Genomic DNA, 101,047 nt, shown 5'->3' on the forward strand with positions numbered 1-101,047 from the left:
GGGTGGATGAACCGGGCGCTAGCTGCTTAACCGGAGGCTAAGCAACAGAAAATAAAATGGCGATGTATCAGGCGAGGTTAGTTCTTGATAGTGATGATGACTATTTGAGGAATTCTATTGAATATTTGCAGGATGCGAGGGAATAATTTATTACTAAATATAAAATGCTTCGCCGTATTTGTCAAAGTTTTATTAAAAATTACATGACATGAAAGTGTAGTCACGCTTTTCTATTCTAGTCGAGTCGTGTATTATTATTTGACTCGAAGTACATAAACGTATGCAATGTATATAAACTTAAATGTTCCTGCTTAAGAATATGTGTAAACAAGTGAATTTTAAAATTGCAAAACGAGAGTTATTTATTACCTATAAAATGCGTGTTTTCGTGGAAGTTGTATCTGTGAATTTTTATTCGTAATACAGTGGACATATGCCGGGAATGAAATGCACTTCATACGACTTCAGACGTGGTTATGATTCAATGAATACAATTGAATGTGAAAATAAATGTTACCCAATTATCCCGTCCCTATCTTACAAACCTTTAGGTACTTATTATCTACCTGCCACGCAGTGCAAAACGAAAACAGCATTGGAATTATTCTGTTTCCCGTATCCAGGTTTATCCCTTGATCCTATCGGCATGACCCTTTATATGTTGGTCTTGTTTTACATTAGACTTGCTGTTTTAATTTAGAATGTTGAAAAATCCTGTACATAACTCAAAATACCTAACATATCACGATACAAACAAATTATGTCAGGTCTTGTAAAAATGTATTTCTTTCGTATACATTTTACAATCATAATTATTTCCCCAGTGAATATGTCTAGGATCTCTCGACCTACTAAATTAAAACAGCAATCATCCTATACCACAAACTAATTCCATCAGGATCGGATTAATTTGGATACGTGATAAGAAACTATTAGTACAAAAATGAAACCTACACCAGTGAAATGAAAATTGACAAGTATTTTCCCGAAACAGGGTATATATTATTTGATTATGAAATAAATTTATGAAAGAAATAAGTGTTCTCTAGCAAAAATGTCATCCGTATTTATTTGTTTGTATAGAATTACTTCGCTAGTTTTGGCTTAATACATAACCTAACAAAATCATGAGTTTAAATACAAGAGTAAAGTTGAAAACACACGGTTATGAATCGTAAATTGTAATTTTATGGTTTAATACAAAGCAGGTTTGACGTCGAAGTAGTTTTTGGTTAATTTAATTATATTTGTTGCAAGATAAAGTTCGCGGCATATTTCTTTACTGCAGCTGTAAACATTCCGAATCACAATACAAACAAACAGCTGACTAACATTCTACCAGAAAAAAAAAACTGTCTTGCAACAAAAGTTACAAAATTCTGGTTTATTTCATTACCAACACACCCATTATTACACCACACGCTTCGTCAGGTTCCGGTTAGCCAACCGCAGGCTAAGAATGGGTCATAATACACCCCTCGTTCGTTAACCGGAGGCTAGCCTAACCTGAGGGCTAGCTAACCTGGAGATTTAGCCGGAGGTCATAATACCGGCCCTTAAGCAACAGAAAATAAAATGGCGATGTATCAGGCGAGGTTAGTTGTTGATAGTGATGATGACTATTTGAGGAATTCTATTGAATATTTGCAGGATGCGATGGAATAATTTATTACTAAATATAAAATGATTCGCCGTATTCGTCAAAGTTTTATTAAAAATTACATGGCATGAAAGTGTAGGCACGCTTTTCTATTCTCGTCGAGTCGTGTATTATTATTTGACTTTAATTGATCACGAAGTACATAAACGTATGCAATGTATATAAACTTAAATGTTCCTGCTTAAGAATATGTGTAAATAAGTGAATTTTAAAATTGCAAAACGAGGGTTATTATTACCTATAAAATGCGTGTTTTCGTGGAAGTTGTATCTGTGAATTTTTATTCGTAATACAGTGGACATATGCCGGGAATGAAATGCACTTCATACGACTTCAGACGTGGTTCTAATTCAATGAATACAATTGAATGTGAAAATAAATGTTACCCAATTATCCCTTCCCTATCTTACAAACCTTTAGGTAGGTAGTTACTTATTATATACCTGCCACGCAAGTGCAAAACGAAAACAGCACTGGAATTATTCTGTTTTCCGTATCCAAGTTTATCCCTTAATCCTATTGGCATGACCCTTTATATATTGGTCTTGTTTTACATTAGACTTGCTGTTTTAATTTAGAATGTTAAGTCTAATGTAAAACAAGACCAACATATAAAGGGGTCATACCAATAGGATTAAGGGATAAACTTGAATACGGAAAACAGAATAATTCCAGTGCTGTTTTCGTGCCTCTGGACGATGCGGACCTGTCCTGCATACTCCCGAGCCATGCCTATGCGCATCACCTACAATGAACGCTACGAGCGCGGAATCGCCACTGAAGTCAAGACCCCGTTTTTCGCCGCGGAGTTGCACTCTGTGAGGGCACTCCCTGCGGACCTAGGCGAGCGGATCGAGGCGGACCAATCGTTGTGCGGGGCGCACCTGCGGCCATGTCCGGAGGCCCGGAACAGGGCCACAATGTACATGTGGTCCGCGCAGCAGATGTGGGATCTGGAAGATTTCGCGCAAGAGCAGCAGCCCCCGCTGCACCTAGAAGAGCAGGCGGTCCGTTTGCGCGTATCGTGCAGCGAATCGCCTGCCAAATATACCTCGTGGGCCATCTACGAGATGATGCTGCTGGTAGAGGAGGCCAATGAAAGTGGGCGAACAACACCAGAGCCCGCCCCAGCAGCTCCAGCACCACCAGAGACACGGGACGTCTGGACGCAGTCTGCGCCCCCGCAGCCTGCCCCAGAGCTGCGCCACAGCAGCTGCCAGACTGTCCCAGCTGTGCGGAGTCGGCACCAGTGGAGCCAGACGCCCGCCCCAGCCAAGTGCCGGGAATCAGGCACCCAAGCAGCTGTTGTCACAGCTCAGAAGAGCACCACTGCAGCTCTTCATGTGGCACAAGGATTCTCTCCGCTGCTGCCGCCGCCGGTAGCCTCTACAGCCACACAGACCGCCCCCAAGGCGGCCTCGGCTGCGGGGAAATCGGCGCGGCAGCCAGCACAGGAGCAGCCCAGTCAGCGCACACAAGATCACCGCGCGCCCTGGCACTTTGTCGTCCTCAGGGGCGGCAGGGGGGCCGGGGCACCTGCCGAAGAAGTCGACGCAGCCTTGCGCTCGGCCGGCCACAAGCCGACCAGGTGTTGGCGCGTCTGCAGCAGGGCAACAGGGCGCCTCACCGGCCTCTACAGAGTGGCCTTCGCCACAGTTCAAGAGGCCACTCGCCTGCTAGAGGCCGGCCTCACCATCAGAGGCGCCCACTGCGCAGCTGAACCAGCCCACACCAGACAGCAGCTCCCCAGGGCCTGGGGCCACGTCGAGCTGCAACCAATCCCTCGCGGTGCAGTGCTGCAGTTGGCAGAAATGTTAACTGCGATGCTGAGCCGCGCTAGGTACACACCGAGCCAGCCGTGGGCAGAGGGGACTCGTCCCCTCCGCCGGCCTAGCCCTTCTTCCCGTTAAAGGGAGGGGGTCAGCAGCCCACGGTTTAGGAACCTCGAAACACACACAACACACTAGCTAACACAGTAAATCAGTCCAGCCTTTGCCCACACGCAAATAAATAAATCAACACGTTTTTCAAATAAGTAAATAATAATTAAAACAAACTGAGCAGCCAAGGCCAACTGCTCAGCTTAAATTAATACCCCCCCCCCCTTCACCCCTTTGAATTTAATTTTTTAAACTAAAAGGGAGGGCTGGACAACACACTAGTTTAAAGTAGAATCAACACACGAAATTAAAGTAGAGTATAACAGGCCATTTGCAATATAACACAGCTTCGCAGCTTAGTAAAAATCAGTTAACAGAAAATTCAAAACTTAATTCACATTAGACAAAACAGGAGGTTAGGGGTGGCAGGACGCGACCTGGTACTCCTATAGGGTCGCGGGGTTCGATGCCAAGTTGCGGCATTCGGGCCCTGCGGCCCTCACTGACGATGATGTTATCCCTTTATCAGTCAGACGAGAGTCTGCTGGGGGAGGGGGGGGGGGTGTGCTTCATTAAGCACTTGATACTGAGCTGTTTTAATTTAGAATGTTGGAAAAAACCTGTACATAACTCAAAATACCTAACATATTACGATACAAACAAATTAGGTATGTCAGGTCTTGTAAAAATGTATTTCTTTCATATACATTTTACAATCATAATTATTTCCCCAGTGAATATGTCTAGGATCTCTCGACCTACTAAATTAAAACAGCAATCATCCTATACCACAAACTAATACCATCAGGATCGGATTAATTTGGATACGTGATACGAAACTATTAGTACAAAAATGAAACCTACACCAGTGAAATGAAAATCGACAAGTATTTTCCCGAATTTGATTATGAAATGATAAATTTATGGAAGAAATAAGTGTTCTCTAGCAAAAATGTCATCCCTATTTATTTGTTTCTATAGAATTACTTCGTTAGTTTTGGCTTAATATATAACCTAATAAAAACATGAGTTTCAATACAAGAGTAAAGTTGAAAACACACGGTTTTGAATCGTAAATTGTAATTTTTATGGTTTAATACAAAGCAGGTTTGACGTCGAAGTAGTTTTTGGTTAATTTAATTATATCTGTTGCAAGATAAAGTTCGCGGCATATTTCTTTACTGCAGCTGTAAACATTACGATTCACAATACAAACAAACAGCTGACTAACATTCTACCATAAAAAAACTGTCTTGCAACAAAAGTTACCAACTTCTGCTTTATTTCATTACCAACACACCCATTATTACACCACACGCTTCGTCAGGTTCCGGTTAGCCAACCGCAGGCTAAGTATGGGTCATAATACACCCCTCGTTCGTTAACCGGAGGCTAGCCTTACCTGGAGGCTAGCTAACCTGAAGATTTAGCCGGAGGTCATAATACCGGCCCTAAGACGAAGCGAAAGAGGCTGAACATTATTTTTGCGACACTGGACATAGCCTGTCGGCAAGTAGTGTCATTCAAACTCACCGAGTCATAATTATTTTTTTTTGTATTAAGGAAAGTTGCTAATTTTCTTTTAACAGCATTAAACGTCAGAGACCTTAGTGTTACATTTTTCTGGTAACTATTTACAAATAAAGCGTATGACCTTATTTTGTTTGATAACTTCGTATATTTTATCAAATTATAAAACATTATGGGGCACGCGATAAAAGTCCCACAAGAATCATTAATAAAGAACAAGAGATTCATTCAAATATTTTTAGCCTTGTTTGTTTCAGTCACCTTTTGTATTTTTGAGCTGCGGAAATTTTGATAGAGTGGAAACGCATCTTTTGTAATACGATTGCTGATATCGAATGAATGTTTAAAGACCACTTTCCAAGTAGTTGCCTTGAACTAAATGTCTTTAATTTTAATTAAATTAAGTTTATTACTTAGACCTGTGTCTGCTTCAATTTAGTTTTATTTTAATTAAATCTTTACTTACTCGATACTCTGTTTAGGGAATGAGAATATAATTATGCATTGATTTATCAATCATAACAGGATTGTGAAATGTGGCCAGTTTGAGTCTTTAAGCCGGGTGTCAGTTATGTGGTGTCTGGACAGAGTATTGGGAGACAGCACACTACGACTTAGTAATGCTCTGTGGCAGAAATTCTTTCTGGGATGCGACTCTTCTGTTGATATACTTTGAATATTACAAAACTATGTATGGTATCTTCGATGTTTAGAGGAAAAACAAATTAGAAGTTTTTAATTGTGTTCATTAATTTTCCTGTGATATACCAACTACATTGTTGCAGATGGTATGGATCCAAGTTCTAGCGTTCTTTCGCCCCTGGCCTGCTCATCACCCCCAACAATACATCAGGAGTAAGACTGAAAAGGGTTGATATACCGGACTGCGGCTTATGCTAGCACAGCAGTGCTAGCTGCAAGCTCTTGACCCATGTCACTCACCCCACATCATGTTGCCCAAGGCCTGTGGGTGTTCCTTGGTGCACGCCTGTCTTCCCCACATCTCTGCTCCACCTGACAGTGGCACCTCTCCTCTATCTCTGATGATCCCATCTGTCTCTGAAGATCTCATCTCTCATGACCTCATCTGTCTCTAATGATATCATTTGTCTCTGATGATATCACCTGTCTCTCATTATCTCATTTGGCTCTTATCTCATCTGTTTCTGATGATCTCATTTGTATCTGATGATCTCACCTATATCTGATGATCTCCTCTGTCTCTAGTGATCCCATCTGTCTCTGAAGATTTCATCTCTCTCTTATGACCTCATCTGTCTCTAATGATATTATCTGTCTGATGATCTCATCTGTAGCTGATTAACTCATCGAAATCTGATGATCTCATCTGTCTCTAATGATCTCTTCTGTCTCTGAGATATTAAACCTTAAATTCATTGAATCAATGTTTGTGTGAATGGCAGATTGTTCCGACCTACGGCCGGCATTCTCACATTCCCCTCCCACATAGCCTATGCGCCCTATCAGGGCAGGGTGAGAGAAATTTTCAGTTCTATTTATTTACATTTCAGAGCATAATTTAAACAGAAATGTTAGGGTTCACTCCCTCTTGTTTGATCGGGAGGGTACTAGTGCTTCGGCAATGACCAGCGGCTGGGACCACCAACCCAGCATAGTCGCCGCCTCAGCACGGTACCTCACTCAGCTAACCAGACAGTTTGGCTGTGTCCTGAGCCCTGAGACTTTATCAGTGAATGGCAGTGCGAAACCCCTCGCCATCCCCCCCCCCCCTTCCGGGAACTGGTGTGAGCCGAAGCAGATAAGCGTTGACGCCTGCCCGCCCACGCAGCGAGACGCGAGTCCAGCGTCCAGTCGACCGCCGGCAGTGTTCGCGCTAGCTCGGCAGCACTCGGCACCTCTCGGCCCTGGGCCCGAAAGTAAGTCAACTCTCACGTTTCACCAGTGCCTTTCTTAAACACGTAGGCTATATTCCTGTTGTGCCTGCATTTAACATCTTACATGTACTGTTCTTAGCACGCCTGAAGAAATAGGAAGCCTTTTTTTTCACAGACGAGAGTGCCAAACCCCCGATCGTGCATCTTCGGTTTTTTTATTTTTATTTTGGACAACTCATGATAACTAATGGTCAATTAGGTTATGTTAGCTACATTATAAATACTTTAAAACATTGTGGACGGTTGATTTGGTTAGGATAGCTACATTAAAAGATACTGTGAAATCATGTAAACGGTTTCCTAGCCCTGGATAACTACATATTAAAACGTTATTTGCTAAGCAACCTTCGGGGAACTTCGGGTGTGGCTCTCTCATCTGTGAAATGTTGGCTTCCCGTGAATAAACATATTTCCTATTGTCCATTCCTTCTTTTAATATAAATATGGAGTACCCACGATATAGGCACTGCATTTCTGTGAAACACCTGATATCAAACATAGTACAGTGGGATAACTCGTAATACCTGTTTGCAAACAGTGTGTGAGGGGATTCTTGGTATTTGTTTGGTAGTAATGGTTTTAATGTTCGTTCCATAATTGTGTATTTGGGAAAGTGGCTAAAAATATTGTCGGAAATTCTTATGCAGAAGCCATAATGCATAGGATGCAACAGCAAAGTCTAGAAGCACTTATAGCACTTCTATATATTTACTAATAAGCATATATAAATATAATGTCGTCTCTTGAAGTTCCTCATAGTCTAGCTGCATGTCAGTTCAGTGCCTCGTGCGTAGAGGCGGTATGGCTTCAGATGCGCTAGGCATTACCGCCCTTATCACCTGCCGCTCTAGAACTCGTGCACGCACAGATTAGACTCCAGACAAACCGCAATAGTAATAAGCACAGCAAGAGCAGTATTTGCAGTCAACTCGGTCGATGGGATAACGTGTGTGCGACGAGCGAATCGTAACTACGGAACATAATTCAATCGAGACCACAGACAAGACATGACTGAATAATTCATACATTGGCTTTGGAAAATTCACAAAAATGTATGGTCTCAAATAATGGTCTTTAGTATTTTAAGACAACTTTTCGAAAGTACAATTTTTTTTTGTTTTTTTTCCTAACCTAACTAATTACTAAGTGTATTTGGGAGGGGTCTGGGTAGGGAAGACTCTAAGTGTGTCTCAGGCCGAAGCCTATACGCTCTAAGCATGCAGGTTATGAACCATGCAGGAGAGGAAGCATGCATCATGTGCTAGGAGGGGATTGGCCAGCCATGGCCACTTTTTAGCCATGACTAACTCCCCTCACTGACTATACTAGACTATAACTAGAGATAGGTTGGGCCCAGGTAAAACCTGCATGGACACAGGGAAAACCCTGGGCACTGACATGCGGGATGCAAAAGTTCATGCATTAATTACAAGCAGGTAAATGAATTTAAGAGTTTCAGAAAACAAAATATGACATCCAAAATTAAAATACAATATGAGGCCCGGAAAGGATATAACCCTTACCCCCCTCCCTATTTTGGAAACAAGCTTGATCGAGACGTGACTTCGATGAGGCAATTAACAATTAGTAAATGGATGAGTTAAGGTTTAATGTCTTCATTACATTTTAATTATTTTGATTTCCGCCTCGTTGGTAAGGAGGCCGTAGAGACGAGGCGAGGTGGTGGTTCGGGAAACCGCCACAGAGCGGGGTGCTGTCACAACTTAGAAACACATAACTTAGAAACACACAAGATAGAATCTTCTAAGTTATGCCTGTTCTAAGTTGTGTGTTTCTAAGTTATGCCATTTCTAAGTTGTGTGGTTCTGCGTTGCGTGTTTCTAAGTTACGTGTTTCTAAGTTATGACAGTTCTAAGTTGTGAGTTTCTAACTTGTGATAGTTCTAAGTTATGATTTTGTAAGTTGTGAGTGTCTAAGTTGTGTGGTTCTGCGTTGCGTTTTTCTAAGTTACGTGTTTATAAGTTATGGCAGTTCTAAGTTGTGTGTTTCTAACTTGTGATAGTTCTAAGTTATGACTTTCTAAATTATGACGTTTCTAAGTTGTATGTTTCTGCGTTGCGTGTTTCTAAGTTATGACAGTTCTAAGGTGTGTGTTTCTACGTTGTGATGGTTCTAAGTTATGACTTTCTCAGTTATGATGTTTCTAAGTTGTGTGTTTCTACGTTGTGTGTTTCTAAGTTATGTGTTTCTAAGTTATGATCTTTTTAACTTATGACAGTTCTAAGTTACGCGGATTTTTTCGAAGTATCTAAGTTATGACTGTTCTATGTTGTGTGTTTCTAAGTTATGTGTGGTTCCCCCGCAGAGCAGCGTGACTGTCGCCCGAGTGCATCCGCGGCCCCTGCGGTGTACAGTGTTGCCAACCACGGCACGCGCACTTCGGGTGCACTCGCCTGCACATTCGGGTGCTTTCGGGTGCAAGAAGTTCTCAGCTCGGGTGTCATTCACGTATACCTACACACACAAAAAAAAGTATGAAAACTAAATATTGCTATCTTCTTTAATTCAAATATGATATACACTGTTCTGTTACGTCTCATAACAGTGTAACAACATAAAATTTTATAATTTAAATGCAATATTGCCTCTACCGCTAAGGCCCATGCGTAGAATTTTAAAATGCGTCTTTGGTCTTTTTTTTTGTGATTTGGGGGTGGGTGAAGTATTTTAACGTTGAATTATTCCAGCCACGTGTGAGAATTTGTATTTTCAGGTTAAATGTTGGTAAAAAAAATAAATTATAATAAATATTATCTGTAATATAAATATGGCGACTTAAATTTGTGTAGACGAGACTTGTTTTCAGTGAGAGCTATCCCTGATCCTAGCTGCAACTTGATCCTGTGGTTCTCCAGAGATCCTTAGGAATATAGCGTAGCCAGGGCTGTTTTCAAAAAAAAAAAAAAAAAAAAAGTAAGGATGTTTGTCAGTTACGGCCGAGCAAATGCTGCTTTCCACCCTAATTGGTTTTCCATCCCAAGCGAAAATTGTTCAATATTTGTTACTATTAATTTTTATTTTCCCAAAATTCAGTTCTATTAGCGTGCCCAAAAAAAACATGTAGACTCGCAATCGCATAGTCTCGTAACCACATGGCTCGTAGTCACGTAGTCATTATGTCTTGGAGCCTCGTAGACTTGTAGCTACGTAACCAAGTAGCCTTGTAATCTTATAACATAATGCTGTTTGAGCAGTTGGAGCAAAAGAAAAAATTCCGTCGAAGACAGATGCGGCAATTGGAGCCTTGTAGACGTGTAGCTTTGAAGGCAAGTACTCATGTATACATACAGTTCTGTAGTGTCGTAGCTTCGTATCCTCTTGGTCTTGTAGTCAAATACTTTTGACTTCATTGATTGTTGAAGCCGTAGACATTTGGAGCATTTGGTACGGACATAGTAATTTAGGTACGCGTAACCGAATTCGGGTACGCCTGGCAACACTTATGCTGGACTCAACAATGATCCGTCTCACCCGCCCGCCAGTCTGAGATCAGATCAGTGCTTCGTCAGTCACGTGACCAGCAGCCAATCAGACGGCCCGAGAAATTCCATCCGCCCGTTCGTCAGAACAATACAGCCAGGGCCGGATTTAGGGGAGGGCAACCGGGGAGAAAGCCCCGGGGCCTCCACAAACGGAGGGCCCCCACAATAGACTTCGGAAAAAAATCTTTCAAATTCCGACAAGTAAACACTAGTAAACATCTTTTCTTTTGGTATTCTTTTTTCGCTGTTTTACCTTTACCTACAGTACTTTGTACATACATGATTATATTATTGTTAAATATTAACAGAAATATTCATTAACACTAAAATTTAATTTCATATAATTCTTGTCTCCGATTATATATATATATATATATATATAATACTAAGAGAATCTACTTGATTTCACAATAAATTATTTATTGGAAAACTCGACTGAAAAAATTTCATTTTATTTGTAAAATAATTTGGGGCCAGGGGGCCTCCGCTCCTCTGTTGCCCCGAGGCCTCCAGACCTCTAACTCCGGCCCTGAATACAGCTTTCAACTGTCGACGGACGGATTAAATAACCTCCAAAATGTTAGCAAGGTAGCAATTGTCGGCTACCTTTACCACCTTAAAAAGGTGTTTACGTATATTTATTAGTTTTTCTGCTTCCGTTGAATGTTTTAAACTCATGTTTGAACATATTTTTAAAAACTTAAAATATTTGAATAAATCTCGTATGTAGTGATTTTTTACGTGACGTCTAATAAAACGATGAACGCCGGCTGCACGCACGAAAAAGTGTCCCGTTACGCACATTGTCCCGTTAAACTCATTGTACGCTTTCGCCGCATCTATCTCTCTTCCACTCGATTGGAACAACCATCGATTTGACTTTTTCGAGGCACATTAAACTTGAAACACTCCCATTCGTTTCCTACTTTTCCTAGCATCGTCCTATCCTTAACAGAATAACACAGATTGGAAGAAGTTAAATAGCAAACATGTATAAAAGTTATAGTTAAAATAATCTCTTCGTTAAAGTAATAAACATATTTGAATTATTGAGAGCAAATAAAAGTAAATATTTCAATTAAATTAAAGATTTCATTTCACTCCTTCTTTGTATCCATACAAAATAGTGATAATTAAAAAAAAATGATTCAATTTTATTCATAAAAGTATGCAATCATTTCGTCAATGTTTTGTTATGACGTTGTCACGTTAAACTATCGTCCGCAAACCGACTTTATAGACAACCATTTTTTTTTTTTTTTTTTTTTTTAGTGTTTAACTTTCATGATCGTCAATTTAATAAACTCAATAACAGATAAATTTTCACCACTATCCTAGTCTGTTGGCAGCATCAAAATGAAAAAAAAACGTATTCGACAAACGAGTGGATCATTGTGGGTCATTTCGCGGTAGGCTAAAATACAAATAGTTATACATCAGTGCTGCCTCTGCTATTGGCTCACAACTCACCTGGATGACTCTGGGCCAATTAGAAAAGCCCGACCAAAGCTTTATCGAATCACAGGCTGCTACGCTGGAACGTCTCACAAGACAGCAGCCAATGAGTGGGTGACATTTGACCGAGTGTACGTAGAACTATGGAGTTAATACTGGAGGTCATTGAACCCGCGAATTTTTCTGGTACCTAAGTATTAACTATTTAATGAATTTAAAAAATAAAAAAAAGTCAGTATTTTAATAAAATTCTATTACGAAAATCAAGTTTATCCTGGGGTTTAGTATCTTTTTCGCTTTTATCGAAGCCGTTTCATTATATATATATTTTTTTTTAATTTAGGTCTGCTATTCAAATGGTTCAGTAGTCGACGTAGCTGCTCCTATAGTGAACTCTAGCGGCGGGTGCGGAAACTACGTGTGATTCGTGTCAGTAAATGCAGTTAAAACACAGTTTTCGAACTTTTATCTCGCTCGGCATTATTTTTAAGAATTCTGCGTTGAATTTCGTGTCCGAGTTTAGTATTTTAAAGTGTGTTTGCGACATGGGAACACGTGAATTTTGCTCGTTGACATGTTACACGTCACTGTCGAGTACTGAACGACTTGATCATCACTTTTTGACGTCTTATAAATCGATGAACGCCGGCTGCACGCACGAATAAAGCATGACTCATTGTCACGTTCCGCCTGAGCCGAGCGTGCAAGTACCGGCCAACCACCGTGCAAGAAAAATCTTCTATAATATCAAACAGGTTAAGGCGGGCTTTTTTTTAAAGCAGCAATTTTAAAAAATTTGATTTATTTGTCCAATTTCGTCATTTCAAATTAACAATTCAGTGACATTGATTTGATTTCAGTTTATTTCTATACAACTAATTGTTCGTGATTATATTTAAACAAATTATTTAAATTGAATTTGTAAAAAATGTAAATAATATTTGAAAATTAAAAAGTATGCAAATTTTCATCAATGTTTTATTATGACGTTATCACGTAAATTTATCGTCCGTAAACCGACTTTACAGACAACCCCATTTTTTTTATGAATGTATTGTTATATACAGGTACAGTTTTAGTGCAACTTGACGTCAAGTTGGCGATCACTAGAAACCGGAAAATTTCGCGGATTCATTTCGTGATAGGCTGAAATTCAAACATGTGTACAATTCTGCTGGTTCTGCTACTGGCTCGCAGTTTAACTGGAGCTCTCTGGGCCAAAGAGAGACTATCGACCAAAGAAGCGTCGAATCACAAGCTACCCAGTGGAGACGCCTCACAATTTAGTACCCAATGAACACGCGTGTTTACTTGAGAAATGCAGAGGATAATGGAGGCTATCCTAGAGGTAATTGAATCCGCGAATTTTTCCGGTCCCTAGCAATGAGTGGTCGCCAGCTCTACACGCGTAGAGCGCGCCGTATCTGCGGCGCGGATTACTTTATCGCTCACCCGCCAAGGAATGCGGCCGCCGAGATAATGCCCTATCTGCCGGACAGGCGACGATCGATTTCCTGTTCGGCGCTCCCGAGCGAACAGGGCGTGTTCATCTGCAGGATTATGCCATAGGTAGAGACCGGAAAAATTTGCGAATTCATTTCGTGTTAGCTAAAATACAAATAGTTATACCTCAGTGCTGCCTCTGCTATTGGCTCACAACTCACCTGGATGCCCCTGGGCCAATGAGGAACACCCGACCAAAGCTATATAAGAATCACAGGCTGCTACGTTGGGACGTCTCACAAGACAGCAGCCAATGAGTGGGTGGCATTTGACTGAGTGTACGTAGAACTATGGAGTTCATCCTACAGGCCATTGAACCCGCGAATTTTTCCGGTCTCTAGAATCCCTTTGACATTCGTGTCAGGAAGGGGTAAAAAAAAAAGACAAATTAATTCATGTTTATTCCGCATCCGGCCAAGAACCAAATCCGGAACCATCGCCAAACGGCTAGGCACTCGTACATTATAATGGGGACAGTAGGTATAAAAAAATGTCCATACAGGTTGTAAGTGTAAGTTCAATTATGTGTGCAGTGAGCCATGCGATGTTTTAATCTACTACGTGTTGCCCAAGAAAAGGTAAGCTGCCACAGAAAAACGAGTTTAGTTTAAAAAAAAAAAAATAAAACTCTTCTTGTGGAATCATGAAAACCCGCAATCTAATGCTTTTTAATCCTGATAAACGTGCAGTTTGTTTTAATAATCTCTCGTGTGTTTTCTGATATAACTATCGAGTTGGAGAGTGGTTGACTAGCGAGGACATATTCGCACTTATGTCAGACACACTTGTATTGACACTGAATGTTTGCAAGATGATCAAAAAAAAATTATGTGAACACTTTCTTTATCAACTTTTTTTTAAAGTAAATATACCGTTGCTTGGGAAACAAAACCTTCTAAGTGACATTAAGTAATAGTAGGCTATTTATGTCTTGAAAAACACAGGTATAGCCAGATTCGCATTTACCACCAAAAATGTATAGTTGTAGTTATGGTTAGTTTATGTAAATATTTGAATAGCAACTTAACCGTTGCTAATTTTCGTGTAATTTAGACAAACAACACAAATCAATAAAAATAAAATATTTAAATGCAAACATATGCCTAACTCTAAAAGAAAATTTTGGCAGATTGCCGACTGCCAATTACCTCTTCTTGACTAAGCCACTGTACAAAAATGGCTAAAATTACTATGTTAAAATATATATTGAATGTTAATTTAGTATGCTTTATCTAAATATGGTATAGCATTAGACCTATAAATAGTACTTGTAATTCGTTTAATTAGATTTTAAAATATTTAAGTACAAAGGTATCTTACTTTTGATTGATTGTCGCTCGTAGATCCAAAAGAGAAACTATTTTACTTCCGAAAATTTAATTTCAGAGGATGCCGTCACCATAGACCCAATACAATAAGCTACATGGCCTTGCCAGAGGTTAATATCTAGTTTCCTTCTTGATTTTGGATGCAAAGTAGAGAAGCGTCCAATACATTTCCAATGGCATTCCCCAAAATTAAATCAATTTACTTAAAATAAATTTTGAAATATAAAACTAAGTGTTCAGAATCCTGTGACTCAAAAGAGTTGGGCAAAAATTATGTTGTGTCGAAATTGGCCTGAACGGAAATCACCACTGGGTGAATACTTTTACAGGCCTACCGATCTGCAACGGTAGCACATCTATGCTTATACCACGATGCAGGCAGAAAGTAAGGGAGGAAGCATGCAGGAATTGCATATTTTGCAGGCTTACATATGACAAGAAAAATTACAATCAAGCCTTTTTGCATTCAAATATGGTGTATTTTTTTAAAAAAAAAAAAAAATTGGTTTTTAACAAGTTTAATTGAATCACAGAAATTGGGAAAGGTCTCTGCGATTGTAAATGGAACTATCATAAAATTTGTCTGGAATTATTTTGGGAAATCTTGGAAGATGCAAGGGCCAGGATCCAAACCAATGTCCTTCCAAATTTAAGTCCAATTTTTTTAGCGCTGTGCTACTTGACATTGTCACTTTATGCTCTGGGTTTGTGTTCCTACTGTCTCGTGTTGTATCTGGCAGGCAGGGCCGGATCTAGAGGTCTGGAGGCCTCGGGGCAACAGAGGAGCGGAGGCCCCCTGGTACCAAATTATTTTCCAAATAAAATGAAATTTTTTCAGTCGAGTTTTCCAATAAATAATTTATTGTGAAATCAAGTAGATTCTCTTAGTATTTAAAAAAACATAAATAAATATAATCGGAGACAAGAATTATATGAAATTAAATTTTAGTGTTAATGAATATTTCTGTTAATATTTAACAATAATATAATCATGTATGTACAAAGTACTGTAGGTAAAGGTGAAACAGCGAAAAAAGAATAGCAAAGGAAAATATGTCTACTAGTGTTTACTTGTCGGAATTTGAAAGATTTTTTTTACGAAGTCTCTATTGTGGGGGCCCTCCGTTTGTGGAGGCCCCGGGGCTTTCGCCCCGGTTGGCCTCCCCTAAATCCGGCCCTGCTGGCAGGAGAGGCAATTAAATCACCTCTGAGCCTACGTTCTTCCTGTTCTATGCGGCAGCTGGCAGGTGCGGTAGTTGCTCTCAGGTGTACGTATCTTAGCTCCCGTTACACGGCTTTCGGTTGGAGCGATTTCGTGAACGCGACGGAATCCAAGGAACGGAAATGTGTAACAACCACGGCGCTGCCATCCATGGCTTCCAAAAATAATTGTTGTTATTCTTCCTGCAAAACTAAAAACTAAAGATTATTTTCAAAAAAATTATGTTAATATTTGGCTACATAATTTAACTGATGAAGAGATATATATAGTATTTAAGTAAGTTATATATATTTTTTATAACTTTGTCCTTGTACTTTACTTAAATACTAATTTGTATTTAATTATATTTCCATTTATCGTGTAACAATGTTATAATTTATAATAATAAATATACGTTTTTAGTTTATACATAATATTGAATTTTGATAAATTGCTCTTTTTAACTTTCATCTTCATATAACTAATGTAAAGTTTCTTAGGTTATATTTTATATATTTATTTCTCAGTTATTATACATTTACATATGTTTACAATCGTCAAAGTACCGCATGTAATTTGAAGTGACTAGATGCACTCACATACAAGCTTGCTTTCGTGAGTGATAAATTTCCTGGTTAATTAAGTGAATATTGTTAACAAAGTGTAAAAAAAGGGGGAAATAAATTATTATTATATCGCCCCCCCCCCCCCCCCCCCCAATCATATCCAAATTCGGGGTGTAGTAGTTTTTAAAGCATTTTTTTCACTTTTATCAGAGCCGTTTTATTACATAGTTCAAAATTTCTGTTCGTTAACCAAGTGATTCGATAGTCGATGTATCTGCTCCGGCAGCGAATTCTAGCGGTGGGTGCGGAAACTGCGTGTGATTCGCGTATTGAAATGTAGTTAAGATCACAAATTGCGTGTATTTATCGCGCTTGGAATTATTGACGTGACAACGTCTAATAAATCGATGAACGCCGGCTGTACGCACGAAAAGGATGACTCATTGTCCCGTTACGCACATTGTTCCGTTACGCTTTGTTCCGTTACGCTTTGTCCCGTTACGCTCATTGTACGCTTGCGCCGCATCTATCTCTCTTCCACTCGATTGGAACAACCATCGATTTGACTTTTTCGAGGCACATTAAACTTGAAACACTCCCATTCGTTTCCTACTTTTCCTATCATCGTCCTATCCTTAACAGAATAACACAGATTGGAAGAAGTTAAATAGCAAACATGTATAAAAGTTATAGTTAAAATAATCTCTTTGTTAAAGTAATGAACAAATTTGAATTAATGAGTGCAAATAAAAGTAAATTTATCAATTAAATTGTAGATTTCATTTCATTCCTTCTTTGTATCCATACAAAATAGTGATAATTCAATAAAAATGATTCAATTTTATTCATAAAAGTATGCAATCATTTCATCAATGTTTTGTTATGACTTTGTCGCGTTAAACTATCGTCCATAAACCGACTTTACAGACAACCAATTTTTTAAATAATACTGCGTTAAATTTTGTGTCCGAGTTTCGTATTATAAGTGCGTTTGAAACATGAGGAAACGTGAATTTGCTCGTTACCGATGATAGATGCTACACATCTCTGGCGAGTACTGAAGGACTCGCTCACTTTTTTTTTGTACTGTGTTGTGTTGCAGCTAGCTAAAGTGGTAATTAACTGTGAGCATACTTTTTTTCTTCCTTACAGGGCCGGCGCGTCCATATAGGCGAACTAGGCAATCGCCTAGGGCGCCAAGTAGCTGGGGGCGGCGCAGCACGATACATAACAGCTGATATAATATGTTTAACGATTATCGAAACTAGATGAAAATGGATTTTTGTAACAGTTTGGAATGATTATATTGATATAAGTAATTATTTAAAGTCCACGGTAACCTGTTTATGATTTGTAATAATAAAAAAAGAAAAAAAAACACAAGCCTGCTTACATTTGATTGTTGACAAAATATTAGGCGTACGTGATGTATTTTGAGGCAAGGACAATTTTTTTTGGGGTGTCCGGCCCTTGAGGGGGGGAGGGGCACTAAGGTTTTTCGCCTAGGGCGCCAATTTACCTTGCACCGGCCCTGCTTCCTTATGTTGCAGCAACCTCTAACTACTTATTACCGATGCCCTTTCGCTCTCCCTGTGCTGTGTTGCAGGGAATCCCCACATAACCTAGAAAGTCACAACTTTGAACAGTCATAACTTTGAATTCTTTAAAAATTAAAACACACCATAACTTACAATTGTCATCAGTAGGAACGATCACAACTCAGAAACACATAACTTAGAACTGTCATAAATGTAACACATAACTTAGAAACACACAACGCCAAGACATGCAAATTATAACGTACCATCAATTAGTAATTTTGGCACAATTCTAAATTTTAATTTTTGAAAAATAATGTCGCCAGTCATTTTTTGCTGCAAGAACTTAAACTTTTTCCAGGGCCGGTGCAAGGTAAATTGGCGCCCTAGGCGAAAAACCTTAATTGCCCCCCCCCCCCCCCTTCCCCTGGGCCGGACACAACAAAAAAAAATTCCTTGCCTCAAAATACATCACGTAAGCCTAAGATTTTGTCAACAATCAAATGTAAGCAGGCTTGTGGTTTTTTTTTTTTTTTACTTTTTTTACTTTTTTACTTATTACAAATCATAAACAGGTCACCGTGGACTTAAAATAATTACTTATATCAATATAAACATTACAAACTGTTACAAAAATCCATTTTCATCTAGTTTCAATAATCGTTAAACATATGATATGAGCTGTTATGTGTCGTGCTGCGCCGCCCCCAGCTACTTGGCGCCCTAGACGGTTGCCTAGTTCGCCTATATGGTCGCGCCGGCCCTGACTTTTTCCGCCTCCTGTACACTCCCGTTTAATCTTTGTCAGACCTGTCTGCCCAATCGTTCCCAGTATAAATATAATTTTGCCTACCATCTAATGACCCAGCAAGTGCTATCGTCTTATCCCCGCCTTGGTGCGTGTCCGTCGCCTGTACCTCTCCTCCGAGCCGTGACAAGAAGTGCTATGTCCTGCAAGCTATTAGAGCAGCCAGGTTCTGAGAGCCAGCCTTACGCGAGCGATTCCAGGCACGAGCACGGGTCGTTTTGCTCGAGCCCGCGACACGTCCCCAGGCTCTGTATAGCTAGTTTCCCACCGTCGTTGCACATTTCCGCCTCTCCCCCCCCCCCCTCTCCAGCCTTTCCTGGGAACACTGCCCGGGGCAGTGACCAGTCCTTAACCCCGGCCAGGGACGACCTGTCTCAAGGTCTGGACACGAGCGTTCGGATGTACCGCCTCTGACCTCTAGTGGGTGTTTGAACACCAGCTAAACACCTGCCCCCCAGCGCCTCACACAACAAACAGTGCCCCGTAGTTCATTTTCAAGCCACCAGAGCGCTGCACTAGTTCCCTCCATAAGCCCAATGCTTCAGCAGTCGCCTCGTGTGAGTCGGTCTCTCCTTGTTTCGGACACCCCTCAGTAGGTCGCGCTGACATCGGCCAGTACCACCAACTTCGAGATATCGAAGTAAGTATTTCTCGACCACTCCCTCGGAAATCTTCGGAACCTTTCGGTCCAGAAGCCGAAGCCTCCCCTCTTTCTTTTGATTGACGTCGTCTTTTAATTACGAGTCGCTGCCGCCCCAAACTTACTTCGCGCCGCGACAGCAGACTGGCCACACCGCATTGTCTGCGAGCCGCACATGAAGACTTCGCTCCGGTCGTTGTTTAAATCAGCTAGGCAAGAAATGTGACCCCTAATACTTAAGTAATTAGTAATTAGTCAGTCTGCGTACCTCGTAGAAGTAGTCATGCTTCGTTAATAATACTTCATAATATATTCTATCTTTGGAATCATGGAAACGTCCGCGACAACCGCGTTTTCGCGAGCTCCGCATTCCTGGCTGATGCTATAGCCATCTCCCTGTATGGTGAATTTTTTGACAAACTTTATTTCCCCAATCATCTTTGGTAGTAGCCAGGTATTTTATTCCTATTTTGCTGTCTGTGATCATGTTCTGATCATGTTTGATTAGGACCTGTTCACAGACAGGGTCCAAGGACCGGATGTGGACCTAAGAACACCACCCTCGAGTCCTCCCTCCAGCAAGCAGGACGACTAAGGCGCCCTGTCGCCTCGTTAGCAGCTCAACTTCGGCCAGCAAACGTCAAACCTCCAGTCCTTCCATTTTTTTATATCTTCTGAATAACAATAAATCACGACGTTGAAAAATTCGGAACACCGGAAATTTTTATTTCGGGACTTTAATCGCTGTAAGTGTACTGGGATTGTAAATAATTATCCTGTTTATTGTTCCTGATTCTATTTTAATTATGTCCAATGAGTAATGGTAATTTTCTAATTAGGGCCGGCCCATTCTTTAGATAATGTAATTTTAAATCCATTTTAAATAATTTCATAATTGTAATGTATATTTCAATCAATTTATCAAATATTATTTTAATATGAAAGTAATTAAATTTAAATAAACATAGAGGTACTTATATCCAGAAGAAATCACGAGTCATTATTTTGCCTTTTGAAACTAAAAGATCCACCAGTTACACAAGAGAGAGTGAAGTGTGACAAAATGATAGCAGAGCTTAGGTTTACTGTTTACTCTGTTATTGCATCATAACTTAGAACTATCCCGACTTAGAAACACAAATTAGAAGTGTCATAACTTAGAAACATAATTAGAAAGTCCACATTCAAATTTATAAACGTCATGACTTCGAACTATCACGACTCAGAAACACACGACTTAGTCATGGGTGCCTCTATGTTGTGTGTGATTGACGACAGCACCCCGCATGGCAGCGCTGGCGGCGAAGAAGGTGAAGGAGGCGAAGGAGGCGATGGAGGCGATGGAGGGGTCGGAGGCGGGCGGCGACTCCTTCTCGGCGCAGGAGCTGGTGCGCAGCGTGAAGGCGGACCACAACGGCGTGCTGGAGCGCATGCGCCGCCTGCTGGAGGAGGGCGCCTGGAGCGACGTGCAGTTCTCGGTGGGCAAGGAGGAGAGCGGGTTCCGAGCACACCGCCTGGTGCTGGCGAGCGCCGGCCCCGCCCTGGCCGCGCTCATGTACGGCCCGCTGGCGGAGCCCGGGACCGTGAGGGTGCCCGACGTCAGCCCCGGGGCGTTCCGCGCGCTGCTGCACTACCTCTACACTGACGAGCTGAGCCCCGCCGGCGTGGAGGACGCCATGCGGGCCATGCGCGTCGCCAGCAAGTACCGGCTGCCGCAGATGGCCTCCAGGTAGGACTCCCCCGCTGCGCTGCGAGGCGCCGTGGTCACCAGCCCCCGTATGCACAACTCCGCGAAGATATCCCAGTGGAGTCTGTTTACTAAGAGCACTTGAGAATTCGCTGAGGGCTTAAATATTTTGAAGTGAAACTTGTCTGCTGAGGGGATAACAATTTTCGAGAGCGTTACGAAAATTCTGATCGCATAAAGGGAAATAGCTAGGTACGTGGTTTGGGGAACCGGGAAGGAGGGGCATAGTTAGGTATGTGGCAGGGGAAACCGATAGAGGAGACAGCAGTGAAAGGTATAAATGATGCAGCATTTACTTGCTCTCTTTCCCTCTTGCGCTCTCGCGCACTTTCATGTGCACGGTTGTCGCTTGCGGGTAGACGTCCCGCTATCCCCACTCCCGGGCCGTTGGCGCAGGCGATGATCGCTGGAGCAGCCTTGAGCGGGCTCCACGTGGCGGCGTGCGGCTCAGGTTGAATCCTGCCATGCTGCAGGGATAGGGCCCCACCCGCCTGCGCCTGACACCATCCTGACTTTAGGGAGTATCTGGGCAAAGGGCAACACAACGGGGTTTGAGCTTACTGTTGTGCACCGTGCCAAAGGCCATATTCCAAAGAAAGTATTGTTATTTTATGTATGAATTATTTATTTAATTACTGGTGTATATTAGTATTGTTGAACAGTGTTATGTGAGTATTGTTTTGCTGGTATAATACTTTTCATACTTTAGTTTGATATGGGTAATTATTTGTCACGAATTATTTTTTGATTAACTAAGTCATACACCGTAATATAGTTAAGAGCCCACAAGTGCGTAAATATGTTAAGTTCATCTAAGATTCTCGATCGGAGTGTAGCTGTGGGTGACTGACTTAACAAAGGAGCAATGAGCTAGGTCCTGTTCGTATGCTATGTTGTCACTTGCACATGTCAGATACCTACCTCAGACTACACACGTCCATTTGTACAATTAGGCCTATGTACAATTAATTAAGCTGCATAAACTACCTAATTATCGGCGAGCTTTAAGTTTATGAATTATTTTTTAAATCAAAGTTAATTTTAAATATATGATAAAAGAAATTAGTACTTTATTAATTCAAACAATGTACAATTTATTTATTCGTGTGGAAAAGATTTAGACCATTTGAAATCATACCCGCGCCTTTACTATTCGCAATTATTATATCTTGCTCTATTAAAAAAAATAGTAATTTATGTTTATCTATAACTAATAAGCAAGAAGTTTCTCTTCTGTCGTGCCAGGACTCCACGCACACATTTTTTTAAACTGTATTTTTAGAAGAGTCAAAATGTCTATAAGGTATGGTTTCAGAGTAATTTGTAGCAATAAAACAACCGGTACAGATACTTGAAAGCACTTAAGGGACTTGTATTACACCTTTGTCTTAATTTCTCCGCCATATAATGTTAAGGTCACCGCTCAGATTTCATAGTTGTCCTATGCACGACGTAGAAAGACTGCGCGCCAGTACAGAGACTTTTGCACTTAGAGGCGATACCGCGCTAGAAGCACCAGCGAGTGTCGCACTAAATCAGATACACCCCTGACAAAGCGGGGCCATTAATATCTTATTGACAATTTGGTCGTTAAAGATTGAGAAAGTTGTAATATTGGGTAGTCACGGAATTCCTTTTTGGGGGGAAACTTGAGGGGCCCGGGGGGGGGGGGGGGTTGTATTTACAAACCCTAGGTTGACTCGCTTGCTGGTCGTTGAAGTGCGCTGGGATTGGTCGCGGTACTGTTGGTGGGAGGGGGGACGGTGTTTAGGGTTAGGGTCACCGTGGAAAAGGGTGGTTGTTTAGATCTTGAAAGGGGAAGGGGAAGAAAGATGCCATCATGACGTGGCTAAGGGACACAAAGCCAGAGTCGGATTGAAAAAATAAATAAATTCAAGCTAACAAATAGACGAGCATGTGTACTACTGTAGATTCTGACATAGACTTAGAAAAGATTATTTCAGAATGTTCCGACGTTACAAAATTCAAAATGGTTTACAATTAAATAAACAGAGAAGATTTTAGTTTAGTGATATTTTCAAGACTAAGGAAACAAAATGAGAAATGCAATTTTTAGGTACAAAGATTCTCAGGCGTATTTTATAATTGTATTTTGATAAAAAATTTAATTAATAAAAAATAGCAAACAATTTTTTTCAGGAGAATTTCTCTTTTATTTTTGTATATTGTTGATTCAAACTAATAAACAGTTTTTTATCTGTCTTTTGAAGTGGAAATGATTAAAAAACAAATGATACAATAACTGAATGAAAAATACAATATTCACAACGACTTTTATGGTATAGACAATTAGTATATAATTTCCAGTTCATTTAATTGTGTTTGTAGTCAGAATTACATCTTACATTGCAGTAGATATCCATAAAAACTCATTTTTAATTAGTTATATTTGCTACCATGTCTGACAGAAAATTTTATGATAAAGGTAGATCACAGAAATTAATGAAATTATAATGTGTATACATACATACACACACATAAAACCTCATGTGTGTCATTACCATGGGCCAAGTCATTCATCACAGCTTAATATTCATCAGTTTTAGCCAGTGGAATCGTTTAAATGGAATGTAGTATTAATACATTACATAATAAATTTAAGACATTTGAAACAGTACTAACTACAGAGACAGTCATCAAACCAGTCTCGAATCCTAAATAAATAAAATTCATTTTAAAAATGGGTGTGTTTACTTGTATGTGCGTTTGAAAGACGTAATAAATAACTAACTTTTATACTGCATGCAAATAATAAAGTTTAAAAAATAATAAAAGGATGGTTAGTAACCTATAAATTCAATAAACAAATAAATAAGTATAAAATTTAATTAATATTGAAAAGTAGGTACTGAATTATTGTTCAAGGCTAAATTGTTACATAAATGCTGCGGCATATCTATATTAAGTATTTGAAAGTTACTGTCGAGTTTTGTACCCCGCACCTAACCAAACAATCATTATTGTTGCTGTAAAGTTGCAGAGTTGACTAACATTATGTTCTGTAAATAAGTACATGCATGTATCGTCAACCCCCTTCCCTTTCCTTGCGTGGTTCCCCTCCCTCTCCTCCTAAGGCGCGGCCAACGAGAGCGCAGTTCACACACGCGTCGGCGAGTCAATCTAGGGTTTGGAAATACGTGCCCCTGGGTTAGTTACCAAGGCACTGAATAGTCTGGTCTGCTTAAGCTTTTATAAAAACCAAAAGTTCACATTCTTTTAGCATCTTGGAGCCAGGGCATTATGCACCACATGCACAACATCAGTACTCCCTCTTTTCCAAGCAGACATCTATAAATAATTCGGGTGCTCACTGTTGGTCTACGCGAGTAGAACGAATGAAGTCCAGGGCATTTGAAAACCTAGTTTTGGCACCGGACATTGCACGCGCTAGTGATGAAACTGGAAACGCACACAGCTCATCCATTTGCTGGGGATGATTTTTTCTCAAGTGGGAGCTGTGTCGGATGTTAATGCGAGATGTGGGTTTTCTCGCACGTAATTGCAGTAAACTACTGAATATATTCGCAGTTTGTTTTCGCACAGAACATGAAAAAAATTCAAACTACATACAATGCCTACTTTCTGGACATTTAACATTTAGTAGATATTTATTCAAAACCTCAACATGTCCCAAATTTGGTCTCAAAATCTTGTTACTGAATCCCTACGAAACCACCTAAGGTACATATGTGCACTGAACAATATTACGCGCTTTTCAATTACAAAATTGTTTTGCCACTGCTTAAAGATTCTTAGGGACAAGCATGACGACTGCCTTGTGCGTAGAAGTCCCGGTGTGTGGCACACTTAATATCCAACTGAAAATATGTAGGCCTAAGTAATATAATGTTCTACCTTAGATAGAAATGCTGTAAAAATGTTATTTAGCAACTCAGCAATTTCATTTTATGGTAGATAAAAAAGAGGTTTCCACTATTTAGTCATGTCCAGGAAACCACTCTGGAAAAGGGGTGTAAATAAGCTAATCAGTAGTTGCAATCGTTGAAGCGTCATGCAGGGGTGGTCATGATGGGGGCTATGCCCTCCCCAGAATCTGCACAACTAAAAATAAATGGAAGTTATTATAGAATAACTTTTCAAGACATTATAAATGCATTTTAATATTCTAAGTGGCTATTGCTTTTCAAAATTTCTGACTCCCATTTGACTGCGAGGTTTTCCATAACTACCTCCCAAACCCCTCCAGTCATTCGCCCCACACCCCTCCCCCCAACACCACCAAATCGCTTCTCACAAAATGCAAAGCTAGATACGCCCGAGTTTTCATGTGTATGTAGCAAGAGTCATGGGTTCCTTTCTATATCCCAGGTGTTGACGTAAGTCGGTTGATGATTACCAGTACTTAGTGACTTGCATCCCACGTCTTTTTTGTGTCTAATCATGCGTTGTAAAGCCATACCTAAAATTTACCTTTCAGTTATAGAATTGTTTCAGCAAACGTTATTCCTGAAAGTACAAAACCAGCGGTTTTGCAAACACGTTCTAAGTACTTGACATTATTAGCTGTATTTTTTATTTATCATGTGTGATATCAGAGATAAGATGACAATGCCTCGAACATTCCAAAATGTCACGCTGATATGTGCGTGGCTTCTGCGACTGAAATCACAGTTCGTTGTCGACAAGATCTGATAGCTGCACAAGCTTTCTCAGATGAGCTCCAAGTCGGCGATCCATCAAACCCTCAACTTGTCATCCAATTCGCGTTTAGTCGTTTACGAAATAAATTTTTCTGGAATGACGTAACTGATATCCTCCTTCACATTCAAAACTAAATCTTGGCTGTGCTACTGGTTTCGGGAGTGTTTGGCCTGGCTCTTGCGAAAAAGCCTCTGGCGTGATAGTTTTAAATCTGAATCTCGGAGGCATAAGGCACTATGTCACAAAAACAATTTTTTATAAGAGATTCAAAGAATTTAAAATTATTTACTCAATTTCCCAGGCAAAAAAAAATAATATTTTGACATTTTGTAGATCTTAAGTGTTGTATGCCACTAGAAAGAACATCAAACGGTGGTTAAGTGTATGGTTAAAAGTGTATTTTTTCCAAAAGTGGGCATAGTGTCTTATGCCTCCCAGGTACAGAAATCTATTTTTTTTTGGGTTGAGCTTTGATTCACAATGACAACAAAATCGTTAGATACGGTAACATACGACGAAGAAAATGAGGGATACTGAGGGAGCAATCTTTTATGAAAAGGAAACATCCCTGGGATATTCCCGGAACCGCGAAAAAATTTTAATCAGCCTGACCAGACAATGGATTCAAACCTATATCCCGATAATTGCAAGACCAGTGTCTTAAACTGTAAACATGTGAATACTGAGACTGCCCCGAAACAGAGAGAATTCTGACTCCGAATCAGTGATATTCCACTGATGTTACCATTGTTTTTGCATTGAATTTAAGAGGAACTGATAGCAACAGAAAGATGCCACCTTGTTTCAATATTTATTTTTGTGCCGTTTGATTTTCACAATGTGCTTCGTTCAAGCATATTTATATAATTAATTGGAAAATTTTAAGTTTATAGTGAATTCCCTATGAAGTCATTGGCATTTAATATTTAATTCATATTTGGAATGATACTGCCAAAAAACAAATGCTACGGTCTTTGAAAATATCTTACTGTGGTATCACTGCCTTAATGTAGTCGGATTTTCAATATTAAATGTATAAACTAATAAACATTCAACTGGTAGAAATAAAAGTGCATTTAAACTGCATTGAACATTTTTGAATCGTTTTGAAGCGTTCATTCCTGCCTAAAACTGCGCAAAATACAACTTTAAAATAACCTGCCGTAGGCGTTCCAAAGTAACACACGTAAGGACAAGTAGTTTGATACTTGAATGCCTCCTCGGCCGGAGTGACGTGAGGGGCTGGGGTGTGGCGCGTGCCCGCAGGTGTGCCAAGTACCTGGCGGACATGCTGGGCACCGGGAACGTGTGCAGCGTGCTGGAGTTCGCGCGGGACAGCGGGGACCAGCAGCTGGCGGAGCGCTGCCTGCAGTTCCTGTGCCACCACGCGGAGGCCGTGCTGCGACACCCGTCCTTCCTGGCCGCATCGCGCGCCACCCTCCACCAGGTGCTGGACCAGGACCGCCTTGTGGTCGCCTCCGAGGCCGACGTGGCGGAGGCGGCGGTGCGCTGGTCGGCGGAGGAGTGCCGCCGCCGCGGGCTGCCCTCGCGGCCGGCCAACCGCCGGGAGGTGCTGCGCGAGTTCCTCGGCAAGCTGCGGCTGCTCACCCTCTCGGCGGAGGAGTTCGTCGGCGTGCCCGGCCTGAAGGACGTGCTCACGCCCGAGGAGTACCGCGACGTGCTGTCGCACCTCGTGCGGCCCAGCTCGTGCGAGCTCCCCCCCGCCGTGTGCTGCAGCGACGGCCACCGCGGGGCCGGAGCGCGCCGGAGCGAGGGCGTCCCCAGTCGGTGTGCGCACTGCAGCGGCGAGCTGCTCACCACTTACATGGGCAACTTCTGTGTGGGCTGCAAGAAGGCGGCGGACTAGTGCAGACCGCCAGCGGCAACTGATGGTTCGCACCTATCAGTTGGAACTGCCGTGTGAGAGCAAGGACGGTGGACTCTTCAGTCGAGAATGATGGACTGACTAACTGTTGGCCTTCCATCAAATATGAGTGACTGGTGTGGGAACAGCATCTCGCCTGTCAAAACTATCGGTCCAAACAACAAGGCTGTCAGAGTAGTGGCAGACATCTTTGTTTGTACTTTTTTTTTTCTTTTATCTAACTAAAAGTGCAACTAAAGCATTGAAAGTTTCTTCCGTTGTCTACGATTAAACAATATATCCAACATCAATAACAACACTAAGACCAATCGTGTGTGGGGAGGCTTCAGTTCAGTCTTAACTCGCAGTTCGGGCTGTTCATTCCGAACAGAGCATCTGGACTGGTCGTGTGTTCAGAGGACCGCAACTCAATCCAAACTGCCAGTCCGGTCTGATCAGTCCGAACTGGGGGCTGGACTGATCGAGTGTGGAGGCCTTAACATGCATCAACTGTAAGAAGGTGGGGTACGAGTGTGGCTGTTATAGCGAGTAACTCACCGCTTACATGGGTAAATTCTGCATCTGCTGCAAGAAGACAATGTTACAAGCTACAGGTCCACAGTGGAACATCGTTAAAGTGGCAATCTAGAAGCTGGCTAACTCCTTCTTGAATTCAACCTTTTATTTTATCATAACAATATTTTATTGCTTATGATTGCAAATTCTCTTTCCTTAAGGTTGAAAGAATATTTTCAGAAATTTTCTGAGGCAGTACAAGAGTCATAATTTATAATATTGTTACTGTTATTGTGGGTCTTAAAAAATAATTACTGAATGCCAGTGATTAGTGCTACAATGAACTAAATTTTTTGCAGAAAAAAAATATTAACTTGAAGGGTTATTTTGAATAATGTACTTGTTTTCGATATTTAATAATTTAAATTAAAGTTATGGCCTTTAAACTGTCGAATCCAAGATGTTTTAGTATTACTCCTTTAAGATTAAATTATTTCCTCTATCTTGGATTTACTAAATACCATCCTGGTATATAAATATTTATATTTTTTCTTGCATTGTCGTCGTCCCTCCGATGGTCATAAAGCCCGGCCTCCATCCGCCAGTATTAAACCCCGCTAACGGAACGCACCCCTAGCCCATGTCATGTGAGTCAAGCGAACCGTCGACGCCGGTGAGTGCCTTTACAGATTACGTCCATATGCCAACACCACCAAACAGTTCTCATGCATCATAAATTGTTGTGAGTAATTTAGTGATTTTTAATTAACAGAACAACCCTTAATAGTGAAATTGCGTCGTAGGGGTGCAGCGGTTTTCCCCGTGGGAAACCGCAATTATTAAACTTCTGGAACGTCCCTTGCGGCCTTCCACCAATAATTAACCACAGTGTTAATCAACCTAATTTACCTCCCTGTTTTTTCTTGCAAATAGCCACTGGAGTAGTCAACAAGTGACAGACAGTCTCCAGCTTGACTTTTTATTTTCAAATATAATTAATCTATTTATTGTTATGTATTATTATAGGCCTTCCGCCAACTAATTCAGACAGATGTCATTAAGATACGATTGTCCTATAAATAATAATGACTAATTATGATTATAAAATTGTAATAACAGCACGTTAGAAAGTTTGGCGCGTCATAACGCTCCTCCCCTCCCAAGCCGGCACAAAGCGGCAGTAGAGTTTTACTCACGGACCGGGGCGGACGTGTGATCCCGCGGGGAGACTTAAAATTTTGTACTCCTGATTCTTCATTCTGGTAACTATCATAATTCACTAAAACCTCTTTCCTCTCCCTGCGTGCCCCCGTGCCCTTTTCCGGTGCAGGGCTTATCCCGGCCGCTTTAATTTTTGCTCGTCGCGGAACAACGGTTCGCGACGCAGTCACCTTAGCGTCCGGGCCGACTCCCGCGAATATAAATTAACGTAATTCGTCGAGCATACGACTGCCGACTGCAAGCTTAAAGACTTTGCCCCTTAATATTATCTTCGTGGGCCCGCGACTCACACAGGTGAGCCTGGGCATGAAGCTATCTCCAGTTCATCACGGAAGTGGCCGTTAATCCACCCAAACTCTTCGTCGACCCACAAACCAATGTAGGGATCTTGTTTACAAGTGCCGCAACGTAACACCCATGTAATACGTAATTAATTATCAGTGCGAGTGTATGTAGTGCCAACGTATTTTTTGTCCAGTGTAACTGTGTAACTTGTGCCCCCATCCACACTATGTAAAATGCGAGATTAAAAAACCAGCACCTAAATACCATTTCTTTATTTCGTAAACGCCTCCCGAACAATTAGGAAACAGTCCTCTATACTGTTTAGGGCCAGTGCGTATTAGAAGTAGGGACTCCCTCCCACCATCAACAGCAGTCGATCATAGTGGAACACGCAGGGGAAAAAATCCACGACCACCTCGGTTAATCCTCGAATTAACCTGGCGCCCACTGGAGATTTCCTTTAGAGCCACTGAAAACCACTAGGACCGCCCCGGGTCTCGATCACGAGACCGCGGGTGACGGCAGCATGAAAACCCAGAGGATATAACTTTGGACTTTTGATTGAACTATGAACTACATATTCGTTTTCGTGTGCAAAACTGTTATGTTATCTGTAGTCCAATTTATTTATCGCTTACAGGTATGAAGATTTCAACGAAATCAATGGAAGCCCAAAATCCCCAAGTGGTTCAGACGTGTGATATCATATTCATTATGTTCACTATCTAATCATTTACATCTCACATCTTAGAAGATATAATCTGGGACAATTGTGTTTTAATATGCACCAAAGGGCACTGAAAAGTTTGACATCAACATTCTCCCATAAATACAAGTGAAATAAGTCGTCTATCTGGTCAGATGACTAGCCTCCAAACTGAAAGATCTGACTCTAGATATCGGCACATGTCGATTTTCTATACCAAATGGGAAGAATGGCTGACGTTACCATGTGGGCCAGCAATATTCTCCTCCCCACCTATATGTGTTTAATCGCATCTTAAAACGGAGTTATTACAGAATTCCTGCTCTGACTGCTTGCTGGATCATGCACTATCCCTGCATGGTTTGCTGAATACTGTGTGTTAATTCCAGCATCGATGGGCCACATGGTTTCGGGGGCCTTATTATAAAACCACAATTTCTTTATCACCCCTTAATCGTCGAATATAAAAAGAAGCATACGAAAGTAAGTTATTGTATGCAAAAGTATGGAAAACTTTAGGAGAGAATGCGGAAGTAAGCAATTGTGGGTAAAGTATGGAAATGTGAAAGAGAGCAAAAGTATGCGAAAGATAATAAAAGTGTGTGGAGTCCACGCACAACAGAATTGAAACTTCTTGCTTATTAGGTATAGAAAGAGGTAAATTATTAGTACCTATTTTTAATTGAACAAGATATAATAATTGAGAATGGTAAGGATGCAGGTATGATCTAAAAAAAATCCTTTTCCACGCCTTATACTCTCGCAACCATTACTATCACTTTTTGACGCCACTTTAGGCAGTTTATTCCACATTGTCTTTGATAATAGTAGTAGGAAATAGCCGGTTCTGGGACAGGCGCAGGATCCAGGATCCGGCGGCCATCTTGGATGACGTCATCTAATCCGTATGCTAATCCATGCTAATCCGTATGGTAATCTATGCTAATCTATGCTAATCCATGCCAATCTATGCTAAACCATGCCAATCTATGCCAATCCGTATGCCAATCTATGCTAATTCGTATGCCAATCTATGCTAATCCATATGCCAATCTATGCTAATCCATATGTTAATCCATGCTAATCCATGCTAATCCATCCGCCATTTTGTATTTCTAGAAATTTCCACCAACTTCGAATCGTGACGTCACTGTTTCACTTTTCGTCACGGCCGCCATCTTGGATTCGATTTTTTTTTTCGAAATTCAACTTTTCGAAATTAGATGTAATCATCAGCCGCCATCTTGTTTCGTCTGCTGGTGGCCGCCATCTTGTTTTCGTCTGCTGGAGGCAGCCATCTTGTGACGTCATATAGTTCTGTTGGTCGCCACCAGATAGCAGCAGGGATTATTTTATTTTTTTCTTTAACTAAAATATTTTCAGTGCCGAGGCTGGGATTTGATACATGGGACATGAAAACGTCCAGGATGTCGTGGTTACGAGGCGGACGCCTTGACCACTAGACCACGAGACCAGTTGGGATATAGTGGAATAAATAATCTATATATGCTACGTACTGACGGCAAGTTTATGATAAATGGGGGGGAGGGTGTTTTTGCCTTCCTTAATGCATACCTAAGGCGCCACATTTGAAATTAAAATTATTATACAGCCGCCATCTTTAATTCCAGCACAGATTACCAGATGGCGCTAAATTCAAAAATTAGTTACCAGAGGCGCCGCCATCTTGGTTCTCAAGTTGGCTGGTAGATGTCGCTAGTATCGCGCGCCAAATTCAAAAACTAGTTGCCAGAGGCGCCGCCATCTTGGTTCTCAAGTTGGCTGGTAGATGTCGCTAGTATCGCGCGCCAAATTCAAAAATTAGTTGCCAGAGGTGCCGCTATCTTGGTTCTCAAGTTGGCTGGTAGATGTCGCTAGTATCGCGCGCCAAATTCAAAATTAGTTGTCAGAGGCGCCGCCATCTTGGTTCTCAAGTTGGCTGGTAAATGGCGCCACCGTCACCATATTTTAGTTCATATAATCGATACCAGATGATGCCACCATCGCCATCTTTAGTTCCTAGTGTTGCTACCAGAGTGTGCCACCGTCGCCATCTTTAATTCTTAAAGTTACCGCCGGAGCACGCCACCGTCGCCATCTTTAATTCTTAAAGTTACTGCCGGATGGCGCCAAGTGTTATGTAGTCCGTCGAGACAAGTCGGGAACGAGTCGAGACAAGTCTAGACAGTCGAGACAAGTCGGGGGGACAAGACGAGAAAAGTAGGTAGCCTGTATTCACCAAGTTCTCCGTTGCCTCCATGACGAAATGTGTAAACCTCCAAGGCTTCTCTAGTCAGTATGGATTTATTATCAAGGAACTTAGCATTGCAGATGAAGAAGGAAATGTAATAACATGTAACTTTCAACCTTCATTTGAATGGCGATATCTCACCAGGAAGCATCAAAAAACAAATGTCTGGCTCACTAGAAATTTTCATGGTTTACAGTAGGAACAGGGACTCTTTCCTTATGCTTCAATACCCAACATATTGGCAAGTCATCTGAGCGGACCTGTATTGGTTGTAGGAATAGAGCAGAAGCGGTGGCTAACTAACTATTGTAAGCAACATGTGCTAATATTAGATGTACAAGTAGAATATGAGTGTCCATCATTGAAAGAATTAAATAAATTGTACACGTGCAATAATACATGTCCAGGTTCGATCTCAAGACACAATGCGAGCATGCTTAGGGCTTGGATGGTTGATCACCGTATATTTTTAGATACGACCCTCGACTCGTGCGATGGCAGTCGAGCTGAAACTGTGGTGGTGTAAGGACCTACAGCAGAAGTAGTTAACCAAGATGTCTAACTTTCAACCGAACAGGATATACTCCAGTGTAACACCTGGGCTATGCACTGTTGATTATATTGAGTGGATCGACGGTGTTTTAAAACATTTTTCGGAGAGTTGTGACGCTGTGTTTCACGTGAAACAGGTTTTAAACCCAGGACCTCAAGATACACCTCTAGAAGTTATCAACTGTCTGGGCTATGGATATTGTAGTGTGAATATGATGAGAGACGATACAGTTCTCCCTGAAACGCCTGAAGAGGTTTTCGCACATGCATTCAACCAACCAGCTATTCAGTCACCGCCAGCATCTGCATGTGGTCAGACTTCGTCAGTCCAGACATCATCTAGCTGTACCCAGATGAGTCCCACATCGCCAGCACCTACTACATCAGTAGCAGTCCAGCATAAACGCAGGCGTCAGCTTCGCCTTCCTACATCTCGCAAGAGTCGAACCCGAGACCTCAGTCATCTAGGTCCGATCAGTGAAGACACCACTCAAGTATGTTCCACAGAAAACACTAGTGATGAAAGAACTGTTGAGATTGCTCGTGTAGCTGTACGTTCATTACTTCTGGAACTATTGAGCAAAGTATAATATTATTTATATCAATTTTCTCTTTAATATGTATTTCAGAGTATATTATACCCTATGTAACTTGTAGTTATGCTTAATATTTAGGTATTGGGTTTCTGGTTTATGTAAATAGGTTATGTTGACTTTGTCACTACGATGTGCAGTGTGTGAATATTATGTACTTTTATTACTCATTATTTAATTCTTTTAAATCAGTGATTTTTCTTATCCCTTGCTGTTTGTAATAAGATTTAAATAAATATGTGTTTAACATTTACGTTGTTTGCTTTAATTTCAAAAAACCATTTAATGGTCCCTCTTATTAAAAAAAGTTTTAAATTCAGAGTATTTTTAAAAAGTTGTAACTATTAGTTATTAACCTCCTCAGCTAGAGTGATTGCTTTAATACATAAATTCTAACACTACCTTCGAGATGTCTTCCGCCACTACGAGAAGAAGAGAGAGACTCTACACAACACCAATATTTTATTAATACTCTATCATCATTTATTAAATTATAGACAAAATACAGTATCTTACCGGACTTTTTTTATTGTAATTAATGTTGGGAAATTTGTTTCAGCGATGGTTAATTTATTTTTGTATGTTGGCATTCTTGATGGTTATCAAATGTTTGCATGTGGGTGTAATATATATGTCATTTTGGAGTAGGTACGGTCAGTTTGTTTGTAGAGGTCATAGAGGTAGGATGTGTACGAGTATATTAATTAGGACTCGTCAGATACCCGGATGGCAGTGACGGCAACAGAGAACTTGGTGAATACAGGCTACCGACTTGTCTCGACTGGTTACACATTGCATAACACTTGTAGGTTTTTTTAAATTCAAACTTGGTGTCATCCGGCAACAATGCCTTGAATTAAAGACGGCCGACAGTGGCGCCATCTGGTAGCGACTTTATGAATTAAAGATGGCGGCAACGGAGAACTTGGTGAATACAGGCTACCTACTTGTCTCGTCTTGTCCCCCCGACTTGTCTCGACTGTCTAGACTTGTCTCGACTCGTTCCCGACTTGTCTCGACGGACTACATAACACTTGGCACCATCCGGCAGTAACTTTAAGAATTAAAGATGGCGACGGTGGCACACTCTGGTAGCAACACTAGGAACTAAAGATGGCGATGGTGGCATCATCTGGTATCGATTATATGAACTAAAATATGGTGACGGTGGCACCATCTACCAGCCAACTTGAGAATCAAGATGGCGGCGCCTCTGACAACTAATTTTGAATTTGGCGCGCGATCCTAGCGACATCTACCAGCCAACTTGAGAACCAAGATAGCGGCACCTCTGGCAACCAATTTTTGAATTTGGCGCGCGATACTAGCGACATCTACCAGCCAACTTGAGAACCAAGATGGCGGCACCTCTGGCAACTAGTTTTTGAATTTGGCGCGCGATACTAGCGACATCTACCAGCCAACTTGAGAACCAAGATGGCGGAGCCTCTGGTAACTAATTTTTGAATTTAGCGCCATCTGGTAGTCTGTGCTGGAATTAAAGATGGCGGCTGTATAATAATTTTAATTTCAAATGTGGTGCCTTAGGTATGCATTAAGGAAGGCAAAAACACCCTCCCCCCCATTTATCATAAACTTGCCGTCAGTACGTAGCATATATAGATTATTTATTCCACTGTATCCCAACTGGTCTCATGGTCTAGTGGTCAAGGTGTCCGCCTCGTATCCACGACATCCTGGACGTTTTCACGTTTCATGGATCGAATCCCAGCCTCGGCACTGAAAATATTTTAGTTAAAGAAAAAAATAAAATAATCCCTGCTGCTATCTGGTGGCGACCAACAGAACTATATGACGTCACAAGATGGCTGCCTCCAGCAGACGAAAGCAAGATGGCGGCCACCAGCAGACGAAACAAGATGGTGGCTGATGATTACATCGAATTTCGAAAAGTTGAAGTTCGAAAAAAAAAATTCGAATCCAAGATGGCGGCCGTGACGAAAAGTGAAACGGTGACGTCACGATTCGAAGTTGGTGGAAATTTCTAGAAATACAAAATGGCGGATGGATTAGCATGGATTGACATATGGACTAGCATAGATTGGCATATGGATTAGCATAGATTGGCATACGAATTAGCATAGATTGGCATACGAATTAGCATAGATTGGCATACACATTAGCATAGATTGGCATAGATTGGCATGGTTTAGCATAGATTGGCATAGATTAGCATACGGATTAGCATGGATTAGCATAAGGATTAGATGACGTCATCCAAGAAGGCCGCCGGATCCTGGATCCTGCGCCTGTCCCAGAACCGGCTATTTCCTACTACTGATAATACCTCTTATCTGCTTTTGCCTTTTTATTATTTTTAGACATGATGTTCACCACGATCTTCAGATTTCAAATCACAGTTTTCACATAAAAAAAATAAATTACACTTATAAAGCTAACCTCCTAAATCTATACATCTTTTTTTGACATTTTTAATCACACTATTCACATGAAAATCGATGATACTTATAAAGTTAATTACATAAATTAATAACTTTTTCCTACACGTATACATAAAATGTAAAAATTGCAACTATCATAAAGAATGGTACGCTACGTACCTTATCCCCTCCTCCTTTTTTCCCTATTCCCATTCGACCGCTAGCGCATGCATTGGAGTGAAATCGCCACTGACGCACTCTCCTCCTTTCCCAGTTCCCCCACCACGTAACTAAATATTCCCCCTCATGCGATCGGAATTTTCTTAATGCTCTAACATTGTTGCCTCCTCGACAAAGAAGTTTCACTTCAAAAAGTTAACCCTGATGTTGTTCTTCCTGGAAGGACTGGAAGCTCGGTCTCGACCCGAACAGCAGCTGACCTCGATGGCAGAACATACACCCCAGTTCTATTATTTTTAAACATTGAACTTGCCAACAATATATATAGGGCCTTAGGACATCACATAAGCCTTGTTTTATTTAACCATCTCGGTATGTTTGTCCAGTGAAGTGGACAATTTATATCTCAATGGTACATTGAGTTTATCAAACCTTGAATGTGTACCTTAAGGTGTATCTACATTCTAGTGGGTATCATAATTTATGGATATGAAATAAATTTTATTTTACTTTTATTAATTACTAAAAATAGTTATACATTAATGTTATAGTATAAAATTATCACCACACAAAAAATAGTTTAGTTACAGTAAATAATTTAACTTTGGTATAACTTAGGATTTGACTAAGTATAACTGAAAGGGTAAAAGAAGCCATGTATTTAATTTTTAACATTAGAATTTTTTTCCTGGTATGAATTTGACGCGAGAGTTAAGCTATCCCTTCTTTACGCCAAACCCCAATGACAGTCTAGTAGCCCAGGCGTTCCGTGGGGAAACTTCATTTTGGCAAATGTAGTCATTCTCCTTTTCTTTAACGTCTTTCCACTCGCTTCCCTGGGCCGATGTTCCAGCGTAGGGCCTTTTCCCAATGTTACAACATAACTCAATTTACAGTTCTGGCCGACTACAGCAACGTAACAATTCACAAAGGTACTGCCGCTACCCCATATGTTCAAAAGGATAGTTAGCGATTACGTAGTGTGCGCCTAACATAACATGTGGAACATCGATGTAAAGTGTGCACTTGTAATAATGCAACATTTTGGTAAATTAGTGTGTGTTTCTTCAGAGTATTTCCGGACTAATGTTACGTAGGAATCAGTCGGCTTCACTGATTAGGGAGTGTCAGTCACAGTGTAACAGTTGATTTCTTGCATGTGAACTCAACCATGGGCCTGGTGGAACATGCTGGGGCAGACCACCCAAAATAATAACTGTTTAGACATCCAGAGCTAGCTTGGCACCATCTCCCCCCGCCACCGGCCATGTAGTATCTCGCGGGATTCGAGACACAATCCGCAGCAGATAGCCACCCTTCACAACTCATGCAAGTAATTAATGCAAACCTAAATATCCCTCACCAGGAAAAAATTCGTTTTTTACATGCTACAAATGTAAGTGCATTTTATTACTCTTGTTACAACTATTAACTAATGATTTTTATTACTTCTTCCCAAAATCATTTAATGTTAGATAGTTCGAGTTTTGGACTTAAGTTGACGTCGTCCCGACCATGGCCTCTAAGCCCGTGCTCTGCACCACTAGTACCAGATCCCATTTTCAAAGCGCACCACTAGCCCAGCGGGAATGAGTCAGGCGAGCGCCTCGGGAGTGACCCCAATAGACTCAAATAAACTTAAGGGCACGGAAACCCGGGGGCTCGAACCCATAAAACAATTAAGGGACAAGACACTATGACACAATTATTAATTCACAGGCATCAAACAAGTGCGTCGTAGCCCCTCCGTGCGAGCACCGCACACACGGAGCGGGCAACGAACCTCATTAACAGTCACCGCGGCCAATGGCCTTAATAATTAAAGTGCCAGTGACAATGGTCAAGTCGGATTAGGAGAAATCCCACTAATACTGTTCACAAGGAGACAATATATTAATAAATTTACAGTCGCCAACTTGATGTCACAATTCAAATAATTAAATACTCTAAAAATGACGTACCGACCATGACCTCTAAGCCCGTACTTCGCACCGTTAGTACCCGATCCCATCTTCGGAGCGCACCCCCAGGCCAGTGGCAATGAGTCAAGCGAGCGCCTCGGGCGTGACCCCAATAGACATAAAGAAACTTAAGGGCACGGAACCCCGGGGGCTCGAACCCATAAAACAATTAAGGGAAAAGCAATTTTGACAAAATTACTAATTACCAGACTTAGACAAGTGCATCGTAGACACTCCGTGGGAGCACCGCACGCACGGAGCAGACAAAAAACCTCATTAACATTCACCGCGGCCACTGGCCTGAATTAAAGTGCCCGTGACAATGATCAAGTCGGATTAGGAGAAATCCCACTAAAACAATTCACAGTGAGACAATATGTTAGTACATTTGCAGTCGCCAACTTGATGCCAAAATTCGAATAATTAAATACTCTTAAACAATTGTTAAGTGGTGCTACCTTTTAATTGGGCACCTGGAACGTATTTTTAGCTTATAATAGAGCAAATTAAGTTAGTGTAAGTTTTTGGCACCAACTCACAAAGGAGGTAAAACTTTCCCTCCCTTGCGAAGCGGCCATGTTCGGCAGTCTCCAACCACTCCGCGCCGGGTCAAGACGTGTGTCCATGAGCAGCCTTTCACTTTGTTTCACCGATCGGTCATTCTGCAGTTATTTCAATACTTAAACCTTTTCTTTTATTTCACAGCTGCTCACGTCGTCTCGGCGTGTATTTTGCGGACCCGGGCTTATCCCGACCGCCTTTGTTAGTGGTTCCGCACCACGTCGCGGACCACGCTACGTACGACACTGGCCGACTCCAACCAACACGCTTTCGATAAACCGCCGTGCATACGCCTGCCGGCTGCAACCACAAGTAAGTGTATTTTAAGGCCACGCTCACTGAGCAACCCTAAGACTTTCGGCACTGGCCATCTCCAGAACACTCGCAACCGTATCCCGCGAGACTGCCGCGGCGAATTCATAGTGTGATATTAGTGTCGTGTTTTGTTCTGTAAGTAACGTATGTTCGTGTAACTGTTTCACCTAGTGTTTGTAGCGGTTCTGCCACAGTGTAGAGTATGCATAGGGAGTACCGCATAGCCATGTGTACCACCGGAGAAGTCCATTAATTAAACTTAAATCAACAGAACCAGTGTCGCTTACAATTATTTCACGCCACCCCGTCCTCCACACGGCCGAGCAGCCTAAGGAGATTTCAGGGGAAACTCAAGCCGCGTACCTGGCGGGCACGTGGGGGCAGAGTACCCACGACCCATAACCAACAGCCTAGTGCTCCAATAGCCTGGCGCCCCCCAGACAACAGCAGCACCGCGACGCCCGTAGCGCCCGTCAGATACTTCCCAGGCCTTCTACAGAGGCCGGGTGATGGCAAATATTAATAACTAGGCATTCCATTAATTTAATACTTTGGGCAACCAGAGCCATATATTTTTAATATAAAAATGTGTGTTGCAGACCTGTATCTGATAATGTGGTGGAGACATGGTGGACATCGTTCGAATACTTTGGTCATGATGAAAATTTTGTTTGCCCGGCACCAGCTCTGTGAAAAGAGCATCGCCTTTAACTCTGACTGTTTGGCACTGTGTGGCTGACCGAGGACGCACCTGCATCGGAAAACTCTGCGGCAATAAATTGCCGTCGCCCAGGTTCTCGTGTTCGAGACTCGGCGGTGTTCCTAGTGGGAGAGCTGTTTTCTTGCGGGGAAACGTGTCCGGGAGGGCGCCAGGCTAATGCGGTGGTTAGCCACGATGGCAGGTCGTGAGGTCCGAAGGCCCCTGCGTGGTCCACTAGGAACGGCGGCGGTGGTGTGATGTTAGGGATCCCTAATGCTTGTTGCCCCACTGGCCCTACACAGCATAGGATGCTGATCCCTAACTGGGTTGGTGAGGTTCAGAAATAACGTACACGGTTTTGCACTGTCGTTTACACGTCGCGCACGGAGTGTGCGGAGTCGACGTTTAATTACGATGGCAAATTACACTGCAATTACAGTTACACGATTTCTCTACATAAAGTACACTGTCAATTATACACTAGGCGCTCTGACGCGGCGTCACTAAAGTTATGTCCTCACGCCAGTCGAGGTTGAGGGAGAGAGTTTGATTAGAGTCGGCTAATCCCGTAATTTGTGAATGGCGACGCGCGGGCCCACCTGTGTGAACCGCGGCTCGCTATTAAATTAAGTAAAGTCTACGATTAGATGTAGCCAGTGCCTGTGCACTCGGCGATTAATTAAAAGTCTGGTATGGCGGGAGTCGGCCCGTACCGTATATTGCACGGCCCCACGTAATACGTTGTGCGGGGCGTGTTAAGTTTACACGGCTGGGTTAGGCCCTACACCGGAAAAGGACCGGGTGCACACGAGGAGTAGTTAACAAAGTTTTCGGGGTTTGACTATAGTTACCAGATGGAAGTTCAGTGAAGACAAACAGATGATGGCTCCCCGTGGGACGTGCGTCAGTCCCGGTCCGCGAGTCACACTGTACTGGCGTCTGGCCCTGGCGCGAGAGGAGGGGTGAGCTCCCTGTCGCGCCAGAGTTTCTAATGTTCCGTTATTTTATATTAATAACAAAAAGCAAGTGGCTCTAAATTCACACATTAAAACTTAATGATTAACTTCATATATATATATATATATATATCTGTGTGTGTGTGTGTTTTAGAAATGACATGTGACAAGTTTGTATAAAATAAGTTTGAATTATTAGAGTCACACTGGAGACTGTTCGTCGCTTGATGACTGCTCCATTGGTGAATGATAAATTCTAATTTGGGGCGGTTTTAGTTAAGTCACATAATACACTATTGAATTCAGGCTGAAGGCTCAAGGGGAACACTCACAGCTGTTTTAGTAAAAAAAACTACACGTGAGTGACCCGGGCATTCCTACGCCGCACTTGTGTTGCACGGTGCTGTTAATTCAAAGTGGCGTATTCTTTAAAGTGTAGTGAATTTACCGTGTACGTGACTCGGTTTGTCTTGCCAATTAAGTTAAGGGCGTTGATAATACCTAAGTTCCGCGGCGCTCGCCTGACTCGGGTGGGCCATGGCTAGGGGCGCGTTCCGTTAGCGGGGTCGGATACTGGCGGTTGCAGGTCGGGCTTTAGGGTGACCTTCGGCCGGACGACGTCAAACTACCAGACTACTCGTTGGTCCATGTGTTGCAGGCCTGTAGACACGCCCCTCCAACTACTGGCTTCTTCCCTCACGTACACATTCTATTTCCAGGATAGGATAACAACTGGATGGTAAAGCATTACTCAAAGTTCGGTGTCTAAAAAGGCAGGCCTTTTATTGCAGGTGAAACACTAAGTGCGTGTATAAACACACACACCATGACTACACTAACCATGTATAAAAATATTACAGAAATCAATAAGTAATGATAAAATATCAAAGATACATAAGAGGCGGAGCATCTCGCATTGTGTTTGGCCCCATCAGTGGCCCGGAGGTGACTGGAAACCTGGTAGCCAGGATGCCACTCCCGTGTGTAAAGAGCGAAAGCGATTTCACGAACACAGCTGTAGCATGCTGTGGACAGAGCTAGGACCCGCGCTTTACTTAAGGGGCAAGGAGACACGATGTCAAATGATATAAAAATTTAATGACAAAGACGAATGAAAATAAGATGGTGTCTTTCAGTTATATTCCCTGAATTACTACTATCAAAAATACTATTTTATGATCTTAGAAAAACCAACGAAATTAAAAATTAATATAATTTATAACATAGGGATGGTATAGAAAATAATAATTTTTATATTAACAAAGTTTCAATTTGGTTACTGCTGATGGCCGTATTCGATCTGTACTGCTATATAAAAGGGAAAATGGCTGAATTCACTTTTGCATTGCCAATATATTTTATATAAACGATTTTGTTCTTAATTTACACAACTCGTTATACCAATCATTTGGTTAGAATATATTATCATTAATAAACACTTAATTATTTTATTTCTTTGGTATTTTAATATTTATTTTTTTAGAATTTTGTTGGTTGCCTGTAATTGACGTAAGGGAAAAGAGACGTATGTCTTTATGGGTTTTGACGTGGCTATCAAGTGATTTTTCGAAAGAATTATTCTTACGGAGGTTGCAAATAGGCTAAGAAATGTTCTACTTTAAATCGATAAAAGTGATTTGAAACAGGAATATTTTTTTTCCGTTAGTTTATTGATTGGAATGATGCGGTTTGTGTGCGCGGTAATATGTTTGTGGGCAATCGCCCATGTAAACAGTGATGAGCATAACCACGTTGTAAGTAATTTTTACAATATTTAGTTCATAAATTATGTTAGTAGTTATTGTAATTTGCATTAAGAGTTTTTTGAATGTAGTTTTTGTGTTATGTTAGTATACAAAACGCCATGTTATTAATGTACCGGAGCTTGGCCCCTTAAGTTATTTGGGTAATAGGTTAGTGTAGAATAGTGAATTGTGACAAAATGGGTAGGGTGAAATGTAAGTCGAAGCTTAAATGTGTGGGTTGTAAAAAGGTGTGGAAAGATGGAGAGAGTGGTGTACGGTGTGACAAATGCGAAGGCTGGGTCCATACGGAGTGTGCAGGACTAGAGGAGGGGGAGCTGGGTAGTCTGGGGCAGGAGTGGATGTGTAAGGATTGTGACAAGGATAACAAGGGTTCAGGAAGTGTAGTGGCAATGGCAGGAAGCAGTGGTAGCCAGGAGCTGGTAGGTGGGGTGTCAGGAACTCAGAGGGAAGGAGGGAATGTAGATGTGGGTAAGGACTGGGCACTCAATTTCATTGGTGATATTCTGGGAGGAAAGATTGTTGAGGGTCTGAGTGGGACAAGGAGGGAAGTCGATTTGGAAGAAGGATTAGGTGAGGTGTTGTACAGGAAGGAGATGGAAATAAAACATAGATTAGAGAGGGTAGAGGAAGAAGTAAAAAGGGAGGATGGGTTGAGAAGTGTGTTAGTAAGGGTCGAAAGGCTGGAGTGCGAGCTGAAGAGGACAAAGGAGGAAGTTGAGAAGGAAAGGCAGATGAGAAAGGAGGCAGATGTGGAGGTAGATAGGCTGCGCAGGAGGGTGGAGGAGCTGGAAGGGAGGGAGAAAGTAAGGACTCAAGCTGTTAAGGCCACATATGCAGAGGCATGTACTGGGGAAGTTCAGGAAACAGGTGTCAGGTTGCAGAATGAAGGGGTAGCAAGGAGGGTGCGGGAGGAGGCTGTGGGTACAAGCAACGTAGATGTGAACAGGCATGAAGAGGGCAGGGATACGAAAAGGGGTACAATAGTTAGACAGGAGCCCGAAGTGATTTTCCTGGGCAGCTCTATTGTGAAGGGGGTAGAATTGCAGGGGGTGGGGAAAGGAAGTATATATAAAGCTGCGTTTGGGGGTGCAAAGATTAGGAACTTGGGGGAGAGGGTAGGCTGCATGAAAGGAAGCAGTAAAGTTAAGGTGGTGGTTGTTCATGTAGGGGGAAATGATGTGGCTGGTAGAGTGGTGGGGAGGGAAGTAGAGGAGGATATGAGGGGGCTAGTGGGCAAGGTGAAGGAGAAGTTCCCTGTAGCCAGAGTTGTGGTCAGTGGGGTACTAGTAAGGAGGGGTATAAACTATGTCAAGGCTGCGGCGGTCAGCGAGGTGTATGAGAGGGTGTGTAGGGACTTGGGAGCCATGTTGGTAGATAGCAGGAAATGGGTGGGGCAGGACTGTGTGGGCAGGGATCAGGTTCACCTAACAGAGAGGGGAAAATGGATGCTAGGAGACCTGCTAGGAAGGGAGACTTCTGGCCATTTGGAAAGGGCAAGGTTTGAGCAGCAGGGAAGAAGATAGCAACTAGATAGTGAGGAAGGTGGAGAGAAGGGGGGTGATTGTGAATATAGTGCCGATAGCAATGCTAGGGAGGAGGTGACAGCTAAAGTCAACAAAACTCAGATTGGTTGGACGGGGAGCGAGGAAGGAGGAAAGAGGGGGGTGGAGTTGGATAGGGCTGCAAGAGTGCTGGAAATCGGGGTTCTAAGGGGAAGGGGCACTCGTATCAGGGCGGAAGGGACAGAGGCGCAAGGGGGAAAATGCCAATATGTAAAAGTCGCAGTTATAAACTGTAGAAGTATATATAAGAAGGTGGAGGAGTTCTGGGGCAGGGTGGAAGCCTATGGGGCGGATATCATTGTAGCGGTGGAGACATGGTTGGACGAGGAAATTAGAGATGGGGAACTGAAGAGAGCACACTTTGAAATATTTAGAAGGGACAGGAACAGGAATGGAGGAGGGGTAATGGTGTGCATGCGAGAGGGACTCTGTGGTAGGGTTGTATGGGTTGGGGGGAGAGCGGAGTTATTGGAGATGCAGTTCCAGGTAGGAGAGAAAAATGTACGGCTGATTGCGGTGTACCGGCCACCAGGGCAAGGGGATGAAGCCATACGGGAGGTGCAGGACAGGTTGGACATGCTAGGGGAAGTCAAGTGGGTGATAGTGGCGGGGGATCTGAACATGCCAGGGGTGGCATGGGAAAAGGGGCCGGAGGGGATGGGGTCAAGGGAACAGAGATGGGCATCTCAACTGGCAAACAGAGGACTGGAGCAGGTGGTGACTGAAAGCACCAGAAAAGGTGCCAGGAGAGGAGAGCAGGATGACGGGAACCTGTTGGATGTGGTACTTGTGAGACCAATGGAGGCGGTCAGGGGAAGTGTGGTAATGGAGGGCATCAGTGATCACAGGATCCCAGTAGTGGAGTTAGACGTGGGCTGGAGGGAGAAAAGGGTAAGGAGGGGAAACGTGGTAAACTGTTGGGGTAAGGCTGATAGAGTGGGGGCAGAGGCATTCCTGAAGGGGGAATACAGTAGATGGGTAGATATAGAGGACCTCGAAGGTAGATGGGCTGCCTTAAGAAATATTCTGCTGCAGATGGCTACACGTTTTGTACCTCAGAGGAGGGTAGGCCAAGGAGGTGACCCTCCCTACTATGGAAGGGAGTTGAAAGTGTTGAAAAGGAAATGTAGGAGGCTGCATGCGAGGGCAAGGAAGCTTGGGGGAGAGGAGATAGAGGCGGAAATGAAGGCGCTTGGGAAGGAACTAGGGAGGAAATCGCGGGAAGCAAGGGATGCTTACATGGAACAGCTGATGGGGGAAGGGGGGACGGTAAATGGGACGGAGCTCTACAGATACATAAGAAGAGTGAAGGGTGAGGAGGGAATAGGGGTTCTCCGAGGAGGAGGGGGGCAGGAATATACAGAGGACAGGGAAAAGGCAGACTTACTGCAGGAGCAATATCTGGCAGTATTTACAAAGGGGGAGGCATGGGAGGGTAAAGAGGACGACAGTTTAATGGGCAGGAAGGCCTTTGAGCTGCGACTGACAGATGTAATTAAGGTGATCAGGAGGTTGAAAGGGAGAAAGGCAGCTGGGCCAGATGGTATAGGGAATAGTCATTTGAAGTTGGGTGATAGGGAGATTGGGAAGTACCTGTTGGAGGTTTTCAAGCAGTCTCTGGAGGAGGGGAAACTACCAATGGAATGGAAGGAGGCAGTGGTAGTTCCCATCTACAAGGGGGGAAATGATAAGGCGGAGCCAGGAAGTTACAGGCCGGTCAGTTTGACGTCCTGTGTAGGAAAAGTGATGGAGAGGTTGGTAGGAAGGTACGTAAAGGGGGAAATGGAAGATCTGGGGTGGGTGGATAACAGGCAGCATGGATTCAGGATGGGGTTCTCATGCGAGACCCAGATGGCTGGGCTGTTGGAAGACCTGGTGGAAGCGGTGGACGGGGGGAAGCAGATAGATGCAATCTTTATAGATTTTGAAAAGGCGTTTGATAAGGTCCCCCATAGGAGGTTAATGGAAAAGGTTGAGTTGCTGGTGAGGGATGGAAGGGTGGTAAACTGGGTGGGTGATTTCCTGAGGAATAGAAGACAAAGAGTGAGAGTGGGTGAGGAAAGCTCCGAGGAGGGGGAAGTGACGTCGGGGGTGCCACAGGGGAGTGTGCTGGGGCCTCTGTTGTTCACAATTATGATAAACGATCTGGGGGAGGGCATGAAAGCCAGATGGAGGCTATTTGCAGATGACTGTGTAGTGTATGAGGTTGTGGGGGAAGGGGGATGTTTAGCAGAGGACTTGATAAGGTTGGAGCAATGGACGGAGAAAAATGGAATGTCCTTGAATGTTGGTAAGACAAAAGTTGTCAGATTTACAAAGAGGAGGAAAGTCACACGAAATGTATATTACTGGAAGGGGCAGGAGATAAGAGAGGCAGCAGGATATAAGTACCTGGGGGTGACACTGAAAAATGACCTAGGATGGGCGGAGCACATAGAGGGGGTGGTCAGGAGGGGAAGGCAGGCGCTGGGGTTGCTTGGTAGGACCCTGCAGGGAGCTGGGAGGAGGACAAAGGAGAAGGCATACTCCACATTGGTCAGGCCAATGTTGGAGTATGCGGCGGCGGTCTGGGACCCCTACCTGGTGACTGAGGTGAAGGAGCTGGAAGGGGTGCAGCGCAGAGCGGCTAGGTGGGTGATGGGAATGTGGAGAAGGAGGGAGGGGCAGGATGGGAAACTGCATAGCCCAACGGAAATGATTAAGGAGTTGGGGTGGGAAACGTTACAGAGGAGAAGAAGAGTGGAAAGGTTGGTCAGGATGTTCAAGGTGCTGAAGGGGGAAGGGGGATGGGGGCAATTGGGAAGCAAAGTACATAGAGGGGAGTACAGAGGACGAAGAGACCACAGATGTAAGCTCCAGAGGGTGTGGAGGCGGACAGAGAGAGGGCGGAACACCTTCCTGGTGAGGACGGGGAGGGAGTGGAATGGGCTGGGGGAGGAAATGGTGGAGGTCAGGGATGGGAGGGAGCTGAGGAGAAAGCTGATGGAGGGGGGGGGGAGAGGGGAGTGAGTGGGAGTTCTTGCCACCGGGTGAAAGCCCAATTGCAGGTTAAGTAATAATAATAATAATATGTATACCTTTCTGAGAAGGATAGCCTACAGTTAATAGGAATGGAAGCCATAGCCACAAACACAACCGAAGTTTTGAATTAAAAGGATAGGTTCGTTCAATGTAATAAATAAAAGTTCTTGATTTTTTTTTTCAGGATTTCAGGTTGGTTTAGGTTATCTAACTAACATGAAAGGTTGTTTAGGTTATTTAAAATACTTTATGACCATTAAATATATAAATCCGTGCAGTATGGTGTTTTTTCATGAGCCACCAGCAAATTTCGGAAAATTTTGGAACTGTTTGGAATTGGCTCTCATCTCTGTAAAATGTCGGCTTCCCATGTGAGATGGAGGGCATCTACAAGGAGATCTGAATAAGTTGGAGGGCAGGATGTTGGCATTTGATGTGGAAATAAATATAAACAAGATAAAGGTGGTTAGGTTTCGAGGAAAAGGAAGGCAATGAATGTAGTTTATTTTTGGAAGGGACACCGGTGATACGAGAGGTGAAGGAATACAAATACATGTGGGTAACTCTGCCCAACAATGTATGTGGAGAAACGGTTCCACAGGGTAGCCAAGAAGTGTGCTTGGGTTACGTGGCAGAACACTGAAGGGAACAAGAAGGATGGTTAAGACCAAACATTCCACAGGTTGGTCGGGCCTATGCTAGAGTAGGCGGCAGCAGTGTGAGACCAGCGACTGGTGACGGAGGTATGGGAGTTAGAGAAGGTACAGTGCAGCGAGAAGGAGAAGGGAGACACGGATCTGTGGTGGCAGATGTTCAGTGTAGGAGGTGGCTGGGAAATTGTGACATAGAGGACAGTAGAAAGGAAGCTATAGAGGATAAGGTGAGGAGGGCAGATTTGGAAGGGGGTGGAGAGGAAATGTTTCTGAAGTGAGAAGAGCGAGGTATGGGAGAGTGAAGTCAGGGGATTTGTTCCTTGCCAATGGGTGGATTCACTATTGTAAGGTTTAAGATAAGATCAAAACTACAGAATAGTATTTGATTTTTCTTTTTGAAGGTTCCTTGGATGGTATTATTCAGAGTGCCACAGTAGCCACCTGAAGGGCAGATTCGACGTCACTAGGATGGCAGTTATTTTAGGCTGGGTGGCAGGTGGTGTCATCCCATGTTTATTGACAGGCTCTCATCTGCAATTGCAATAGGATTATTTCATGCATTGACCACTACTGCCATGATCGTTACATTAGTACAAGCGTGTAGACTTGCAACAAGTGGTCAAAGCTAGGTTGTATTCCCTGTCGAACCACTAGATTCAATATGGAGACTTTGCTGCTAACTGTGGTATAGTAATAAAACACGTGTAAATGTATACTTTTTCTGAGAAAGTGAAAATATAAATCTATGAATTGTGTTTTTTGGGTTGTGCTATTGTTAATTACCCATCCCCCATAAGGAATAACATGAAATTCCAACAATTCATTCCCCATCCCTTCACCGCAACAATTTTTAATTTCAAATATGGTACAGTAGGCTTAAACTACTTAGCGTATCTGCAGAATCCTAGCCATTACAACTGCAAAGTTACAGAATGAAATAGAAATTCATATAACAAACAACTAATTTTAAAGTTTAAGGAGTTTGCCAATCTTGCAAGGATATTTGAAACTGTTTCGAACATCACTAATCCAAATAAAATTCATTAACAAAACTTTGCCACTCATCGTCTCTAATGGCCTTGATGTTGATGAGACGCTAACGATAACTTCATTTATCCTGGACCTTAGTATTTCTGCATGTTTCTCAATTTAGAAAAATCTGTGTTTGTCTTCGCCAAAAAATTCCAAACTATATGGCCTTGGGGCAAGCAAAGTGACCTGAGCTAATGCCATCACTGTCACACCTGTATTTTCGTACCATGTGTGTCTCTGCCTGAGGACGGGAGCAGATCGCAGTTCCCGAAACGTCGCTTGTTTCTGTTTTAGAAAACTGTTGTGTTTGTTTCGTCTTTTCGTTTTGTCATGTTTTTGTCTTGTTTTGACTGTTGTGCTGAATTTTTTTGGGTTCAATATTTTTGTGCTGTCATCATTTGTGGGTTTTTTTTTTTTTCGTTCTTTTTTGAAAAACTATTGTACCTATTTGTTTCGTCTTTTCGTTTTGCTGTGTTTTTGTCTCGTTTCAACTGTTGTGCTGAATTTATTGTTTCGGTATTTTTGTGCTGTCATCATTTGTGGAGGTTTTTTCATTCTGTTAGTCCATTTTTCTTTGTTTTTTCTTTGTTTCATTGACCATATTCCTGTTGTGGAGTATTGTGTGGTGTTTATATCCTGACAACAGCAATTTTTTACTTTATTTGTGTTTTTGTCATTTGTGTTTTTTGTAGTTTTCTTCTACAGACATACTTGTGCTTAGCAATGGCGTATGTCCAAAAGCTTACATCAAGCCATCACTGTGTAGGATTTTTTTTTATTCATTCTCAATGCAGAGGTTTTTCTTCCGATCTGCTCAAAAAACGGAATGTACCGTAAAGTTTTCTCAGTTTCTGCACAAACTCATTGGAAAGTTTTTTCAATTTGTACATAAATTTATATACATTGCTCACTTCTTGAACAAACTGCATAGAGTGTTTGGATTCGCACATTGAAGGGGATCACTCACCTCGAAGGCGTTGGAACAGGATCTGTGGCAGTCATTGCTGTGAGCGGGTGGGTTTTCTCAGGATACTACTGGTCCCTTCGTCCAATGCATTCCCAGGTGGTCCATCTTTGGAAAGTCAGGGAAGTGGAAATAGGTCAAGTAAAGTCAAGGAAAGTTCTTGATCTCCTGGTTAAAGTGATATAAATTTTCCAGTGACAGTAATTTGAAGAGAAAATGTACTGCTCCAGTCTGCTGCGCGCAGACTGTGAAACAAATCTTTTTTTTTTTCGGATGGTGTTTAGTGCATACTGATACATACTGTAAAATGGCGTATGCAAGGTTCTTTTTTGGACTAGTACAGCTATAGGGATGGTGGAGGCTGGAATGTCTGTATTCCTTTCAGAAATTTGCAAAATGTGTAAATTATTTTAAAAAAAAAAAAATTGGGGAATTTTTTACTTTGTCATGGAAATTTTGGGTAAATTTTATTACAGATTTGTGTGGACTCCACTTCATCCCTCAGATCGCCTTGATGTGGACAGCAAGCTTAACCACAAGTCATTCATTCGTGCCTAGATGAATAGAATATGTTTCTAATGATTTTAAGAATTTTTCTGTTATATTTAGGTTATTTAATTCTTTTTGGTCATTTATATTTATGGCCTTTTTTTAACCTAGCAATCCAACAAACCAATACTACCTAAACTAACCACAACTGACTAAAGCTGGACAATATTAGTGTTTTATAAAAAATGTAATTCTAATTTTTTTTTGTGGTTATGTAGAATCTGTATACTGTATTAATGTATTTTGTGTTTGTAACATCTTATACCATATACAGCCTATGCTGGTTATCCAAAGGATGATTAAAAATAAATACAGTATATGAGTAAAAATACTTAGTATTTTTTAAAAACAATTAATGCAAAAAAATGCATTATACTAAATTTAAATTTTAAGTTAAGAATTAGTGTGATTATACTGTGGCTGACAAATTTGAAAATAAGCATTAATTTTATAGAATAATGAGCTGGTGTTAAAAACTTCTGAAAGTTTAAGATTTTTCAGAAGCAGTACAAATTTATGACTCAACTAAGTAATTTCATAATTGATAAGTATCCAGCCTAGTTCTCAAGCTATTGTAAACGTTTTTAAAAATTTCTCTAATTGCCCTAGTATTGAGCAAGCCGCTTTGGCAGAAAATATTTCCAAGTTGATACATACAAACAAGTTTCTCATAAAAATAATTATTTTTTAACATGCTAAATATTCTCCCGTTCTGTAAAATGGTGTTAAGAACGCAGACAGGACAGCAACGGTTCGGAGCTGGTTGGCGGCCCTGCACGACCACTGACATAAGGCGTGCCACGCGTGCCTGGCCGGATTACAAGGGTCCTCGCTACCCACCCCCCTTCGCTCCCCGCGCACCGTGCGGCCTCGGGCTATTGTCACCTCTAGCGGCCTGGGGATTCCGGGCTTGCAGAGGGCCGCCGCGCGGAGCGGCGTGAACAAGCGTCGGGCGTCTGGTCGGCCCGGGATGGAGCGACACGTCACAGCCGCTCTCGTCCCTTCGAGGACGACGCCAGGGTATATAAGCAGGACGCAGAGTTCCGAGTGAATTCTGAGAGTTCGGAGTGTTCCGCGAGTGAAGGAAAGTGCGACGTTGGCGAAGAGGGCGAGAGACCCCCTCGAGAGTGGCGCGACGAGGAGCGATAGGACAGTGAGAGTGCGACTGAGTGGCGATAGGACAGTGAGAGTGCGACTGAGTGGTGCAAGACTGTGTGTGTGGACAGATGTGAGGTGAGGAACCACTGTCGTGCCTAGCTCCAGTGAGGAGTGCGAACTGCGGAACTAGACAGACATTGCGAATATACATTTTTATGTTTAAGTGATTGGTGATCAAGCTTTTTTAAGTACAATTATGTATTAGTAATGTAAATATCAGTAATTAATAAAACTGTAATAAAACCTAATTTGGCTATCCTTTACGAACCCAGTTCCCCCACATTATACTCGTAAAAATAGCATTCATAAAGTGTGAAGATAAATATTGTTCTTTGAAGTGCCAGTGTGGGCCGGGAACTTACAAGCATGTCCTGGGTGCTTAAGCTACTGGAACTTTACTTTCTCGCCAACTGAATGATGTGGTCGACACTTTGAAGTACTGTGGAAGGTATTTTTTTTCAGTACGGAGACAATGAAGAGGTGGTGTTGTGGATGAACACAGTCGGCCCGTACCATAACCGACAAGAAACATATGCATATTTCTCGCTGCCCTTCTGCGTGGGGCACAAGGATACCATCAGTCACTATCACGAGACCCTGAGTGAAGCGTTGCAAGGTGTCGAGTTGGAGTTCAGTGGTCTTGACATCGAGTTCAAAGGTACGTGCTCCGACGGTGCGCTTATTGTAGGGTGGCATTTCTTGCAAAATGTCCTGCATACTTCTGGAATTTGTATACTCATCTAGCCTGTCTGCGCCCATGATAATAAATAAACCAAATAAGTGTGGTAAAACATTATTCAAATTTTTCAGAGTTCTGTTCAGTAAATTAATTTGCTTTAATCAGCCAAATAAAACATTTTTATATGCATGCCCTCATATTATTTTTGGATAGGTATATTTAAGTTGTAATGCTACCACAAATTCCAGACCTTCTCTTCTGCCAAACACATATTTTATCACATCTGTACCAAAAGTTCCTTGTGATATCTACTATTATTCGCAGGGAAGTTTTGATTGAAGTTAAAACCTTGGGATTGGGCTCTTCTTCAAAAATAGTTCAAACTAAATCCACAGTAATTTATTAGTTTTGCTTGGGTAGCCTAAGTTTGATAATTTCATTCTAAAACATTCCCATCCGTTTGATACTGTTAGAGCACTTTTGCTTGCATGAGTTCTGGTGTCACAGAAAAAATTAATAGTTGTAGTTAGTAGTGTTTTCATCTTTACAGTTAAATAGTAATGGTAAAAGTATTAATAATACCTTCTTAATTTAACTTGGCATTTTCTATTGTGAATCAAAGTCCATAAAAACCACAATTAACAGGATGGCACAGTTTAAAAAACACTGGATGCAACACAGAATAAAAATTTAAATGTTTTTAGTTTGTTTGAAGAAAAAAAATAGCTGCTAATTTTAAGTAATGGGAAATGTACAATTCAAATTCATATCAGAGTAATGGTATAAATTACCACTCGCTAGTCACATCCTGTAAGAGATAAGGATTGTACACTTTGACGTTATTTCAGTCTAAAGACTGTACACTTTTAATGCTTTGCTGTTTGGCCGTATATCAGATTGTAGCTTAATCTGTCATGATGCACCCGTTCCAGCCACTTAATGGTGGCTACGAGAACATTTAACAAATGTGGGTGGAAAGAGTCGACTTGTGTTGTACAGTTTAGAAAAGGTAGTAAGTAGTAATAAAATTAATTTGGGTTTTGCGTGATTTTTATCCATTGTACTTGTTACGTCTGTACCCTAAAGGTTAACACCAATATCCATTTTTTTTAAACATCAAACTACTATTTTCAATTAGTTTTTTTTTTTTTTTTTTTTTTTTTAAATGCCAAGAATAAATAATGTTTTATTCATTTCTATAAATCAATGCATATTACAAGTGATGAAACCTGAAAAATATTGTTCAAATCAAAAACTTACTTTTCTAAAAAAAAATTCAAAATTTTGTGACATGGTATGTTTTAGCTTTGGTGCACAGGTGGGTGATATAAAAATTATCTAGCGTAAAAAAATAATAATTTACCATGTATAGATATCAATTAAACCTCTGTATTTTTAGCTGATGTCTCGAGCAAACCATATTGTGAGATCCACCTAACAGAAGAGAATCAGAAAGTTTTTGTGTATGCTGTTAAAAACCATTACTGGTACCAGATGTATTTGGATGACCTGCCGGTGTGGGGTATGTACCATTTTTACTTGGTGTTCAGTTTTTTAACTGTTTACTAACGTTATATAATTACTTAATCTCTTTTGTTTGCATGTCTTACTAAACTGTTGAAAATCTACAAGAGTTCATTAGACTCTTGCTTAAAATATTTTTTTTTCTGATTCCTATATTCAATATAAACATTTAATGTAATTTGTTTTTTTTTTTTTTTTTTTCGTTATAAATTAAATTTTTTACTGCGGTGAAGATGAAGATTAATTAAAACTGAGTCTTCCATGCTTTAAAAATATCTGTATACTGGTTATTAGTAATTTACTACTGGATCAGTAATTTCATTGAAAAGTATATCATTTGTAGTTTTAATGATGTCTTTTTATTACCTATTTGCACCTGGTTTATTGTCAAGCGATTAAAACTTCACAAAGGCTTCACACGTGTGAGACAGACAGGTTCACAAAGGTTCTCAATGATTATGCTGTGTGTATTCTATCAGTTGTTGCAGAAGCTAGACACCTAACACTGTCGGAACTGGCACTCGAGGCCTGAAGGTTACCGGTATTTTGTCAGAGTTGCACGTGTACTGCGGTGTTTGTGTGCCATAGTTGGAATGATCACAATTCTTGTCGGGAGGCCTAAAAATCTGGATTACATGTGTGGTATTACTTATTCTGAAGTGACTAGCTTATTTTCTCGCAGAATATGTCTGTATGAATCAAGAAATATTGTGTGGTTTTTCTAGAGCTCTTACTTCTCAAGTAACATATTTGTCCTCTCGCACATTTTTGAAATCTTTATCATTTATGTTTCTCTTCTTTACCCATTATTCCCCTTTTTGCCTTCCTTTATCCTTTCACTGCTATTTTCTCATTGAATGCAGTCTCTGATTCAAAAGATCCTTTTTGTTAAGGCAGCATCGGTATAGAACACAATTTTAATATTCAGGAACAGCCTTATGTGGACAAGTTCGCAGATCTCAATTCCTGGTGCAGTGGTGCGCTTCGATGCGATCCGGTGGGAGGGGGAACTTTCTTGGAGCGTTGGAGTTGAGTGGTCCGACCACTCGCATGACCGCGAGGGGACGTGGGGTCAGTGGCGGACGTGAAGCACTTTGTCGTTCATTCAAGTATTTCTTGTGTATACCCATTCTTTATTTTCTTCTTGCCCGCGTGCTTATTTTCCGCCACCTACTTCTGTCCTTTTAATTAGTCCCCTTACCACTTTGCTTTGATTTATTAATTTTGTGACTTTTTCATTTCATGTCTAATTGAATGGGATATATTTTTGACGTGACAATGTCTAATAAATCGGAAAACGAAAAAGTGTCCCATTACACACATTGTCCAGTTACACACATTGTACGCTTGCGACGCATCTATCTCTCTTCCATCGATTGGAACAACCATCGATTTGGTTGTTTCGAGGCACATTAAACTTGAAACACTCCCATTCGTTTCCTACTTTTCCTATCATCGTCCTATCCTTAACAGAATAACACAGATTGGAAGAAGTTAAATAGCAAACATATACAAAAGTTATAGTTAAAATAATCTCTTCTTTAAAGTAATAAACATATTTGAATTAATGAGTGCAAATAAAAGTTAATTTATCAATTAAATTGTAGATTTCATTTCACTCCTTCTTTTGTATCCATACAAAATAGTGATAATTCAATAAAAATGATTCAATTTTATTCATAAAAGTATACAATCATTTCATCAATGTTTTGTTATGACATTGTCACGTTAAACTTTCGTCCGTAAACCGACTTTACAGATAACCTTTTTATTTTATTTTTTACTTTTTTACTCCTAATTACTCTTTTCCTTTAGATAGATGAATGAATGTTTGCCCTCAGATGTAATATTTGCATAATACTTGATGATGAATGAGGTTTGTATTTGTGTGTAATTGATGAGAAATTACTTTGGTAATTGTAAGAATGTCTGCAGGCATTGTCGGCGAGGTCGAAGAGAATGACGGGAACCCGTCCTACTACATTTGGACCCACAAGAAGTTTGACATCGGCTACAACGGGAAGCAGATTGTAGACGTGAACCTGACTTCCGAGAACAAGGCGAAGCTGACGGTCGGTGCCAAAATTCCGTTCACGTACGAAGTGAACTGGAAGAAATCAAACGTCAAGTTCGAAGACAGGTTCGACAAGTACCTCGACCCAAATTTCTTCCAGCACAGGGTAAGAATCTCTTTTTTTTTATGTGTTTACTGAATATTTAATTCCAGGCAAAATCAAAGTAAATGTTACCAAAAAATTTCTAAATTAATTTAAATTTTGTATGAAAGTTAATTTTTACTACCACTCCACAGTTAGGAGTGCAAAATAAACATTGCTATGAGTAACGTAAGATTATAAATGACGTTGTTAAGTGTATCACAGTAAAGTCTCTTGACATTTTTCATTACTTCAGAATTTTCATTCAAAATATTCTTTCGTACTATAGTACTATAGCCTCAAAGACTTGTTTTGGAAGCTTGTCATTATTTATTTCTATATTATGCAACTGGCCAAATAGCACGGCGGTTAAGTTCTCTGCCTACGGACTCAAAAGATGCTTGCGTCCCTCGGTTCGGTCCCAAGCTACCGCAGTTGTATTTTTTTATTAAAAATAACCATCAGCGCTCCTGACAACCTGATTAATAAAGCGACAATCTGCGGAGCTATGTTTAGTCAGCAACCCCTGATCATCACCTTTGAATATATATACTGTATAGAAGTCGCGAGTGGATAGGATTTACTCTATGTTTTTCAGAAGCGTATGATCAGCAGCTTGGGAACTTCACCGCTGCAGTGCGCTGCCGTAGCGCCCTGCATCGTCTTAGTTGTTATTTACCCGTTAGGGCGCAGCACTGTCGCCCGCTGTCATTCCCCGCACCCCCCAACTATCATTCACTGCAGCTCACGGTCGTTCAACAGGAGAGGGAAGGGGTGTTTGAAGAGTTCGACACTTGTCCGCTAGGGACCACCACAAGTCGATGCCTTAGAGATGGTGGCGATTGCGGCGGTGAATTAACCAACTACCTCAAAACCGTATTAGAAATTTTAACCTGGGCTGGCGACTTCTATACAGTATATATATTCAAAGTCATCACTCTGCTCCCCCTACCCTACTTCACCCGGCATGAGCTGTGCATGCAGTTGACACGGCGCTCAGCGAAGTGTGTGGTCCCGGCACAGATCCACTGGTTCAGCATCTTCAACAGCTTCATGATGGTGATCTTCCTGGTGGGGCTGGTGTCCATGATCCTCATGCGGACGCTGAGGAAGGACTACGCTCGCTACAGCAAGGATGAGGAGCTGGACGACATGGTGAGAGATCAGATGTACTGTCGAGTGTCGTAGCTCTTCAGTCACTATTACCGATTCAGACGTCAGTTACGAAAACACACACACACTTAAGGGCATCTCGAATCAGTGTTTCATACATCAAAAAATTGCCTGTGTATTTCTTGTAATGAGGAGGTAAATCTATTGTAAAGTGCTTAACATAAATATGAAACCTGGGAAACTTATTTTAGCTTTTTTATTAAGTGCAGGGTTAGAAAAAACTTTTTTTAGTTTACACCAGGTTTTTTTAGGTTTAAACCAGCTTTTTTTTAATACATTAGTTATTTTGGTTTTCAGCACGTTAAAATGAAAGCCATACAACATCTTACTTTCTGCCATTCATGATGAACCCGAAAGTTATAACATCAGAGAACTGGAGACCAGAAAATCTGCACATCAGACTGGGACCTAACCACAGAACAGATATTTCCACACAGGAGGAGGATTCTCCATAGAACATGTAGCATTGCACATTGAGGATTTGATATACGTATATTTTTTTTGGGTCATAAGAATATTGATTAAGAATAACTTTGATATGAAAGATAGCAATTATTTAATATGTAGATAAGGATAGTTCAGAGTTGTTAAGAATTGTTATTAATTACTTTGGTTGAATTTCATGGAAAGCCTTAAAATACTTATTTCCTTGAGATACTTAATTATTAATTTGAGGGTTAACTCCAGTTCATAATAATTAATTTTGATATTTGATAATTAATTTCAGTAATTGTTTTGTTTAAAGCAGTATAGATTATAATTTTACAGGACATCATTTTTAAACAAAAGTTTCTAATATAGTATGAATTTCAACTTTGTTTACTAAATTTTGAACATTGTATTTGAATTTGTTGGGTAATTTTAAATTCTATTGGATATTGCTAGTGTAATATCTTGAGAATAGTCTGGAAGGTACAGAAGGAAGAGCGGACAGGCGCGACACTCTGGCGCCAGAAAGCTATTTTTCACTTTGTAAATGCGTGTTTGGGATTTACGCGTCACGTTGTAGGCACAGCTGTAGCGACCGTCTGGAAGGGTCTCTGGAGGCTACCACTAGCCAGCCAATCAGGGCGAGCCCTGGCGTCAAGTGATGTGCCCGTATGAATTTCCTTATATGGTCATGTTTTGGAATTATGTGCGCTGATTGGTCAGTTGGCCCACGGGGTTGCCTCCCTTGTTTTCACCTTTACAAGGGAAGGTAATCTCGTCGACCAAGTCACTTGTTGCTCGATCGTCGCCGAACTCGGTCGCGTCGTCGGCAAGTCGCAAGACAAATGGAAAATTACTAAGAGATAATTTAACGCCTAGGGGCTGGGGACAGGCCGTATTTTTTTAACTTCAGTTCATTTTTTTCGGACAAATGTATTAGAAATTTAGGCCCTAGGCGTCGGCATCGGCCCGACTTCGTGGGATTACGGTCCGCGATCGACGGTACCTTGAGTTATGTAATTAATTAACCAAGGGACATTACTAAGTTTTTTTTTCTTTGGCGAGTGACAAGACTCCTCGACCATCAACGGCAAGATGTATGGTGTTGTGGTATGTATTTAGACATTGTTAAAATTTTTATAAGAAAAGACAAAAAACGGTGCAAGTAAAGGATTTTTCTAACTAAAGGCATTTGTAAAATCGTGTACTGAGGCCATGTAACGATGAGAAAAAAAACATTTTTTTTTTGAAAAAGAAATAAACAAAGGTAATTTAAAGATTTTTTTTTATTTCAAAATAACGTAGAACTATCGTAATGAAAAATTCCTCAAACACATTGTTTGTTTTGTTTTGTTACGTTTCTCTGTGTGCTTAGCCGGGCAAAACATACAACGTAACAAACAGAGATTTCCCACAGAATAGGAATTAACTATTTAATATTTTTAATTTTAGAAAAATATAGCTGGGTATAAATTACAACAACTGATTCAAATAATTTAAATGATAAGATCTTGATTAAAATATAATTTTTTGTTCCTGTAAACCACAAGAAACTTTAATGAGCAAACTTTTGTTGTTATTAGAGAGAAATTAGGTCTTTCATTAAAAAAAGTTAAAAGATATTCTATTCAAAAATGATTTATTAAGAAAAATTTGTATTTTTATAAAAACCACTTGGTTTAAACCATGGTTTAAACTATTGTGATTTCAATCAGTCAACCCTGATTGATTTGCAAACCTTTATAATTTTTTTAAATTACTAGATTAATGGATTATATCATTGCTGTACAGAAGTGGTGTTATTTTGTAGAGTCTAGTATCAGACATAAACTTCATAACAGTGACGGATCCAAGGGGGGGCACCAGGGGCAAGTGTCTCTCCCCCCCCCCCCCCCCCCTTCCCCGAAAACCAGAAACCAGTTGTCTGCTACATTAATATTGCCGACAAAAATGATTGTTTCTGAAACCAATAAAATATTTTTATATAATTAATGAATTTCTTGTAGAATCATAAAATCTGGTGGTTGGATGTTAAGTGTAGTGTGAGTAGATTAAATACAAATTTAGTAATTTTAAGACATTTTTTTCTCTGGCTTCTCTGAAATCCTAGAGTGCCCCCTCCGAGGTGAACCTCTGGATCCGCCCCACTGCTTCATACCTTTTGTTAGTTTTAGGACTGCTGAAAGTTATTTAGACGTACACGTGGGCATAAGACACGGGAGGGTTAAATAAAGATGTATAATAAATCGAACAGGCAACTGGTTCAGAAAGTGATGTGTGGTTGAGACGTCGGACGCCTGCGTCCCATCGAGGGGAGAGACCGGGGTTCGACTCGCGGCAGGGTCGGTCGCGGGGTTCGCGCAAGGGGGCGACGACGAGCTAATCGCGTGGCCCGCGCTGCCCCCCAGGAACGGGACCTGGGCGACGAGTACGGCTGGAAGCAGGTGCACGGGGACGTGTTCCGCCCCGCCTCCCACCCCATGCTGTTCTCCGCCATGGTGGGGGCCGGCTACCAGGTCACCGTGGTCGTGCTCAGCGTCATCATCTTCGCCATCCTGGGCGAGCTCTACACCGAGTGAGTGTCCACCCGACACCTGCTGTGTTCGCAGTGTTGTGACCGCCAGTTATTCTTTACCCACGTTTATTTAAATTGTGTCTCAGAAAAGGGTAAAAAGAGTGGGGGGGGGGGGGGGGGGGGGGGGAATTTTCAGAGATAAAGCCTTAAGGGCCCCGCCTACCCGGGCACACACACAGTGCGCAGAGCTTCAGGAAAAACAATGCGATTTGAAAACTACTCAAGATATCTGAGTGGGGTCTGCTTACGAAAAGCATTTAAGAGTTCGCTGAGGACCGAAAAGTACTTTTGATTTTGGATTAAGTTTTTAAATTATATTTTTAGAAGAGTTAAAATTGCTAAAACGCATGTTTTCAGAGTAATTTTTAGGCGTAAAACATCCAGTACAGAATATTTAAAGCACTTAAGGGACTTGCATTACACCTGTATCTTCATTTTTATACCACATAACGTTACAGTCACCGCTCAAATTTCACAGTTATCTTGTGACGACGAGAAGACTGCGCGCCAATTCAGATCCTTGCGCTTAGAGGCGACACCGCCTCTAGCGAGCGTCGTGCTTATCAACCCGCCTCACTAACACAGGTACACCCCTGACGAGGCGGGCCCCTTAAATCACGCCAATTCAAAATGTTCTACTGATGGCAGTAAGTCCAAAAGTACGTCTTACTGCTTTTAACACTTTTTTTTCTCAGTTAGAATTACTTGTATGTAACTACTTAACGATGAACTATGACTGGCCTTCAGTGGCTAGTGGCTGCGCGGGAGCAGTGTGTTTGCCTGCCGCCTCAGTCAGAGTGCTGTGCCGTGTGTCGCAGGCGCGGCTCCCTTCTCAGCACGGCCATATTCGTGTACGCGGCCACGTCCCCGGTGAACGGCTACTTCGGGGGCAGCCTGTACGCCCGCATGGGCGGCAAGATCTGGATCAGGCAGATGCTGCTGTCCGCCTTCATGCTGCCGGCCCTGGTGTGCGGCACCGCCTTCTTCATCAACTTCATCGCCATCTACTACCACGCGTCGCGGGCCATTCCGTTTGGCACCATGGTGCGTAGCGTTTGTGACACCACGCTTTCTCGCACGATCGTCGCACTTCTTGTTCTAAAAGTAGGAGTGCGACGATTGCGCAGAAAATAAATTTTTTTGTTAGATAAAGTTATTCATAAAAACAAAACCAAATCGTGGAAAGTACGTTTATTTAAAACGTGAAGTATAAAAGAGCACGCCGAACAATTTAAATTAATAAGTCATGCGACAAAAACCTTTTGACTTCAAAAAAAAATTAAAATCTGTGATCCAAATGCGAGCCGAATGAACGCGGAACTCTCGCCATTTACACACCACGAAAGAGTGCGGGCTATCAGATGTAGTTAACTCGGCACTCGACAGAGAGCGCGCGCTGCATGCACTCGGCGAGGTATCGTAATTCGGCTGCGTGTGCGCGCTCTATACGAGAAGCTACATAACTAAACATTAATGATTGCAACGAGCGCTGGCTACATTTTTGTAAGCGGTACACCACGGCAACGCAGACGAAAAGATGAACGTTATAACTTTTAAAAACGTTTTTAAAAGAAAAATTACAAATCAGACAACTACGTATTTCCGTTAGTTAAATAAGTAAGAGGTAATGTCCGAATAAATATTAGATTTCTATTTTAAAATACATCGTTTTATACGGAAAAAATAACCACACAAAGCGCTCTGAATCTAATAGCGGCAACCAAAAACATCATGCAACGTTTACGCGAGAAGGTTCTTTTTATCCAAATTTTGATGCCCAAAAATATGGGTGCGACGATTATGCGATAAAAGAGGGTAGTTATGAGTTCAATAAGCCCTGTGCATCCTGTATTGTCTTTTGTTGTGGAAAGCACATGCTCGGTATTCTGGTTTGTACATGGGTTGTTAGTGAATCGATTCTTCTTGGCAAGAATCACATTGTGTAAAGTAGAAACACAGTGTGGATAGTATTTCTAGGGTCCTTGATAGGACGCGCGCGTTGATGTAAAATAAGGATTGGGGAGTCGAGCTTGAAGCAGTGCGGGCACTGCACAGCATTCCTTCCCTTCCTTTCCCCTCCCCTCTACTCCTTTCCCCTTCCTACCCCCCCCCCCCCCCCCTCTTCCTCCCTTCCCCGCCGCGCCACCAGCGCGCTCTGACGTGCTGGCGCTGGACGGCAGGTGGCGGTGACGTGCATCTGCATCTTCGTGATCCTGCCGCTGACCCTGGTGGGCACGGTGCTGGGCCGCAACCTCGCCGGCCAGCCGGACTTCCCCTGCCGCGTCAACGCCGTCCCGCGGCCCATCCCGGAGAAGAAGTGGTTCATGGAGCCCGGCGTGATCGTGGTGCTGGGCGGCGTCCTGCCCTTCGGCTCCATCTTCATCGAGATGTGAGTTGTGTTACCCTCCGAGGTGTCCCCCTCGTGGGCGTACCCAGGGGGGCAAAAATATTATGAACACTCATGTCATTCGAAACTCATTTTCTGAAGTTTCACACCGAGCGACGAGAGAGAACGTCACCAAGCAGTTAACGTAAACAAATTTGAATTGCGGTGGTTGGTTCATGAATGTCCACTGCAACATCCACATCGAACCCGGAGAATGCGGTTACTGAATTTGCCCAAAAAAAAAAAAAAAAAAAAAAAAAAAAATTGTGTGAAAAATTTCTAAGCTTGAAAAAGTTTATTATAAACAATTATTTTTTGGTGTTAAGTTTTTCCAAAAAAAAAATCAGAAACCCTTTTCTCTCCTCCCCCCACCCCTTCCCCGAAAATAAAATCCTGGGCACGCCTGTGTGTCCCATCCTTGCTGCTTCTGCTATCATTGCGGAACTTGGGTGTCGTTTGATTTGCCATGTCCAAGTTTAGGAAATACTTGGATTCTTGCACATTAAAGAATTTCACGATGAATTACGAGGCTTGTGTGCCATGGATTGTTGGTTCTGAAACCTTTTGGGACATGGGGTAAAGATTTTTGAAAATTTCTTTGAATAAATTGCAATGAAAAATGCACAGTTAATGTCTCTGAAACATTCACCTTTGTTTAAGAAAAAATAAAACAACTAGTGATGGTTCAAATCCACTTTTTCTCGAATCTCGAATCCAAATCCCAAACAGTACCTCGAATCCACCCCTCGAATCCGAATCCAGTTCTCAAGGGTTAATTATAAAATAATTTATAAGTTAAGAGAAAATATTAAACATTATGCAGAATTATTTAACCCTTTAAATTTTTATTTAAAAAAAAAAACAAGGATTTTGACACGGTCTGGATCAAGACGATTTCGTTTTTGGTCACATATGTTTTCCGCAGTGCTGAACAAACGTTCAGAGAACACTGTAGCAGGAGGTGAACACAAATATTTTTTGGACAGTTTATGTAGCCTGGGTGAACACGCAGACTGAGTTTTCCAGTATTCGAGAATGTTTATTTCTGGGTTAACTGTAGGATCACGTAAGAATCTGGTCACTTCATCAATTGCTGTAGAATCCGACTTGGTGGATTTAAGGCATTCAGGCATTATCTGTGAGTACAGTGATTCATGTATCCACGGAAATAGGAAAACGAAATTCAACATCCGACGGAACAATATTTTGTAGTTACCAACTTGACATTTGTTTTAAGTCCCAAATGAAGGTAAATGCTTTTCTGAAATATTTAATGGAAACTGAAAGGCGCCATCTTGGCTTCAATGGTTTTAGGCCATAAGAAATATTGTCGTGCGTCTTTTAAAATTAAGCCTCACTAAAGCATAGTGATTAATATGCCCGAAGTTAAAAGTGACGGGGTGTTTTCTCTAGTTTACCCATTAAAATTTTTTATATTAATATTAGTTATTTTTTATGTTGCTCAAAATGATTGGCTAACAAATTCATTGGTTGGCCATCATGGAATTCTCAGATAATACATATTTTAACGTTGGTAGTCTACACAAACCAAACTTGGTCCTAAAAAATTCATAAATAGAATGTGTATCGGAATATTTAAAATTGAATTGCGATTAAAATAATAATTGTATAATGTATTAATTTTTTTCATTCATTATTTCATTGTTATTACTACATGTGCGACCGTAACTTGTGATGAAAGTCGGCATTACTGTTGTATTACTAAGTAACAGATTTCTCTGTAAAGTTATTTTTAAAATAACAAGATTCATATTTAGTCTAGATCCCAAATGTGCTTTATTTTATTTTTTAGCATATTCTGAGAATACATATGTGATTTATGCCTTATTTAATGCCAATGTAGCGACAATGCATCCATGTTCATGAATATAAAGTAAGTTTCCCAAATCAGTACATGCTTCATAATTTTTTTTATATAATAACGAATTAAAAGTACAATACATTAAACCTCGTTAATCCGTGATGCGCTAATTCGGGAATCGGAAAATCCGGGACGATTTAAAAGAGAAGAAAAAAAAAGAAGTAAAAATTGTCAGCGCTTAAAATTAACGTCACGCGGGCCGGCGGCCGGCAAACACTGCAAGCCATCGCGTGGTGTGCCGTTTCATGTTTCGGCACTCGTAAAATAGTAAAAATATTTTTGTTTTCTGTACCTAATAATTATTTTATATTGAGTCTTATAATGTTTACTTGTGTTTAATTACATTTTAAACCTAATTTAGTTTTTTTTTAAATTTAATTTTATTAATGATATTTACTTTAAATTTTTTTATTATATTCCATTAAGCACACAATTCTATTTTTCGTTTGGCTTCCGTCAAAACCTTCCATTTGTTCGCCGGATGTTCTGTGCTAGCCTAAGAGTTTTTAGTAACGCCCGCCTGTCCGCCGTGTCCCGGCGTGCTGTCCACGTGATTGTCAGCAGTTGCTTGCAGTTTCTCCTCGCTTCTTCACGTGATTTCATATAAAAAATCTGTACTCTAGACCATTTTTTTTCCTAGAGCATTTTTTTTAGTACCGTCCACGCAACCTGGTGGCAGTTCGGTAAGCTTCCGATGCTCCATTTTTTTAGAATTACTTACCCGCTTCGTCCGTTGTTCTCGGCATTCGCCAAGATGGCTCCGGTCAGTGATGGTGGTTGATTAATGTACTTTATCGCACCATAGTTTTTTTTTTGGTAGAAATCTCATGTAGAAGTGGTGTTTTTATTTGGTTCTACAAGATGACGTAAAGTCAGTGTAAATTTCTTCAGCCTCCGATTTCGGTAAGTCACGAGAAAGCATGAGAGAGAGTGAGAGTATTTTTTGTTGTTGCCTCTTTTTTATTTAATTTTTGTTTCTCGGCAACCTTATGTTGCAGGAGGTTAACGTTTTGGATCCTCTTCAAGTTCTTTACGTTTGGGTTATTCTTTAACCTACCTTCAAACATTTTGAATTGTATCTACATCCTGTCGGCCCGGGAAGCATGGTTCTGCGCCGGCTGCTGTACAAGTTTTCGTCTTGAACATGTCACGGATATTTTTCATCTTCAGCTAAGTCCGTTCTTTTTTTTAATGAAATTTTATTATTGCTTGTCGTCCAAACGTTTCGTCACCTAACGCTTACAAAAGAAAAAGACTTTCGTCGCCTAATGTTGAGCAAAAGATTTTAATTACCTAATGTTTCCAAAAAAAGGACTTGAATTACTTAAATGAAGTATTTTTGTAATATGTTTTGTTTTGTTCCTGAAGAAGTTTTTAATCTACATGTAAAGTTATAGACTCAATTAGTAAAATCCTAATTATGGATATAACATGATATTTACATTTATTATAAAAACTAAATAACTAATATAAAGTAATTTTTAACATTATCAGCCTGTAATTTTGGTGCACCCTAGGTTTACTATTGATAACAAACATTCCATTTTAATAATAATTGTATGACTTTTGTTTACCTCTTCAGATGAGTCATTGTTTTTTTTGTTTAGCTTTAAATGTATTTTCTAGCTAAATATATCACCACTAATAGATGAAGATACGTATGTTGTTGTCATTTACTAAACTAAGTTCCCCTGGACTTACGTAATTATAATTGATGAGGTGTATTCTGTTGTGAAGCTGGTTTACCCTGACACGTTTCCAGTCAAGCATTTTACTTGCATAAACAAATAATTTTATAATATCAATATTTATTTAATTATAATTTGGTAGCAGTAATAAGTCAAGTCAAAATCATATAATAATAATAATAAACAACCAGTTGTGATAGTGGGCCGCCAAAATCTGCAATGCTGTTTGTACCGACCCTTTGTGTCGCCACCCTTTCAGCTGTCACATTTGTCACTCTTTAAACTTGAGGGGGATGTCCTGACTTCTGCTTCCCGTCTCCCTTTGTTTGTTTCCACCCGCCAAAGCACGGCAGGCGCCTGGCGAGTGACGTGTCTGGCTGGCATTCGGCTGTACGAAGTGGGCGAGGGGGGAGGGTGCAAGGTCAGCACAATCTTATCTTTCTCTCTTCGGCTATTGTAAATGACCGTGAACTAATGGCTAGGCAGTGCTGTATTTTTTTAAGCCGAGACACAAATTCGAAGACCGCCGGCCCTTACCGTGAACGGCCGTAACACAGCTGCACGCCGGTGTCTGAGAAGCTTGACAAGATCTTCCCGGCTTTTAATCGCTAGTCCGTGAAATTCGGTAATCCGTGATTATCTCGGTCCTGACCATCACGTATTAACGAGGTTCTACTGTACCTCAATAGGATGTGTTCCAAGGAAAACGTAAACAAGCCAAGTAAATTGTAAGCATTTAAGTTTTTAAAGTACTACATTTACATCAATATTTTTCCTCGAATCCCGAATCTTTTCCCTCGAATTTCGAATCTTTCGAATACTAGAGATTGGGTGGGATTCGAGGATTCGACCGGCCCATCCCTAGAAACAACAAAATCTAACAGAATTTGTTGCAGCAAGTAGGAAACTTGCATGCGACGATATTAAATGTATTTAGAGTTTAAACTTGTTAAAAACATTTTTTTAGTCACTATCAAATGATGTTTGTGTCTATTATTTCTTTATTAAAGTATAATAGCGTGATTTTACCCGTAAAATTTAAATATTAAAAAGTACTTCAACATATGCAATACTTTGACTGAAGTATATGTATTATGAGCAGTGTCTGTACATATGGATGCATGGCTATATTGTTTTGCAGTGTAATTAAGGGCTAATAAGATAGAGGATAAATGAGCTTAACAACTTGCATGTCATTGAATAGTGCCCTGTGACGTAGGTACTTCATATTCACGTCCTTCTGGGCGTACAAGATCTACTACGTGTATGGCTTCATGCTGCTGGTGTTCATCATCCTGATGATAGTCACGGTGTGCGTCACCATCGTCTGCACGTATTTCCTGCTGAATGCCGAGGACTACCGGTGGTACGTACCCCCTGAGCCTGCTCTTCGAGACTTCTCTGTTGGCTTGCAGCAGTAGCAGGTTCTCTAACACTGTCAGGTCTCATCCCCTTTCCAGGTTTCCTTCACATACTGTGCCATATTCGTTTCAGTGACGAAACCGTAATGCTGTTTTTTGTTTTATGTACTAGTTATTTATTCAGTACGTTTCCTGTACCAATATTCTTTGCAGTTAGGAAGTGGGGCAAACTTCAAATCTTGAAAAAGTGGGTGGTTTTATACACGTTTTTACACAGATAATTTGTTATGCTCTCCTTTAGAACTACCATCTTAGGAAACTAAAGGGTTAAAATCATTTAAAATGAGAAAAACATTTTTTAAGCTATCATCGATATTTTCTTATACTTATTCACTGAAGCAGAGGGTTAATTTTTCATGGGATTTTGTCAAGTTGCAAATTTGTTTGGTTGCGAAAGTGGGACCAGCCACAGGTTTATTGTACAACAGCATTTGTGTTTGGTGTTTTTCAGGCAGTGGACTAGCTTCTTAGCTGCAGCTTCTACGTCTGGTTATGTCTACATGTACTCCTTTTACTACTTCTTCTTCAAAACTAAGTACGTATTGCCGATACTATGTCTGGCTCTTTCATTTTTGTAACATATTCTTGTTTATTTTTCATTATTATAATGATGTTAAGGTTAAACCTTTGTGAATGTCAGTTTTTTTTATTTATTTTATATTTTTTATCAATTTCAAATACAAATATTGAAATATTCTTTGATACATATATTAGATTCAAATGGCAATTTCACAGTAATTTTGATTATTGTAAATACCAAAACAATACTATGGAAGAAAAAAAATGCCTTTGATTTTTAGGATTTTTTTTCAGAGGTTGCTTATTTTCACCTTAATGTAAAAACTGGCCAGATTGCAGGGTGTTTTGTTAACCTGAACATAACCACTGTTCTCAAGTTTCCAATAAATACATATTGTAATGTTATTTACATAATAACATGTTGAAAATACAGTATTTAGTGGAATGGTAACAGGACAGGTATGAAGAAAAAAATTGGACCTAGTAAACTTGAGAGGTTATCGGTGTAAAGTTTTTTTTATTTAATTTATTTCCTCCATGATTATCCTTCGAATCTTTTTCTTCAAATATTGAATTTGATGGTATTTGAGGATTCGAGCATTTGACTGGCCCAGCCCTAAGACAACCTGTTGGCGTTGGTAGGATGTTGGATGAATGTTGAACGTGCGTCGGCCGCAGTCGTTGAAAGACACGGGACTGTGATTGTTCCAGGATGTACGGCTTGTTCCAGACAGCGTTCTACTTCGGCTACATGGCCCTGTTCAGCATCGCGCTGGGCATCATGTGTGGGACGGTGGGCTACATGGGCACCAGTGTGTTCGTGCGCAAGATCTACTCCACCGTTAAGATAGACTGAGCGTTCACGCGGAACATCAGCTCACTCTCACGCGGGCGGGGGGGAGGGGGCTCGCTGGAGTCTGTTGTGCCCCGCAGACGGCAGATTCTGTCCGTTTTCTAATTCACCGGACATTTCCCATCAGAGTAATCAATGGTGCATTTAAATTCCTCGTGGGGTTGGCGCGACCGTATCGCGACGTGAGGTTCGTTACGATGAACTGGCGTGCTCTTTTGTCCAGTATTAGCAAGGTTTCAAAACATTTGTGTGTACTTCAAGTGTCTGTCTGTGTAAATTAATTCTCTGGACTTGAGTCACTCAAAGATGTTATTTCTTGGACCAAGTGCATGATGGGAGGTTTCACTTCTAAACCTTGGTTTCTTTCATTTTTAACAAATTAACAGACTGCAATATTTGGCGATTGCAATAGATTAAAAAATTTGTGCAAAATTAGGCCATATTCATGAAAAGACATTTTCTCACAGGAAAAAGAATTTTTCCGTAAATTTTCATGAATTCCAAAGAAAAAACTTAATAATAACACTTGTGTTTAATTTATAACTAAATGTTAGCTAATTTTTGGTTTTCTTAGTGAATAATTGATAATCACAGACATCAGGAAATGTAAATTGTTAGTAACTTAGTCGTATTCAGCAATATTGACCAAGATCTTTGCATATAAATCCTTGTTTTAGTGCTAGTGTGTGATTTTTTTCCCATAAAGCAGTCGTTTGTGGTTTTAACTCTGTGTACCCGTATGGTGACGTTTATGGTGTACATAATTCTTTTAATTATTCTTCTGTAAAAACAATTTTCAAAATACATTAATTTACAGGCACTCTAATAATATGTAATTTCATCGCTCAAATTAAAAATGTTACTTTTCACAGCATAGACAATATAAGAAATGATCTTGGTGAGGAATGACAGTCGTAGAAAACATTTTGCAGTTATTGTCAACCGGGTACAACCCTAAGTCCCTTGCAGGCGATTGCTGCTTGTAAGATTACATTGTCGCCCAACAAAGGCTGGTACTTGCGGTCAAAAAAAAAATTTCCAGAAATGTGTGGCCTGTCTCGAAGCAGCAGATGCGAAGTCACTCCGCGCTTCATTACGCTCGTTACGTTGAAGAGCCACAGAGCGATGACTAAGGTGCCTTCACCGAGACTACTCGGAGGAAGAGAAACGGTCATGCGGGCCCATGGTTTTCTCATCCAACCACGTGCGTCCGAGCTTGGGGAAATAAGTCGACGTTTCCTTGATCTTCTTCTGTATGATTGCATTTCGCAACTGCATGATTCACGCTGATCGGCTGATGAAAATAAGCTGCGCCAGATATTCTGTTCCTGGTAAACCACACAACTACACAACTGCAGCACTGCGCAAAAATCTGCTGTTTCTGCCTCGCTCGCGGCACAAGCACCTTTTATTACTTCTCACGCCACGACACTTATTATTGGAAATGGCAGAAACAACATGGGCATGAAAATAAATTTAAATAAAAAAATACAAAAAAACCTCATGTAAAATTATTCACGAAAAATTATGTTCATTTTCATTATTATGTCAATCTAGCCAACATTCTGCATAATAGTAATTATAAATTTAGAATTTCTTTATAATATAAAATAAACAAAGCCATAAATGATACAATACTTCAAATACTACATGCATACATTAATGATTGCAGCCAAATTGAATACTGGCAAATCTAATCCTCAGATAACAAGGAAAAGTTAGATAAATAAATCATTAATTATGCTTCTATTAAATATCAAAGCAAGTTAATAAATGTTATGCTATAGCCTATAGGCAGGGGCAGAGGGTCTTAACCGTTACAAATTATGTTCTTATCTGTTGAAAAAACATTGTTTTCTAATGAATACTTCAAATATGAATTCTCCCTCCCCCCTTCTCTTCCTTTTTGCCAATAATTTTTTTCTGTTTCCAAGTTCTGCTTTATGGTATTTCGATACAACATAATTATCCAGGCTCTATAAATTTGTTGATTAAAATTATGGGTGTGCGAATAGTGGATTTTGATGGTCGAATATTTTCTAATCGAATAGTAAATTTTTTGAATAGAATGCGAATAGTTTCGAAGTCGAATAGTTGTAATTTTTATATATATATATATATTAGATGTTACCACACTGAACAATGGTGGGTTTTCATATATTTAGTTTATACAAGATATTTTCTGTAAATGAAACCACAAAAAAAAGTTCACTTAGTGTTTTTAAGAGTTATTGAGGACATTAATTTTTATTTCATATATAATAATATTTAATAATTGTTATCTAATGTTTTTTCCTTTCGGTTACCACAATGGAAAAATTTGTATTAAAAAAATGTGTAGCATGGGAAATTAATTTCATTGTACTTCAAACTTATACGACCGGAAAAACTCCGTGATTAACTTCAATACTCAAAACGAGTATATAAAAAGGTTATCTTTGAAACAGTTAATTTTAACGGTTTTGTAAACGATTGAAACCGTTCATCAAAAATACGGTAGTCGTTGGTATTCCTGCTAACTATATTTGTTTGGAAATGGCTTCGTGTTTACTTTTACCGTCTGGCTTTTGAAACAAGTTGGTTTAATGTAGGATGATTTTGGTTTTTTTTTTTCCCCCCTTGAAATGAACCTTTTAAAAATACATTGCGGTTATGTTAGTAAGAATGTATAAATACTTTGGAAATTATATTAGAAGCTGGTGAAAACCGAAGCTCTTGGAACCACCACGAGAAATAAAACACAGCCATGTAAATACAGTATTGGTCCGATAATAAGGTGACCATTTTTACATAAACGAGAGATGAGAAAATTGGAAGTCGCCTTATTTTCGCACCCAAGACGTCAGCACCGCAAACATAAGTTCCAAGCTGAAAGCTACAATAGAAACATTGTTAAACAAAAGTTCATGATTTTTTATATTAACGAAAACTGTGTTACCTCACACGGGGAAAACGATAAATCCACCCAATATTGCAGTAATTCACAATTGTTTAAAGTTTAAAATTAAAATATTTGTTCTTGAGTAAAAATGTGAATGTTGAAGCATCTCAAAATGGCAACCTTTTATTACACAATTAATATTTGTACTTTGTGTACAATCGCGTGTTAACTTTTACAGTAATTTAATTTCAGATTTTTAACGGAACTATTTGTGCTAAAATATCAGCTATTTTCAGAACGATTGTTTACGTTTACAAACAAAAAATGTTAACATTTTGGATGTAATTTTTGGAAATTCACGGCTGCCAACTGTCTTTCCAACAATATTTCTTTGTTGTAAAACGAACATTGCCGAACACGCACGAAGAGACCATATTTAAAGGAATTTGGTATGTTGCTTCAAAAGCTATTTTAATAATTTCACAGTAATCCACTCTTTATTTATGTAAAATACTTTCAAACAACATAATTATCATAGAATATTCTTTAAAATTTATAGGACAGAAACTCTCTGTCATAGAGTAATATGGACAAATATTCACGGTCACGTCACCGAAGTTATTCATGGCCGTATGCTGTGCTTCACCATGGCAGCTAGCCACTTGTTTTGTTCCGGCAAGCTGCATTCTTTGTTTGCTTTGTTACGGTTAACACACTACTAAATAGTAATACGTAGCTTAAGTGAAACGGAAAGTTAAATGCTGTATACATAAACGCAAAAAGGATTTATCAACACAAAATGTATGTCTAATGAATTTTCAGATTAATTTCTAGCAAAATTATTTTTACATTTGTTTGGCCTCCTCAAACTGCAGGTCGCCTTATATTTGGGCCAATACGGTATTCGCAATTTTAAATTTTGCTATTCGACTTACGAATGCGAATAGTTCGTCAGTTACTATTCGCAACTATTCGTTTTTACGAATATTCGCACACCCCTAATTAAAATTCTTAAATATTGATAGTAAACTCAATGCAGTTTGTTGATTCACTGTTGTTTTTGGGTGAATACATAGCGCACATTGGAAGTTTAGTGAAGTGACTTTCACATAATGAAGTGTTTCAGCAGACAATGGTTGTTAGTGGATCCATTGTGATTTAAGGAGTGAAATCTCTTTTTTTTTTCATGTAAATAGATTTTAACAAATTTTTCACCTTATTTGTTTTGAATATTTAATTATTTTTTTCCCTTAAGAAAAGGTCCAGTTAATTTTTTTTTTCCTTCATTTAGATGTTATTAATTATCTATTACATGTAACATTTAATTTTTTTTTTGTGGTACATGTGCAGTTATTGCACTGTGAGCATGGTAAGCTCTTTTAAACCAGCAATGGCCATCCGATATCTGAGGAAGTTTAGTTACGTAACTTTTTTTCTGTATTGTCGTGCTCACATTCAGATAGTACAACAAGACCAGCAAGTCCTCATTATGCTATTTGGTTGTTGAGCTAAGATCGACTATATTGGTTTCTCCTATCACCTTGCTCCTCCTAAATCACATGTGTGTACTGTCATGTGATACCAATCACAGCCTGCGAGTACACTCTTTTGAGCAAGTTATCGCCAGAAATGGCAACATTTTTACCATGTTGTATATTTAAAAAATTTTCCCAACAAAGTTCTGCTCGCCGTACGCACTGTAGTTTCGGTAAGTTTCAGTTAAATGTTTTGACGATTCGCTGATGAGGTGATAAATCGTTGTGCATCGTTGAGACAGTGGTGCCAACTGTCCTGCTGTGAGTGAGCTGCAGTCAGTCGTCAGCACTGTGTCCCATTGTGGTTCTGTCGACTGGAACTGACGCCATTGTAAATACTGGTAGGTAGCGGGTAGGATCGTTCTTAAATATTGAATCAAACTGTGTTGCAGAAAATATAGCAATTAAATTATTAGTGTTTGTTTTATATTTATGTTGAAAATGATGTGAGTGTGTGTGTGTGTGTGTCATTTCAAGCTGTTTTACTCATTGCTCAAATTTCTCTCAACTGGTTATAACATGTGCATGAAGCAAATGAAGAACTTTGCAGCGTAAGTCGTAGTTCGAGTATTTCCTGTTTGTGTTTGTAGCATCTGTCTGGTTTTGTGAGTTGTCTTTTGACTGTTATAATATTTGACGAACGTTTCTTATTTTTAATGGCTGGGAAGGAAAAAAAAATCTTTGTAAGGGCAGTGACAAATTCAGCTAAAGTCCTGTGTGCCTGGGGGTGCTAAGTGTGTTGAAGTGACACCATCTTGTGCATAAGTTGTCTCGCCTGCAGTAATCTTGCTGAAGATGCAGTTATTCATAATATAAAAAGTGGTGGTATGTTGCATGTTGTTTTCGCTAGCTAAAAACCTTCAGAGTTTATTTTAAATTTGTATTTTTTATAATATTGGTGAAAATGCCTTGATTGTGCAAATATTCCAAATATTCGGTAGAAGGTATTGATATTGGAACATTTAAATCACTCATTGCCAATTTAGATTAATTTATCCTAGTGAAAGTAGGGAGCAAAAATTTATTTACTAAATGAATATTAGAGTTTATTAAATTATTTTAGTAGTTTGGAGTGGTTTCAAGGATAACACTGAATATTCAAGCAATTTCCTAATTCATTCTTATCCAGTCATACAGGATTATCTCGAATATAGCATATGCTAAGCGTTCATAGTGTCCTAAGAAATAAAATGCTCTCGAATGTAGAATGATGTCCAATTTAATACTTCTCCATTTAAAGGCAATTTCAGTTTTGAATATTTTTTATAAATTATAGATAAGATAGGATGTACATTTGAGATAACTATATTATTTAAATTGAATTTTCATTTTAAAAAATATAATTTTTTTGGTGAGTTTACTTATTTTGAATTTAAGTTTTAAAAATCAATAATTTCAATTCATAACAATTAAAAAAATACCAATAACCTTGCATAATTCTGAAAACTATTTTGACAAGGTAAACTATAACAAAGACTGCCTTATTTACAAAAATTTTCCATCTGTTGATTCAAAATATATTTTTTGCGCTATTAAGGAATTCACACTAACCTTTTTTTTTTTTTTTTTATCATATTAAATTTTCAATAACATACTAAAGGAAATATAAGAAAAGAATGGCCTTTTTTTTTTTTGTTGTGAACAGATTCTGAGATGAAAGGTTCGGCCCAGAAATTTTCATAATTTTTAAAATAAAATACTGACGTGTCATTGATTGTCTAAAGCAGCGATAATACAGTGTGACGGGGTCGTGCAATATGTCAGGCCACGCCAACCCATCTGCACACAAGCAACTTGACTTCTTCAACTTGATTGTGTTGCCTACCTCTGAGAAACCTTCCAGGTGACTGGTTGGTTTGAAGATGTATCCGTACCATACATGCGGCAGTATGCAACTCATTTTTCATGCAAAATAAAGATAGAATAACAGCAGAACCACACGCACAATAAAAACACTTCTGCAGCAGATGTGCGTGTTCAGAAGACCACCGTAGAGAGACGTGCGTGTCACTCTATGGCTGGATAAGAAACTTAAATACGTATGTGTCATGCGACAGCTTCTACTCCAAGCTGTCGGAACCTAAGCCCTGGTTTAATAATTCATGTATGTTATCACCTCAGATCCTCATTTGTTTTATCATTGATTCAGCCTTGACCAAGTTTTGCTGTAAATAAGATTCCTACATGTACTTGTTTAGACCAGTTTGTAAATGTGGCCATCAATAATTGTTTTTTTTTTAATAAAATTGAACATTTTCATTGTGGTTTTTGTTTTTAGCCTTTCAGCACGTGACATTTGATCAAAAACTAGTTTTTTCTAAACATGAGGTATAAATTACTTTATTTCTTGTGAATTACATTTTGTAGTTAACTGTACAGATTAAATTTTGCACTTTTTTTGTTGCTGTGTCAGGGAAACAGTTTTCTTTTCCCGGTGGTTTGGAAGACATTTATTTCAGGTGATCACTGCAGTTTTCTAAGGACCATCACAGCAATGATTCTCTTCTATCTGCATTGATGATGCCAACGGCAGGATTCCTGTCGGCCTTAACGTTCAGCAGAAACGTAGGAGACGTTGCCACGAGTTTTCTCGAGATTTCTCTTATGTGTTCCATCTCAGCTCCTTTCCATATTCATTTTTTTTTTTTGGGACTAGAGTATGCGAGGCTCCGACTTTAAAGTGTGCCACATACCTTTTATTGAGTTGTAAGTCAATTCAAAAACGTTCATATAAATTCATACTGTACATTATATGTATGTATTTTGGTTATGTTGGTGGTTTGAAACCAGCCAAGTGTGTGTGCACAGCTGGCCCAAGCTTCTGTGTTGCGTGTGTGAGACGCAGATCTAGTTCACGCATCGTCCTACTTGACGTATCAAAGTTTATATGTGGACAAAGTGTATCGTGGAGTGAGTGAGTATTGTGTACTTTGTACCTGTATGTGCATATTGCGTCTTCATGCTTGTTAAGGTTGAACCTTGTTCTTTTATTTTTTGTGAATGTAAAAAAAAAATATTTTGGAAGCTTTGTGTTTTTTTTCATACTGCAATAGTGAGATAATTGAAGAAAACCGAACTAACTACTGATTTGTTCTATTAGAACTGTTATTCAGAAGAATTGTAGTTCTTGACTGATCCGGCTACAGGCTGGAAGCAGTTGATGATTTTGTAGTGCATTATTTCAGAAGAGTTTGTGACTTGACGAATGTTCTTGTACGTTCAAGTGTTTAGCATTTAGGTGGGACTTTTTTCAAATCTCGCACATGAGATTAGTTCTTGAACTTTTTTGTAAAGTTAATGTTAATTACATTTGTTGATTATGGGATAATTTTGTTTGTGTATATTAAGAATTTTGTTATTAATTATTTTTTTCCTTCTCTTTTATCCTCTCGCTATATATTGAATATATTGACAGCTCCTTGTGTTTATATATTTTTTTTTCAAACTGACGAACAGTTGTAATTTATTCTGTTCCACGGACACATTGATAACCTTTTCTTTTTTAAATCTTGAATCACTTAGTTTGTGTTCAGGGAAGTGTGTAAAAAAACCAACTGTACATATGGAGAGTTTATTAACTAAACATAGCATTGTATGTATTAACTTTCCTACAGGCATTTTGCAAACCACAAAACAGAAAATTTCCCTACCGTAAAATTTTTACTCATATGTTTGAGAAATAGAATTTTGTTGTATTTTAATATAGGCAGACCAAAATTTTTGAAAATCGTAATTATAGCATTGAGGATGATTTTTTTTTTTTTTTTTGTTTTGTTTTTGTTTGTTTAATAACCTTGTCTCTGTTCCAGATCACAGCATAGTTGTGTGTGAATTGTTAACTGGTTGTGGATTTCAAGACCAATGTGCAAAGAAATTCATATTGTCACTCCAATCTAGTGGCGTTGTACAGATTCTTATGCATCTCAGTTCTGAATAAAATATACATTCAAATGTGCATTGCTTTATTGTGTGTATTTTAGAAAGAATGAATTTTGTAGGTGATTAAAAATTAGCACAGATCCCTCCTAATCATGAATATTTTCTAAGTGTAAAAAAGGTGTGGTTCCCCCCCCCCCCCCCCCCCCCCCGGGATAATTTATAAATCGATGAACGCCGGCTGCAAGCACGAAAAAGCATGAAATTGTCACGTTCCGCCTGAGCCGAACGTGCAAGAACCGGCCAACCACCATGCGAGAAAACCTTCTATAATATCAAACAGGTTAAGGTGGGCCTTTTAAAGCAGCAATTTAATCTTATGACATTATCACGTAAAATTATCGTCCGTAAACCGACTTTACAAACACACCCCCCCCCCCCCCCCCCCTCTTTTTTTTTTGCATCATTTATTGGTTATTCCTGTCTCTTCAGCATTTCTTAATGCTGGTTCTCTCCTTCATACCTCGGTTCCATCAGTGTTCTCTGCTTATCTTCGCCCACGAAGGCACGACTAAAAAAAAATAGCTGGTTGTGGCTCGTTCATGTTGTGTTCCTGCACTTGACTGAATAACCATGCTAACTGCTGATCCGGGTCCTCGTCACAGCGATCTCCCCGGCACTCCCGCCCGCCAGCAGTAGTGAACCTCTCGCCTCTCCTCGGCTCGCTTCTCCACTGGCCAGGCCCCAGTTTTGCTCTGCTGAACCAATAACAACTTGTGGGAGGTTGAAGCCAGTTCCAAGGAATCGGTTTTGCTTCAGTGTTGGTAAATTTGCAGAGGACTAACTTTTGAAGAAGCCGTTGTCATAAATTACCGCTTGAAAAAAAGTGTAAGTTGTGGTATATTCTGTGCATCACTTCATATACGATTCTATCTTGAATACTAACATTTCAAAATATGAATATTTTTGAAATAGCATACCTCATACATTTTTCACATACCAATGTTCACTGTTGAGGTTAAGTCATTTGTGAGAGTCACATACCTATTTTATGTTTTAATGTGTGTTTATAATTAAATCATGAACAATGAGAAAAATTTTAAACATGCAACAAGTATTCAAAGTTTTTTTTCTCGCTGCTAGGATGAGTTGTGTGAGGTAGAGGGGGAGCAGCTGGGTTAGGCCCTACACCGTAAAAAGTACCGGGTATGCATGGAAAGTTTAAGCAACATAGATAGACTGTCTAAGGGGTTTCCCCCCCTTTTGGTTTGTTAACCCAGCGCTCTTAGCATACGCCTTACCGCCCTGGGGCCCCCACGGGCGTGGATGCGGATCACGCCGCATACGCAACCAGGAAGAGCGTTAGAGCTTTTGGCTATGCAAAGGGACTGAGGCTACCCATCTCAGTTTATGCACCACCTCCGGCCCCCTACTCCACTTAGCTGACCAGCAAGTTGGATGCTCCCTTAGCCCTCTGGAGTTGTCATCACTTCTGGCGCCTACCCCGGTCTCCCGCCTCACACTGGGACTCCTCAATCACCCAGCGAACCCGCGGTCCGGTGGAGGCCTACCCAACCTCTGCCAGCTGTCCAGGCTGGTTACCGGAGCTGTCCTCGTCGCTCACAACGTCGGTACTTCAATGGGCTAGGGAACCCTGATACCTGCCCCTAAAGCACTCGGGGCACCACTCCCAAGTACGAGTCCTACCTCACCAAGAATCCTGGGCCTTAAGAAAACCTCAGCGGGGAACCATTCAAACATGATGGATTCTTCCCATACTACGACCAACTTTTGTTCTCGTCGGCAGACTGTTCGCTGGTAGTTTGACCAGACCACCGCGCTTCAGAGTGCAGCCACGAGGTGTCCTCGTCGCCTCGGAAAACCCTCCGGCCCGGCGGGTTTACAGCCGATTAAGGCCCGGATGTGACTGCAATCGTCAGGCGACGACCGCCGTCAACCCCAGCTGGAAAATGGCAACTACAGTGTCCAGGCAGGAGGCACCTGGGGGTTGCCTCAGTACCTCCACCGACTACAAGGCTAAAGGGGAAACCTCGCCGTGCAGTTTACAGCCCGTTTTTAGGCCCGGGTGCCTGCTCTCCAGCGCCACTGCCAGAGAGGCCACCGTAAAAAGTACCGGGTATGCATGGAGAGTTTAAGCAACAAAGAGAATTTGAAGAAAGACTATAGTTACCAGTAGTGAATTTCAGTGGAGACAAAGGATGAAGACTCCCTGTGGGATGCACGACCGCCCTGGTCCGCGAGTCGCTCGGTAATGGCGTTTGCCCTTGGCGCGAGGGGAGGCCTCAGCGTTCTCTCACGTTAAAGTTTCTGAAGTTACGTTATTCGGAAATTATTTAATTAACAAGAGATTGAAAGTGGCTCTAATTTCGTACATTAAATAATAAAGATTAACCTAATTTGCAGATACTCTCTAAGAATTAGATTTAACAAGTTTACATAAATTAAGTTTGAATAATATGAGTCACACTGGAGACTCTTCTTCACTTGTTGACTGCTCAAGTGGCGAGTTAATACACAACAATGGTGAGGTCATCATTACATTGCACAATACTCTAATTAATTTAGGCTGAAGGCCGCAAGGGAGACACTTAAAATGTATTCACGTACTTTCACACGTGAGTGACCCGGGCACTCCTAAGTCGCACTTTCCTTGGGCGGGGTTTTTAATAGAAAGTTGCGTTACCATTAATTTGTGTCTGATTTCTAACGAACTGGGGTCGAGGTGGCTGATTAATTAGAGCATGGTTCTTGATTATACCTAATGCTCCGGTGCTCGCCTGACTCGGGTGGGCCATGGCTAGGGGTGCATTCCGTTAGCGGGCTCGGATACTGGCAGTTGCAGGTCAGGCTTTATGGTGTCCTTCGGTCGGATGACGTTAAAACAACGAACCTCATTAACATTCACCACGGCCACTGCCCTTAATTAAAGTGCCAGTGACAATGATCAAGTCGGATTAGGAGAAATTCCATTAATACAGTTCACAGGGAGACAATATGTTAATAAATTTACAGTCGCCAACTTAATGCCACAATTCAAATAATTTGATGTCGTACCGACCGAAGGCCATTAGCCCGGCCTCAGCCTGCAGTACTAGCTCCTGCTGGCGGAACGCACCCCTCGCCAAGTCTCAACCCAGATAAGACGAGCGGCGTAACCTTGGCACATGGAGGGAGTGTCCCCCCCTCCGCACGCCAACCCCTGAAGTTCTGATCAGCTCGCAGCCCGGAGCAGACGTGCGCGTACCGTAGGGAGCCTTCATGTTTTGTCTCTCTGATTCCTCACGACTGGTAACTATAGTCATCACCAAATACCTTTTTCAACGCAACTCCCCACGCGACTCTGGGTCGGTTTTTTTTTCCTACGGTGCAGGGATTAACCCGGCCGTGCCTACTTTCCAAGTCAAGCCACCGAGTCTAGGGGACATGCTGGGGCCGATCGACCCACTCACGGTTAGACGACAGAGCTAGCCTGGTGCCCTCCCGGAAAACACCCCAATTTTCACGTACATCTTAGACTCGCCACGGGAATCGCACCCGAACCCCCGGCTGATGACGAGGTCACGCCCGGGGTGCTCGTTTGACTCATTCCGGCTGGGCTAGGGGTGCTCTCCGAAAATGGGATCCGGTACTGGCGGTGCGGAGCACGGGCTTAGAGGCCATGGTCGGTACGACGTCAACACGAGAATCCGGATGACGGCAGTTTACTCCGTGCATGCAGTGCTCGCACGAAATGGCTACGATGCACTTGTTTAATGTCTGGGAATTAATAATTTTGTCATAATGTCTTTTCACCTTTATTGTGTTATGAGTTCGAGCCCCCGGGGTTCCATGCCCTTAAGTTTCTTTACGTATATTAGGATCACGCCCGAGGCGCTCGCCTGACATTCCCGCTGGTATGGGGGTGCGCTCCGAAAATGGGATCGGGTACTAGCACGGGGTTAGAGACCATGGTCGGGTCGATGTCATGTTATAGTAGGTATTAATATTAATAAAATGCTTAGAAAAACATTGCACCAAAATATTTCGTTTTGAGAGTCCGGAAATTTATTCTCCTAAATTGTGTCTGCTTTTTTTTCTTTCGATTATACAAGTATTTAAGTACTGGTCACCATGGATAACAATATTACATTGAATAATGAATTGAAAACGATTAAAAACAGAAATCCATTTCAAATTTCAGACATTTCTTACGAATTAGAATATTCAACATAGCTGCTTTCTCATCCGTTTTTATTTGCTGGAATTAACGACCAATAATTCAATCATAAACCTAATATTGTAGTAGAAAAAAATAGTAAAGTCTCTAAAAAAAACTGGAGCTATGTTGTGCAACGCATTCTAGCAGCATGGCCTGATTCTACTGCGTGAGCGCTTTTGAGACGATTATTAGCTACAATATTTAATATTACTTAAACATATGCTCGTTTTCGTACAGAATAAGATATTACGTCTTAAGTTTTTCTTTCTTAACACCAACTTTTTTTTCTTAATTCTCAATTGTAAACTCTACCACATCATGCTTTATGCATGTGTAGGAATGACGATATTACGAAAGTGTGTTACGTAATTTCTAACTCCATATTTAAGTAAATTATTGTTTGGCATTCTAAAGTAAATCAACAGAAATTGTGTTTATAATATAGTTTAATGAAAATATTGGTTGCCATTTACAGCCAAAACGCGTGAATAATTAAATATGTGAGTATGAGCTCATTTAATAACCAATTTGGAATAGCGCATTAATAAATATTCACGTTTTTCGTAGAATAAATTGCATATTTTATGGAATTTTGCGGTTCGCGAGGATCAATATGTAGAGAAGCAGTTATTGGAAAAAAGGAGAATAGAAAGTGAATTTAAGGTTGATTGGTTTCTTCAGGGTTGGTTAAGTTAGGACCGAAAATTAGGATTGCATAATTTTAAAAAAAATATATATTTTTTAAATTTTAATTTAAAAAAAAAATTCTTACAATTATTGTTGCTGACTTAACCTAAGGAACCTTGCACTCAGTATCAATTGTCTAGTTTCCCAGAAGCCACTACACATTTACTTTTTATTTCCCTATGTATTTGTTTCCTGCTGTAAATCAAATTAGGGTAAATATATCACGTCGCGGCTTTTACGTTACGTAAAAATAAAATTACGAAAATACCATTTTCCAACACTAGAGATGTTCACCTTGAAAACAGCGTTAATAAATTCCTACAAGTTTCTGAGGTAGTTTTTAGCTCATTTCAATTTCAATATCTGTGCATTGTTTACACTTGTCGGTATGTGTGTTTGTTTTGAGAACTTCAAATATTGTAAATGGTCGATTAGGTAGTTAGCTACATTAAAAATACTTTCTAACATTATGGACTGTTGGTTGGGTTAGTATAGCTGCATTAAAATTTCTATAAAATATTTCTTGTGGTTGCTTAGGAATTAACGAATTTAAAATGTAGCTATTCCGACCTAACCAACCGTTAACATGAATTTACAGTATTTTTAATGTAGCTATACTAACCCAACCAACCGTTCACAACGTTATTAAAGTATTTTATACATCTCTAAAGTAACCTATGAATCTTTCGTTGCATAATTAAAAACCCTTGACATTTTAAATGAAATGTAAAAAAAAAAAAAAACCTCAGTTTAATGACATTTGGGCAAACAACCAATGAATAGAAAATATAAACATTAATTTTTTCACCACAACTTCAATACGCCATTATATTAACTACTTTTCATAAAACAATACCTCAGTTGACTAACGTTCTCCAAAATAAACAGAAAACCATATGGGTAAACAATAAAAGGTGGTGGCACCGTTCATGTTGAAATTGTAATTTCTCATTAACAATTACATATTTATTAACGCTATTTCCAGGGTAAATACAGGAATGGCTCTAGTTTCGGAAAGTTGTATTAAAGTTACATGATTTTATTGTTTCTTGCAGAAAATCCACGACGTAAGATATTTACCAAAATTAGTAGTATTGTAATTCTTGATATTCAAATTCGATAATTGTATTCAAGAATAATTCGGTATTCATATTTGATTCTAACTATAAAAAAACAGGTCTATTTGCACAGGTCTAATTAAAACAAATAACTTATTATTCATATTCCATTTCATTTCAATTACTCACACTTTATCCCTTGATCCGGATGGAATGATCCTGTATGATTGATCCTGTGGTACATGATGCTTGCTGTTTTAATTTAGTATATCGAAAGATCCTGGACATAAAATATTACAACACTAACACTGTTAGGAAGTAAAAAAAAATTCATTTGAATCAGATTTTTATTTGATTTTATAAGCTATCATAGTTCAGTGTTATATCACATTTTTTGTTATATTCAGGATTTTTTGATGTACTAAATTAAAACAGCAAGCATCATGTACCACAGGATCAATGAATTCAGGATCATGCCATTAGGATCAAGGGATAGACTTGGATATGTGATACAAAGACTTGGATATGTGATACAAAACTTTTACCCTTTTTATCAATATAAATTACTTATTTGGTCACTTTTTGTTAAATCTGAGCGAAATAGTGTTTTTCTTTTCTTCTCCCCTACTTCGCAACCTTTCTGAGCCATTGCTAGTAAGTTAAGTTGAATTACATTGCTTATGTCAAACATGCCTCTTTTACTCTCATTACTTTTTCGTTATCATCTCTGAATCTTAATATTTCTCAACTCCCATGTAGCACAACGTAAATCTCCAGTGTAAACGAGTGCTTCTAGTGGTCGTTAGTGGCGACATGCAAACGACTACTTGTTTTATTTGAATATCGTAGAAATGCATAAATAATTACGAAGGCGACCGCATCAGTGTCTCGTTCGCTGGTGTGTGGCACGAAATGTTAGCTGGGGCCTAGCGTCTTAATGAGTCACAAAGATGTTCGTCCACAGAACACGAGGGATGATATACTTTGAGTGAAGGAAATGCATCATCTGTTTTACTTCTTGCATGCCAAAATCTAACATACAGTAGTCATTCCATTACTACATTCAAACAGACGTGCGTGAATTAAAGGAACAAAGTTCATGTGCGTAATAGCACTCGGCCAAAATTGCTAAGTACCTAATGGTTCTCCTTCATTTTAAGGTATTATTTTTGAACTTACATTTAACTGATGTAAAATCCCTTTGAGGTTTTTTTTTTATAGTTTGTGAAACTGGTAGCATTGTGGTGAATGAGGATAGTGTATGTAATGAGAGCAGCGTAACCACAGGTTGCACAGTTTTTAATACAGTAAGTACTGATAGGTTTCTTCTGAAAATGCCCTTCGTAATTACAGCTATGAGCTGTTATTAATACTGGTAGCCGCAGAAGATGTTAGCAGTGTGGGATGAGAATGATAGGGTTCTAGTAACTGCTAGGTAGATGTAATTGAACTTCTGGAATCATATGAATCATGCTCTTAGTAAGTTCTAATAGAATCACGTGGTCTTGTAAGTTTGTTTCCAGATAAGGCACATTACAAAGCCTCGTGCTGAATGTGTGATAATAGCTCGTCAGGTATCGAGGGTCATCGAGATAAGGCACCTATATACACGTACGAGTGTCCCGACAAAAAAAAACTTGTGTCCTGCAATCTGGTTTCAGTAAAGGGACGGTTCACCGACGTAGCTCTTTCTGAAAAGTGAGCAAGCGTTATTTAAGATATATAAATACAAACTACAAGACCCCGTCAGTATCCTTCTAATGCTGTGGTGCTGATTTAAATTTTTTTTTGCAGAAACGAGAAAATGTCCCCAAAGTACAAGGTGACATACTTCAAAGCGAAGGGCAGGGCAGAGCCCATCAGAGTGTTGCTGGCGTACGGCAAGCAAGAGTTCGAAGACAATTTTATTGATAGAGAGAAATGGCCACAAATTAAACCAAGTAAGTATTTTATCTAGTTTTATTAAATTTTCATTGGCGCATGTGTGTCTTGACCACAGCTTCCACGTCTGTAAGACAAAGCTGATTTATGACTTTAATTGTTTTACTACATACTGTAAATTATTGAGGGAAGCTAAAATTAAATTATTTTTATCTTTTATTGGGTTTTACCATATTCCCCCCCCCCCCCCCCCCCGAATTATTATATTGCTGAGACACAGCAATCACAAACGACCCTCCATATCTCAACTATGTCGTGCAATATTGGCCATGGTTGGTTTAAGGATGTCAACATTTTCATGACTTCCATGACCAAAATTAAAAAATTTCCCTGGCAAAGTTTTTTTTGAAAGAAATAGTAAATCCGGCATCCACCATCCGATCCCTAAAGTTGGCCTAGTCAAACACAACCTCCCATAAGACATATACTACGCACTAAAACTCCATTTGGAGGAAAAAGGGGTCATAGTCTGGCTGCTGGCAGACTTGAGCATTTCTCTACTCAAATTACTATTACTCAGGAAATGAGTCAATTCCTTGACTTTCTTTGGCCAATTTCAACTTCCCCGACTTCCTTGAATGTGGACACCGTGGTATAGGAATGAAGACCTAACAATGCAGACATCTTCAGAAGAGAAACATTTTTTTTACGATTACAAAACGAAAGGTGAGACATTTTGCAAAATACAGAATAAATTTCAGTCGTTGTTGTGTACCCCAGCTGTTAGGATCGCACAGACATTGACTTCAATAATAAACTTTAAGTTACACATTTTATATTAATAATTTAAAATTATTCTATGGCTAACTATAAAGCTAATGAACAAAAACCATTCACATGCAAAAAAACTAAAATCTCAAAATTCACTTCTGGAAGATTATGTATCTTCAATTTTCTCACCTGGCGTTAAAATCTAATCTCAAAATTAGATGAATTGAGTAAACTAAATTTTCTAATGATAATTTTTTAAGAAGCCTCATAATCAAGTCAACAGAAATTCTTAAAAAAAAAAAAAAAACCTGTAAAAGGAACAATGGGGAAAGATAAACAAATATAGTCTCCATTTAAGGCACTTCCTAAAACCTGACCGGGTTAGGTGTCTCAAAGTCAAAGAGTACTCCACATGTTCGGAAAAGCAACCAGAGTATTTAACTTGTGTTGAAATTCAGTTTGGTTTGTACTGGATACTTGCATGAAATTCTTCTTTGGGGAGTGGTTTGAATATTCTAAGATTGTTAGGATTGTAGGCTGTAATGTTTTTGGCTTGAGCCATGTCTGGGTCAAGTCTGCGTGGCTAGTGTTCTGGAGATGGCAGCGGCAGTGTGCTCTACGTGTCTTGTGGCGAGCACATCGAGGCCTGGCTCAGGCCGGAAGACCACGGCCTGTTCTGTTAAGAGTCTGCAGACCACAGTGATCTGGATAATCGGCATGAACAACACAAATTTTGTTTTTGTAATAAAGCACTCTTATATTTACCAGCGTTAAGACTGAAACCATCTACATCCTAAAGGCCCCGCCATTCTAGCCGCACACAAAGTGTGCAGAGCTTCAGGAAAAACCACACCATTTAAAAGCTGCTGTGGATGTCCCAGTGGCGTCTGTTTAAGAAAAGAAAAGTTTAAGAATACGCTGAGGGCGGAGTTGTAGTTTTGTTTCTGTATTTTCTTTTGAAACTGTATATTTGGAATTGTGAAAACACTTTTTCTGCAGATTATTTTTGGGCATAAAACACCTTGTAGAGATTCTTGAGAGCACTCGGAAGGGACTTGTATTACACTTTTATCTTCATTTCTCTGCCGTATAATGTCATAGTTACCGCTGAAATTTCATAGTTGTCCTATGCATGACGGAAAGACTGCGTACCTACCAATTTAGAGCCTTGCTTAGAGGCGACACCATGCTAGAAGTACCAGCGACCACTTATCATCGTGCTTCAGCGACATGAATATACCCCAGACTAGGTGGACCCCTTAAGTACTTTGCATAAGATCTGAAAGTAGTTAATATTTGTGGTGTAGCATAAATAGCAACTCCACATAGTACTTGCTCAAATATAGGATGAAAAAAATCTGGTATGACAAGACCTCTAAAATTAGAATGGACTCTAAAGTACTTGATAGCCGACTCCATAACGCATGAAGTATTGTGAAACACTATTATTCTTACCACCATTAAACTTTCACTAGCACTCTTCAAGAAGCAACAAAAGCAAGTCAGCAGAAATTCTAAAATACAAAATAAAAAATCCTAATGAAACTGTAAAAGGAACAGTGGTGAAAGAAAACAAAAATAGTCTCCATTAAAGGCACTTCCTAAAACCTGACCGGATTAGGTGTCTCGAAGTCAAAGTTTACTCCACATGTTCTGAAAAGCAACCAGAGTATTTAACGTGTGTTTTTATTCGATAACCTCAATTTTATCCCTCCGTGGTTGAAGGGTTATTTGAGTGAAACAGACTAGCAGGAGTAGGAGGAAACCTGAACAAACATAAAATAACACCTCATTTAGAAGTTGTTTGTTTGATGAGAGCGTGGCAAATAGTGATCCAGTAACGTATTGCAAAAAAAATTAATTATCTGATAAAGGTTTATTATTTATTTCTGATAAAAATTAAAATTGTTTGGTTATGGTTTTGTTATCAACTTTATTTGCTGGAAATTGTCATTAAATTCAACTGTACGTGTAGTTTTAACAGATGCAACTTTAAAACTTATTCTCATTTTTAGAATTTGTAAGGAAGTTCATACTTGCTTGGAAACTAAAAGGTTCACCCACCATAGTTGAATAAACTCCAGCATGTGACTAAGTAAACGCAATCAACCCAACGGCCTCTAGAAAAGAGGAAGGCCATTAAAGAGCTGTTTGTCTGTGGATGCAAAACTGTGAGTGCAGGTGACAAAAGGCACCTGAAAGGGTATATCGTTTTGCAGAAACACTTTATGTAAACTTTACATGTTTTTAATCAGGTGTGGTCTGTTTTATCCATCTCACAATCAAGTTTCGGTATAATTTAGGTGATCATCATGACATGCGTATATTCGCGTCTGGGATGTAATTTTTTACGTATCACCCTTATCAGTTATTAAAACTGGTCTTGTCAGGTGCCAATATTAGACCAATTTGTGATTTAAGTGTTTTAGTAATTTTGATTTTTTCAAGTATATATATAATAATTTAATAGAACTTCACTCAAACCATGTTATTCTATTGTCGTTCTAGGGAATTAAGGGAACGTAACGAATGGAATGTCGGAGTGGGCGCCACCACGTGATATGGGCACGTGGACCCGGCGGAGACTCCCTTCAGGCGTTACGTGACCCGTGTAAGGCTAGGCCCGGTTCCCTTAGCACGCGATATCGCTCCAGTGGGCTCTTAAGGCGTCCCACACGCCTCGAGGTTCAGGAGCAGGGACATGTGGTCACTCGACTAAATACTCACAGGCTCGACGCACTCCTTTTATTCCAGCAACGTTACAAACACGTCTCCAATTGTGCTACGTCTACATTACCACATTAAAACTGTTAAAAATGCCAACGGCGGGAATGAATCTGTTAACAGGCTGACCAGGTCACCTCGTGGCCTGGCCTCGTGAGTCTTAGACGCGGTTTGTGTTTAAACGTCCGAAATTAAATTAAATATTTATTAAAACGAGTCGACCACCCGAAGTAGGCCTCGCAGATACAAAAAGGTTTTAGATATTATAAAAAGTCCGGCGGATGCTAAGAGATCAGTTGAATATAAAAAGCGAAGTTGCGAGGTGCTGACTAAGCGTCCTAACCCGGGTGATGAACGGAAGCGACTGAAGAGGCCAGGGCAGCATGGCGGCCGGAAAGCGCTGGATTTACCGTTAGTCTCTCCTGTTATTCATTAATACATATTTAACTAAAACAAACACACTAAAATTTGTATAATAAAATTATACCAAGGCTTCCTTTAATTATTATGTTAAGTATTAATTATTTTAATTAGGATTATGGTTCAAACTGGTTGTGGGTAGTTCTATTGCCTGCTGCGTGGGGCACTGCGCCATCCTTACCAACCAGCACTGCAAACATAATCCTTGGGGAATATTTAAAGAAAAGACATGTAGCAATTACGTAAATGAGAAAACAAAAGGGGTCGTGGCACAGACACTACTCTCGCCTCTTGTTGGCGCCTCACACACACACACACACACCTGCACACGGGGCGGGAGGTTTGAAATAGAGGGTGGTGGTGGGAGGAGAGGGGTGTCGACGGCGTGAGGCACTTCGGGCTTAGGGAGGGCGTAGCCCCGGTCGACGTCACTATTTAAAAAAAAATTATTTTATTAAGTGAATGTCTTAATTTTTTTATTACTTGGGAGAATTTTTTTTTATATTTTGTGAAACACAGGCCTACTCATATTATTGAAGTCAAAAGTTTTAAATTTTTTTCCCTAGCTTGATTTACAAAAAAAAAAAAAATTGAAATGTGCTAGTGATCACATTTCGTATATAAATCTATAGTCTTCTGTACTGTAATTCAAATGCTATTGCTGGCTTGTGCACATCTTCACTGCATGTTTGCGAAGGTTTAAGTACATTATCTAATCTGCAGTGGCTTTATCACCGGTTATGTCACCTTTTCTCTGCTGCAATCTGAACTGCTGTTTGTGTGCTGATCTCATCAGAGTATTGTTGCTGACGTGTTATCTCTGCCATTGTCCTTATTTGTTGGAGAGACACTCCTGCAAAGACTCCACTGTGGACGTGGAGCCTAAAACCGGCCCAGGGGAGGGCAAGGTGCAAGGGAATTAGGGCTTAACATCTCTGTCGCTCACCCCATGTCACCACTTTTATATCTTAGTTTTTCCCTTCAAATTTATCATGATATATTTCTTGCATTTTGTTTGGTTTTGTCTCTGATATTCTCACAAGATTTTTATATTATTTGAAAGCGTTTACATGTCACGCAAGGTTTGTAATTATGATCACTTGTGTGATCTTTCAAAGCTCTTAAGATATTAAGTAAATATCTGGTGTGAAAATTTTATACCCAATGACTAGAGACCAGAAAAAATTTGCGAATTCATTTCGCGACAGGCTAAAACACAAATAGTTATACCTCAATGCTGCCTCTGCTATTGGCTCACAACTTACCTGGATGACTCTGGGCCAATGAGAAACACCCGACCAAAGCTTTATCGAATCACAGGCTGCTACGTAGGGACGTCTCAAAACACAGCAGCCAATGAGTGAGTGACATTTGATCGAGTGTACGTAGAACTGTGGAGTTCATCCTGGAGGGCATTGAACCCGCGAATTATTTCCGGTCCCTACCAATGACAAATATAAGAGAGCTAATGGAATTAATTTGCAGAAAAATTCCTTAAAGAACAGTAATGACAATAAAATGAGTTAACCGCTTGGGGGCGCGAGACAGGGCCTTGATGCCCGGGAACCAGAGAACCAGAGGTGGACGAGAGGCAGGATGTGAAGTGTGGTGTTGGTGGGATGCTGACACTTGATGAAGCAGTGATGTCACGTTGCCGTCTGTCACGTGGCAGTTTCCCCACTTGTTCACCCTCGACCGAGGTGGTTCTTCCCGGGCAAGACGCGTACGGCAGAGGGTTGGTCAGGAGACGAGACAGGACAGTAGTATCGGACATCAGTCTCGCTCTAGGAACGCACCTGTCACCTACCCCCCGAGTGTTCGCTCAATGCTCCAGCTCCAATACTGTTGTTCTCGATACAAAATAAATTAAAGATTTTTCAGTCAACACAAACAAAAATGTTTCAAATGTCCTGCAAATAAAATTGATACGCAAGAGCTTTGAAATTTCTAAACTTAGGGTTTTGAGGGTTTGATAATATCCTTTAAAGTACTCTTATTGGTCTAAAAAAAAGCAGACCTCAAATACAGTTGTGGCTATACATCACCTCAAAACTAGGTATTCTTTTAATCTCCCCTTTTTTTTTATCCATTTGCAAATTTATTCTAAAATTCTTCAAATAGTTATCTTAGTAATTTGTATCAACTAATATATAATTTTGTACTCATTCACAGAAGTAAATAGTGTTAGCAGCAACACTGCGCTGAACACCACCACTTTCCTGCATCGTATAAATAGTCGTGCCTCCATATTGTTTATGGTATTCACAGTATTTTGACTGTACATTGTGTACGTCATGGTTTATTTTCAATAAATTAATTGTAATTGCAAATCTTATGTTTCATGTTTCTTGGAGGCTATTAAATGTTTTGATATTGCCTAAATAAGCGACAAAAAGAAACTGCCTTATATTGAGAACAACATGGTACTTGGACGCTGACAATTGTCGCTTCATCCCAACCCAAGAGCTTCATGTACGGGGGAGGGGGGGGGGGGGTTTTGGAGTGGTTGACGTGGATCAATGCGAGAACAGTGCACCAACTTACACCGATGTAATGTGCAGTTGTGGGCTGTGTACAGTAATTCAAGTACATATTAACATGTACTTGAAAATAACAAATGGTTGGCAGCTTAATAACATACAGACAGTATGTGTATTTTTTTGGGGAAAGTTGTTTTTATTTTGTAACATGATTCTCTCTGCAGATACATGTTACACCTAGTTGTTGTTTAAACTTCCACAGCCACGCCATTTGGAAAAGTTCCTGTTCTCGAAGTTGATGGGAAAGTACTTCATCAGTCCGCATCCATATGTCGCTACCTGGCGAAGAAATTTGGGCTAGCGGGAAGCAGCGATGAAGAATCTCTACAGATTGACATGATCGTAGACACAATTGAAGACGTTGGAACCGGTACGTACGCACAACTGTCTTGCCCCTCACACATCTGGTTATAATTTTCCCACTTAATCACTTTCCCTTATCTATCTCTATTCTCTTTGTCACTTTATATTCTCCGCGAAGCTGCTGTATGAAGTCAGTGCAGAAGTACAACTTATAATGGCTGTTTTAAACACTAAAATGAAGTCTCTTGGCATATCGTGTAGTTCGTATAATCACAAGAGAACGTTGATGGCCACATGGTTACCACGCATGCCTTCAGTGACTGCAACCCGGTTCTAATTCCCAATGAGAAGGTTGCTGATCGTTCATGGGTTCTCTGTGTCTTCCTGTTTCCATTTACCAACTGCGAGCTCCATTCTGTCTCCAGAAATAAAACTTACCGGTACCAGGCCAGGTCTACCTACCGGTAGAACAAGTCACGTTATCGCTTGCTGTCTTTCCAACACACTCCACCATGTAGTCTTACCCATCACAACTAATCTTTGTGCTGTAAGGGACTGCTGACAGCTTTAAGAGCCCTTACAAGCACCTGTAAGCGTTTCATTTTTTTTTCATGCAAAACAGAGTAGCAAGTGGAGGGTATCGTGGCATGGATTACTCCACTGTATCAGTGAAAAGAGTGGCAATCCTGTCAGTTTCTTTCGCGTAGTGGTGAGGTGGCATGTAACACGTGAGCCAGTGCTTCTAGATGTTATGTGCCCGGCGAGGCAGTTATGTACCTTAAGGGGGGAAAAAATGAATGAATTATTTTAAGTGTTTTAGTGCAGTGCTCTTTGTCCTTGTTCATAGCTTTGTAAAATAATCTTTGAAGAGCATCAAAGTTGGATAGTGTTCTATTTTTATCCTTGAATGATTTGGTAGATTTGTGCAATAAACCTTAATTGCTTGATGCTTTACTTACTTAAATATCTTTCAAGTAAGGCCGTAACGTTCAGCCTTATTTTTTTATCTAAATTTTAGGTGAGAAACTGTGCTTATGTACCAGTAGAAAGCAGTGATGTACATATTTTTTTTATCTAGCACTGAGGAAGGACATGAATCCTCAGCAAAGTGAGGAAGAGAAAGCAGCCGCGAGGAAGAAGGCAATGAAAGACGTAGTTCCTTACTACATGACCAAGTTCGAGGAGATTGTCAAAGCTAATGGAGGCTACTTCGTCAATGGGAAAGTAAGTACGATGCTTCAAAAGCATCTGCTGAACACTATTAGCTGTTTAACATGGCTTCTAAAATGAACATAGGAAGTTTTTGTAGCAAGTAAGTTTTTTATTATGTTCTCTTTCGCATTAGTCGTCCCCCCCCCCCCTCTCCTTTTCTTCAATCGGGGTTGACTGCCAAGTGAAGACAGGGGTGAACAAGAAGGGTAAATGAAGTGAGACACCGTGAGTATGGAGTAGTGATGAAATGCAATGAGAGGGGAGCGATAAAGAATGCATAAAGAGAAGCCACTAGAAGCAGAGTCCATGGCATTTCTCACTTTAAAAAAATTTAGTTGAGATTTGCTCAGTACATGTAAGTTGACAGAATATTACACACGATCAGTCCGAAATATCAGTTTGGACTTATCAGTTGGAACTGTCGTGTGTGAGTAAAGGTGGTGGACTGCCCAGTCAGAACTGGTGGCCTCCCATCAAATCAGACTGTGTGCTCAGAGTAATCAGTCCGAACTGCCGTGTGTGTGGGAAAAGCGTCTCGCCAGTCCAAACAATCATTCCATCAGCTGAGTTTTGTCGCAGACATTTTTGTATTTACTCTTCGGATAGTTTACAATTTTTTTTTCTAGCTAAAGGTTTAACTGGAATTGCAACATCCAAAGTTTCTTCCATGCTCTACGATGAAACCATACATCCAACAGCAACAGCATCCACAAAACTGAATGAGTGTGGGGAGATTTCAGTTCAGTCCGGTCCAGTCCAAACTGTCAGTGCGGATTGTTCGATCCGAACTGGTCGTTTGTGCAGAGGGCCTCAGTTCAGTCCAAACAGGAAGCTGAACTGGTCGTGTGTAGGGCCTTCAAGCAACTGCCTGTGTAATGTTGCTTCTGCAGTTACTTTATGTTGTACTGCTAAGTTGTAATTTCTAAAAAGTAGGGTGTTTCGAATACTGCTATTTGATGAAATTGAAAGTAAATGATGGGAAACTTACATGAAAATGAAACAAAAACAAAAAAATTGTATGTTAGTGTTTACTTATTATTGAAAATGTTTCCCATAATTATGAAATTTCCCTTTTTCTTTTGAAATAACAAAATGAAGTAATGTAATTTAACTTAAACACACAAAATTCACCACTTTGTTAACTCATTAGTCATTAAACACACAGAAAAGTGGATTAAACCAATAACAACATTGCAAAATTCAAATGACCTTTCCTCATGCAATTTGACCGGGAAGGTAAAATGGGGCAGCAGCCGGTGGACGATGACCAAGTCATGCACGATTTGGTGAAGTACATCCTGGTGCCAGAAACAATAAAAATTTCACTGGTCTCTTGGACAGTTTCAAAATTAATAACAGAGATCAGTGTAAATTAAATTTAGTTCACATCTATCCTCCTCCTTAGACTAAGTGATTTTTTTGCATTTTCAGAATATGATTTTGTACTTTTTGAACACAGTGAATGGTAACCCAATCATAACAGTGATAACTAAAATGTCTTGCTACTTACCACCTTATCCTTGACATAAGTAATGTAAATTGGTTTATCTCCAGTTTGTAGAACTTAGCTGATCTGCTGTTTTTGTCTCTGTCGATGGATGCAAGTCATCCCTGTTGTTCTGTCCCGCAGTTGTCGTGGGCAGACATCATCTTTGCGTGCAGCGTCGGGGGCTTGAGCCAGATGATGGGGCTGTCTGGGTTGTTGGATCCGTACCCTGGTCTGGCGTCGCTCCAGAAGAAGGTGTTTGACGAGCCCAACATCAAGGCGTGGCTGAACAAGCGAGCGCCCCTCTAACACCGCCTTCTTCCAGGACTCCCGGCGGGGCTGCGCAAGTTTCAACATTCCGTCTTCACACGTGTTTTGTTTCCACCACGTGTGCAAGTTTGAATGGGAATGTGCACTGTGCATGTTAGTGTCAGAGTGCACGGTGCAATAATTGCTAACTAGGTTAAACTTAAACACAAAGTATCTACGTTAGTCAACACTACTACACTTGTATAATTTTATTTTGCTATGTTTGATCAACTACAATTTTACCTGCAAATGGGTATTTTTATACTTTGTGTACATATTGTGTCAAATAAATTAGTTATTTCTCACATGCATTCGAGGTGACTGTCCCTAAATCCCCAGTTTCTCGAAATACCACAAACGGCTGCCATCTAGACAATTACCACATCCAACTTGTTGAGTCACTTGTAGTTTTGTTTCCTCTGTACTGTGATTCAGTTTGAGCTTTTTGAGCTCCACGACACTCGTTCAACACCCGTCATAGCCGCGTGCACGCAATCAGCGAACACTTGAAATTTATGTTCTGTCAACTAAATTGAAAGATGAAAATTCCGGTAAATATAAAAAAATACTTTGATGTGTCCCAATAATAAATTACAGAAAGTCAGGGCTACAAGTAATCAAATCTCAAGTGTTTAACCTTCTTGAAAAATATAAATGTATCCTTGCGATAGCTAAAATTGTCAAAAATGTAACCTGTATTCTATGTCAGTGAAATGTACTTAAAATATATATTTGACGTGCATTCCATGAATTACTGCACTACTGTATCGGCCCGAGAGAACTGTGGTCCACAACGTGGCACGCCCGGGCGGTCCCAGGTGGAGCCCACGCTCTAGCCACTTGATGGGAGCCGGCCCCAAGAGGTCAAACCCTCATTTCATGCATCTAGGAAACACGGCAAATGTTGCCGAGAGTTTTCTCTGGGTACTCCCATTGCATTTTCACCATTTCGGGCCGGCTGCCCTTACCACACAGGCGGGCCTAATGGTTCAAAGAGTATAAAGCGTTACCGAACCAGTGGGTTGTCTCAGGGTGCTCCTGCCTCTGTCTCCTGACAGACAACATACCCGCACTGCTACACACCCACGTCATCTTTCTTTTGTTTGCTCAGTGTAAGCAAGAAGACTTAATCAATAATTTTAAATTACAATTTAATATAAAATGTGCTTACACAAGGTGTTTCCAATCCTCATCTGTGGGCCATTTTTTGGTGCAACCAGGTGTTGCGTAACATTTTATGTAACAGTTGAAGCATATGCTTCTTGCGTCGCCGTACAGCTGAGCGATCCTTACCCTCGCTTCGTCGTTTCCCCCTTTCCGCTACCTCTTCCGCTGGTTGGATTTCCCCTCCGCATCCCCACTCCTTCTCCTGTAGTGTATTAGTCCGTCGCAGCTCCAGCGCCCTCTACCATTGTACTTATAAGGGCCTGCGAGCTGTCGTCTCGGGTCGTTCGGTTGCGGTAGGGGGAGCAGTGTGTACTGGTCAGCATCAGCGATGACGGTAACTTGCATACAGTAACAGTAAATTTCTTGCACGATGTGGCCGTGGCCTTTTTTACACACATTTATTTCGCCCATGTAAAGTTAACTTTAGTCAGCCACGATGTTTGTTTGAGCCGTTTGGGCTGTAGTATGGGCATTTCTGTTTGTGTCTCGCTCTGCCAAAATCAAACCTGATAGTTTGCTGGATTATTGTTCTCCGTTAGTGTTTCACTGGTGTGACTCACACAGCATGATAACACCAAATTAACAAATATTAAATTGGGAGGGACAGAAGGTGGGGGGAAGTGGTCAGGGTTATCCGGATTCCACTTCCGGAAGATCAGGACCAGATATTTTGCGAGTGAGAAATGTGGTATGTTTTCTTCAGTACCTACTATATTGGTAGTTTGATTAGGGCTTGCACCATGAGTGCAAAATTAAGAGGCTCCTAAAGCAAATTGAAAAAAACAAATTACTTAATACCATGTAGAGGTGTACATTACCTTGAATGTATGCCTGTTGTGCCGGAAATTAGGCATTTCGACACAATTTGTTTTAAATTTGTATTATAATTTTAAATTATTTTTGGAAATTTTATTTGCTCTATAATTTGGTTACTAAAGGGCGATTTACACTTTGTTAGTCTGTTGTACTCCCCTAAGTTAAACTTTGTGCCAGTAGTCTGAAGCACCTTTCCCAGAGACGTATGTGATATTTTGCAGATCTAATACGTACTTAGCTGGCAGCCAGCTTAAAATTTCCCTCGCTTACAAGCACGTCCCAGTCCTGTAACGTTACTTCACTTCATGACTAAAACCGCCTACAGCAGCTCTGGACGAGCTGTTACCATTTCTCAGAGGCAAGCTGACCATAGCCTTTACTGTCACGAATACGTATTAGGTTCACTCCCCTGGAAGCACGTCATGAACACTTGTTCCCAGCGTCGTTGCGTTTTCCCCCCCTCTTGAGTTCTAAGAATTCGCCTAAGACCAATGACCGGTCATACACCCCAGCAGACAGCGACCGTCTCCAAGGACGCCTCGCATAAAAAATGTGTGTGCCAAGATGGACCACCCCACGACACCTAGCGGCAAATTCGTGAACCTCCCAGCCAACTTATCCAGTAGGTCGCCAGAGTGTAGCACTAGACTGCGCCCTTTAACCCTTGGTTTAAGCAGACGCCTTGGGCGAGTCGATTCTTTTTATTTCAGACTCCTCTCGACAGGTAGCGCTAAAGTAGCCAGTACTACCAACTTCGAGACATCTGTCAGAGTTTTTTTTATGACGCCCTCTCGGGGAACTTCGGGACCTTTCGGTCCGGACTCCCAGCCCCCTCCCCCCCAAAATGGTTCAAGATTTACTTTTAATTACAAGACGCGGTTCTCCGCGGGACACTTCGCGCCGCGACTGCAGACGGTCCGTTTGATTATCGGCGAGTCGACGAGACACTGCAAGACTTCCATCCGGCCGCAACCGACTATGTAGTTGCCTAAATAAGGGATGCTATTCCTATAATCTTTTCAAGTAGTTTAGTCCGTCTGCGTAGTACAAAATGTAATACAGTAGAACCCTGTTATAATGTTCCTGCATATAATGTTTTCCTGCTTATAATGTCATATTTTTAAAGTCCCAATATTTCCCCCATAAGGACAATGTATTTATTTCCTTCATATAACGTTCATAAATAGTATAATTTCCTGCTTATAAGGTTTGGTTTCTAACATTCAATAAATAGGGAAAAAATGTTTTAAAACCAAATTATTCCAACACTTACGATAAAAAGTTTCCATTGTTTATGTTTACAATCACTGCCATACATTACAAGAAGTTTGTTAAAATACAATTTTATACAATATACTGAAGGTACACAATGTTCATAGTTACGTGTCAGTTAGCACCCTTAGTCAACTCTTCTCTTCCTTGCCATTCCAGTGGGTATTCAGATGCACGTACATAGTCCTATGATATTTAAGTTGCCAACCATTGCGTGAGGGCATAACTAAAAGTGTTTTCTATTGCTTACAAATATATTTTTTTTTCTCATGCATACGTAGGAATCCCAAAATTAAACATTTATGGTGGTGAAGGAGTAGACGTTCTCACTCTTAATGTTGTCATCATGAATCGTGAGACAATTTTACAAAACATTTTACAAAACATATGGCAGTGTATCTTTAAAGACAAACAAAATTTAACCAGGGAACAAGATGAAGTTGAAAAACTGTTGGCTTGTTTCAGAAAATTCATGTATCAAGTATACTATCTTTGGTTTTAACATTACAGTTGTTAACATAGCTTGGTGAGTCCATTGGTACAAAGCTCGAACATTGTTAAGTGCTAAATTGAGATTTCCTGCTTATAACGTTTTCCTGCTTATAATGTTTTTTTCTTGTGCTCCCTTGAAAAACATTATAACAGGGTTCTACTGTAGTTATTTTTCTTTTAAATGTATTTTTTTTGAAATGAAGAAATCAACCGCGCCCTGCCGCGTAATCGCGGGATCCAGTTCCTGGCTGGCGACGCATCTGTAAACAGAAGCCAACTCCCCTGTCTGGTGAGTGACGATCCGCGACTTTCCTCAACCTCCCCTTAACTTTTCCGGGCATTTTCTGCCCCGTATACTGTCTGTGTTCATGTTCTGATCAGTTTTGATTCGGACTGTTCCAGCCAGGGTCCGAGAGCCGGACGCCGAATTGACATTTTCATCTCCCTTCCACAACAGGACACAAGCGCCCTGGCATCATGTACCCGCGTGATCTCCGGGAAACGAAGCCGCGACCTCCGGTGCTTCTGTATCTTTTGACCCTTTTCTGAACTTTCTTTAAATTACGTCGTCAGATGCAGTTAATTAGATAAACATAATTTCTGGACTTTAAGTACATACCTCAACTGGGATTATTTAGACATATTTGTATTTTTTTATTGGTTTAAGTATTTTTTTAGTAAATGAAACGTTTCATAATTCCATGTACGGCCGGCCAATAATTATTTTTAATATACCTGAGAGCTGTTTAATAATGTAATTAATATTGTACGTTAATATTTTCTTGTATCTGTTATAAGTTTCCTCAGTATGGAGTAATTATATTTCAGACGGAATCACACCTTGTTTTTTTTTTTTTTGTTCATTTCTAATAAACTGGTGAAACCTAGAGATCCACCTTGCAAAGATGGTAATCAGACTGTGGCTTGCTGCTAAAAAATAATAGCAGTTAGCATGGTTTGAACCTTGCTACACTGTAAAATAAAAATTAAATACTGCATCCCTGAAGATGAAATGCTAGGCTTACACAACACAACATTCTTTAATGTGACACAAATATGTCTACGGTATTGTGAAGGGTAAAATATATCTATCACAGAACAACTATTTATGGTACAATTTAATTATATCTTTGAAGCATTTTATGTTTTAAGAGTTTCATTTTCTGTGCTTCACTATTTTGTTTGGTACAGCTTATATTAACTTCAGTTAACTCTTTAATTATCAAAAATTTGCTGTTATACTAGGAAACCAATAGGAAGTCTTTCTATTGAGCATGAATTAAGAAATGAAGATTTTGATTTATTGTGTGTATTATTTTTGGTAGTGAACCTTAACAATATAGTGCCTTTTGATTACAGAACATGTTATTGCTAAGGTCCGTGAAAATTACGTCATTTGTGTTTCGTGTGCCAGTATAATAATTGATATTAGTACGTAATGAGGGCTGTGATTGGTCAGCAGGTATACTGTCAACATATATGTAGGCAACTATCAGATATTTTCAGGGAGGATTTTGAGACTAACCTTCAGCTAGAAATTTTATTAAACATTTAGTTAGAACAAGCTCAACATTATAAGAGTATCTTGACAATTCATATTGGTAAAATATTTATGGAAGAATAGTTCATTACAAGACGATCTACATTTAAATTATACAACCAGTACCGAATTGTATTGGGCGATTAAAAAAGCCGAAGCATACATGGCAAAGAATACGCTAACGAACATTCCTACTTTATCATACGATGAAAATTGATATTAGAAGAAAAGTTGGAGTAATATTTCCGTACCAGGAAATTGAAAAGTAAGACGGGTAAATCAACGCAGTTGGACAACATTATTGTGGGTCCTGAGAGTCTACATCACCGAGGATTCAGGTTCTACAAGATGTCACCTGACTAGCTACGCATCTAGCATCGTTCTACCAAAGGTAGACTTTGAGGAACGAGTTCCAAGAGTCTTGATAATTACATGTTGACCCATTTCGAAAATAGCCAATTCACCAAACTGTTCATAAGTCACTGGTATCAATTAGAGAACTCCTTTAAATTGTAACTTGCTGACATGAGTTATTCTTGTAGACAAATCTTTGTCAATACTACAGCTGTACCGATATACAAAATTTTGCCGATATGCCGAAACAACTGTTGCCGATTCACGGATTCCGAACCGATACAGAAAAAAAAAACAGATTTTTGTTAAACATTTTTTATACTTTTGCTAGATTACCCCTAATAACTCATTCTAAGAAAAGCATGCAATGCAAATGCATAGGTATTTTAGTTTATAAACATAACCTCTCCTTTTAACTCTTATTTTTAGCTTGTTTTCATTGTTGACAACCTGTTAGTTGCTTATTGGAACATTAATTTACTAATAGAGGCTC

At 40.4% G+C, this 101,047-nt stretch overlaps 3 protein-coding genes across 7 annotated transcripts; all 3 read left to right on the forward strand.

Moving 5' to 3' along the window:
* The first annotated feature begins 2,388 nt into the window (after window positions 1–2,388).
* Window positions 2,389–30,105, forward strand: LOC134528805 (uncharacterized). Its single transcript, XM_063362470.1, has 4 exons — window positions 2,389–3,453; window positions 6,881–6,968; window positions 20,807–21,257; window positions 27,225–30,105. The coding sequence occupies exons 1-4, from the start codon at window positions 2,389–2,391 to the stop codon at window positions 27,823–27,825; spliced, it is 2,205 nt and encodes a 734-aa protein (XP_063218540.1). The 3' UTR covers window positions 27,826–30,105.
* A 12,213-nt stretch (window positions 30,106–42,318) lies between these two features.
* Window positions 42,319–70,510, forward strand: LOC134528488 (transmembrane 9 superfamily member 3). The gene is made up of 11 exons (XM_063362140.1): window positions 42,319–42,775; window positions 52,189–52,384; window positions 53,805–53,927; window positions 55,865–56,109; window positions 57,109–57,240; window positions 60,096–60,262; window positions 61,081–61,306; window positions 62,443–62,651; window positions 67,438–67,584; window positions 68,091–68,174; window positions 68,870–70,510. The coding sequence occupies exons 1-11, from the start codon at window positions 42,701–42,703 to the stop codon at window positions 69,012–69,014; spliced, it is 1,749 nt and encodes a 582-aa protein (XP_063218210.1). The 5' UTR covers window positions 42,319–42,700; the 3' UTR covers window positions 69,015–70,510.
* Window positions 70,511–80,502: 9,992 nt separating this feature from the next.
* LOC134528489 (glutathione S-transferase-like) lies at window positions 80,503–95,220 on the forward strand. 5 transcript variants are annotated; one of them, XM_063362143.1, is made up of 5 exons: window positions 80,503–80,612; window positions 85,062–85,207; window positions 91,806–91,973; window positions 92,985–93,130; window positions 94,749–95,220. In XM_063362143.1, the coding sequence occupies exons 2-5, from the start codon at window positions 85,072–85,074 to the stop codon at window positions 94,911–94,913; spliced, it is 615 nt and encodes a 204-aa protein (XP_063218213.1). In that variant the 5' UTR covers window positions 80,503–80,612; window positions 85,062–85,071; the 3' UTR covers window positions 94,914–95,220. The 5 variants fall into 5 exon arrangements, with proteins under 5 accessions (XP_063218213.1, XP_063218215.1, XP_063218214.1 ...); XM_063362145.1 differs by lacking the exon at window positions 80,503–80,612 and adding an exon at window positions 81,632–81,688; XM_063362144.1 differs by lacking the exon at window positions 80,503–80,612 and adding an exon at window positions 81,866–82,022.
* Window positions 95,221–101,047: the final 5,827 nt, after the last annotated feature.

The sequence above is a fragment of the Bacillus rossius genome, chromosome 1 (genome assembly GCF_032445375.1).
Source record: "Bacillus rossius redtenbacheri isolate Brsri chromosome 1, Brsri_v3, whole genome shotgun sequence".
Lineage (NCBI taxonomy): Eukaryota > Metazoa > Arthropoda > Insecta > Phasmatodea > Bacillidae > Bacillus > Bacillus rossius.

Excerpts from the sequence above, each read along its gene's own strand:
- LOC134528805 (XM_063362470.1), top strand. The coding sequence starts at position 2,389 with ATGCCTATGCGCATCACCTACAATGAACGCTACGAGCGCGGAATCGCC. Across the intron at positions 3,454-6,880 it reads AACCAATCCCTCGCGGTGCA|CGAGACGCGAGTCCAGCGTC; the intron begins GTGCTGCAGTTG and ends CCGCCCACGCAG. Across the intron at positions 21,258-27,224 it reads CTGCCGCAGATGGCCTCCAG|GTGTGCCAAGTACCTGGCGG; the intron begins GTAGGACTCCCC and ends GCGTGCCCGCAG.
- LOC134528489 (XM_063362141.1), top strand. The coding sequence starts at position 84,820 with ATGTGTGATAATAGCTCGTCAGGTATCGAGGGTCATCGAGATAAGGCA. Across the intron at positions 84,966-85,061 it reads GACGTAGCTCTTTCTGAAAA|AAACGAGAAAATGTCCCCAA; the intron begins GTGAGCAAGCGT and ends TTTTTTTTGCAG. Across the intron at positions 91,974-92,984 it reads AATTGAAGACGTTGGAACCG|CACTGAGGAAGGACATGAAT; the intron begins GTACGTACGCAC and ends TTTTTTATCTAG.
- LOC134528488 (XM_063362140.1), top strand. The coding sequence starts at position 42,701 with ATGATGCGGTTTGTGTGCGCGGTAATATGTTTGTGGGCAATCGCCCAT. Across the intron at positions 53,928-55,864 it reads GGATGACCTGCCGGTGTGGG|GCATTGTCGGCGAGGTCGAA; the intron begins GTATGTACCATT and ends GAATGTCTGCAG. Across the intron at positions 61,307-62,442 it reads CCATTCCGTTTGGCACCATG|GTGGCGGTGACGTGCATCTG; the intron begins GTGCGTAGCGTT and ends GCTGGACGGCAG.